Here is a 144,179-nt window from a genome sequence, read left to right on the forward strand (position 1 = left end):
TGGAAAACAGACGTATTACTGTGATACTCCAGCAACGATGAACGTTAATGTCCAGTCAGCCCATCATATTGCTCACGACTTACTGATGTTCAAGAAAATGTGTGACAAGTGAGTTCCAAAATATTTTATTGCAGAAATGGAAGAAAGATGCATGGATGTGTGCAGGGAGATTTTTCAGCAGAACGAGGCTGATGGGGAAGCATGTCTTCAATGCATTTCAATGGGGGATGAAAGATGTGTGCATTTCTTACGAACTTGAAAGAATGTGGGATTCAGTGGAGTGCCAGTATTCTTTATCTCGAAATCCCAAGGAAGGGTGAACTGAAATAAGCGCTAGTAAGTTAGTTTAGATCTCTTTTTGGGACCAAAATGAAGCAGATCTTGAACATTGCATGCTGAGATATCAAAATGTGGACATTACGACGGAAGCAAACCTCACACGTGAAGTTTTGAACTAGCAAATTTGTGGAGCCAGCGTAGATGTGAGTGCAATAGCGTTCTATTACTGTATGACAACGCGAAGCCACACACTGACAGAGTCAAAATCTTGAAGTTCGTCTGCATGTGGCAGCCCCTGTGTTCCCTGTATATCGTACTTTCATATTATCACGTTTTTAAGCGACTGAAATAAGTTCTTAGTCGCTCAAAGTTCGCTAATGATGAGGGAATGCCGGCAGCAGTGCATAACTGGTTACGCACGTAACTGGATTATGCACACACACCCTCAAGAATCACACACCCCAAAGAATTACTTGTGGAATTGAGAAGCTTTTCCAGCTTTGGTACAAGTGCACAGATCTTCAGAAGATTATGCTAAAAAATTAGTATGTTTTATGTTTCACTGTCGTAACAGGTTCTCTTAAAAAATTTCCGGTTTTTTATTCAGCGGTACTCGCATAAATAGTGATCACTAAGTACTTATGTTCTAATAACAGAATGTATAATTAGTCACCACAGTAGCACTGCACTTGGGCAGTCTTCGTCAGAGTACAAAATTGCATGGATTACCCTGAAAATATAATTACATGGCTTGAAATATAATACACGTAATAGGCTTACTTCCATAAATTACGTTCAAACAGAATGCATTTGCATGTAATCACACCTTGGGCGAAAGACGTCTGAGCAAAAGTGCTCTCGTCAAATAGAAAAGTCACAGAAATGAAAACTAAAATGTAAAAATGTAACATATTTGTCAACTGGATAAAATATTCTATGGAAATACAATGGCAGCCGCAAGGTCGCTTAGGGCCTAGAGCAGCATCACCGTGCGGGATTAGCCGAGCGGTAAAAGACGCTGCAGTCATGGACTGTGCGGCTGGTCCCGCCGGAGGTTCGAGTCCTCCCTCGGGCATGGGTGTGTGTGTTTGTCCTTAGAATAATTTAGTTTAAGTAGTGCGTAAGCTTAGGGACTGATGACCTTAGTAGTTAAGTCCCATAAGATATCACACACACACACACACACACACACAGTAGAGCAGCATCAACACAGCCGTTACCGTCAGAATAAAACGGCTAACAGGCCGAGGCAGCCACGAGGTGGACACAAAAACGGATTCCCCTCATCTAGCAAGAAGTCATCGAATTACAAACACGAGTAAATGAGGCATTGTATAGACAATTTTAAACTTTACAGGTAACAAACACGAACCAGTGTATGAAAGTTACAACATAACAATCTCTTTTACAAAAGAAAATACAGTTCAAGTCATGTACAGAAAAAACATGAAAATGGAAGGGAAAACGATGTTCAAGAGACTACAGTGAGGGGAATGTCGCCATTCAGACTATTTTTAATTAGCGGCTATATATCTAGAAAAAGTATTACGTAATTGCAACTGTTCGTTCAGAATGAGACCGTCCTTCAGGGATAGGTGTTTAAGAATTTCTAGCTCTTCTAAGATGTTAAGCCTAAAGCCTTTTTTCTCCGAGTGCTAGATCTGGATGTCTTTTGCATCTTTAGGACTATCACCTGTGATTAACAAGTAGTCAGCGAAAGTTGAATTGTGAACATTGGTGCCTTTTTTGCCTGGAAGGTATTCCTTGAATCTCATCGAAATGGCACGGCCTGTTTGCCCTGTGTAATAGGCGTGACAACTGCCGCAAATAATTTTATAAACACCAGAATTATGCAAAGGGAAAAACTTAGGTTTCAAGTTATGTGTGAGGTTACTTTTTAAGGAATTATTAGTGGGGAAGGTTACTCTACATACGCTGTAACCTGTGAGAAATTGGACCCAGAAACGGTGTAAAATTTTTTTTCATTTCATTAGGTTCATTACTAGAAAGGCCTAGGGTGCTGATTCTCTTATTGGTTATCTACTACAGAAGAGTCATAGCCACTACTGACAGCGTTAGTTTTAATCAGACTGATATCATAATTGAGATTTTCACTAAAGGGGGGGTAGACGTGGCTCAATGAATAGCTGAATGAAAACTAATCTCACAATGAACGTAAATTTAAGGTCGCTGGAAACACGAAATCAATGAAAACTGAAAAATCATTATGTTCCTCGAGAACAGTCTGAAACAGGCAGGATCAGAAAATTATTAAAGGCTCTGCAATGTATCCAAACCACATGTAACGACTCGTCGCACTGTCCATGTGAATACTCGTCTTACTGCAATCAAGACTGCATACCGACGGTAATTACATCAAGTATCTGTACAGTTCTGCATGGTCGATCAACAAATATGTTTGTTATCTCGCGCGCTTGTTGCATGGCTCCTCTGATATCCTACTTGAATCTGTGTATGGCTCTCTAGAACCCGCCGATTCCGTATTATCACGATAATCACGAGACAGCAGTCAACACGTTTAACAATATAGCCGAAGTTACGGTAGGCTACGATCAGGCAGCTGTTTTTTATGACTCGTACTGGTAGATTTTTCCCCTTCTTACACAGGACACCACACGATATTCCCTTATATACCGAACGTGTAAATACCATTCTAGAATGAGAATCTCTATTTTCTTTTATGCAAAATGTAGAAGGCGATACTTGTAGCACTTTCGTGCTGATTCGTGTATATGTTTCGTAAGCCCCTTCCTTCGTAGATCAGTTACATTTCTTTAAGATTCATCTTACGTATCTCTGTTTGACATCTGTTTATCCTACTGTTTGTTTCGTATGGTCATTCCGCTTACGGTGGTTGTTGATCGTTATTCCTAGATATTTTACGGTAGACATTGTTTGCAACAATTTGTCATCAATAGTGTAGCAGTGTAGTAGCGGGTTTAATTTAATGTGTATATTCAATATATTAAATTTATTTACGCTCAAGATCAACTGCCAGAGGCTGTATTATTCATTAGTCCCCTACAGGTCATTCTGTAAATCGTTACTGTTTTATTCCGTTGCAACTTTCTTATAGACAACCACGACATACGGGAAGGGTGTCAAAGAGCTCCCGACGCTTTCTACTACATCCTTTAAATCTATTGTAAACAGTAACGGCCCTATCACACTTCCTTGGGGAAGTACATACATTATCTTTATGTCTGTCGACTTTGTTATGTTAGGAGCGATATGCTGAGTTATATCTGCAAGTGAGGCTAGAATAGATCCGCTAATCTGCTTTGTTACTCACTAAACGGCAGTACGGAAAAGTGTCAAATGCCTCTCTGAAGTCAAGGAACACGGCGTCAACCTGAGCGCCGTTGTCTACAACATTGTGGTACTCATGGAGGAGCAGAGGGAACTGAGATTCACAAAATTTGTGCGGAATCCGTGTCGATTTTTATAGAGGAGGTATTCGTTCTCCAAAAACGACATAATTCTTGTGCCGAAAACATGATACATAATTATACAACTGATTGACGTCAATGATATAGGCCTATAATTATGTGAATCAATCCTAAGATCCTTCTTGGAAACGAATCACCTACGCTTTTTTCCAGTCGTTATGTACCTTTTGTTGTTAAAGCAATCTATGATTAACTGTTACTAGAAGAAGAGCAAGGTCTTAAGCATAAGCTTTGTAGATTGTTATTGGTATCTCATCTGATTATGTTGGCTTTTCACTATTAACTGGCTGTAGCTTCCTTTACATTCCGCTATCGGTTATCTCATTATCCGTCATTTCGACATTAGTACGTAAGACTCATGAGACCGAATTTAGCATATGGGCGTTCTCTCCGTTACCTTCGGTTTCCCTGCTGGTACAGTCACTTAGTGAATGAATAGAGGATATCGAAACGCTTACTTATTTTAAGTAAGACCACTACCCCTTAGGGTTTTTACGCAAAGCGTTGAGAAAATTTTACTTGCACAGCTACTGAATGCTTCTCTTACTGCTCTCTTTACGCTCATTTTAGTTTCGTTCAGCTTTTGTTTGTCCTTTGAATATCCAAGCCTGAACTGTACTTCACTTTGATCTTAGTTGCACTCCGTCTTCGTGGTGCTGCAGTTTTGATTTCTGTCGTCGCAGAAAGAGGTCAAAGTCTCCAAACACAACACTGTTACGTAACTCGTTGTGTCCGAGAGTAGGTAGTCCTTTGAATATCCAAGCCTGAACTGTACTTCACTTTGACCTTAGTTGCACTCCGTCTTCGTGGTGCTGCAGTTTTGATTTCTGTCGTCGCAGAAAGAGGTCAAAGTCTCCAAACACAACACTGTTACGTAACTCGTTGTGTCCGAGAGTAGGTAAAAGCGGAGCACAATATGTCAATACTGTAAACGTATTCCTCTGATAATGCATCATAGGAGAGCGGAATTAGTCGCTGTGAGGACCTCAAACCATGAAGAAGATTTCATATGTGTCACATCCACCTTCGTCCTGTATATACGGTGAAGATGTTAGGGATGTATTAAACACAAATTTTGCTATGGCGCTCTTAATTCATTAACCGATACGAATTGTCGATGTTCTTGGCGTGTTTGAAGAAGTTCTGAAGGGTATTTAAAACCTATATACAAGCATGTAGATTTTTGCTTTCCTCATGATCTTCAGGCGAATGGTGGAGTCAGTTTTCCAATAGACCAAACTCTTCTTGAAAAAAATGGTTCAAACGGCTCTGAGCACTATATGACTTAACATATATGGTCATCAGTCCCCTAGAACTTAGAACTACTTAAACATAACTAACCTAAGGACATCACACAACACCCAGTCATCACGAGGCAGAGATAATCCCTGACCCCGCTGGGAATCGAAGCCGGGAACCTGGGCGCGGGAAGCGAAAACACTACCGCAAGACCACGAACTGTGGACACCAATCTCTTCTCCGTGTTTTTCAAACTCAGCTGGTATGATGAGTGTGTATGAAACTGTAGATGGTAACAATGACATTCTTACGAGCTTAGAGGTGGCTGAATGACTACGGCAAGAACAGAGTGACAAGGAATTAAGAAAGTTGGACCAGATGATGTTCGGAAACGTTGCTTCCCAGAGGCGACTGCTCATAATAGTGCCTGGACGATGTCACTATAGCAATAACAGTTATACCCGTGATAGGAGGTGTTCTGACTGGCGATGCGTGACGTGCAATGTAGACGGATGTGTGTGGACCAGGCTCACACTTTGAACGCTGTGTTATCGAGTGTAAAGTTGTAATAGGAAGGTTTGATGGATGTGCCGCATTGTTCTGTTATTATTTCATTGGCTTCACTTGAATTATCGTTTTCAAATCCCGATTTTTTTCGAGTACAACTGTAACGCCTTAATCACTGTATCATGAATCTGTGTGTTAGTAATATGAAGTAATATTGTGCAATGGCCATCAACTGTAGTAGTTTTTTATAGCACGAAACCCCATGAAAAACGTTTGCCACCGTCTCGTCTCTTGTAACCATTTTTTCAGACATTTGCTAGCGTGGCCAACTGGAAATAATTCCTTTCGAAAAAAAGTGTTTTTTCTAAGGTTACTTCGTTGCCACACGCGTCCTGAATGTAGGCTTTACTTTACAGTGAAACACACGAGCAGTTCAACTGCGGATCATACGTGTAAAGTGTTGCGAAAAGCTACCTGAGCACCGCTGCCGCAGCCGCCACTGCACAGAGGCCGGGCCAGTTCCCCGAGGAGACAGCCGTTTCACAGCGCGCCGCCCCGTGACGCTCATTTGTTTAAGACACCCAGCTATAGATGGCGCTTTCTTTGTGAATAGTTAATTAGTCTTTAATCTGCCCAATGTCCCATTCATATTTTAAGTGGGCGTTTTCTTAAATCTCTGAAAATTGAGAACTGCTTCTCTGATCGTAAGAAGAAACGGTATACTTACGAAATGTGTGGGTTGCAATTAGCCCCTCCGTAATAATGTCGGAGACTTCCCTCCTTTCATTTTCCAATTTTTAATGAGAGAATGCATTATTCTCTGCAGATACGGTCAATTATTTCAGTGTCTGAATGCTTATCATCAAACTATTACTTAATTATGCTTTGAAAATTATGTCCTAACTGTTCGTTACTTTTGTCTGGTCTTCTTTTCTTCTCACCCGTAATCGGAAAAGGAATGCATAACAAGGAACAGTATCTGTCACTGACCAGAAATTTTGCATGTTGATCGATATGGATTAAACATGATTTTTCCCAGTGAACAGCGTCTTCCAACTGAAATGTAGTTACTTTCGAAGTGTGTCAGTAGCTCCGGTCGATCTAAACGAGCTTTGCCACTCCATTTTGCCTGCATGTGCTACTTTGTGACTAATTCCTTTCTCGCCAAATTGGAAGTGAATCTACTGTATAATAATTCTGATATCTCTTCTCGGCCTGACCACGTTTCTGGAAGAGCTTTAAGGCTTCTCCCTTTCTTTTTTATTTTTTTTTTAAGTCTGACGAGTACAACAAATGAATGTTATCTCCAGCGCAGGAATTCAAATGGAATTCGACTAAATTAGAAGAGGTGTGGTGGAAACGTTAGAGTGAAAAAGGTAAATTTATTTTAGAAACATGTTTGTTCCTATGTAATTTTTGCACATTTCCTCGAAAACAAGCCCTTGTTTCAGTCTTAAGGTGCTTATGGATGGGCGCAATACATTTGAATTGACAAATACGAATAAGCTATGAACGGATCTGTATCATAACGTTATGTATTCTCTCCACTATAAAATCGTTCTTACTCAACAAACATTGAGAAACATGTTATATACCGTTTAAAGCTCGAAAGAGTTTTTTTCCGGCAACATATGAACAAAATATGACGACAAGCATGTAGATGAAATTGTCACTGTTAAAATCTTGGGGTTACAGCTTGACAATTACCTACGGTGAGCATACGACGTAACTAGTGAAGCGTCTAATCAAATTTCTGTTTGAAATGCAAATGTTGTCAGACGTAGATGATGCAAGGAAACGATAGTTTCCTCATAGTCATCTAATAATGTCATAGCGGTTTATTTTATAGCTCATACAGCAAATCTAAAGTTTTCTGGGTCCAAAAAAACTGCAATGGTAGCTGCTTGTAGAGGGAGCTCAAGGACGCCGTGCAGAAGCCTGTTTAAGAAACTGTGGATGCTGACTACTGCTTCTCTATACATTTGTTCCTTAATGAAATTATTCTATAAAAATATGTAAGTTTTTCACACCAACACCTCAGTTCGTGGAATCAATAAAGGAAATAAGAAAAATTTTCAAAATAATTTAAAGTAACTTGCTTTGGGTCAGAAAGGTGTCCATTACTCAGAAGCACACATTATTAGTAACATGCCAGCAACCATGAAAATTTAACTACTGATGAAGTTCTTTTTAAAAGAAGCCTTAAGGACCTATTAGAGGCCAATTCCTTATAATTCTCTGCTGAATCTCTTAGCGGAATCGACTGTTTTTTTTTTAAATAATGTCAAATAATACAAGTACTGGGTACAATCTGACTATTGTAGAAGTTTAGTTCATGAGCGGAATCATTGTAAATGAATGTTGTAAAATGATTTTCCTTTCTTATGATGTCTGGGTTTAATAGCCTAAAAATTACCATATGCAACTCAATAATCTAACATTTACATCTTTTGCGACAAGTAATAAAACTGAATTTATGTTTAAGATTATCTTACATCTACCATATTCACGAAGACCATTTCACTTGGGGGACTGCGGAAGATACATTACTGTGTCTGAATTTGTCTGTAATTATTTATTGGATATTCTTTTTTACTGACATGTTTTCGGTCCTAGAGGATATTCTTACTATGAATTAATTGGAACGAAAAGTACCTCTAATGCGATCTATAGAACGACCACGGTTGGGTGTGAATATGTAATAGTATAACTCACGTAAAACTGATTGCTTTTAAACTCAAAGTGAAATTTATTATCTTTCAAACTAATATCTCTTGTTCCATTGTTTTTCTTTAGTCCTACAATCAGACTTTATTTTTAGATGCACTCAATTACTTTTAGCGGCTTTACGTTGGAAATCTTACTAAAAGTTGGAAGCAGTTGCTTTAAACAGTTGCTCAGTAATATTAAAAATATTGTGCAAGACAATTGCGTCATTTTTTTCGTCATCAGCTTTTATATGGGTTTGACGTGGCTTGCGCCAGTTTCCTCTCCTGTATCAAACCCCTCATCTCACAGTAAGCAGTTGCTTTAAACAGTTGCTCAGTAACATTAAAAATATTGTGGAAGACAATTGCGTCATTTTTTTCGTCATCAGCTTTTATACGGGTTTGATGTGGTTTGCCGCAGTTTCCTCTCCCATGCCAAACCCCTCGTCTCAGAGTAACACATTCACTCAATGTCCTCAGTTACTTGTTGGATGTGTTCCTCTTCCTGTCTTACTCTGCAGTGTTTGGCAGCTACAGCTCCCTCTGGTACCTTTGAAGTCATTCCATCATTGTAAAAGTGTGAGGTCTCTCAACCCAGTATATACAGGGTGTTACAAAAAGGTACGGCCAAACTTTCAGGAAACATTCCTCACACACAAATAAAGAAAAGATGTTATGTGGACATGTGTCCGGAAACGCTTAATTTCCATGTTAGAGCTCATTTTAGTTTCGTCAGTATGTGCTGTACTTCCTCGATTCACCGCCAGTTGGCCCAATTGAAGGAAGGTAATGTTGACTTCGGTGCTTGTGTTGACATGCGACTCATTGCTCTACAGTACTAGCATCAAGCACATCAGTACGTAGCATCAACAGGTTAGTGTTCATCACGAACGTGGTTTTCCGATCAGTGCAATGTTTACAAATGCGGAGTTGGCAGATGACCTCAACCCTCTTGACTTTCATTTACGGGGGCATTTGAAAGCTCTTGTCTACGCAACCCCGGTACCAAATGTAGAGACTCTTCTGCTCGTATTGTGGACGGCTGTGATACAACACGCCATTCTCCAGGGCTGCATGAGCGCATCAGGGATTCCATGCGACGGAGGGTGGATGCATGTATCCCAGCTAACGGAGGACATTTTGAACATTTCCTGTAACAAAGTGTTTGAAGTCACGCTGGTTCGTTCCGTTGCTGTGAGTTTCCATTCCATGATTAATGTGATTTGAAGAGAAGTAATAAAATGAGCTCTAACATGGAAAGTAAGCGTTTCCGGACACATGTCCACATAACATATTTTCTTTCTTTGTGTGTGAGGAATGTTTCCTGAAATTTTGGCCGTACATTTTGTAACACCCTGTATACAGCACTTCGGAGAAAGCTTAAGAAATGTTGATTGGGGAGATGTATATAATGAACCAAATCCTAATGATAAATACAACATAATTCTACATAAATTTACATCCCTTTTTGAACATTGTTTCCCGAAGAAAATTACTAAAAACACCACACACTTTTCAAAGAAATCTTAGATTACTTCAGGTATTAAAGTGTCTTCAGAATGAAAGAGAAAACTGTGTGAGATGGCAAGAAGTAGTTTTACACTATAAAAATCATTGTAACATACTGAGAAAAGCTGTAAGGAAATCAAGAAAAATGTATGTTAGAGAAGAAATTAACAAATCCGGCAATAAATTAAAATCAATATGGAATGTCGTTAGAGGGGAGACAGGAAAAGTAAGCACTGGGGTAGGTAGTATTAGTATTAAAGAGAACGTGACCGTCATAATCAACAGTACACAACTAGATAATGTATTTAACAAGCATTTCTTAAGTGTAGCAAAAAAAATTGGTGAAAAAAGTTCAAAATAAAAAGCCAGGCAGTATATGGAAGAGTCTGTTTTCAAAAAATTTAGTCAGATTATGTTTCACCTAACAACCTCTTTTGAAATAAGTAAAATTATTACATCTTTGAAATATAAATGTTATGTTGGAGTAAATGACATCTCTAATAAGATATTAAGACAATGTGGAGTAATTACAGCTGATATTCTGAATCACATATATAATGCATCACTAACTCAAGGTATTTTCCCAGACCAGTTAAAATATGCCATTGTCAGGCCGATCTACCAAAAGAGGGACACCACAGATATCAATAATTATCTGCTAGTATTCTTGCTTATAACATTTTCAAAACTCTTTGAGAAGGTAATCTACTCAAGAGTGGTTAGCCATCTCAACAGTAATGAGATAATTAGTAAATCACAGATCAGCTTTCAAAAATGCAGTTGCACTCAGACAACAGTATACAATTTCACTGTCCACACAATAGAGTCTTTAAGTAGTAAAATGTGAACAACAGGAATTTTCTGTACTTGTCCAAAGCATTTGATTGTGTGAACCATGACATTATGTTACGGAATTACAATTATATGGTATAAATGGAATAGCATATGAGTGGTTTAAGTCATACCTAGGGAACAGGAAACAAAAATTTTCCTTATAGGGTTAAGTGATTTAAATAAGTTTGCCACTTCATCTAATGGGCTGAAATTACATTGGGTGTTCCACAGGGTACAATCAAAGGTCCGCTTCTGTTCTTGATATATGTGAACGACCTCCCTTCCCATCTGATACAGGAAGATAAGCTGACACTGCTTGCTAATGATACAAGCATCATTATTAATCCAGTAAAAGAAACTGCAATTGAAAATGATACAAATAAGGTCTTTGGAAAAGTCATTAATTGGTTTTCTGTCAATTGGCTTACTCTAAACTTGTAAAAAAACGCATACATCCAATTGTCTGCTGCAAAAGGTACAGTTCCTTCAATAAATGTAACACATCAGCAGAAGTCAGAAGACAGTGTAGAGCACACTAAGTTTTGGCTGTACATATAGATGAGAATCTTAATTGGAATATTCATATTTTGCATCTTCTAAAACACTTTTGAAATAAGAATAATTGCCAATTTTGAAGATATAGAAATTAGTAAGCTAACATACTTTGCATACTTTCACTCTCTGATGTAATATGGAATAGTATTTTGGGGTAACTCAACACTTAGACATAAAGTATTCACTGCTCAAAAGAAAGTGGTTAGAATAATGTGTGGGGTTCATAGTCGCACGTTTTGTTGGCATCTTTTAAAAAAATTGGGAATTCCTACAACAGCTTCACAGTACGTTTACTCACTAATGAAATTTGTTCCCAAAAACCTGGACCAGTTTAAAAACTACAGTGATATTCATGTTTATAAGATCAGAAAAAGGAAAGACTTACACTATCCATTACTCAACCTACCTTTGGCACAGAAAGTGGTAAAATATGCTGCTATAAAAATTTTCGACAAATTACCAGATGAAATAAAATGTCTGACAAACAGTTGTAATAGCTTCAAAAATAAATTGAAATCATATCCCCTTGACAACTCGTTCTATACCATACATGAATTCTTGTATATGAATAAATAAATCTATAAATCTAGTACATGCAATCTGTACCATTTAAGGGAACGGGGTAAATAATAGAAATATTAATCTTTAACTCTGTATTGTATCTAACTCTTAACCTATGTTCTATCTTCCCGCCCATTTTTTTGTTAAAAATTTCCGTACTTTTGTTACCTCGTCGTTTCTACAGTGACCTTCTTTTCTCATACTGTAAGCGCACATAATTTGCACCTTCCTTCTACAGCGCCTCATATGCTTCGATTCTCTTATTTACCAGTGTTTTAACAATGCTGTTGTAGCGTATCCATTAGTAATTTTCATTGTAAGAGATGTTTCTGTCACGACACGATACTGCGTTAACAACGCAAACAACTACAGTTGTTTATTACGCGAAGTCGCACGTGGAGGACTACGTCGGATGAACTGCAGAAGTAAATCCTATGAAGTCTGCTTAGCATCCCTGTCCTGTAGATGTCCCGATGTCCCACTGGTTATCTTCACGATTGATCGCAGAGTCTCAGTTTACCAAGGAACAGTGAAATCTAGGATTGAAATGTATTTACTAGTCTGTTAAAGTCATCAGAATGTCAAAACCAGTAGCAAAATGACTTAGTCACAATATTTCAGTGCTGCGAAAAGTAGCAATTGGCTCTCAGCAAGGAAAACTGTGGCGTCATCCACATGAGTAAAAACAGAGATCCGTTAAATTTCGATTACGCCATCAATCACACAAGTTGTAAATACAACCAGATACATAGGGATTAAAACTACGAAAAACTTAAGCTGGAGCGATCATATAGGTAATGTTGTGGGAAAACAATCGAGGACTACATTTCATTGTCAGAACACTTAGAAGATGCCACAAGTCTACTAAAGAGAAACTACGCTTGTTCATCCTCTGGTAGAATTTTGCTGTAATGTATGTGATTCTTCACACATAGCATTGTCGGAGGATATCGAAAAAGATTAAAGAGGGGCAACTCATTTTCCACTATAGCGAAGTATGGGAGAGAATGTCACGGGAGTTGGGATATTAATCATTATAATAAAGATTTTTTCGTTGCGGCGCGGTGTTTTAGAGAAATTTCAGTCAGCATCTTTCTGCTCTGGATGTGAAAATATTTTAGTGTCGCCAGCCTACGTAAAGAGAAATGACCATCATTAAAAATAAGAAAAACTACACCTCGAACAGGAAAGTTATGATTTAATTTTTCCCATGTGATGTTACAATAGTACGGTAGAGAAGTAGTCGGCAGGTGCTTCAGGGAACAATATGCCAGGCACTTAAACGGGAATTGCAAGGTAGTCATGTAGATGTAGAGCTATAGACATCAAGCCTTTCGATTCAAGAGAAGTAATGTCACTCATTTTTACTGGTGTAATGAGAAAATACATAATCGCACAGCAACATCTCGCCAGTCGAGGGGCATAAAGTCAAGCTTCAAGCACCATATCAAGTGAAGTAGTAATTGGAGTCATTTGTCCTGATAAATGTTTCACTGTCACTTTAAATATGACCCGAGGCATATTTTAACGCCATAGTTCGTGGTCGCATACTAAATGTAACAATTATATACTGCTATAGCCTAAACTTAACCGCTCGCAAAGGCAGGCTCCCTCCGATTACGTAGACTGCCTATTGCAGACTCCTTTACTCGGACAAGCTACTGTTCGTCAGTGTTCTGCTACTAGCGCTCATGGTAGGCGCATTATTTTTAATCATCATACTACATTCTTAACGCGACTGTTTACCAGAATTATAAGAAAGATGAAATATTAGTACGAGTACAGCTTCCAGCAAGGTGAGCTTATTATTTCAGTGTGTAGTTATTAAGGTTCAGCCGGCCGGGGTGGCCGAGCGGTTCTAGGCGCTACTGTCTGGAACCGCGCGACCGCTACGGTCGCAGGTTAGAATCCTGCCTCGGACATGGATGTGTGTGATGTCCATAGGTTACTTAGGTTTAAGTAGTTTTAAGTTCTAGGGGACTGATGACCTCAGAAGTTACGTCCCATAGTGCTCAGAGCCATTTGAACCATTTTATTAAGATTCAGCTTGCCGCCAGTTCTCATATGGAGGTTATTTAACGTAAGTTTCATCACACGGTCTCAGTCTAGACTCGACAGACTCATTTTTACTGTCCTGGCTTCTGTGCCTGACCATGCGCCATGCTGGAGCCGTTTTCTATCTCCGCTGGAGGAACGTACTTTTATCTATCAAGGTTAATTAGTACCAAAGTAAAATGATAGTGTCAAAGTGGTTTAAACAGCGCATTGTGCAAAAACTTACGTTTTTAGATAATTGTTTGAAAATGATCAAAGTCTGCCACTCCTTTGAAACTGAACCTCACTGTTCATATCAGATTATGAACCTGTTTTCTTCTTTTTTATGTACCCCATATCCTGAACATGATCATTAAAAATGGTTACATAGTTAATAATGGTTACAAATATGATGTTCAGAAACTGGCAAAACTGTCATAAAGCGCAACGAAAAAACAAGGGAGGGTGGGTGTCTACTCTGAAGGAAAGCAGCTGAGATTCCAGTTAGAACATTGAATGCAAACACTTTACTACACTACCTCAAAATGAAATCAGTTTAGCTTTATAGCCTCAGATTGCGTAGGACAGATGTGTTTGTCATTTGTTTGCCTGCACTGCTTAATACCCTGAAATATGAAAGGTTATGTGGTGGAAACATACGTTTCGACAATGACGACTCCGCCATCTTGTGTTTCGAATTACTGCTTTGACCTCCCCTTCTCTTAGTTACTGTAAAGTTCCTACGGAAGCGATGGCAAGTGTTGCGTAAGTGATGTATCCCAGTCTCCGAGCAGGTTTTCTCATGACTGGAGCACGGTTTAAGAAGAAAATCTGAGGTATTCACATCACAAAGTATGGGAAACGTGGTGAATTTCGTGAAAAGAGCGAGAGGTGCCAGGTAATAAATTTAAGAAGACCAAATGTATGGTAAACGCGCAATACTGTAGAAAAAGCTACTCACAAAAAGTTACTACTACTGAGTATCGGAATAAACCGTCTACCTTCCCCTCTGAGCACAAGAATAGTAGAAAACAGAGTCCCACACTTCTGACACATGATTGCCAGTGAGAGAATTTGTATCTACGTCAGTAGAATTTACAGATGTTTAACTAAGAAACGGTTACATTCCACCACGCTTTCGGATGTGATCAAGAACGACAGCCAAGAGACAACATTTTTCACGGCAAGTACGAATGCAAAAGGAAGCGCGTAAAAGACACGATCTGCACAACCCCACTATCATCGCAATCTTACATCTGAGGAATACAATCCGAATATTATGTTGTTGTTGTTGTGGTTTACGCGATCTGCACATCTCATCTTCAGCGTTGTACTGTAGTACCACATTTCAAAAACATTTATCTTCTTGTCAATACTGTTTATCGTGCTTGTTTCACTTCCACACATTGCTACACTCCATACAATTACTTTCGTACAAGACTTCCTGACACCTAATAGTATATTCGATGTTAAAAAATTTCTCTTCTTCAGAAACACTCTCCTTTTCATTGCCAGTCTACATTTTATATCTCCTATACTTCTTCCATCATAAGTCATTTTGCTGCCCAAATGACAAAACTCATCTACGACTTTAAGTGTTTCGTTTCGTAGTCTAATTTTCTCAGTATTGCCGATTTAATTCTACTACATTCCCGTATCCTTTTTTTGTTTTTATTGATGTCTATGTTATATCCTGCTTTGAAGTTTCTGCCCACTCCATTCAGCTGCTCTTCCACGCCCGTTGTTTTCTCTGGCAGAATTAAAATGTTATCGACAACCCCTGAAGTTTCTATTTACTCTTCTGAATTTTAATTCCTCCTCCAACTTTCTCTCTCGTTTCCTTCAATGTTTCCTCAATGTATAGACTGAATAACATTGCGGATGTCTGCCTCACTCCCTTCTCAAAAACTATTTCCCTTTCATGCGCCTCAACTCTCTTAACTGGCGTCTGGTTGCAGTACAAGTTGAAATTAGCCTTTCGCTCCCTGTATTTTACCCGTGATATCTACATAATTTCAAAGATAGTACTCCTCTCAACAATACAGCAATATTTTAATGAGTGAGAAAACAAGAGACAGCAAATGAATCCCCCAAGAAAGTTTAAAACTAGCAGAAATCCAATAAAGTGACCTTCAGTATGAAAGAGAAAAATCGGATCAGTTTTATTATGAAGAAGGAAAATGACAAGGTAAAATATAATGTCTTTATTACCTGTGTAGATTGTGTAACAATCACAAAATTTCTGTTTTTTAGAGGAGTAAACTGCCATTTGACTGTGTATTACTATATTTATCCTCTGTACTATCTAGGTATCGGCTTTTAGACCATTATCAAGTAGAATGCTAAAAGTTGTTGAACCATTATTATGTTATTCTCTTAAGACTACTTTCATGCGAAATGTCTCTTCTGTACAGGAATATACATAATGGGCGTACGAGAACTGGTTATAGACAAACGGTTGACGATAGATGAAAATTTTGGTCTTGGCGTGCGTCATGCACAGTTAGCCTAATGGTAACGCGACCCCTCGCGAAAAGCGGAAAATTCCGGTTCGAGTCCCGGTCATGTACAAATTTTCGCTGTCGTTATTCCATTGTGCAGCTGATGGCTATTCATATTCGCGACCGCCAATGCATTAACATCTTTCAGATAACCTCAGAGCCAGAAGTCACACGGATTAAGATCAGATGATTGCAAGACCAGGCTACAGGGAAATCACGGCTGATAATTCCAGAATTTCCAAAATGCGTCTCCAAGAGCCCTTTGCTGTTTGTGCAACTTGCGGAGGGCCGCTATCTCGCATAAAAATATTCCTACACATGCGTCCACACTATTGAAGGGATGGAATGGCGTAGATTCGTAAAACACTGTCATAGCGTTGGCAAGTGACGGTACAGATAATACGACACGCAGGACTCATCTGCTCCAAAAAATACTGTCCTACGTAAAATAGATATTTGTCTAACTTATAAATTCCCAAGCCATTACACATATACAGTATCTGAAAAACTTTTCTTCTCTATTTAGACTCTTATCCACTGACAAGATTAGTGAAGTCTACACTGTGTAATGGTACTTGAATTACGCAACCATTACGGCACCTCAACTCAACCTCTCGATACCAGCAAAGTTCTACTGTGTTTCTGTAAAGTAGTTGACATATTTCTGAGACAACATTCAGATTTGATTTCATTAATGTAGAAATACTTTGATGCATCTATATTTTTACGTTGCAATGATATTATTCTTATGTGTATTCTTTATTTTGTAATTATGATCTTTGACGTACTTGTAACTCTTGATTTTTGGGCGCGTAAGCAGTAGTTAGAGTCGGACCTTGAAAAAGTCAAGTCTTGGACGTCATGTTGGAAAGACTCATAACGTATTCAGCTTATAAAATGTGAACTTTAACAGTGAGGAGGATGATTTCAAGTTTAATCTTCAAGAATGGTTTGTGAAGCGCATCTACAAAACTTTTGAATATAGCAGAATAAAACCTAGGACTTTTAGCATCCGAGCTTGGAATCATCACCACCTAGATTTTCGACGATTGAGCCATAATTTTACAAGGAGACCAGCGTGGGAAACACGAAAAGATGAGTGCCTAGTATATTCATTATTACATGAAATGACTTTATTAACTGTGCTCTAATGACGCCTGCCACATAATAACAATGTTTTTGCCCTAAAATGCAGAGTTTAGCAGCGTGAGCAACACCACAATCATTATTAAATTTGGACCTTTGTTGAGGTAGAGTTGTTAGAACTGGGACATATATTCTTCATGCTAACACAAGGAGTATCGTGAGATGAATTAGATAGTCAAATGCAGTATGCAGAATGGAGTACAATATTAAATTGTAGTCCTTAATGTGTTCACATACAGGAATTAATGACTATTGGGTGGCGCACACTTCCCACAAATTTTAAACTTCAAGATGTATACTAAGATTGCCTTGGGCTAGTTTATTTCTAAAAGTGTGTTTTGCCTGTCAAATTAGTTTACTTTAACCATGGGAAGTTGTACGTATTGATTCGGCCACTTCGTCAAGATTAAAATATCCTCATCCCCTTTACAACATCTGATCGGGCCCACATATAATGCCATTTAGTTTAGTGTAGAACATCGGTCAGTGCAGGTGCGTATTGATGTGGAGTAGTAGTTCTGTCGTGTGCAAAGTGTTGCCGACGCACAACCTGAAGAAATATGCAGAGTCTACATTTCAGATACTTACTCTGATGAGTCAAAACATTATGACCATTTACTTAACAGCTTGTTAGTCCGTCTTTGGAATGAAGTAAATCACTGATTCTGCATATCAGGGATCCGGCAGATTGTTGACAAGTTTCTGGAGGTACTTGGCATTAGATATCTACGCACAGGTCGCGTAATTCACGTACATAACAGACCGGAGACTTTTGTACGCGGTGATGGCGGCCGATGGCGATGCTGATGGTTTCTGAAGGATTTATATCAGACGAATTTGGTCACCGAGACAACGTGAATAAACTACACTCCTGGAAATGGAAAAAAGAACACATTGACACCGGTGTGTCAGAACCACCGTACTTGCTCCGGACACTGCGAGAGGGCTGTACAAGCAATGATCACACGCACGGCACAGCGGACACACCAGGAACCGCGGTGTTGGCCGTCGAATAGCGCTAGCTGCGCAGCATTTGTGCACCGCCGCCGTCAGTGTCAGCCAGTTTGCCGTGGCATACGGAGCTCCATCGCAGTCTTTAACACTGGTAGCATGCCGCGACAGCGTAGACGTGAACCGTATGTGCAGTTGACGGACTTTGAGCGAGGGCGTATAGTGGGCATGCGGGAGGCCGGGTGGACGTACCGCCGAATTGCTCAACACGTGGGGCGTGAGGTCTCCACAGTACATCGATGTTGTCGCCAGTGGTCGGCGGAAGGTGCACGTGCCCGTCGACCTGGGACCGGACCGCAGCGACGCACGGATGCACGCCAAGACCGTAGGGTCCTACGCAGTGCCGTAGGGGACCGCACCGCCACTTCCCAGCAAATTAGGGACACTGTTGCTCCTGGGGTATCGGCGAGGACCATTCGCAACCGTCTCCATGAAGCTGGGCTACGGTCCCGCACACCGTTAGGCCGTTTTTCGCTCACGCCCCAACATCGTGCAACCCGCCTCCAGTGGTGTCGCGACAGGCGTGAATGGAGGGACGAATGGAGACGTGTCGTCTTCAGCGATGAGAGTCGCTTCTGCCTTGGTGCCAATGATGGTCGTATGCGTGTTTGGCGCCGTGCAGGTGAGCGCCACAATCAGGACTGCATACGACCGAGGCACACAGGGCCAACACCCGGCATCATGGTGTGGGGAGCGATCTCCTACACTGGCCGTACACCACTGGTGATCGTCGAGGGGACACTGAATAGTGCACGGTACATCCAAACCATCATCGAACCCATCGTTCTACCATTCCTAGACCGGCAAGGGAACTTGCTGTTCCAACAGGACAATGCACGTCCGCATGTATCCCGTGCCACCCAACGTGCTCTAGAAGGTGAAAGTCAACTACCCTGGCCAGCAAGATCTCCGGATCTGTCCCCCATTGAGCATGTTTGGGACTGGATGAAGCGTCGTCTCACGCGGTCTGCACGTCCAGCACGAACGCTGGTCCAACTGAGGCGCCAGGTGGAAATGGCATGGCAAGCCGTTCCACAGGACTACATCCAGCATCTCTACGATCGTCTCCATGGGAGAATAGCAGCCTGCATTGCTGCGAAAGGTGGATATACACTGTACTAGTGCCGACATTGTGCATCCTCTGTTGCCTGTGTCTATGTGCCTGTGGATCTGTCAGTGTGATCATGTGCTGTATCTGACCCCAGGAATGTGTCAATAAAGTTTCCCCTTCCTGGGACAATGAATTCACGGCTGTTCTTATTTCAATTTCCAGGAGTGTATAATGCCCCTCAAATCACTGTAACAGATTCTGGCTCCTAGACACGAACAATTATATTACCGAAAAATGACATCGCCATCGTGTAAGACATCAAGCACGAAGGGATACAGCTGTCAGTGGCTATTAGATTACTATTAGTCCCAAGCAAGCGTAGGAGAATGTCTCCCACAGTATTACACCGCTCCCACCAGCCTGCATCCGTCGTGCACTGCACGTTTCCAGCTGCCATTCACCTCGACGGTGGCGTTTACGGAGACGACCATGGACCTAGTATAGCAAAAATGTGATTCATGCGGAGAGCTGACATGTTTCCGTTAACCGACGCTCGAATCCCGATGGTCCCGTGCCCATTTCAATCATAACTGACGATGTCGTTGTGTTAACATGTTCAATAATGCACGGTGAATGGTGAGCTCTGAAACACTTGTGCCTGCACCTGCATTGTGCTGTCTCATCATAAACGCCAAATTCACCATCTATCATGCTTTACAGAGCAGACAAGCCTCCGAACCCCAAGTTCTGTGAAGAGTCGTGGACGGCCAGTCATTTGGCTCCTAGTGGTAGTTGCACTGTCCTACCTCTTTCCGCAGATGCTCACGACAGTAGCACGTGGCACATTTCACCTTCTTCTCCATTTTCGAGGTACTCATTAACAGGCTCTATGTAATAATAATCTGCCCGTTGTCAAAGATCTCAATGAATTTCCCCATTTGCAGCCCATATCTTCGCTATTCCCTGTCCGTATCTGCTCCGCCTATATACTTTTTTTACCACCTCATGCGCCTGCAACGCCCCAAAGCAGCATCCAACTTCGGGATGGATAGTGGTCATAATGTTTTTGCTTATGGAGTGAGTTGGTAGCAGCACCCGGCAATATACTCTGATATCCACCAGAGAAACTAGGATGTCGTTCAAGACTCAGATACAATCCAATTGGTTGACATTCTTCCATAAGAAGAGTTCGTCTTTCACAATATCCTCATTGTCACCTCCAACGTATCTCTCCCAGTGAATCTGAGAGAGATATGACATCTATATGATACACAGGATCAAAATTTTTCAAACTACACGATGACAGTGCAGAAGTGCAACCTTAGAAGATGTCTAACATTATAGATCTTTGACGCCTGCCTGAATTGAGATACACCTTGCCGTAGTACGACCAATGTAAATAGAAACACACAATACGGAACACAAAACCATGTTACCAAAGGGGAACTAATGTGTCCGTCATGATGAAAATGCTGGCCGGTGTGGCCGTGCGGTTCTAGGCACTTCAGTCTGGAACCGCGTGACCGTTACGGTCGCAGGTTCGAATCCTGCCCCAGCCATGGATGTGTGTGATGTCCTTAGGTTAGTCAGGTTTAAGTAGTTCTAAGTTATAGGGGACTGATGACCTCAGATGTCAAGTCCCTTAGTGCTCAGAGCCATTTGAACCATGACGAAAATACCGTAGTAACTGATTGTTTACCTCATGCTGTGGCATCAGAACACAATGAATAATAGTGAGGCTTTTTATTACCTCGAAAGGACATTGCCATTGAGCGATGGCGGGCTTCCTCCTTGAATTCTCGGTTCGCGCGCGTGGCATATGTCGCTGCTCGCGGCTCGGAGCTTGTTGCTCCCGGGAGCGTGGTGGTGGCGCGCTGGGAGGCGAGGAGTGGCAGAGGAACGCACGGGCAGTCGCTGCTTTGAAGCCAGACCGGAGGGTCAAGGTGAGCAGCACGGGGTCCCTGGGTAGTATGTGCCCTTCCAGGGAGCCTGGCATGCCATGGAGTGATTGGTAGAACTGATTTGTCTCTTTAATAGTTGTGGGCACGGCTGTTATCAATAGAATGAACAATAGTGTGACGCTCCCTAAGTCTGTTTTAATTTTCTACTGTTGTAGCACGCTTTGGCTGTCTTGGACCTGGGCTCAGTGCGTTTTTATCGCATTGTGGCTGTTAACGTCGCCTCTGTATATTGTCGTCATGGTATGCACTACTGCCAGCTACTCTTGGGCAACCTTCAGTCAAGTTACGTAAATTACTGTTTGAAATTTGTATTCAAATTGTGTACATTTTGATGTTTTGGTCTTTTTTGAGTCAAGTGCTCTTGCTGTACATAGAGTCGAACCCGGTTAGGATGGCCACATGTTGGTCGGTTGTATATGAATCGAACGTGTCATATTGAGATGTCGTCCGGACTTGTGAAAATGTAGCCCATTGATGATAACTAAGTAGCACATTTAAGGTTCACTGTGTGTAAAAAGCATAAGTGTGTAAAACCATTAAGTGTTAACGATGCTCTGAAGATTTCTTATGCGTTCGTTCGCTGGTCATTTGGGAACTGAAGAGTAATAGAAATTTGTTCCCTGTCTCAGGTCTAGTCACAGCTTATTAGATTTAATTGTGCAACTATCTGTTATTTCAATGTTTTCATGGTGTGACCTTTACTGACCTTTCATTTATTTACTTTTGCTACAAGTGGTTCTGAGTACTAATTATTGGTTCTCTTCCTCTTTAAGAGGCGTTCTTGAGTGGCGTGAAATTTAAGCACACTTACTGCCTGAAAGCAGCTCGACAAGTTTGTGCACCTTTTTACCTTATTAAATTTTGTAGATGCCCTTGGAAGTCTATTTTAAGAATTTCTTTTTCCTAGTCGTCTAGAGGCTGCTGTAAGCTACTCTATTTTCAGGTATAGCTATTACGTTCTTAACTATTAAATTTTTATAAAGTTTTTAACTGCCTTTAACTGTTACCTTATTTAAACTGTCAACAACGTAAGGTGTATAATTGCTTAAATTTGAGATGTTTAGAGTGTTATTTCAAATCCTGTTAATCTATTTGATTTTAGTTATTTTTGTTAAATGAATATGTTTTAATACAAAATGGCGAATGATGTGAACAATCTTTACAGTCCTTCCAATTAATTTCCTGTTTTCCTGCTTGAGGCATGAGTTATGTTATCATATATTTAATTTTTAACAACATATACAAAAACCGTACGATCTTGCTCGTCTTATTGTCACAAAAAGGAATCATGCTTATGTCTGCATAAAAATGAGGAAAATTAGTTGGTATACAGATTACCTGAAATCAGCGTTACAGATCAGTGTCATACAGTTTCACACTTACCATTTTTATCACATTTTTAAAAGTGAAAAATTGGTTCACTGTCTGCCAATGTCCCTATTCACAAAACTTCTTCTGATTGGCTACATGAGTGAGACCTAGTGACCTCCCGATTCTAAAAATCGCCTCTAGCAGTGCATTTGGATGTGCCCACATCTGATTCAGAATTTACCAACATAAGTAGAAAAGAATTTGTCTGTGAACGAGTGTCATTTATCTGACAGTGTGTGCAACGTGACTAGCATCTTCTGTCCTACAGTAAAGGTCGTCACTTCTCCCCCGACTTATCCGCTCTTCTTCCACTTCTTTGTGGCATGCTGAAAATTTGGCAGAGCCAATCTTCCCACACCATTATAGATTTAGAAGTTAAACGTGAAGATGCAAATTTGTACAGCTCATTTACTCATCACTATAAGTGGACACAAAAATGAAGTAGAGTCGCAAGGTAACTCGTTAATAATTTGCTGAAAATTGCTGATCTTAATGTCACGTGAGTTGTGAGTTGCTGATAGTAGAGACGACAAAACTTCCAAAATTCTTCCATTGCACATGTAAGGGGTTCAGAGATGGATGATAAGGTGTAAAACAAAAATGTTTGTCTTTCAGCAGAGAGTTCTCCTTCAGTTGTGTCACTGACGTTGTGGAGCACTTTGAGTGATGACCATATCCATTTAACCAATCTACTAACAAAAATTCTGAACAAATGCATTTAACACAGACTTTCCTGAGAGGTGTCCGGATCACAAATTTTCAAGTTAGTTCCGCGGTTATAAAATCTATGCGAAATCCTTGTCAGTTCTTGACATAGGTCCAAAATCATCTTCAGCAACAAGTTCCTTTTATCATTCCATGTAGGCTTTCACGGCCGGCGTCTTTATCAGTAAACTCTTCCGGGCTAAGTTACCGTGGTCGATCTGTAGAACTTCTTCTCCCTGACGTTTCGTTCTCAACTATGGAGAACATCTTCCGAGGTGAGTCGACGACTCACCTCGGAAGATGTTCTCCATAGTTGAGAACGAAACGTCAGGGAGAAGAAGTTCTACAGATCGACCACGGTAACTTAGCCCGGAAGAGTTTACTGATAAAGACGCCGGCCGTGAAAGCCTACATGGAATGATAAAAGGAACTTGTTGCTGAAGATGATTTTGGACCTATGTCAAGAACTGACAAGGATTTCGCATAGGGAGAAGAAGTTCTACAGATCGACCACGGCAACTTAGCCCGGAAGAGTTTACTGATAAAGTTCCTTTTACTTCGAAGAAAAGACAGGTAACGGTATAGCTTGATGAGATACTGTTGGCAATTTGGCCTTTGGACACGGTTGATAAGCAACTACAAACCTACAATTTCTGCTCGCCACGTTTTTCAAGCATTAAATGTCATGATGCTTATGACAGATGTTCTAATCTAAAAAAGGCCGTCAAAATAGTGAAAATTTAACACAAAAATTAATTTTTTGTTCACAATTTTCCTGAAATAATAAAAGGGAAAAGACATTATGGGAACATAATAACTAAAAATGTTAGTTCATTCATATTTATTACAAAAATAGAAGGCCGCTGATCTACTACCAGTGTCTAGATAACATGGTTTCATCTGTCTGTAGCCCTTAGGAACGGACAACTTAACAAGGGAAGTAGTTCTCCAAACGTAGTTTTCATCCTTTATCATTGACTATTCGTAATGCCCAGACAGTGGTATCATTCTGACTACAACATGATCTTTGAGAAGCGACTGAGAAAATTTCTATCAAAAGGAGTATACTGGTGATTTTTTTGTAGTATTCAGCCACAAATTGCTTTACAAGAAAAGCAGAAAACGGTAGCTGGACTTTTTTTATTTATCAATTACTTCTTATGTTTTATTATACAGGGTGAATCGAAATTATCGCACTTGGGCTTCGCAGCATGGCAGCAACAAAAATTATGTCATAAAATTTCGTCTGGCTGGTACATCTGGCAGAAAAAGGACGTTAAAATGTGGCAATGTGGCAATACTGTAACTACATGTACAGTAACCACCTCTGTCAGAACATCTTCGTCGTGCCATACAGTTGTGCAGTAAGTATTGGGTCAACCTATGTTATACCCCAAAGCACTGTTATCCAAGATGGGAGCAATGATGTGATCCAAGAAGGCGGAATTTGGTGGGAAGTTTTAATTTTGGCTGGAAGGTAGGTCAACTGGGCTACCTCCACTAACCTAATGCTCCCTCACCTCCCCTGCCACCCCCAGAAAAATGGCGGCATGTTAAAATTCCAACAGGATAAAGCATCACACCACAGCCTCTAATAACTTAACAAAATCGTGGGAAGATACATCACTTGGGCTACCCACACTAACCTAAGTCACCTGACTGCCACATCTTCCTAGGAACTAGCTCCAAGTTTGAATTTTGGCAGTAAAGACAGGTCAGTTGGGCTATCTCTACTATCCTATGAACTTCATGGGAAGATAGGTCACTTGGACTACATCCACTTGCATAACCCCCACTCCCCCAGAAAATGGCTGGAAGTTGAAATTCCAACATGATAATGCATCAAACTACAGTTGTCTCTACTAACCTAAGAAAATTACTGGAAGATAAGTCACTTTGGCCACTTTCACTAACCGAAGTCACCTGACCACCACCTCTTTCTAGGGATTGGTGGGAAAGGACTCAGCCTGCACTGGGCTGCTGGAGAGAGGAAGGAGTCTACTTTATTTATTTTGGAATAATTTATTTATGGATGGAGTATATTTATGACAGTGTTACAGAACACATGCTCTGACAAGTAACAACACATACAGACCTACTAATTACTCCTAAATAACACATGTATAATGCTCTATAGATGTGTCTGCTAATTGTAAACTGTCAAAATAACACATTGCACAGCCTACAGGCATGCAAATCAGTTGTAAACAATGCAATACCTTTTCGTCCAGCGAGCCAAACAACTCGTAACATGTCAAAATAATGATCCATCTAAAAGAATCTACAAACATGCTTGGTAATCATCACCTGTCGAAAACATGCAACATTATTTGTTTTACCAATTAGAGGCAGCACCACCATACAGTGTCTTTGCCAAGAGGTCCTCACACCAACTGACCTAGTACACAGTACCACCACCAGATGGCACTGTCATCTGTTCCATGATGTAATCCAAGATGGCAGCCAGCACCATTATCCAAGATGGCAGCAAACATTGTGTTCACCACGAGGTCTCGACCTAGTACACAGTACCACAACTAGAGAGTACTGTTGCCCATTTCATGATGTAATCAAAGATCATGGGAAAATGGCGGGAAAACGACTCTGCCTGTGCTGGAAATAAGATTTTATTTTGCATGCTGTGTCTCCACCACAAAATTTAGACTCCAGCTGACCTAGTACACAATACTGCCACCAGATGGTTCTGTCATCCTTCCTTTGATGTAATCCAAGATGGTGGTCTGTAAAGGGAAAATGGTGTGAAAATGACCCAACCTGTGCTGGGCTGCTGGAGAGAGTAAGGAAGTAGTTTACTTTATTTATTTCGGAACATTTTACTTAGGGATGGTGTATATTTGTTACACTGATACAACACACATGCTTGGGGTCACGCCACACATCCCACAGACTTGTAAACTACTCCTAAGTAGCACTCTGCAGACACAAGCGAATCAATTAGAATGAGGAGCTCTTGGCGAACACACTGATTGGTGGTGCTGCCTCTAATTGTTAAAATAAAGACTGGTGCATGATTTTGACAGTTGACGATTAGCAAACGTGTTTGAAGTCTTTTATGTGGATTATTTTTTGACAATTTATGAGTTGTTTGGCTCTCTGGACGTAAATGTATTGCCTTATTTACGAGTGGTTTTCATGTCTGCAAGCTGTGCAAGGTGATATTTTGACTGTTTACATTTAGAAGGCACATATGTAGAGCATTATGCATTAGTTATTTAGGAGTAGTTAGCAGGTCTGTATGCTGTGTGGCATGTCAGAAAGTTTACTCTGTATCACTGTCACAAATAACCTCCATCCCTAAGTAAATTGTTCCAAAATAAAGATAGTAGACTCCTTCCTCTCTCCAGCAATCCAGTGCAGGCTGAGTCCTTTTCCTACCAATCCCTAGGAGGAGTTGGCTGTCAGGTGACTTAGGTTAGTGGAGGTAGCCCAAGTGACTTATGTTCCCGCGATTTTCTGAGGTTAGTAGAGGCAACCTTAGTGTGATGCATTATCATGTTGCAATTTCAACTTCTCGCTATTTTCTGAAGGAGTGGGGATGGGTTAAGTTAGTGAGGTAGTCCAAGTGACCTATCATCTGGCGATTTTCTTAGTTTAGTAGAGATACCCCAATTGACCAATCTTTACTGCCAAAATTCAAACTTGGCACCTGTTCCTAGGATGATTTTCTTATGATAGTAGAGGTAACTGTGGTGTGATGCTTTATCCTGTTGGAATTTTAACATGCCGCCATTTTTCTGGGGGTGGACATGGGAAGGGAGGGGGTTAGGTTAGTGGAGGGAGCCCAATTGATGTATCTACCCACCAAAATTCACACTTCCCTCCAAAAGCCACCTACTTGTGTGACGTCATGGCCGACATCTTGGATGACATCATTGCTGCCATCCTTGATGATGTCATCCCCGCCAGCTTCGATGACGTCATTGCCACCATCTTGGATAATGGTACTTTGGGGTAGAACATAGCTTGCCCCAATACTGCAGTGGCTAGAGTTTTGGGTTAGCATGCAGAAGGTCAAATGTTTGATCCTGCATTTAGGCGCATTCTTTTTGTTTGGTAAATGTAGTTCAGCTTGTACTAAAATGTAGACTTTCACGGCCGGAAATATCATGTCCATTATGATTATACAGGCTGTTATGCCGTGGTCGGTTGATGAATTCTGTGTCGATTCCCAACGTTTCGTCTCCGACTGGGGGAGACATCTTCACGGGGGTCCGTAGCTCGATGGAAGACCCAACACACCCACTGGCTCGCTACCAGCAGTCGGAGACGAAACGTTGGGAATCGACACAGAATTCATCAACCGACCACGGCATAACAGCCCAGATAATTATAATGGACAGTTCAGCTTGTATGGTGTTTTGCTTCTTAATCGTCAACAGTGATTGCAGCAGATCCTCTAGAAAACATTTGCGCTTACATACTACATTTCAAGAAATGGAGGATTGGTCAGCTTTGAAAGAAGCCCTTCCCATGTCGTTGTCATGAATTAATTTACACCACTTCATCTACTGGATACGACTTCTGTTTTCTTTGTACACTCCTCCAATGGTCCCATAGATTAGCTGCAACTACTGTTCTTGCCTCGTTCAGGTCCACTAGATTTCGTTAGGACCTTATATTACAAGTAGGACTAGCAACGTTCTATGTGAATAATGTCCAAACCTGGCTACATTCGTATGTGTTATCGTCGTGTTCCCATTAATTATGCCTCTCAGCATTGAGTCTGGTAACCACATGCTACTTAGTACGTATTATTATTATTCTATCGGTGGGACTGTGGAAAATCGTATCTTTTACCTTTAGGGAAAGTGAACATTTCACAATCAGTGTTGTCAGGATGAATTGCACAGAACAATATTCATCAGAGGGGTAATGTGCGTTACATGGAACAGCACGCACGACTGACGACGTCTTTATACTGTATGCGCTGTCCACCAGACAGGGACTAGTTGCGAGCGGAGTAACGCCCCTGCGGCAGACTCCATTATACATGAGTACATGTATCAAATTTTCTCTTTGTAAACCTCTAACCCAGTGTGGCAGACATATGGCGTACACAAACGATGAATATGATAACCAAACTGGTGTATCCCTTCATGAATATGCTGCTAGATAACCTCGCCAACGCCATCCAGTTAAAAGTGTGTTTCACAATCTGGAGCTGTGCCTTCGGGAGTCAGGTTCTCTCCTTCCACCATTGCATGACAGAGGCCGTCCGTGGACTCGCTGTACTTCAGCTATTGAGGAAGTTATTCTGTAGTTCATAAACCAAGAACCTCAGCAAAGTACACATAGGTCACAAGACAGCTGCATGTCTCACAATACACAGTCGTTAACATGCTGCACGAGCATGGGCTACACCTCTATCATTATGCTTTCACGCAGCACCAGCATCCTGAAGATCGCCATCAGCGGATACAATTCTGTGAATGATTCCAACAACAATAGGAGGCGAACGAAGACTTTATGGGCACCGTAATATGGTCAGATGAAGCAGCATTCACTCATGGGTGTGTCTTCAATATGCACAAGCCCACCATTGGCGTGAGGTTAAACCGTATGTCATCCACGACCGTGGATACCAAGTACGCTTTGGTATCAATGTCTTGGCCGGAATATTGGGTGACAGATGTTTGGCCCCTACATGTTGCCTTACCGGTTGACTGCACGAAGGTATCATGCACTCCTCTCAAACTATCTGCCTGGTGCGCAGGAGGTTACACAGCACGTTCGGCAAAGGATATGGTTTCAACATGATGGTGCACCTCCACACTCTGGAATTAATGTGCGAAAGTATTTGGACTGAACATTTTCAGGGAAATTGCTCGGACATGGAGGTCCAGTTGTATGGCCACCACATTCATCTGAACTAAATCCCCTGGATTTCTTCCTGTGGGGACAGCTGAAAGATCACATGTACTCTAATCCACTGATGAATGTGGAAGAATTGGTAGTGCGGGTCCATCCTGCTCTTGTTACTGTGAATGCAGCTTTGCTGCGAAAGGTCCAGAGCTGTATAATACGGCGGCTTGCGCATTGTTTGGTAATGCAGGGAGGTCGTTTTGAGCATCTGTTGCTCTGACGACAACGTATTCTGTTGTGAACGTCTTGTGGGCGTTAATATGGGCATTATTGGTAATGTGCGACATCTGAGCGCTCATGTAACATGTATAAATGACAAGCAGATGTTGTGTTATTGTACTGTGCTATCATTTTTGGCATCTCTAAATTGATATTGTTTTTGTAGTTATTCTGTCCTATGATAGGCCATTTACTTCAACTGCCTATTTCTTCCTTGTCTATCCACATATTTGTTATGTTCAGCGTTACAAAGTGTTTTTAAATTTGGGATATATGTAACCTAAGAAACGGTGCATATTACAGTATGAAATGTCAGAATGAAATTAGCAAATAAAAAAGAAAAAGAATGCGCCACCATCCAGGATCGAACCCTTGACCTCCTGTACACTAACCCAAAACTAGCCACTGCACCAACTGTATACAACGAGGGGTATGTGCTGACAGAGATACTTAAAAGACATATGGTTATAGTGTTGCTAGAGTGTTAATCTTTAACGTCCTTTTTCGGCCGGATATACTCACCGGAGGAAATTTTATGAGAGATTTTTTTATCGCTGGCATGTGAAGAGTAGCGTTGCGAACATTGAGTGCGGGAATTCCGCTTCATCCTGTATATGTCTTGAAACATGTAACGGAAGGCTCTTGAAATAAAAGTTTTAACTCTACTGGAAATAACTCAATAAAAAACAGAAAATAATTTCGTTTAGACACCGGTTATTTTGAGTGGCGTCAACTCTCAGGTTAAACTGGAGACGAAAAAAACCGATATAACCACAAACAGTTTCCGTTAGTGATAACCGTCATCCTATTCTGTTTCCTAAATGAGTAGCTCTCACAACTCCCAACCGACTCACAACTTATTTACTCCTTCCAGACGCGTCCACCATCGAGAAGTTTGTTATCAGTATCCTCACTGGCAATGAAAGTAGTATCTAGCAAAAAGGAAAGGAACGTAGAAATGACCAGTCTCACGCAAAATCAGGCCTCCTTCCCTAGCATCAGAGAAGAGTTTTCCCCTACGTCAGGGCAGTTATGGCTGTCACGGCTCCTATTATAATATGAAGATGACTACACTCCTGGTCACGTGGTCGCAACGTTACTTCTGGCGGAATAATTACAAGACTCCCACACATATGTACGCTTTGTTACCCAGTTCATTAAGATGTCATTTCTGTAACAGATTCGTGTATGACAAGGCTATGTGCTATCTTAGATTTTTCGGCTCCATGGTTTTTGTTTGTAGTTATAATCTCATATCAGTGCAGACTACTTAAAAGTTTCTTCGTATTGTCATGAACAATCGAAGAAAAGTACGGGACACTTTTGGAACTCTGTATGAGTCATGATGTAACACCAATATCTATTGTAACTAATTTATACGGTGTAATTATGTGTATTTCAAGACGCTACTCCAGGCGGGTGTAAAATTAATGTGCGCAACGGAAAATAATAAAAGTTAAAATGAAGATTTGGCCCTGTCTGACTACGCCTTGAAGCAGATCTTAGGATGTCTTAATGGACTTTAACATACAAATTAAAACCTAAACATAAATGAATGATTAAGGCAACCAATACTACTGAATGATAAACGTTGTTCCTGCTTATATATTTATTGTAGAATAAAATGAAACTTTATATAATAAAATTTACATTTCCTAAGTAAAATTACTAATCAGTTGCCCGACTCAGCTCCTTATTATGACTGCGCGATCTAATATCAATACCGTGAAATGACTGACATCATCTAAGTACGGAACACTAGAAGACATTACTTTCAAAGTTGACCTACGGTGGTGTGGAACCTCAGTGGAAATTAACTAACGTGATCACAGCTGTCTTGCTTTTATAGCCCTGATAAGCCGAAGCAGTTTGCGATATCGCCGAATGTACGGCGTCTGGTGCGTAGAAGTGATGGTTCTCGTACTCGTCTGCGACGATGGAAGAACTCCAGCCACAAATAAACTCTTTCAAACACTAGGACGTCAGAAGGCGGTCCTCTGACTAATATATTCTAATACTGTCTTTTACTCTCTGTGTTCTACAGACGAGAAGCGCGAACTCCCAGCCACAAGGACGGAGGTCAGATAGCATCTCATCGTAAGTATAGGCAGAGGAAGTGCTCTCAATTACTGAACGCTGCGTACTCAACGACGACTTCCAACCTGGAGGTAAAATCCGGAATCGCATAGGTTCGTAACAGTACAGTGCCTAAATTTTCTAACTATAAACTCTCCTGAAAGGAAAGACAGCAAGTCCGTCTGTACCAACGAAGCTGCTATCGACCTACAGTCACACACGGGCACTCACAATAGAAGACTACGTCTCTCCACCGCTGGCCTCCCAGCAAGGCTTGCTCCCCACCCTCGTAATTATGAAAATAAATCATATTCCCGAAACCACGGAATATTCTCTCTCTACAGATTCTACCGAACGCCGGCAAACTATATTTTAGTCTTTTGTCGTTCAGCGCGGAAAGTTTGAGAGGTATACCCTATACTCGTACAATGGTACGCTTCTAAGCAAAAATCGTTGGAAATAACCCAGCCTGCGTGATTTCTGAGATGCCGTTTCTTCGTTTCTCTAACCTGCGTCCAACATTTGCAAATATTGGAAGCATTATCCGGTTATCCTTCGGGCACTATAACCATAGCCACAGGGTAGTGTTATGGGACCATTGCTTTTCACAATATATATAAATGACCTAGTAGATAGTGTCGGAAGTTCCATGCGGTTTTTCGCGGATGATGCTGTAGTATACAGAGAAGTTGCAGCATTAGAAAATTGTAGCGAAATGTAGGAAGATCTGCAGCTGATAGGCACTTGGTGCAGGGAGTGGTAACTGACCCTTAACGTAGATAAATGTAATGTTTTGCGAATACATAGAAAGAAGGATCCTTTATTGTATGATTATATGATAGCGGAACAAACACTGGTAGTAGTTACTTCTGTAAAATATCTGGGAGTATGCGTGCAGAACGATTTGAAGTGGAATGATCACATAAAAGTAATTGTTGGCAAGGCGGGTACCACGTTGAGATTCATTGGGAGAGTCGTTAGAAAATGTAGACCATCAACAAAGGAGGTGGCTTACAAAACACTCGTTCGACCTATACTTGAGTATTGCTCCGTACCAGATCGGGTTGACGGAGGAGATAGAGAAGATCCAAAAAAGAGCGGCGCGTTTCGTCACAGGGTTATTTGGTAACCGTGATAGCGTTATGGAGATGTTTAGCAAACTCAAGTGGCAGACTCTGTAAGAGAGGCGCTCTGCCTCGCGGTGTAGCTTACTCGCCAGGTATCAAGAGGGTGCGTTTCTGGATGAGGTATCGAATATATTGCTTCCCCCTACTTATATCTCCCGAGAAGATCACGAATGTAAAATTAGAGATATTCGAGCGTGCACAGAGGCTTTCAGACATTCGTTCTTCTACGAATCATACGCGACTGGAACAGAAAACGGAGGTAATGACAGTGGCACGTAAAGTGCCCTCCGCCACACACTGTTGGGTGGCTTGCCGAGTATAAATGTAGATGTAGCTGTAGCGACCGGCCGTCACCCTATTGTGCTGCAGAGCTCTGCTGCGACGATGTCCGTCTGGCTACTTCCTGTGTTAAAGCAGGACCAACACCTGCGCTGGGCTTCACTCAGAGCTTGAGTTCTGCCTGCTGTTTCATCTCCACTGGCGTTCCAACCTCTACTAATATGATAACAAAGACACTCTGTCAACTTCATCCATTAAGCATTGATAATTACTTACACGGGGTACGTGACAATGACAGTCTCCTTTACATATTCATATATACAATGTACAACCTGTCACATGATACCTAATAGCGTTTGTAGATCACGGCACAGTATGAGGATGGGTGCTTGTAAGGTGCGAAATTATAGCCACATTACAGTATGTTACTATGAAGCGTTTGGTCTTTACTAATGAAGGAAGTTTGTAATATGTGTATTATGGTACTAAAATAATGTTCAAAAATAATGAAACTTTTACAGCACACCTGTATTGAATATTATAGAATTTATATTGGCCAGCAGGAACTTCTTTTGTTCTTTTTGTTCCCGCCTGCTGTGATAGAACATCTTGGGCACATTCTTATTTTTGGCGACGTAACCCTCTCTGATTATTTTGCCCGTTATTTGATTAAGGTTTAGGAGAACCGAAGTTTTCAGAACATATATCGATTGAAATTATTATTTCTAGCTGTTCCTTTTCACCTACGGTATTATAAGGTGACAACGGATAATGCAATAATATTTTGGGGGCAGTCACAGAAAACTACGTGTTGTGAATTAATCTTGTGCCAAGAACTTTAGATTTGGAGAACGTATTCATCAAATGCTACTAATATGACACACTTTTCCGACATGTTGGGAAATAAATTAGCGATAACGGAAATTGGTTTTAAATGACAAAATCCTTATTTGCTGTTAATCTTTTGCATTTTTAAAAGTAATATATTTTGCATTTAACAGATGGACGAACATTCATGATAATTTTATAAGGGACTCTATGACTTTCTCACTTGAGTATTAGAAGCCGCATTGGCTTTAATCTGCATAGTCATGTGGGGATGGGAAGATCTGGGGAGCACGTGGTCACTGCTCTATTTTAAAACACAGACATTCCCATGCACTAAATCCACACGGACAAGTAAATGTCGACTGCATTTTTAGTCAGAAGATGTAGGCCTACATCTCGTGGCTGGCATCGAGCAGGATTTGGTGGCGGCATATTTTTAGCGTGAAGCGCTTGAAACCAAATCGACTCATCTTGCAAAATGTGCATTCGATCAGTTTTTCGATAATTTAAAAATGTTAACCACAAATAAAAATAAGAAGGCAAGCGCTAACCTTTAGGGTTTGGGTTGAGATTTGAATTTATAGACTGTGTGGTCACGCCTAACGGAAATTGCATTATTCTGCACCCGCTTCATTGAACTAAAAATTGTAACCGGTACCTAAATGATCATCGCAAAGATAGCTACGAGAAATAAGTAACATATTAAAATACCTTTTATCCCGTTTGGACGCAGCCGTTCTGAGGGATGGTCTGGTTACTTACCTGTCTTCAAAACACACTCCCCGACAGCCGGCCGAGGTGGCCGAGCGGTTCTAGGCGCTACAGTCTGGAACCGCGCGACCGCTACGGTAGCAGGTTCGAATCCTGCCTCGGGCATGGATGTGTGTGATGTCCTTAGGTTAGATAGGCTTAAGTAGTTCTAAGTTCGAGGGGACTGATGACCTCAGAAGTTAAGTCCCATAGTGCTCAGAGCCATTTGAACCATTTTGAACACTCCCCGACAAACAGTCGCGCGGAGCTCTCCCCGAGCAGCCCGAGATGGTGGGAGAGGACGATTACCAACTTCTGCTAGGAAAACGTTTAGCATTACACATCTGTGGCCAAACCCTCCTGTTCCTGCTCTCTGCCTTCCACTGATACCGTTTAGGTTGGTGGAAGAGTAAGAAACCTACCACTTCTCTGCTTCGTTTGCTACTTCATTCAAATCACTCACACATGACCATACTCATTAAGAAAGTGCGAAAAAACGGAAATAAGGACACAGGATGTGCACATAAGAACGAAAAATAAGATACGTCGACCCATAATGTTTGTACAGGCATGCAGGTGTTGGTTGGGGCTGAGATTATTTCACAGTTGATTACTTGCACAAAAGAACGATTTAATTTTGATTTTTGTATATTAGATAGTATGAAGATTTGTTTTAGCACTAATTTTAATCATGTAACGACACTTATTGTGATGTTACAATAAATATGACTAGACGAATGAACGTTTTAACTACACAAAAAACAACAATAGAATTGTATGGAACTTTCAATGAAACCATACTAAATGACTCAATAGGGTATGTGATTAGGTACGATAAAAAGGTTTTAACTTACTATTCACAACAACAAAATATTAACTGAAAATATTTAACCGGAATATTTAGATTTAATTCTTTAAAATCTACATTTTTTTGTATGTAAATTAAAGCAAACCAGAATGTATATTATCGACAGCATTCAAAACCTAGTAAGTCAACTTAATAGTTACAGTAATGGCTATGCAGAACTATTCTCTAAATTGTTGGAACAGAAGAAAGTCTTACAGTATTCAAAAAGCTGAAATTCTGCTAACTAAATATGCTCAAAAAACTTTATTATTTTTAGATAATAAATATAAATTTATTCTTCCAGACTGTTACACAAAAATCTTTTCAGAAGACAAAGAGAAATTAGATAAACTTACTGGACTAAATTTTATATATCGTGGCAAAAAGCAAAATCTACTAATATATCACTGCATTTATTTTTTTAAAATGTGTACTTTGTCACAGAACTCTCGTAGATCATCTACTCAGATGGTAGGCTTCGAGTATGTCATAGATTCCATGAAGACCTGTATCCAAGTTGTCAACAAGGTATGGTGCAAGCTGTTGGTGACTCCGTAATGGTGTGGTCTGTGTTTACATGCAATTGAGAGGGTCCTCTGGTCCAATTACACCTATAATTGATCAATGATTGGCTACTTGCGTGCCATTTGTAGCCATTCATAAGCACCATGTTCCCAAACAGTGATGAAACATATGTGGATGACAATGTTCAAGTAACCGAGCCCCTGTTGTTTCCGATTTGTTTGAAGAACTTTCTGGTCAGTTAAAAGTGAATGATTTGGGCACACAGATCGCCTGGCATAAATCCAATCGAACATTTATGTGCCATAACCAGGAGGTTAGATCGCGCACAGCATCCAGCACCGGCAACACCTTCGCCGTTCTGGACGGCTACAGTGGCAGCATAGCTCAGTGTTTCTGCAAGAAACTTCCAACAACTATTTGAGTAGATGTCATGTCGAGCTGTCGCGCTACACAGGGCAAAAGGACGTCCAAGATAATATTAGCGGATTTTTCAAATGGTTCAAACGGCTCTGAGCCCTATGGGACTTAACATCTGACGTCATTAGTCCCCTTGACTTAGAACTTCTTAACCTAACTAACATGACATTACATACATCCATGTCCGAGGCAGGATTCGAAACTGCGACCGTAGCAGCAGCGCGGGGTATCAGACTGAAGCGCTAAGAAACGTTCGGCCACAGGGCCGGCGGGTTTTTGATCTACTGTCCTCTTCTTCTCGACAAGTAGAAAGGGAGGTTGTCGACGGATCCCAGGTGATGCAAGTGTTTTCTAAAGCAACTGTGATTCAGTTTCATTCATGCTTTGGTTATCTACAATCCTCCTGACGCCGTGTGCTTCATATTGGAATGCGTTGACAGGATCAGAAAGTTTACCACTCTGTAATGTTTTCCTTTGTCGTTAGTTCGTCTGCACCATTTCTCGTTCCATTTCATTCTCGTCGCCATTTTAAGTTGTTACATAAAGTCCGTGTGCCGTACCTCTGGATGACATGACATTTCTGAAGCTATGCCCCGTCCAGACGTTAGTCGACATCCTTGTTGCCACGGATACCGCTGTGGCCTTTAACCCCGACGACTGCGACTTCCGCTGACTTTGTAGCCTACTGACTTGCTGCATAATTTCGTAAACGACTGGGTTGTTGTGTAAAATGGTTTGTCAACTTCATAACTGCTGTTCAGGAGTCGAATAGGATAATAACATAATAACACTGCCCACGATGCAGTTTCATGCATATTTCATAGCTTCTAAAATGGGTACTATCTCTGTCATCGTCAAAGACATTTCTACAGGTAATTAATAAAATTCCCAAGTTAGCTTTTTCTAGTCTACGAACGCACATCCGGTGCTATTCCCGTTCTTGGTACCACCTGTATCAAGTATTTTGGCTTCTGCTATGTGTCTTAAACATCCTCGTATCACCTTCACATGTTCTCAAGGGGTATCGTAGGTATCGTTCTGAATCACACTGTCTTATCTGATTTGTGCGAGAGATTTATGATAACAGTTGCCGTAACACGCTGGAGTTGCAGTGAGCATCACTCTGTTCTGAAGTTATTCTATTTCACAGTAATTCAGAATATAAATCGGGGCTTGTTCGTTGAACCAATAGTATACGGTGAAAAAGTCGTGTCGGATATTGCGTATACCCATCGATCTCGTAAACTGGATAGGTTCTAGCAAGAACATCGATGCGAGATAACGCTGTGTGTTATCGTTCTTCTAATGTCTAATGTAAGAGCGCATTTGTTGGTCTCGATTTCACAGCACTGCACAGATGTGGGGCGTTGTATACTGTATTTTGTCCACTTTAAGTAGGGTGGGCTTGCTCGCAAATCCTTAGCAGTTTCCTGTACAGTCCAGCTGCAGATTTATAACTGCTCGCTAAATGGTTAGAGTCAGATGGGATCAGCCCCAGCCAGTACCCATAACTTCTGATAGGATATTTATTGCTCTTTTACCTTCTTGTGCTCATCTTACAATATGAGGGCGACATGTCAGTTCATAGGCTATTTCCAAGCGTAGATACTTCACAGATATCTTGATTTGAAATGCTTATTGCCCTAGTTTATTTTATTCAAGCCTCGAAATCTGCGTCTACTCAATATACAGATGCGGCTCTTACTAGGACGTTAATTCAGGCGAGTTATTTAGCATCCTAGACTGGAAATTCTCGATCAGTTGATATAACGTCTGAATACACTGGTTTAATGTTGCGTAAATGCAGAGGACATCAGTAAATTTCAAGATTTTAGTGCTATCCCCACAGCGACACTTGTCAATAAGACACTGTGCAAGAATTCCTTGGACTACAACATTTCACAGAACTTCTGATTGTTTAAAAGGACGGTGCATCAGACATCATGCTCAGTTTATATTTTAGTTATTGGATTAATTATACCGTTCCCAAACTGTGTTTAACTTCGTCGATGATTTGTCAATGGACAAGTCGCCTAGCCTCCGAGCTACGTCCTATAAAATATTTGAAGAAATTTGTAGTGTGTGTGTGTGTGTGTGTATGTGTGTGTGTGTGTGTGTGTGTGTGAATAGGAAGTGGGTCATTGAAATTAATATTATAAAGTAATTCCAAAAACATTTTATTGATCAATGTGACTCCTAACACAGCTGATACATTGTAATCCTAGAGCGAAACAAGCAGTTAATTACGTCGGGAGAAGCAACGCAACCAGAAGTAGACACTTCTAATCATCCTTGAAATTACGAAGAATGGTGAAGAATGAATATGAGACATTCAAAACCTGTAAGAAAATAAAGACGTGTTAGTAGCAATATGTTTTATAATTCTGATTAGTTACAAAATTGTTACCTACTGCAGTGGATATGTAGATATCACACGTTAGAGTATTACACAATGTTGAATATAGATATTTAACAGCTACTTGTTAATCAAATTTTATCGTACCAAAAAATGCATATGAAAATTAACTATACATCTATTACTGTAAAAAGGGATGCAGTCATCTTAAAGTCGATGCATTTTCGGATACTTATTACCTAATACTACAACATCTGTAAATGTTCACTATAAAATTTTTATTACGATGTAATTATTTTATATTCGTGCTTCTTGTATTTCTGTACCATATCAATTTAAGTAGATCTCAAAATGCACGCGACAGATGAAATCGCTGTAATACAGTTGGGAACATCAGCATTTCGTATTTCGTCGATACATTAGGTATAGTCGGGTGTTAAAGTTACATAAAGGTTGCATTTAAAACACCCCCACAACATGTAGGCTATATCATCGAACAAAGACTACTAAAGCAACTCTCGAAATATTACGGGAGGTTAGAGATACGAGCCTACTTGAAGTATGATCCTAGCGTTTTCCTGAGATGATTTTGCTGAGTTGCTAAATGAGGATGTACGTTTAGAATTTTGAGCTTTCTCTTTCTCAGAAAGCATCCTATACGCAATCACTGTTGGTATTAATTTGTACTCATCGAAAAAATGAAAAGGAATTTATCTGTCCCTGATATGACATTACTAACACTAAGTTGTTCGTGGGACCGAAAACTGCTGTTTGTGTGTGCCTGTTGTATGAAAAAAAATTGACGTGGTAGGAATTTGAACAAGTTAACATCCACTAAAACTGGTCAAAAGCCGTGAATGTGTGGACTATAACGATTTTCCTGGTGTACAATTTTTCCATTACGTAAATCTGCATTCATTATCTTATTCACAGCCATCTCCTATCCGTTGCCATATGAAGGGACTTATAGCAGAGTCATCGATCACACACTCCTGTGTAACGCATGCACACATTCAGATACCCAACAAATACGTAGAAAACATTTCAGTTTGTGTCTGGATCTATTATTTCTGTTTTACCAGGAGTAAATGAGAATACTCCCCCCCTCCCCAGCCTCATCCAAGGTATTCACAAACTGGATCCCATCTATACCATGCCTAACGAGCTGGGACATCTGGCCTGGAGAGAACCAAAACTCTTCAGTGGGCCTGACTCGCTCAGCTCCTTGGAGCAGAGAATGAAGACAAAGTAAGATAAAAGCAAGAGCTGTCGATTGTCTCTCATTACATAAGACATGTCTTGCGAGTCATCGGCATCATAAATGCTGCTGTCTGCCCATGGGACAAACTACCTTGCACTCTCCACACAATGAAACGCCCGTTAGGTATTAAGAAAAATCTGAAACATTTCCTCCTTACGTCCTCAAAACGGTTACAAAGATATTAATGTGCATGGCCAGTTTTCCCTCCGTCAGTAGTAAGGCAGACGCTCCCATTGAGTCTTCTTGCTCTTTCCATTCAGCAACCGGTTGCGGCATAGTCTTTTCCCTATCTTTATAACACCATGATTTCTTAAGATCCCCTTTTTCTCTGGCTTCCAATCCTTGTTTCACGTAGCTCTCACCCTCTGACGAAGAACAAACGCAAAACCAAAACATAATCAGTGTAGAGCAATGAAATTTCTGGAAAACATTTGTGTAGACAACATATTTAAGCAAGACTCCGGGTTAATGTAAGTGTGAGATAAACCATTTCAAATGAGAAATGTACCACAATTTCATCTTTGAAATGGTTCATCTCGCACTTACCGTTGTAACTGCCAGAATGTTACATGCAGGTGTACCGGCTTGCGTTGTATGTCTGCCGTTTGTCGGTTTGTGGGATGGAGTTCCATGCCTGTTGCACTTGGTCGGTCAATACAGGAACACTGAATGCTGTTTGTGGCCGATGCTGGAGTTGTCGTCAAATGGCGTTCCATAGGTGCCCGATTGTAGATAGATCTGGTGATCGACAGTCTGCAGAGCATGTTGGGTTGCAACAGCGGAATGTGGGAGAGCATTATCCTCTTTTAAAACACCCACTAGAATGCGGTTCATGAATGGCATCACAACAGGTCGAATCGACCGACAATTTTGCTGTCAGGAGGCATGGAATAAGCACGAAAGTGCTCCTCTCATTGGAAATTACATCCCAGGCCATAACTCAGATGTAGGTCCTGTGTGTCCCGCACACAGACATTTTGGTTGCAGGCACTCAGCTGGCCTCATTCCAAGCACATATGGCTGTCACTGGCTCTGAGGAAAATCCAGCTTTCGTCAGAAAACACAACAGGCCTCCACCCTGCTTCCGATGAGGTCAGTGGCCTGCAGGCTACAGGGGGTTTAACTCGGCGCGTACTTGAAGTACTTGATTTCTAACAGTTCTTACTGTCACTGTGGTGCGCACTGCTGCTCAGATTGCTGCTGCAGATGCTGTAAGATGAGGCCCTCTTGCCACTGTGTATTCTGATGACAATCGCTGCCAACAGTCATGAACATTGGCTACATGCCGGGCATGTCTTCTGCAGTATCGCAGAAGGAACATCCAGCTTCTCGTAGCACTATTATATCACCTCGTTCAAGCTCAAGGAGGTGCTGATAATGGTGTGTTTGTCACCATAAAGACATTCTTGGCTATCATCAACTCAACACGTCCAAGGTCACTAACGTTCACGACCTTTACAGCGTGTATTTGAAGCAAACCTAATTTTCATCCTCATAGTGCAGCTACTAGCGCCACTGTTACGGTACTGACGCGAAATCCGAACAGTTATCGTCTTTTAGATGCAGAAATACTCCTACGAACATTCGCATACGTCGCACAACTCCTCCTTAGTGCTGCGATTTTTTTCCGTCAGTGTAGTTTACAACCATCACTGCGTATCTTGTCTCCACTCTTGTAATCATAAACGAATGTAAAGAATGCTTCTTTCTTTCTCTACCTGCACTACACTAATTACGAAATGAAGTACTAAATAGCAGGTAAAATGCCTAGTGTAAGAGAAGACCTGTGTAAGAAGGCTGTTCGTGTGTTTGTATGTTGGTAGCGCTATGTAGAGCTCAGCCTTAAAGCTCTGACTGTGCTGTGTGCACTTGCCGTTGTAAGTTAATCGCCAGTAGTGATGGAAGTTGGAGATGAACAGCAAGCAGTGATGGAGGTTGGGAGTGAATAGCCAGCGGTGATGGAGGTTAGAGGTTTGAAGTGTTAGCGCGAGCGGACGATCTGGACGTGTGTCCGTCATGAGTAATTCAGTTTTGTCGATGATTATATAATTTTTGGAACTGGACGTCACGGACGATTATATATATTTTTTGAATTGTATGTCACATTATTAAAATAAAAATACGTTGTTTGCTTTGCAACAAAGTCTTTCCTTAGCTAACCACATTCCTACTAGTAGTTAAAGGCTCCAGTAGTTATAATCTTTCATTTAGCTCGCTGTATTGACGCTTGGTGTATTGCAGTAGTTCGTGTAATGATGATTTTTATAGGTAAGTGGTTTACGATACGTATAGATTATTGTTAGAATTTCTTCATATTCGGGGCCATTCTTTTGTGTTAATTATATGAAGTTAGGTTATCATTTTTGAGCAGTAAGATTGCGTTGCGCTGAGATATTATGGGTCAGTGTTGAGATGACAGGAATAAGTAAAGAGAAAGTTGAGCTGCACTCAGCAGTTTCAGAATCAAATAATGTAGAAGTTTCTTCTCAGTGTTTATAGTTTAAGTAAATATTTTATTATGAAGTTTCACCTGATGGCCACGTTATAACCTAATTAAATAAATAAGTGAATACAAAAAATAAATACATTTTCACATAAACTAGGATTTAATTTCTTCTGGGAAACTTTGACCTGGAACAAAATTACCGACCCAACTATATTCATCCCAATTCAGAGGAGTCACTATGTCTCGTGCAATTTTTGTTCTCACATTTATTTCCTATCCATACTGGCTGAGGAACGAATGTTCATCAGATCGGAATATATGGCATGGGAGACGGCACGGGTACCATTCGACAAGGCGATTTTTTTCACAGTGTACAAACTCTAGGAATTGATCGATGAGAGTATACGGAAGATAAAAGGTCTAATGAACTTATGTCCGGAAACTCATGGTTTCCATGTTAGAGACCATTTATTCAATCAGACAGTTCTATAGAGACTGCGGTCTACTACGTGCTGTACCATACTGCCACGGTTACAGTATGCGGTGAAAATGGTTTCCATGTGCCTCGATGCAGGCGTGTATGCACCGTAGCATGTTCTGTTTCACACGTTCACATCGGCCAGGCTGCACCCGAACTGTGTCAAAAGCAGAATGAATACGCGGCTCCAGTGTCTCCACATTTGGAGTGGGCTGTGTGTACACAGTACTTTTGAGGTGGTCCCATAACCAGAAATCGCAAGGATTGAGATCCGGTGAATGAGCAGACCATGAAACTGGACACCCTCGTCTGCTCCATCGACCAGAGAAGACACGATTAAGATGCATCCGGAAGTCAACGGGGGCTGGAGCACCATCATTTAGCAACCACATATCCCTTCGAATCTTCAATGGCACTTCTTCCAGCAGCGGAGGCAAAGTCAACCAAGTGAAATGCCGATAGCTCCGGCCCGTTAAAACGACATGGAAGGAAGACTGGTTGCAAAATACGGTCACCAATTATCCCGGCTCATACATTCCGGCTACACCGATGCGGATGATTCGCTGTCCCCATAACGTGGGGGTTCCCACAAATGAGTGTTATGAAAGTTAGAGATACCACTCTGCTTAGAGGTGGCCTCATCTGTGAATAGCGTTGATGACACAAACCCCGGGATTGCGTTTGCCTGATGAAGAAACAAATGGCCAAACTGCCCCGATGTGGAATGTCTATTGCGCTGCACACGCTCTAAGTGATAATGGTAGTCGTGGAGAATGTTCCACACGGTCGTTTGTCTTACCCTGTACTGGCGGGCCAGCCGACGGGTACTGTCACGGCGTCAAGGCGCCTTGTCACGGTCTGGGCAACTCCCCCCGTCGAAGGTTCGACTCCTCCCTCGGGCACGGGTGCGTGTGTTGTCGTTAGCGTTAGTTAGTTTCAGTTAGATTAAGTAGTGCGTAAGCTGAGGGACCGATGACCTCAGCAGTTTGGTCCCACAAGACCTTACTACAGATAAAAAAAAGAAACTAAACTGACAGGGCGATCGTCTTCCACAATGTTTATCACATTTTCCTCCAAGTCTGTGATACGAGCATTCTGGGTAGCTCCTTCATGATTTCCTGCTTCCTGAAACGACCTTGCCTTAGATAAACGGCGAAACACTGTTGCAGACGTTGAATGCCGTGGTTGTCGTTGGCGAGGATAGGTCTACTGATACAATCTCGCTGCCCACCATCTGTTGCCGTTTGCCTTTCCTCAAGTAAACACCATGTCGACAAGCACTCGATTCGAATACGGAACCATTGTGTACAACGCTGTATCACATCCACTACAAGGTGAGTCATCAAAAGAAATGAATCGGACAGAACATTACCAATTACTATGCTAGGGCATGACGTATGACCAACATATCACCATCCAGTTGTAAACCACGCATATTGTAACTGTGGCTGTATGTTACAGCGCGTATTAGACCGCTGATTGAATAATGGTCTCTAGCATTGAAACCATGCATTTCCGGACATAAGTACATTAGACCTTTTGTTCCGTATTCTCTCATCGATCAGTCCCTAGAGTTTGTACACGGCGGAAACAATCACCCTGTAGATGTGAGATGCATACAAACGCACATCTCATTAAGGATATTGTGAAATCAGTTATCCTGTTGGTAACGTAGCTTGGGTGAGGCGCGTGACGGTGTGTGTGTGTAGTAGCCAAAAGTCCTTCAAATGTGGAGCAATACATAATCTTTAGCAATTTTAAATCCCGTGTGGATGGAACACAGTGAGAACTGGATGAGGCAGTACATTCATTTATAAAGTTCAAAAGTCATAGAGAATACTGCTTTTTCTAAGAGAACTGACCCTACACATCGCGCATTTTATTGAGATGTCTGACAATCACAGGGAACAACTTCCACCAACCACAATATGGTTGCAAGACGTCGAAGATTCTTTTACCATTGTACTGCGTCCTGAATGAAATAATTAGAACACTTTCACATATACGGTAAACATCATTACTGAAAGTTATTGCTCCATATTACACAGATTTTTGCCTACCAAACTCATCCACTGCCACTCACCGCGACTAAACTACCTTGCTAACGGAATAACTGCGTTTACAGTACCCGCGAGCAAATTACCTTAGCAACAGGATAACCGCACTCATAATATCCTTAATGAGATGTAAGTCAGTATTCACCTCACATTTAGAATGGTACTCATGCCTTCTCCCATGGCATATATTCTGACCAGGGCAACATCGGCCTTCTCAGCTAGATTTAAAACTGATTTATTCGATATTTCACATCACTACTGAAGTCTGAATCACAAACGTGTAGTATTATATCGGACGAAAGAAGCAATAACCGCATTTTCACGTATACATTATACTTCGTATGTCACAGACAAATAGCTTTTCCTAAGAGTATTTATCTCTCCATTTTCGAGGAATTTTGCTCGCCACACCCACCCACTGCCACGCACCGTGACTAAACTCCCTTATTAGCAGTGTGAGACCATGGGCTCTCTACCACCACAAACACGAGTTGCTGTCAGTGGTTGGTCATCGTGGAAAGCCTCAGTGTGTACACATACAAGCAATCTATGCGTACAGATATATACAAAGGTTGGAACTTTAATAGTGGAACCTATTTAATTACAGCTCGTACAAAACAGATACGTGTTTTAAAATTTTACTGACCTTCAAAGTGGTCACCAGCATGTGTATAACCACTTTCCAGCGGTGTGTAAGTCGTAGTATACTCTTAGCAGTGCTAGTTGTGTTGACAGCGGTGTGGTCTATTGTCCGACGAATTTGTAGCAGTTCTGAAGCGAACGCCGTGAAGTGTTTCCTTCAGTTTAGAAATCGAATTGAACTCACGAGAGCTTTAGTCACGGGAGTGCAGTAGGTGGTATAACATCTAGCAGCCCCATCAGCCAAACAAATCAGTAACAGTTTGCACTGTACCTGCTTGAGCATTGTCCTGCAAAATGATGGTCAGGTCCTCCAGAAAGTGTCATCACTTCTGTCTCTAAGTTGATCGTAGGTTGTGTTCAAAAAATGAACAGCATAGAGAAAGAACGGATGTCTCTGAGTTGGTCGTAGGTTGTCTTCAAACAATGAGCAGCATAGAGAAAGAAGGCGTGATACTTTTTGCAGGATCTCAACATCATTTTGCAGGACAATGCTCATGAACGTACAATAAGTTCACATGATAGTTAATTTATAATTTTATTCGAAGGTCGATTATGATTTTGTCACTAGAGCGTTTCATTTGAAGAAACATGCATTAAACAGTTGTGAGAATACTGAGAATTTCCGGGAGTGGTAATTCCTTCATTTCACTCAACCATCTCAACGTGGAGGAAATTACGTGAAGAAACCAGTCCGCACGTATGTGAGAAGAGCAGACGATTGACAGCTGCGATAGCAGCGCAGGGTGGACCCAAGCCTTATTGTCATCGTGGAAAGAGTTTCCACCAAAGTTTCGTTTATTAGCGGCAAAATTGCGATCAGTATCGGGTCAGTCAGCAGTGTGTGGCAACAACAGCGCACAGACGGAAGTGGCTCTCTTTTGGCATTACAGCTAACCTGTACAGATGATTGTAAAATCGTCTGGCAGCGCTTGGAGAATTCCTCACCGACACGAAGGACTCCCTGCAGAGGGCAAAGAATCCACCCGCAGTGATGCGTAGCGGCCTCTGGGCTCTAAGCATCAGAAGCAGCAGCGACCGTTTGATGCCCGTGGGGCATTCCTGGACGGACGGCACCGCGTCGTAGGCCGAGGATGCCACGTTTTCGCTCTGCAATAAACGACTAAGTATCACCAACAAATCAATAGACGACATCGGCTTTTCATTATATAAATTTCGTACCCGATACTAGTGGCTACGACGAGTTAGTTGTTTTAATGAAGAAGCTGGAACTTTGGAAATTTGTGGTGTCTTATGGAACCAGACTGCTGAGGACATCGGTCCCTAGGGTTATGCACTACTTAATCTATCTTAAACTAACTTACGCTTAGGACAACACACACACTCATGCCCGAGGGAGGAGTCGAAACTCCGACTGGAGGAATGGGGGGAGGGGGGGGGGCAGGGGGCGCGCGGACCGTGACAAGACGCGTCGGCTACACCGTACGCCAATCAAACAGCTGTTTCTGGTTTAAAAGGCAGTAAAATTTAAAGAAGAAATATGAAAAGCTTCATTAACTCCAGTTAATGGTTGCCGTTTACGCACAGGCAACCCACTGCATCGTTGCAGAATAGCACTAGTTTAGCGTTAGCATCCGCGTTTCAATACTGCTGACAAGGAGGAAATGCCAAACCGCAGTCCCATGATAGGGAATGTGTGTGTGTGCGTGTGTGTGTGTGTGTGTATGCGGGTGTGTGTGTATGTGTGTGTGTGTGTGTGTGTGTGTGTGTGTGCGCGCGCTTGCTTGGAGTTTGTGAGCGCTCAGCGACAAGGTTATCAGCGCCCTTACAATTATTCAAAGAAACGGATGTGAATAGAATTGCTAAAAATGTTATCACACAGTCGGCATTTAACCAGAAATATGACACTCACTCACTCACTTTCAGCCGCGCGGGATTAGCCGAGCGGTCTAGGGCGCTGCAGTCATGGACTGTGCGGCTGCTCCCGGTGGAGGTTCGAGTCCTCCCTCCGGCCATGGGTGTGTGTGTTTGTTTTTAGGATACTTTAGGTTAAGTAGTGTGTAAGCTTAGTGGCTGATGACCTTAGCAGTTAAGTCCCATAACATTTCACACACATTTGAACATTTGACACACTTCCACCTCACTCGTGTTGAACCAGACAGCCACTGAGACGGCGGAGAAAGGATGAAAGGCGCTATACCCCTGATTAAAACCTAAGTAAAACGATAGAGCAGCTTAAATAACAGCTATAATAACGGCTCAAGGAATTGCAACTGGCTGACCTCGTACAATAAACGTGGATGAGACAGTGATTCGTTTAAGTCATTAACAACAGTTCCCTAAAATTTCAGGAAAGAAGTCTGACGCATCAGAAAAATTTAAAACGCTCACCACATTCATCTGAACGTCACTTAAGGCAGACGTGAGGCCTGTTGGAAAAATTGCCGCAGCTCCCTGCTGTGAAAATAGAACGCAATCTAATAGACTGTGGCGAGAAGTGATCTGTACTCCACCTCAAGCACCACGTGCTGCAGGTTCGTTGCCCAAGCCAAGCGCCTTGGGGCTGTACCCCGAGATCCACGAGAAAGACAGGCCGTTGCGTGAACGTCAAAGCACGTGACACCGCAGATCTTACTAGTGCCAGCTGGTAACTAGTTCAGAAAAGTTTATTAATCTGAACTGCTCGTTTTAAGGCATACAAGTTCGCGATAGCAAACGACAAAATTAAGGCATTTAGTGAGTATCTTTTCCATTTAACACTGATTGCCCGTGACCCTGCATTGAGCCGAGCGTTCCCGATGTGTGCCGCACAACCCTACTAGTGTGACGCCAGAAATTCGTTGCAGGGACCTCACATCTCGTTGGCCCCGGATGTGGCACATGAGGAGGCGAATAAGTGTGACCTCATTCAGCCTGCGTGGCTGGAAGGAGGCCACGGGCGCGTTATAGACTTTACTAGACTCACGTTATTGTCTGTTACTTCCAGTCACACTTTCTCCCATCGACGCATGACTATGTACCTCAACAGCGAGGCAATAGCTCGTCCTATAATGACACACTGACGCATCTAAGGATCTCGACGCGCCTCCTTGGTTGCTACATCCGCCTTTTCATTTCTGGGAATACTCACGTGCACTTAAATCCAGCAAAAAGACCCCTCCTTCCCCAGTAGTTGTTTTCGGAGGAGAATGTCCTGAATATTCTGGATTACATACTCTGCTGGGCACAAACCTTGCGGAGAGTGAACGGCAATTAGGGAATGAGAACAGTAGTGGAATATAAAACGTATAATTCCGCGTCAAATACAGTAAACTAGTGAGACAATCGGAACTTGAGGATACGATTAGGAAAAACAATAGAGCAACGAACGGAATCCCCCTGTTTAGACCAATCCGCAACTATAGCTACAGAGTTGCGGTGCCCGGTCAAAATGCCATCTTCTTACACACAATCTCTTTGGGAAAAATACACCAAGAACCATACACATGTAACTATAATAAATAGCACAGTTTAAGTACAAAGCTATGCACAAATGGTTATCATTACAGAATTGTATATAATTTCAGAGAATGGAACAGCTGTCTGGTGTCTGGTGCAAGTCAAGAAAACATAAAATTTGTTTCAAACTACTAATAATGAACCAATAAAACAAAATATCGAATAGAAAGACATGGTATAGGAAGACGACGTGGCCACTCTGGCGATATAATTCAGTTCTGAAGCAATGCAAGAACTGCCGAAAAGAATAGAAAACAAGAAATGAGAACCATGCATTTAGGACCAAGGAAGATTCTAAGTTCGAAAACGTAAATTATTATTATTTTTTATTTTCATCCTTTTTATGCTTGTAGTATGTAGCTCTAACTAACATGTTCTGTTAATTGTGAGTCATATCTACTAAAAATCAAATTTTATCTAATCTGTGCGTAGATGGAAGACCGAAAGCAAATTATAATCCCAGAAATCATCAACAAAGAGAAATGTCAACCTATATGTGCTACTTCACCCTTTCACCAACACTAGTTTTTGTAGTAAATCTCATCAGGAACACAGTCGCCCATGTTAATACTACTTTGTAAGTCCACTACTTCCCTTCCTTCATCACATTACATCGTAACCGTAGAATACGGTTTGCTTACTGCACTGTAAGTTTCCTTCTTTCAGTGTTACACGATTCTGCATTTCTTTGTTCTACGGCGATTGTGTGTTTTATCGATGTTATAGAGTAATGTCTTCTTCTAATGCTCACCAATGATAACACGATCATGTCTGACCTCCTCTTTGATGGCTTGGGCTGACAGTTGTTAGAGATCCACGTCGATCGCGGAAACACGTGATTTCACAAGACCATTTCTGGGCTTTTTTTTTCTTGCGTTACTCTTCCTTTGTTTTACCTCACAGTTTTGAAAAGTCTACGCAGCCCAGTTGAAGGACAAACTACTAGATACCTTACGTAATTTTGTGTATAGGTGAGTGCACTGTTTGTGATTTTTCATATTTATTCGATTACAAAACATTTCTCGTAACAAATTAGTGGATTCCTTAACTGTGTATGCCGTTGGTCAGCCACTTTGACATATTAACATGTTACGTAATTTCAACATCGTACAATATGATATAATTTCTGTATTTTAGATATTGTTTTGCACACATTATACAACATAAGATATATAATCCGTTAATTTTGCGGATATTGTGAATTTGTATTTATGTGCTTGTAATCCTTGCACCATCGCTTTCGCGCGTAGTAAGCCCCATGATTACAGTATGTGAAATCCCCTTCTGCTCTCTCCTGACGTTTGCTTCCACCACTGTGATCGATAGCCTACTACAATTTAAACAGAAGTTTCCCCTCTGGCCTCCCTGGTTATTTACTGGTTTATTAAACTTCGCATTCTGGATTGCCAAGGTAATACTTTTTCACATTTACACACATTGCCATGCAGCAGTTACTTGTAGTGTAGGCGTGGTAATGTCGGTACATGTCCAACTTTGAGTGTTTCTCTCCTTTGTGTACATTTTCTTGTACGAGACGTGTGATGATTGAAGGTTTCTGCTTTGCGTTTGTATACGTCGTTCCTTCTTGTATCTTCTTCTTGCTCGAAATTCTTTCTCGACGTTCTCGATATGTAGTCCGCCTTTTATAAGGTACTTTCCCTATTTAACTACTTTATCTCACAATGTCTTCTCTGTTGATGCTGGGCAATGTCTGTACACAATATTTCATTATACTACTGTCATTACATTGATGTTTATTCGGTATTACTACTGATTCTTAAGAAAACATGTTGTATTAGCCATTTAATTTGTATATTTTTCGTGTTCTGTGTTCCTCGTTATTCTGAATTACGTGCTCTGTATATATTTTTCACTACGATAGATGTATTTTTTACATTACTATAATACACCAATTTTAAATCTGTAGTACTGTTTGATTCCATTATCGATATTTTGGCCTTTATGGTACTGTAGTAATGGCATTACCAATCACGATGTGTTGATAGGTACTTTATTTAATTTTTTAGCGTACAGGCTTTTATTTATTTAGGTAGTGCAACAGTTAAGGGGCAATAGATTCTACTGCCAGCTGACATGTCTTTCTTTAGGTTTTGCTTAGCTTCTTAATTCTCTTAATGATGCAGGTTACCATGCCATCAGTGTGTTACTTCTATTCTTACATTTTTGAATAATCTAGTTTGACTTTCTGGATTTCCTTGACGTGTGCTTTCACTTTTATGATCAATAGTCTACTACATTTTAAATAAGAGTTTTCTCTCTTGATGCCTCGCTGTGAACTACTGTCTTAAACTGAGGGTTCTGTTTTACGAAACTAATATTTTTTGGCATTTACACCCGCTTCCATGTCGTCATAGTGGTGATACATAACCAATGATGGTTATTTCTTACCTTCGTAGACTTTTTATTTTATGTGACATTTGATGACTGAATGTTACTGTGGATGTGTTTGTATACGTCATTCCTTCTTGTAACCTTCTTTTGTTTAACGTTAACCTTTTGTATTCAGCCTTTTTATGACGTAGATTCAAAATTTAATCTCTGTATCTCAAATTTTCGGCTTTATAGAGATTGGACAGCGTCTAAACGCAGTTTTACTCCCTACTGCCATAATTTTACTATGTTTTATTTTACATTGCGACTGATCCTTACGGGAACCTTTTCTATTAGGCATTTCATTTAAGACATTTTTAGTGTAATATGTTCCTTCTTATTCACGATTAAGGTACTCTGTACGTATTGTCCTCTACAATAAGCTCATCGTTTCCATTTTTCATTACGGTTGCTTATTACATTTGTGGTAAGGTTTGATTCCACTGCCGAAATTTTTGGATTTGTGGTACTTTATTTACGGCGTTAATTACCACATTTTAGTGAAAGTTACTTCGTTGGATTTTTCAGCATCACACCTTGCATTTATTTATTTATTTGTATATGTAGCGTAGCAGTCAGCGGACAATAAGTTATATTGCCAACCGACAGATCATTCATTGTTAAGGTTTTGCTTGGCTTCCCACTGGATTCAGTGATACGGGTCTGCATGCTGTCTGTACGTCGCTTTAATTTTTAGATTTTACACTAATGTCCAAAATGAAAGCACAAAACTCTATATCCCCGTCCTGTGTCTAAGTCACGATATAATCATACCAACTGTCAACAGATATACATACGATCGCGTTCTGCACGGAAGATGGCATTCCGGTGAACGGACATCCACGTCAGCGATGACCTCACGGCACACATCAAACGGTGTAGTATTTTTCGGGTAGTCACACATCCAAGAGTTGCTGTATACACAGTAACAAACGGTGCAGTATGGCACAGAGTTGACGCCTACCAGGATCTCTGTGATGGATGGCCGTAGTAAGAATGGAAACAGGACAAGACCGAAACTGTATCCCGAATATCAGGACACGACTGACCACGTGTGACAGCAGAAAGAAAAGTCCGTTCTTAGGCTGTAAGGATACACCACCTTAATAATGCGCAGCAACTGGGATCTGACATCGTAGCACCCATTGGACGTGTTGTATCTAGGCAAACGGTTAACAGAAGGCTTCAGCAGAGCGGTCTTTATTATCGGAGACTTTCTGTACGTGTACCTCTGACGCGTCCTCACAGAAGGAAACGTCTAGAATGGAGTCCTCAACATGACACCTGAACGGTCCAACAGTGGACCAAAATTCTTTTCATAGATGTGTACCGAATTGGCCTGGGGAATGAGAGAGTCTCGACGAATTCACATCTGGAGGTAACGTGGAACATGATTTCGAGAGCCAAACATAGTGAAAATAGACTGATGTCGACAAGGATCTCTAATATTGGGACAAGGGTTAAGCTGACCACTTGAACAGCTCTTCATGAAATGGACCACGTGAATCGGCAAGGTTTAACTGCTGGCAGGTATCGTGACAAGATCTTGATATCTCATGTGCGGCTGTTGCGAGGAGCTGTGGGCCCAGACTTCGTACTGATGGACGGTAATGCTAGATCTCTCGTAGGGCACAGAGGGTTGATGTTCTTTTTAGAAACGGCAGATAGTACACGCATGGCGTGGCCTGCTTGCTCTTCCGATTTGAGTTCCATAGAGCATGTCTGGTATGTACTACGGACTGACTGCATCACCTCAGCATCCACCAACCACTCCTCAAGACTTGCGAGTAGCTCTGTAGAAAGAATGGATGTTATCGCCTCAACGCTAAATTGGTGACATCATACAGAGTGTTCCGTCGTTGTCAGGCCTGTATTGCTGCCAGAGGTGGTCACACCCCATACTGAGCACATTAATCAGTTGTCGGAAAGTGTGTGCAAATCCTTTAAGTTGGAAGAAGAACATTTTTGTATGCGGTTATGGATGTTACAATTTCTTACGTTTTGTATTCTTTGCATTGGTTCTACTTTATTATCACCTGTTTCTATAGTTCTGTGGCTAAATAAACGCAATCTTGCAAAATTCTCTTTGTTGCTTTCATTTTGGACACCAGTGTAAAAATCTCTTCTGCCTTTCAATCTTTTTATCATTGTGTTAAGTTATTTTCATCTTCAATGTTTATGTACCTTTGTGGCCTGTTATCAGGAGTTCCTTATTCTTTCATTGGTGTTTGTGGTATGAGTTACTCCTGAACATTGTCTAATCTAGCGTATCATAAATGTTTCTACTTCCACAAATTTCTTACGTTATAATTCTTATCTCATCTTCCATTTCTGTGCGGCGGTTCTACGATTTGACGCTTATAGGTTCACGTACTGTCTTGTTGTTATTATTATTATTATTCAGTCTTTCTTGTTCATTTGTTCGAAAACTCATGTTTTAATGAGGTCCAGTTCATATTCTTTTAAAATTCCAATTTCCATCAGCAGCAATTTTAGTTTATGGTATTACCGTTTAGAACGATTCACTAGGTATTTATTTACAATAAATCTCGGATTACTTTATGCAGTGGTAGCTACTATATGGGTCGACTATTGTGGGAGTTCACTCCCCTCTGTGCCCCTCCAAATAGCATCTAGCATACATTGATCGAAAGTTTGCTGTGTTCAGAACTTCTGATTTTATACCTTTTGTTTTATATCTTTGGTTAGATTATTTGAAACACATGATGCTCGAGTAATAATGTCAGTGACAGCTAAGTACTAAACGCCAATAAATAAATGAAATAACTAATAATAATGCAACATTTTGTAGATTACTGAACACAGAGGTTGAAGTACTCGTCAGTAAAGACTAGAAATGAATTTCATATAATGAGATCAGATATCTTACTACGCAGAAAAGCGGTAGCGACAAGGCTTTTAAGAACATAAGTACGAAGTCGAAGTAGCTGTAAAAATAACTGATTGTATAATCTCATGACGTACAATGCGTGTAAAACTATTTCTAAAACAGAGAAATTATCTTGTAACGTACAATGTTGAAGTTACATAATCTGTTAACATGTCAAAGTTCCCGAGTCAACTAGTTTGGTACGATAAACGTCCAGTAATCAGAGAAACAGAAAAAAACACAAAAATACACTCACGTATACACGAAACTACGTAAGTTACCTACTTGTTTGTGCCGCTATAGGTACCACTATCTCCAGCCGCTTTCCGCAGACTTCTAAAAACTTTGAGGTAAAACACAGAATAAGTAACGTACGCACAACACAAAAACAAGACTGGGCTTGCAAGATCAGGTATCTTCCGCACCTTTAACAACTGTCAGCTCAATCCGTTAAAGAGCAAGGTTAAAGATGACCATGTCATCGTTGGTGCACGTTAGATGAAGCCATTACTCGGTAACCTGGATAAAATACACAACCACTGTAAAACAAAGAAGTACAGTGTACCATGCAAACTGTAGCATACCGTTACGATGTAGTATGATAAAGAAGGGAAGGAATCAAAACGAAGTTAAACCATGTGTAAACTAGTGTTAATAAAAGTGATCGTATTCTTGAAGTGTGTTAGTAATAAAAGCAGTGTTGGTAGAAGCCTAAAGGAGCCTACACAGTTTGACAGTTTACTTCGTGGATGACTTCTCGTTTTATATTTTCTTTTCTGCGTTATATCTTTGGTTACATTATTTGAAATTTGGTTTTTGGTAGATATGACACACGAGTAATAGTACATGTTAGCCACAACTATATATTACAAACAAAAACGGATAAAAATAAAAAAAATAAATAAAAATAATAATAAAAATAAAAAATTTGTAGTAACTTACGTTTTTGAACTTAGGCTCTTACTTTGTCCTAAATGCATGGTTCTCATTTATGGTTTTCTATTCCTTTCAGTGGTTCTTGCATTCCTTCACAACTCACTTACACCATTAGAGTCGGCTCACTTTCTACCTTTATCATATTTTTGCAGTCATTATTTTGTTTTCTTGCTTTTCAACAGTTGTAGTTTGAGACACATTATTTATCTTCATGACGTTTCGTTTGCAATATGGTCCCCGTAGGTGATACCTTTTTTTGTACGAGATGATTTAGCCTTATTTTCCATGAAGGATTTTTTAATTACTGCAATATAGTAATTTTCTCTGATTATAATATTCTTCTAGTACTATATTTTGTTTAACCCTTTGAGCGCTGCAGACGTGAAATCCCGTCGCTCTGCACCTTTCCATAGGGCTTGGGGATGCCGTTAGCCGCTGCAGTGGTATTTACCACGGGCGCTGCAGATGGCATTCACCGTCGTGGCCCGGCCGGCACCTGAGTCCTAATGACGTCATTTACCGTCAGCTGGTTCCTCTACCTGTGGTCCTGCGGACGTCTATAACCGCTCAGCTGTATTTCCGTCGGATTTCTCAGTTGCTGTTCGACATTCACGCTAGTTTGTTCGTGTGATCTTCTGCATTCTGCTTCTTTGGTATCGTTTAGCTTTCTGCCTACTCATCAGGACTGTTAGAGTGCTGCCACTTTGAGTTCCACAAACAAATGGCACGTCGGTGTGGTTGCACTGACGAAGAAATACTGGAGATACTCACAAGGAGTGACGGTGACCGTGAGTGTGGCATCTTCAGTGACTGTAGCGACGATGTTGATTCTTCAGGAGAATCTCGTAGTAACACACGTCCACGTCCTTCACCTAGTAGAACTCACCAGGAGAGTTCTCCTTCAGATGCTGAAAGTGAAGGCGAATCTATCCTTAAAAAGGCCAAGCCTTAGTGACAAATTTGAGTAGCAAAAGCGTGATTTCAGTCCAGCAGTTCACACATAATTGACAACTAGCACTTGATTTAAGTTTCTATCCTTTTTCATGCTATTTCAGTTAGAAAAATTGATGAAATTTATAGCACTTGTAGCGAAGCGATCTTACACTTTCACCATGGCAAATACGTCGGAATCAGTTCATTCTCCATAGCCCACCTGGGAATATACAGGTTTTGAGCTACTGTATTGCTTCATTGGTATTTGGCTTCTGATGTCCCATGGTTAAAAATTTGAGAATAAGGAAATATTTGTCCATAGATGTGCTTCTAAGCACCCCAGTTTCCCATGATCGTTTTATTTACTTTCGAGAATGTTGCATTTTAGTGACAACTCTGCCAGTCTTGAATTTGACAGTTTGTTTAAAGTTAGAAAAACAATTGATACAGTTCGTATGGCATTCCGCAGAGCATTTACTGCATACAAAAATCTCTTGGTCGATGAATGTCTATAATTGTTCAAGGTCGTTTACCTTTCAAACAATTCAATCTTTCGAAACGAACTAGATCTGGAATCAAGACATTCGTGTTGTACGACTATAAAACTGGATTGTATTTCATTGTATACACAAGCACAATAATAGAAATGGTTCAAATGGCTGTGAGCACTATGGGACTTAACATCTGTGGTCATCAGTCCCCTAGAACTTAGAACTACTTAAACCTAACTAACCTAAGGACATCACACACATACATGGCAGAGGCAGGATTCGAACCTGCGACCGTAGCGGTCACGCGGACAACAATAGAAACGAAACGAAACGAAAATCGGGAAAATCCTACAGAAAAAATCTCTTTTGGTATTTCCAGATTTTTCCAATTTTCTAGGCAACTTTCCCAAACTTTTCTTTGATACAAACCTTGCCTTAACAATTCCGAACGCAACAAAGAAGGAATCGTCTAAGTCTCTTAAATAATTTTTTGAGTTTCAGTGAGACTAATGCACAGCAGTTGATTTCTATGTGTAGAGATGTTACATAATAAACACGGTGGTCCATTGATAGTGACAGGACCAAATATCTCACGAAATAAGCGTCAAACGAGAAAACTACCAAGAACGAAACTTGTCTAGATTGAAGGGGGAAAACCAGATGGCGCTATGGTTGGCGCGCTAGATGGCTCTGCCATAGGTCAAACGGATATCAACTGCGTTTTCTTACACAAGAACCCCCATTTTTATTACATATTCGGGTAGTACGTAAAGAAACATGAATGTATTAGTTGGACCACTTTTTTCGCTTTGTGATAGATGGTGCTGTAATAGTCACAAACGTATAAGTGCGTGGTATCACGTAACATTCCGCCAATGCGGACGGTATTTGCTTCGTGATACATTACCCGTGTTAAAATGGACCGTTTACCAATTGCAAAAAAGGTCGATATCTTGTTGATGTATGGCTGTTGTGAAAAAAATGCTCAACTGGCGTGTGTATGCTGCTCGGTATCCTGGACGACATCATCCAAGTGTCCGGACCGTTCGCCGGATAGTTAAGTTATTTGAGGAAACAGGAAGTGTTCAGCCACATGTGAAACGTTAACCATGACCTGCGACAAATGATGATGCCAAGTAGATGTTTTAGCTTCTGTCGAGGCTAATCCGCACATCAACAGCAGACAAATTGCGCGAGAAACGGGAATTTCAAAAACGTCGGTGTTAAGAATGCTACATCAACGTCGATTGCACCCGTACCATATTTCTGTGCACCAGAACATGCATGACGGCGACTTTGAACGTCGTGTACAGTTCTGCTACTGGGCACAAGAGAAATTACGGGATTATGACAGATTTTTTGCACGCGTTCTGTTTAGCGACGGAGCGTCATTCACCAACAGCGGTAACGTAAACCGGCATAATATGCACTATTGGGCAACGGAATATCCACGATGGCTGCGACAAGTGGAACATCAGCCACCTTGGCTGGTTAAAATGTGGTGAAGCATTACGGCAGAAAGGATAATTGGCCCCCATTTTGTCAATGGCAATCTAAATGGTGCAATGTATGCTGATCTGCTGCGTAATGTTCTAGCGATGTCACTACAAGATGTTTCACTGCATGACAGAATGGTGATGTACTTCCAACATGATGGATGTCCGGCACATAGCTCGCGTGCCGTTGAAGAGGTATTGAATAGCATATTTCATGACAGGTGGAAGCACCATACCATGGCACGCACGTTCACTGGATCTGACGTCCGCGGATTTCTTTCAGTGGGGAAAGGTGAAGGATATTTTCTATCGTGATGCACGCCTGACAACTTGTGTCAGCGCATTGTCACTGCATGTGCGAACATTACGGAAGGCGAATTACTCGCTGTTGAGAAGAATGTCGTTACACGTATTGCCAAATGCATTGAGATTGACGGTGATCATTTTGAGCATTTCTTGCAGTAATGTAGTATTTACAGGTAATCACACTGTAAGAGCATGCGATCTCAGAAGTGATAAGTTTACAAAGGTACATGTATCACATTGGAACAACCGAAATAAAATGTTCAAACGTACCTACGTTCTGTACTTTAATTTAAAAAATCTACCTCTTACCAACTGTTCGTCTAAAACTGTGAGTCATATGTTTGTGACTATTAGAGCGCCATCTATCACAAAGCAAAAAAAAAGTAGTCCAACCAAAACATTCATATTTATTTACGTACTACACGAATATGTAATAAAAAATGGGGGTTCCTGTTTAAAAAAACGCAATTGATACCCGTTTGACTTACGGCAGCGCCATCTAGCGGGCCAACCATAGCGCCATCTGGTTTCCTCCTTCAAGCTAGACAAGTTTCGTTCTTTGTAGTTTTTTCGTCAGACGCTTTTTCGTGAGATATTTGGTCCTGTCAATATCAATGGACCACCGTATATACATAGACAAGGTTTGTATCAAAGAAAAGTTTGGAAAAGTTGCCTAGAAAATTGACGTTTATTTCGTGAGATATTTGGCCCAGTCACGATCAATTAACCGCCCTGTATATATACAGGGTGAGTCACCTAACATTACCGCTGGATATATTTCGTAAACCACATCAAATACTGACCAACCGATTGCACAGACCGAACGTGAGGAGAGGGGCTAGTGTAATTGTTGAATACAAACCATACAAAAATGCACGGAAGTATGTTTCTTAACACAAACCTACGTTTTTTTTAAATGGAACCACGTTAGTTTTGTTAGCACATCTGAACATGTAAAAAAATACGTTATCAGTGCCGTTTGTTGCATTGTAAAATGTTAATTACATCCGGAGATATTGTAACCTAAAGTTGATGCTTGAAACCTCCGACGTTCAGTTGCGTGTTGTAACAAACACGGGCCACGGTCGGCGAGCAGCATCTGCAGGGACATGTTTACGATGACGACCGTGTTTACATGTGTGGCTGTAGTGCAGTGTTGTGGTTTGGTCTAGCTGTTGCAGTGTCCGCATGTAGCGCTTGCTGCTATTGTTATTCTGCATTCGTCTCCGCACGCAGACCAGCTGTAGTACACCGTGTTACCAGACGTCTGTGGTAGTTTAGTGTTGTAGGAACTGTGACCATGTTGTATTGGAACTCTGAAAAGGTGGAGATGATACTCATCTATGGCGAGTGTCGACGAAATGCAGCTGAAGCCTGTAGGGTGTATGCAGAACGGTACCCGGACAGAGAGCATCCAACGTGCCGCACAATGCAAAACATCTACCGCCAACTGTATGCAACAGGTATGGTCGTAGCACGCAAACGGGTGCGTAACAGGCCCCTCACAGGAGAAGCGCGTGCAGTTGGTGTGTTAGCTGCTGTTACCATGAACCCACACATGAGTACACGGGACATTGCGAGAGCCAGTGGACTGAGTCAAAGTAGTGTCATGCGCATACTGCATCGTCACCGCTTTCACCCGTTTCATGTGTCGCTACATGAGCTATTACATGGTGATGACTTTAATCATCGAGTGCAGCTCTGTCAATTGGCATTAACAGAGAATGCGTTGCAGTTCTACCTGTTTACCGATGAAGTGGGTTTCACAAACCACGGGGCAGTGAATCTACGAAACATGCATTACTGGTCCGTGGACAATCCTCGCTGGCTCACACAGGTAGAGCGAAGCGACCGTGGACTGTAAATGTATGGTGCGGAATCATTGGCGACCACCTCATTGGTCCTCACTTCATTCCAGGGGCCCAAACAACTGCAACATACATGGCGTTTCTACAGAATGATCTGCCAACGTTGCTCGAAAATGTCCCACTGGAAACGCGTCGACGTATGTGGTACCAGCATGATGGTGCACCTGCACTTTCCGCAATTAACACTAGGCTGACCCTTGACAGGATGTTCGACGGGCGTTTCATAGGACGTGGAAGTCGCATAAATTAGGCAGCCCGTTCTCCTGATCTGACACCTCTGGACTTCTTTCTGTGGGGTACTTTAAAGGAGAATGTGTACCGTGATGTGGCTACTACCCCAGAGGATATGAAACAACGTATTGTGGCAGCCTGCAGCGACATTACACCAGATGTACTGCGGCGTGTACGACATTCATTACGCCAGAGATTGCAACTGTGTGCAGCAAATGATGGCCACCACATTGAACTTCTATTGGCTTGACATGTCGGGACACACTGTATTCCACTCCGTAATTGAAAACAGAAACCACGTGTGTACGAGTACCTCACCCCTCATGATAATGTACATGTGCTTTAGAGAAACTGACCAATAAAAAGGGGTTAGCATGTGGACGTAATGTGCTGTTCCAGACTCTTCTGTACCTAAGGTCCATCACCGTTCCCTTTGGATCCCTACGTAATTCGGTGCTCTCCGATACACACGATCGAACAGCGGAGGAGTGGAACTCAAGCGTCAACTTTAGGTTACAATATCTCCGGATGTAATTAACATTTTACAATGCAACAAACGGCACTGATAACGTATTTGTTTATATGTTCAGATGTGCTAACAAAACTAACGTAGTTCCATTTAAATAAACGTAGGTTTGTGCTAAAAAATATACTTCCGTGCCTTTTTTTATGGTTTGTATTAACTAATTACACTAGCCCCTCTCCTCACGTTCGGTCTGTGGAATCTATTCGTCAGTATTTGATGTGGTTCACGAAATACATCCAGCGGTAATGTTAGGTGACTCACCCTGTATATATATATTAAGGTGACCTCCACTAGACGATGGTCAATTGCACAGACACGTCCGTTTCTGAGGCACAAAAGGTCATTAGGAATTAAAGGTGACGTTTAATTAACTAGTGTAGAAACTTTAGTATTTGCTTATCAAATTCATACAATAAAGTTACACACCATTGTTTACTTTTACTGTATAATAACTATTGCTTCCCGTATAAAAAGAATTCAGAAAGGTTGACTTTTTGGTTCTGAAGTTAATGATCCCAAAATACAGTGATTAGCTTCTAAAGTGTGTACCGACATCAAGACGCTTCCCTCGAAGGCTGTTTGCAGCCGAATTACTGCGCTTCTACAGCCGAACATCAGCGTTTGATCGTTACAGATTCTCCAAACTTACGCGGCCGATAAACTTTCTGTCAATCCATCTTGCGCGTGTAAATCGAATGAGACTGCGGCCGCTCGAAGATTTGAAGGAAAAATGGAAATGAGCGTAACGTAAGTTACGTACAGAAACTGACAATTAATTTTCAGCACGTCAAATAAATCGCAGATATATACAGAAACCTTATGATGATTCGCCAGAACTACTCGCAAATAAAAGAAAGTCTTAAATGCGGAATTGCCAACAGTGTCAGTGTACATTATGTCTGTCGAGTAATTCATCTCCAGATTCGAAGCTTTGGAATAAGTATCCAGATGCACTGTGTTTATTTGTAATGTCACCGATGACACCCAGACTGCCAGTCACATGCGACCGCCCTGGCTCCAGAAATACTCAGCGCAGGGCGAGGTCAGCCGAGCGAAGAGCTCAGGCACTGACAACAGTCGGCGGGGATGGTGATCAGCGCAGGTGAACGGCTCAGGCAACCTCAAGGGCGGGCTCTTTGCGGCCAGCCGGACGCGCAACTGCAGTAGCCAAAAGGTTAAGCTGTTCTTATTAATACAGGTAATGGGCATGCGACAATTCAGTGACGAACGTTTGTGGCTCATGCCATTTATTTTACAGTTGTTTTATATTTTTCACATCTCGTTTTATACTTTCTACTAAATCATAAGTAAGGTAAATTTATTTCATGACGATAGATGATGCACAACAGATCCGGTTTCTTCTTGATGATTTTGTCAATTTGTAAAGGCGCCTGAAGATGGTGCCAATGAGGCACCGAATCTAAATAAAATTATTAAAGAATATCAGTGGTGTTGGTATCTATTTCCTTCAAATGTCCGCCTGCTTAGCTGGGTGGTAGCGTGCTTGCCTCCCACGCAAGTGGGCCCGGGTTCGGGTCCCGGCCGGGCTGCGGATTTTCTCCGCTCGTTGACTGAGTGTTGTGTTGTCCTCATCATCATTTATCCTCATCAGCGGCGCGCAGGTCACCCATTGTGGCGTCGAATTAAATAAGACTTGCACTTAACAGCCGAAATTCTCTGAATGGGGCCTCCCAGCCAACTATGCCATACGCTCATTTCCATTTTTTCCTTCAGATATTCGAGCGGCTGCAGTCTCATTCCATTTACACACGTTAGATGGATCTACAGAAAGTTTCTCGGCCGCTTTTGTATACTTCATCTTGCTGGTGATCAGTCTGGTACGGGTTTCCAAGCAATCATACTTTAGGAGCGTTTCACTTGTGGAGATTTCACATCAAATGCTTATTATGAAGTCAGTGGCATCCGTCATTGTTTGAAGTGTGTCATGTCCATTGGAAAAACTGTATTCCTCGGCGCCAGTCATATCGTTCGTGACTGTACGAGGTTACTGGTACCTCCTCAGGGCCGCAGGAGCGCTGTCGTGGCTTTGCTGGAGAGGCACGAACGCCACTGGGCTGTGAGCCAGACTCAAGTAGAACGGACGCGTTTCCACGAAGCAAGCGTCCATTCTGTGGTTTGCTGCGGCAACGCGTCGTTGACATTCATTGAGGTCCACGGAGTTCAGTTTTAGCGGCCGACGGTGGAGGCTCGGCCTGTGCTTCGAGATCGGCAGACGATGTTGACGAGTTCCTGGAGGGACGCCAGTCAGGGAAAGTAATTCTGGGAAAGCCAGGTGCAAGACTCTCACGAAAATGGGGTGCGCTCTAACTTCGGCGAACACGAAGAGCACGGGAGGGGCTGAGGGGATGCGGGTGGGGGGGGGGTGGGGGGGGGGGGAGCCTGCGATCGTACAACTTACTGGGCGGGGGGGAGGGAATCCTACGATCGTACAACTGACTGGTGTGAGTAACTTTTTCTCTGGTCGCCCACAGTCACTATAATCGCTTCACCATCTGGAAAGAAGTACAATCAGAGAGCTTTTGAGTTAATTTTTGTGCTCGTGTGCTCTCGTGTTCGTGTTGACTCCCACTGTTATGTGCAAATATGCATTATGTGAAGTCAGTTGTAGAACACATCGTCAGTAAGTCGTGAGCACAGAGCTACGCCTTGTTGTGGCTATTGCTCGTGGTGCTACGCGAAATGAATATTGAGCGTTGCACGTGGTGAATGCTTAACTGAATACTGTCTCATAAAACAATATGGTTCATATAAGAATCTGCAGTGTGCACAATTGTGCAAAGCTTAAATGTAGTATAAAACCTAGTTACAACTCTGGACCTGTTCCATATTCTTCTACTAATTGACTATATACTTTTAAGTGAATCTGGGGTTTCTTCATGTGTACTGTGAGTTGCTATATTCTCTTACATCAATTAGTTTTTCATATATGTAACTGTTGCACTGCTCACTTAGGCGTAAGTACACATAACTACGTACTATCTCGATAGTTGGTGTCTAGAAGATTGGCGGTATTAGTAGCAGCTAGGACAGAACTGGTTAGTGGTTATTTTACTCAATTTTCTGTTATAGATAAGCAAATATTTTATATATGAAGATGGTATCTGTTCTTTCGGCATGTCAGTTGAAAATTATCTACTACGGTAGAATGTTATGACCAATAAACTGGTCCCCATTCACTTATATCAGCAGCTAGCGGTATTCACTTCATTGCAATTAAGTATTTTATAGTGACTATCGTCATGCCTATTAAATGCCGAACACTATGTAGTATAAAATATGTGGGCTACCGTTGTCGGGGCGCATTTAATAGTTTTCTATTAATGACTGTTATTATTTCAAGAACAAATTTTGTGTCGTTCAAGCAGTGCGACAGTTGTTGGGCTGTCAAGACACCTTTTGTTTGTATTAGTGTTTTCCATCTTATTAAACTGGTATTTGCATGGTAAGTAAAGCGATTGTACAAATACTGAGCTCCACGTCTCCACAACCTTCAACGCGAATTCCACTCCACCTAAATTACATGCCGCACAAGCTTACAATAATCCTTGGTATCTGAAAACCTCCACTATGTAACTATTCATATCACGGTTTTTTTTTAATATGTACGTGTCGTGACCAAATTTCGCAAGAAATAGGGTTTAAAGCTATCGTATTTGTCGTTTGTCAACAAGTTTTCTTCGTAATGTAAAGTATCGGATCTTGGCACCACTGTATCGTGTGGAGTAGTACTGCTCGAAGGGCGCTTCTTTCTAAAACATTGTATCTTAATAGTCTACGCTATCATTCAAGATTTTCGTAGGCTCACTGCAGTCTAAGGTGTGTGTATTTTACGCAGAGAAGTCACGACAACAGCATGCGTGCCAATAGTTCTGCCTAGAGGAGGCGGCGTTGACCCATTAACGTCAACAGGTACGCATCAGTTGCAGTTCTACAACATCTGTCCAATAATTTTGACGAAGTTGTACGATCTGCTACGAGCATGCGAAGATAGTCTCGTGCAGTGCTCGCTTTTTGTGCAGTAATGTCTGCTCGTCGCTACCCTTCCTGATAACACCTGTCTAAAATCTTTAGTCTTTGACATTAATATCAATAGTAATAGGTTTGCATGTTTCTTTTCTTCTGTAAGTAGGCTGTTTAGGTTTCTGTGTTGGTCACGCCACGTAGCACTCTCTATGAAAATCACTGACTGTGCTGTGTGCAGTCTGTGGCTGGTTGGAATATTCGCTATTGTAGTGTTGGGCAGTTGAATGGGAACAGCGCATAGCGTTGCGCAGTTGGAGATGAGAAGCCAGCAGTGGTGGGTGTGAAGAGAGAGATGCCAGAGTTTTGAGAGGATACTATAAGCGGACGATCTGGACCTGTGTCCGCCAGAAGAAGGAAATTTGTAAATATGGAGGTCATATATATATATATATATATATATATATGATGACTTTTGAACATTGATAAGGTAAATACATTGTTCTTCTCTATCAAAATCTTTCATTTGCTAACTATGCCTACCAGTATTTAGTGCCTTCAGTAGTTAGAATCTTTTATTTAGCTGGCAGTATTGGCGCTCGCTGTATTGCAGTAGTTCGAGTAACGAAGATTTTTGTGAGGTAAGTGATTCATGAAAGGTATAGGTTATTGTTAGTCAGGGCCATTCTTTAGTAGGGATTAATGAAAGTCAGATTCCGTTGCGTTAAAAATATTGTGTGTCAGTTTAGTGATGTTCAGAATAAGTAAAGAGAGAAATGTCTGAGTACGTCCAGTTTTGCTCAGCTGTTTGAAAATCAAATAACGTAAGAGGTTTTCCAGCACTGTCATTTTTAATTTTTTTCTAAGGGGACGTTAGACTTCTATGGAGTCTAGCCAATGTAAAAAAAAAGGTTTTTCCTCTCTGAGCAAAAGTTGAAATCTGCATGTATGTTTTGAAAAGTAAAGAAGCATTGAGTACAGTCTTAGTAGCGAGAAATAAGCTCTCATATTTTGAAGACATCCAGAATTAAATATTTAATGCCTATGGGAATAGCATCGCGATCTGTCTGCGTATGGTGTATAAAATAATAAAACTGCACATAATATCATAAATTAATAACTACAGAAGCAACTGAGGGCCTGCGTTTCAATATATTGCGAGTAGTACATGTATGAACTATTTTGTATGTTGTATGGAATATTTAACATCTTTTAGCATTCCGCTTCTAGTGTCATGCTGTGTAATACGCAGTCCACCCAACTCTGTACATGTAAATATGGGAAACAGTTAACTAAAAGAATGATAGTTTAACAAAACTCTAATTTCCTGTCGTGCTTGTTATTGTAATTGTTCACTGAGGCAGAGCAACAACAAGTCCTAAAAAGCATCCAGCACCCAGCATACGTAGCTTTAGATTACTCAGTTCGTGTAACCTGATTAGCAATCACAGAATTTCTGGTGATTATCATTGTGCCTCAATTACGGCTCAGTAGCCGTCCATTTAATCATCAGAGTGACTCTCATTTCTGTAGATAATTTACTTTATACGAAACAAAGTTTCCTACCAGCCTATATGGTGTACTGAAACTGATTGCACACAAAGATTGATGGGCCTCTCGGCAAAATAAAACCGTGTGAATCGAGGTTAAGAAACCGTACAGATAACCGTGCAAAAACAAACTATACAACGTACAGTTCCGAGTGTTTGGTTCCCAGGCACACATAACCCCAACAATGGAATACACGATTACAGATCTCTAAGAAAATTAACTTTTATACTTCAGGCGAGGTAACAGCCTGAATTTAGTATCAGATGCTCTCGTTTCTACAGTTCAGTTAACCTGTTCCACTGCTTTTATGGTTGAACCCATGTCTGAAACGTAATTAATGTGGCACTGATTTTTTATGCTGCCAAAATTGAGAATCTATTTTATGTTAAATAAGTTTATGAATAACAAAAAATCAAAAATATGATAACATATAATTAAAAAGCGCCTACAGCATGAGTATCATGATATAGTATTTTAATTGCTTTTAAGTCCTTAGTAATTTTGGGAATACTGCAAAACTATGATAGTCACCCTTTACTATATTAATCAATGTGTGATTGCTCGAAAAGTGTTCAAATCTTTCCATGGCACACTGAGATTTATATGGAAACAAGTAGATGCCCCTTTTGGTAATAATAACCTCAGCTTGTTAGCTACTACTTTGAAACAACTTGGCAGACTGACATTTAGTCACATACGTTAGTGCATTTCATTAACAGATGACTAGCTGGTCTGACTTGTTGCTGACTTTTGGCTTTCATATGCTACTTTAGGGAGGGGGAGTTGCTTGTCTGTATCAGGCCAGGACCCCTGCAAACCTTAGCAGCAACAACAGTTTTGTCTGATGTTCACCTAAACTACCACTTCATCTATCCTAATTTTTCATCAAGAAACACACATTCTTTTTGTTGTGTGTTGTTTGATCTGTCACAACTTTTCCTGCTTTTGAGTAATACTGCCCCCAAACGAAACAAACACACACACACACACACACACACACACACACACACACACACACACACACAAACGCATGCACACACACACACACACACACACACACACACACACACACACACCACTTGGCAACATATTTTCCTTCTAAGCAGCTTCTGAACAATGTTCATATCGATAGTATCTATCAATAATGTGCTGACAGCAGGTCTTGCTCACTCATAAATGTTCTTCTTGCGCCAGGCACAGCTGCTTCACTGCACACTGTCGCTCACATAAGAGGCCAGAGAACAACAATCAAGTTTCGGAACAATACTGCAAGTTGGGAGTCGCGATTCCACTGACATAAACGCTATTGGTCTTAATTACGCCAGGCAGTCTTGGAAAAAAATGAGCTCTGAAAGTTGGCAGCAGATCGTAGAACTAGTATGAGTCAAAGCTTTAGCCGACTGCATTCTATTGGCCCAGTAGCCTCATTCAGAAATACAATGATGCTGGCTAATAAAGTTAATTACGTCCTAAATTTTCGAAACAGCACGTAGCTAATTTTTTTAGAAGCCTCACTTATCAAGCTAGCGTTGAATTTCCTGTTAACTTATCAGTCCTCTCCTCTATTTCTTCCACGCTTGGTTGTATCTCGAATGTTTGTTGCTGGCAATGGTTTGTTAGTCAATGGACACCTTCAACTGATTGACCCACTTGGAGCTATCCGTCAGGACATGTTGGAGAACGATAACAGGCTTCAACCTATCTCTTTTCCCTATAACACACATAACAACACAGAGTGAACATGACTCTAGAGAAGCAGTAGTCCAAGTCACTGACTCTATATAGCCTCACATCTACTATAAGCATTAGAAGTCATGTGATTTGAATAACTTCAACCAATCCAGGGTGAAGAGGAAAAAACATACATTCTACTATGCAGAAAATGTATCTAGGAAATTATTCCATTTCTGTCTTTATCGTTGCTGAAAACTGTTACATACCTCCGAAATGAGGTCGTCCCCGAACCAGCAGTATACGAAGAGGTCAAAAAGTGTGTTGAGCAGGTAGCTGCTTGTTTTACCAAGTTCTTGCACACCCTTAGCCCTCTGAAATAAATGCAAATTCATTATTACCCACTGCATTTCCTAAGGCAACAAAAACACAGACACACCACTACACTGTTCAGGCGTTCGTTAGTCAGCCACATAACACATACATTCTTGACACATTATTATAGATATGATGACCTTTCAAGATACCATTCCTGCAGCTATTCGTCACTGTTCATCCACTGGGTATTGGATCAACAACAAAGCAATGCACTTCGGTGATATGAAACTGAGACCTAAAGCTCTCACACGTTTTTACTCTTCTTAAGAGTGCAAATCATCTGTTATAATTGAAAAATTATTTTCTCATTCAGAAACGGTACTGGGGTCGTAATTTACTGCACCTGGAACAGTCCAACTAAATGCATTCAGATGTAAGAGAGCCATGTTCATGGACACTTTCACTTCGAATATATTTTACTATATTAATAAAAGTTAAAAAGTGATAGTTCTAAAATTTATATTGCTATATTAAAATAAAAGTGTACAGTATCTATTGGCGTACTGGTGGTGGAAGACAATGTGAAACGAAAAGGTATATATTTAAGAGATGCTTGACACAGGTCACAGGTCGTACGCACAGGTTTCAGCACAATAAAGAACCTTTAATCCTCGAAGCTGGTACTCCTCTATGAGCAAATGGTACAGTATATGAATCTAGAAACAACAATAAATATAAGAGAGGCGACATTTACTCAGTAATTAACAAACATATCACTTAAAGATCCTAAGTGGAATGTTTGTAAATTACTGAGTAAATGGCGGGTGCAGACCGCGAACGCAACTCACGACGCGGGACGGGCCACTGGCAGCCGTCACGACCGCAGATGAAGGACGAGCCGAGCGCGGACGACTGTCGGAGCACCAGGGAAGTGCCAACACCTCAGTAGCAGTGCCAGGCGGGCGCGGACCACTAACGGAACGCACGACACAGGATGGGCCCCAGAGAGCTGCCAATGACGGCGACCAACTCGGGCGCGGACGTCCGAGGGAGCACCGGGGAAGAGACAACACATTTAATGCAGCGCCAGGCGGGCGCGGTCGGCAAAGAGAGCACCCAGCGCCCTCTGGGTTAAATACTTGACAAGATCCTCCAATATGGTAGTCTCAGGTAGCACCTGAAGAAGGCAACGAGTTACGTGGCCGAAATATTGTGCCAGAGCGACACAAACATCCGGCAGTAGACCCGATTATTCCACATGTTAACTGTAATTTAAGTTTTTAGGTCAGTTTATTAAAATGCTGCCAACGTATTCCAAGTAAAATACTTAAGCTCTTCATTCCCCTGGGGAAACACAGTGAAACAAAAAAATCCTACTACTATGAGGGTTAAATCGTAGCTTGAGGCAGTAGTCAAATATGCAAGCTGTGTGTACTTCAATTTTTAATGTAATATATAAATTTAGATGGCAGTTATAAGAGTCGAGGGGTATGAAAGGGAAGCAGTGGTTGGGAAGGGAGTCAGACAGGGTTGTAGCCTATCCCCGATGTTATTCAATCTGTATATTGAGCAAGCAATAAATGAAACAAAGAAAAGTTCGGAGTAGGTATTAAAATCCATGGAGAAGGAATAAAAACTTTGAGGTTTGCCGATGACACTGTAATTCTGTCAGAGACAGCAAAGGACTTGGAAGAGCAGTTGAACGGAATGGACAGTGTCTTGAAAGGAGGGTATAAGATGAACATCAACAAAAGCAAAACGAGGATAATGGAATGTAGTGGAATTAAATCGGGTGATGCTGAGGCAATTAGATTAGGAAGTGAGACACTTAAAGTAGTAAAGGAGTTTTGCTATTTGGGGAGCAAAATAACTGATGATGGTCGAAGTAGAGAGGATATAAAATGTAGACTGGCAATGGCAAGGAAAGCGTTTCTGAAGAAGAAAAAGTTGTTAACATCGAGTATAGATTTAAATGTCAGGAAGTCATTTCTGAAAGTATTTGTATGGTGTGTAGCAACGTATGGAAGTGAAACGTGGACGATAAATAGCTTAGACAAGAAGAGAATAGAAGCTTTGGAAATGTGGTGCTACAGAAGAATGCTGAAGATTAGATGGGTTGATCACATAACTAATGAGGAGGTATTGAATAGAATTGGGGAGAAGAGGAGCTTGTGGCACAACTTGACTAGAAGAAGGGATCGGTTGGTAGGACATGTTCTGAGACATCGAGGGATCACCAATTTAGTATTGGAGGGCAGCGTGGAGGGTAAAAATCGTAGAGGGAGACCAAGAGATGAATACACTAAGCAGATTCAGAAGGATGTAGGCTGCAGTAGGTACTGGGAGATGAAGAAACTTGCACAGGATAGAGTAGCATGGAGAGCTGCATCAAACCAGTCTCAGGACTGAAGACCACAACAACAACAACATATAAATTCAGTAACAAAATAGTGTCATATCCGTTTTGTGCTCAATGTATTTATATATTTTAATATATAATACAGATAATTTTATTTTGGTTCTAAACAGAATATTTGTGATCACAGGTTTGTAATTGTAATTGTGTTATACAATAATAACCAGCATGTTTTCTGTACTTCATATTATGATGCATTTTCATAAATAAACTTATTTTAGTCCAAAGAACCTTCCTCTCTTTATGGAAACCTGTCCATCATTGCTTACGTCTGTATTGTGTTGTGCTTACTACCTGTAATGGCTGCATTGTGAAGTTATTTCGTAAATGTGCATTTTAAGAGATACAATGCATTAAAATCTCGTCAAAATGCAATATTATCTAGCACCTTTTGTTGTGAGAAAGTATAAGAAAATTTATTGTCAGTGGATAAACCAGATCCCACAGGTGTGTCAAGATCGAGAGCATTAAATCTGCTGTTTCATCGCGCCTATCATACTGATTATATTTTGCTTTTGTGGAACAAGATGAATTTCCGTCATCGTCTTTAAAATGTTGTTTGGTGAGGTGAATCATTAATATGAAACCTCTTTTAACATCATGTGATGATAATTCGATCTTTGTGCCAACCAGTACCATAGCCTGAAGTAGGACAAAGATCGAAATGCCTATTTTTTACGTATTTTGATAAACATTACACTCATTTTAGGTACAGAAATAGCACGGTGGCACTTAATTTGAGAGTTCACAGAGATGTTGTAGGCATTATGTGAAACTTGGTAATAACTGTGTGACTCTTAACATAAGCGTTGTGTTTCCTGCTAACATATTTGCTACTTCATACTTTAGACATGAAGGTGCAGTAAATTACATCCTCGACGTAAAAGTTCTGTTGCTGATGAAGCTTGGATGTTTTTAAAATTGTACACTACTTTAAACTTAGCACAATTGGGCTGGTTCCAATGATGGAATATTTTAAAGTTCTTCTTCCCCACCTTCCTGAATAATTTTGAATGTCCCACTACCACCCTCTTACAATTATGAATTTTCATCTTTGATTTCGGCAACCGCAGCATCGACTACCAATGTCCAAAATGCTACAGCGATTCTATTCTCGTAATTTCTTCATAATTCAACAACTGCTATATCATGGCCTCCTTGTTCACCCAAAAATAATTAACATACTGTAGTTGTGCTTAGAACTTTTTCCTGTCAATTTATACAGTACATGCTGCGACCATCCATTGTGTGCAGCCCGAATATGCCATGGTATTTCTTGCTACTAAAGTGAATGAATAATTATGCTCAGTTAGGCAATAGCGATATAAAAGAAATTGAAACATGGATGATGGTAAGGCTTTCAGGAGAAGCCAATACGAAAAAACTGTGACAACATTTAACAAATGCGATATGAGTCTGTGGCACACTAAAATCGTAGACTCATATGAACTTGCATTGTCTGACGCAAATATATCTGCATACATTCCCGTGGCATTCTAAGAAAAAAATTGTTTCTGGCGCCACATTTGAATAATAGAACACTGCAAACATTAAAGAACAGCATTTTTCCGTTGTAGGGAAGCATACTTCGGCTCATTGTTCTGTCGAGGTCATTGGAGACGATTCTCAGTAGCGTCAGATGAAACAACAGACGTGTTACTTTAGCTTGCCGGGAAATGTATAAGAATATGTGATGGTACATTATATACACTGAACTGAGTGATACGTGATTTACCTTTGCAGCCTGAAACAGAAGTAAGCAGATTGATGTCCCATTGGCCAGGCATTGTCCCAGTAACATCCTGCCTAAACACTGCTCCAGTAGCTCAACATTCCTGCCAACATGTCAAGAATAACAATTCACCATATAAGCATGCTCTTATTAATGAATACCATGCGAGTGAGACATTTAACGTTAATTTGTAATGGTAAAATGCCTAATAAACGTAATGTCATAAATCCGTTTAAGCCGAATTATCAGATTCTGTCGAAATATACTTTTTGATAGATAACTGCATACATTGAGAGAAGAAAACAGATAGGCAGAGGCTACGACGAAAGTAAGCAAAAATTAATAAATGACTCAACAGCCTTGCGAATAATAAGCACTGACACGCGGGGGCAGCCGTGCGGTCTTGGGCGCCTTGCACGGTTCGCGCAGCTCACCCCTTCGGAGATCGAGTCCACCCTCGGGCATGGGTGTGTGTGATCCTCTTAGCGTAAGTTAGTTTAAGTTAGATTAAGTAGTGCGTGAGTCTAGAGACAGATGACCTCAGCAGTTTTGTCCCACAGCAACTTACCACAAATTTCCAAAAAATGATGTCCAAGGCCTATGATTCTATACAGTAAGGACAGAAGAGGCCACTTACACACAGACAATGAAACCCGTGTACCAGACTGAGAATATCACGCCTATGAGAGTTGCAGTATCTGATAACGAATGTGTTTTCAACATTTCTGTGGAAACATTGGATAGTGAGTGACATGGAGAGAGGGGCTATGTAACGCACATGCGCATCTTCGGATAATTAAGTAAATACAATGATAGCTGAGTTGATGGGAAGGCTGGGTAATCCATCACAATGTCTCGTAACCAACGCTAATTCTTAAAACCATTATTTATGTCAATGCTTTCCATTGAAAAGCAGCTCGCTGTCGCTATCTGGCGTTCCCGCATTTGCGCGTTAACATGCCACCTGTTAGTAGAGAATCCAGTGCGTGGGGGTGGGTTCAGACTCTTGCAATCTGGCCTCGAAATGCGTTGATTTCTACCTGTTGAGCTATTTAGTTACGCCAGGATATTCAGCTATGTTTCGTTTGATGTTTTTTTCGTGTTAAGATTTAAAATTGTTTTATACTGTTCTTATGGAGGACTGAGGGGGAGGGGAGGGAAGGGAAGGGGGGAGTTAACTAAAATTTAAGACTGAATGAGTGGGTCTTTACTAGTATGTTACTCAATTCATTTTAGACAAATGAGCGATCGTTAGCTGCTCGAATTTCATGTTACCCCGTAGATGATGGTTAATGTTAAGTGCTGCGATCACTGTTTCCATATATGGTAATCCAGTTAGCAGACCAAACACTGTTACTTATGGTGGGTGGAATTTATTGTAGTCTCTAATTGGGAAGTTCTTGTTACTAGCTTTCGTACTTTCTAGGCACCAGTGGAGCGTTGTATTTCATCTTATGTTTTACGCTCGCTATTTATCAAAAAATGATTGATGAACGCTGGGTACTTCCATTCTCTTTTGCTGATCAGAACACAACTAGATTCTGTTAGGTGTTCATCCCGTATACACTTTTTATTTTAGTAATGTTTTCTTGCCTTACATGAGTCTTTGTCTATCAGCTTACACAGATTGCACCTGATGATGCATCTGAAATGATGTGAAATCGGTGTGGCTATAAATAGAAGATATCTTTTCAGCAAAATATATGCAGTCTGTGGCTAACCTGACTCCAGAGTCTGCTACACTGAGAATAGTGATACACGTTCAGAAAATCACCTGTGTAAGAGAATGGATTTGCAGGGAGGGTATATTTTGGGGCTATGTTTTAAGATAACTTTATCGTCTACTAGGTTCTTCTGGTCACTGAGTAAGTGATTAATGATTTTTGTGGCTTATTACATAACTTTTTTTTCTATTTCACGCCAAGGCTGAATGGAACACTGTGCAAGTGGATATCCTTGACATTTTATCCACAAATTCGGATTTTATTCACAATGCACAAGTGGCGGAGCCTAGACCTTTAAGAAAATCTGTAGCATTCGACGTGCAGTTCAGTTTTTTATCAACATAAAAACCAGTCACTTAATGACTTTCAAGAAAATATTGTTTACAAATATAACCTTTTAAGATGCACCGAACTAGAACGTCATGATTGCGTTGTTAATAAAGGCAGCTAGTTCATCCGTTTTGGTATATGATCGTAGATCATTCGTATATTTGAAAAAACAAGAGCAGACCATTGGTTTCTGTGGTACAGCTGCAGTGATTATTTACGATTGTAAATAACTCCCTGGTTTATGAAAGCGATGTTGTTGTTGTGGCCTTCATTCGATAGACTGGTTTAACGCAACTGTCCAACTACTCTATCCTGTGCAAGCCTCTTTATCTCTGAGTAACTGGAGCCTACATTCTTCTGAATCTGCTTACTGTGTTCATCTCTTGGTCTCCCTCTACGATTTTCACGCTCCATGCTAGTGCTAGTGCTAAATTGGTGACCCCTTGATGCCTCAAAATACGTCCTACATACCGATCCCTTCTTCTAGTGAAGATGTGCCACAAGTTTCTCTTCTTCCCAATTCTATTCAATAGCTCTTCATTAGTTACATCATCTCTCCATTTAATCTTAAGCGTTCTTCTGTAGCACCACATTTAGAAAGTTTCTTTTCTCTTCTTGTCTAAACTATTTACAGTCCATGCTTCACTTCCATACATGGATACACTTCATACCAATACTTTCAGAAAAGACTTCCCGACACCTAACTCTATATTCGACGTTAACAAATTTCTCTTCTTGGGAAACACTTTCTTGCCTTCGCCAGTCTACATTTTATGTTCTCTCTACTTCGACTATCATCAGTTATTTTGCTCCCCAAATAACAAAACTCATTTAGCACTATAAGTGTCTTGTTTCCTAATCTAATTCCCTCAGCATCACCTGACATAATTAGACTTCGTTCCATTATTGTCGTTTTGCTTTCGTTGATGTTCATCTTATATCCTCCATTCACCGACACTGTCCACTCCGTTCAACTGTCCTTCCAAGTCCTTTGTGTTCTCTGACAGAATTAGAAAGATATCTGCTAACCTAAGGTTCTTATTTCTTCTTCTTGGACATTAATTCCTACTCCAATTTTTCTTTTATTTCCTTTACTGCTTGCTCAATATGCAGACTGAAAAACAAGGGATAGGCTACAGTTCTGTCTCACTACCTTCTTAACCACTGCTTCACTTTGCTACCCTTTGACTCTTACAACTGCCACCTGGTTTCCGTACAAATTGTAAATAGCCTTTCTCTCCGTGTGTTTTACTCCTGCCACCTATAGAATTTGAAAGAAAGTATTCCAGTCAACATTGTCAAAAGCTTTCTCTGAGACTACAAAAGCTATTGACGTAGGTTTGCATTTCCTTAACCTATCTTCTATGAGAAGTAATAGGGTTAATAATGTCCCTCGTGTTCTTACATTTCTCCTGAACCTAAAGTGATCTTCCCCAAGATCAGCTTCAGTTTTTCCATTCATGTCTAAAGAATTTGTGTTAGGAATTTGCAACTGTGACTTAATAAACTGATGATTTGGTGATTTTCGCATCTATCAGCACCTGCGTCCTTTGGAATTGGTATTATTATATTCTTAAAGAAGTCTCATACATCTTGCTCACCAGATGGAAGAGTTTTGTCGTGGCTGGCTTTCCCAAGGCAAACAGTAGTTCAAACGGAATTTTATCTACTCTTGTGGTCTTGTTTCGACTTAGGTCATTCAGCACCCTGTCAAATTCTTCAAGCAACATTATATCTCCCATGTCATCTACATTACGTCTTCATCTGCGTTTTGATCTACTTCTCCCTTCTGTATTCCCCTACTACCATTCTGCTTTCCCTTCATTGCTTAGGACTGGTTTTACATGTAAGCTCTTGATATTCATACAAGTGGCTCTCTTTTCTCCAAAGATCTCTTTGATTTTCCTGTAGTCGGTATCCATCCTACCCCTGGTGATATATCCTTCTGCATCCTTACATTTGTCCTCTAGCCGTTCCTACTTAGATATTTTGCGCTCCCTGTCAAACTCATTTTTCAGACGTTTGTATTCCCTTTCCTGCTTACTTTTATTTTTATATTTTTAAATTTTCTCCTTTCATCTATGAAATTCAATGTCTCTTGTGTTACCCAAGGATTTCTACTAGCCTTCGTCTTTTTAAGTACTTGATCTTCTGGTGCCTTCAATATTGCATGTCTCAAAGCTACTCATTTTTCTTCTACTGTATTCCTTTCCCCGGTTCTTGACAATCGTACCCTAATGCTCCATCTGAAATTTTCTAGAACCCCTAGTTCTTTCAGTTTACCTTGTCTCATCGTGTTAAACGCCTACCTTTTTGCAGTTTCTTCAGTTTAATCTACAGTCCATAACTAATAAACTGTGCTCGGGGTTCTCGTCTACCACTGGAAATCTGGTTCCCAACTTTCTGTCTAACCATTATATAATCAATCTGAAACCTTTTTTTGTCTCCAGGTTTCTTCCACATATACAGCCTTCTTTTATGAGTCTTGAACCAAGTGTTAGCTGTGATTGAATTATACTGTGTATCAAATTCTACCATGCAGCTTCCTCTTTAATTTTTTTCCCCCAGACCATATTCACCTACGACTTTTAATCCTCTTCCTTTTACTATTGTCGAATTCCAGTCACTCATGACTATTAAATTTTCGTCTGCCCTCACTATCTGAATAATTTCTTTTATCTCATCACACATTTCTTCAGTTTCTTCACCATTTGCGCAGACAGATGAGTGTGGGTTTCGTGTCTATCTTGGCTGAAATAATGTGTTAATATGCTGTTCGTAGTAGCTTATCTGCGTTCCTATTTCTTATTCATTATTAAACTTACTTCTGCATTACCCCTATTTGCTTCGTTATTTGTAATCTTGTTGTAACTTCGAACTTCCAACCAAATTCTTGTGACATGTCACACAAAATAGTAACTGATAATATTTTCCAATTGATATTTTGTGTAATGTAATTTGTGAATACAAGAATGGCATGTCTTAGTAGATACCCTCTTGGAGTTGAAATTAAGGCTCACTAAAAACGTTAATATTTGGTAGTTGTCTTACAGATCTTGTGTGCATAACTCCTCCCAGTATCATTAGGAAAGAAGTAAGTGTGAGACTGGTAATTATTATTATTATTTGTCTTAGTACGTTTTGTATAAAACTGTCAGATGATAATAGTATATTTCGACATATCAGAAAATAATAACTCTGACTGGTGTGCTAAGTTTCTGCCTTATTATATTTCATATATTAAGTGATTTATATGAGATAGTATCAACATCTTGGGGATTTTTGCTTTTGAAATTTAATGATATAGATAATGTTTTGGCAAAGGAATGAAACAATTTTGATTATATGTATCTATGAACTGGCGTCTGTTTGTTACATATCCTATAGCTTTATCCCTTGCACTGTTCACTATAATACTCTGACCTGCTAATGAGGAATGACTTTTTTAATATGGTGGCTACGTGGTTACCATCAATTTTCTCTGAAAACGACAACATCATGTTACTTAACTGAATTTCTCGTTTCCTCTTAACCATTGCCTATGTAGGTTCAACATCGTTGTTTGAACTATTAATGTGAGTCATTATACACTTGAACTTTCCTACAATGGCCCTATATACCTTGCAACATGAAAATGGGTCTAATTTCTTGCTAGTCTCGACCTCTTCATATGCTATTTTTATCATTGCATATAATTTGTTAGTTCCTTTCGCACTCTATGACTTTTCTTGTTTTGTTTGTGCTGTACTCTTGAGTAAAAGAACTCTTGTTAAACATCGATGTAAGTTCTTCTCAAGTTTTCACTCTGCAGCGGAGTCTGCGCTGATATGGAAATTCTTTGGCAGATTAAAACTGCGTGCCGGACAGAGACTCCAACTCGGGACCTTTGCCTTTCCAGGCCAACCAAAGGTTTTAATTAGCCAGGAATTTTCATATCATCGCACACTCTGCTGCCGAGTGAAAACCTCATTCTGGAAACATCTCCCAGGCTGTGGCTAAGCCATGTGTCTGCAATATCCATTCTTCCAGGAGTGCTAGTTCTGCAAGTTTCGCAGGAGAGCTTCTGTAAAGTTTGGTAGATAAGAGGCGAGATACTGGCAGAAGTAAGACTGTGATGACGGGGCGTGAGCCGTGCTTGGGTAGCTCAGACGGTAGAGCACTTGCCTGCGAAAGGCAAAGGACCCGAGTTCGAATCTCGGTCCGGCACACAGTTTTAATCTGCCAGTAAGTTTCAGTGTAAGGTTTCACTGCATCGAGCGTAATTTCAAAAGGTAAGAAGATAGCTGAAAATGTTTAACAGTATAAAATTATAATTCACGGTAATGTATAGCGATTTATAACTTATGATCTCACGCCAACTACATGTTATTTTATTACTAGTTTAAAGGCAGAGAGGGTGTAACATTTACCGATCAGAGCATTCTATAACGTTTACAGACTGTATCTCTTTTTCTTATCATAATCAACTATTGAATAATACTCAGAGATAACTTTCGTTAAGCAGTATGGCGCGATTGACCTCCGACTTTACATTCCTCGAAAGTATAGCAAAAAAAATTCATTCTGAAATAACGTAATTTGGAGCAATTTTAATCCGATGTATTACATAAACTGCTTAATTACCTAATACGTAAGAGTATAACTACAAGAAGCACTAGTCAGCCATATTAGTTTCGTAAACAAAGATGAAGTGGATTGCTGCTCTGCTGGCTCCAATCAGTGGCAGAACAAGATCTGGGACATCACGAAAACATACCTGTATCTGTTTCTTTGTGTAAACTCTTACACAAATTCTAATGGTATTTAACTACATAGTTCTGTATTTACTAGCTTAGCAAACAAATGACCGTTAAATTCCTCCTGTTTTAAATTCTGCAAATAGCTTTTCTGTAGCGAGATGCATAATGTGGAAATCATATCAATTAGAAACACTGTAGTCTACCTTTCAAGCAGATCCAGACAGGATAGTAAGTGTATGGAAGGGGTTTTTCGAACATCTGCCAGTGAGCATTTCAATGTATGACCTCTTTCCACTGTATTTGCAGTAAATTCTGATATCTTGTATCCTTTATAGTCATATCCAGATTTTCCACATAATTTATACACTGACGGAAGAAAATATAGCACCTAAAAATAATTAAAGTAAAATAACGAAAACTCGGGAATACATTTTTGTAGGTAACACATTTAAGTGACTAACACTACAAGATCACAGATTATCGTAAGTGCGTGGTAACCGATTGCAAATTCGAATGCTATTACATTAGTAATCTCCAGGATGTTCAATGCAATCATGCAGACGTACATGTGTTGTGTTGTTCGGGTGTCAGACGTCGGCTTTTGGGATGGAGTTGCATGACTCTTTCACTCGGTCAGCCAATACTATTTCTGGATGAGGCTGGAGTTGTCGCCTAATCGTGTCCCACATGCGCTCTGCTGGAGACAGGCCTGGTTACCGAACTGGCCAAGGAAACACGCCTGCAGATCATGTTGGGTTACAACAGCGGCATGTGGACTAGAGCTATACTGTTGTAAAACACCCCCTGGAATGCTGTCCATGAATGACTACGCAACAGATCGAATCAGATGACTGACGTAAATATTTGCATTCAGGGTGCGTTGGATAACAACGAGAGTGCTTCTGCTGTCAGACTCAATGAATCCCAGGCCATAGCTTTAGGTGTAGGTCGTGTGTGTACACCACGCTGATAGGTTGGTTGAAGGTCCTCAAGTGGTCCCCTTGTGACCAACACACGGCCATCGCTGGCACCGAAATAGAAGAAGCCATTATCAGGATAGACCTCCACACTGCCTTCCGATGAGCTGTTGTTTGACAGCACTGAAGTCGCAAATGGCGGTGGTTTGGGGTCAGTGGAATGTAAGATACAGGGCATCTGGCTCGGAGGTATCCTTGAAGTAACCGATTGGTATCACTGTTGTAGAAAATGTTGCTCAAACTACAGCTGCCGATGCAGTACGATTCGCCAGAGCCAAACGCTGAAGACGATGGTCTTCCCTCTCGGTAGTGCCAAGTGGTCGTCCTGGAGCCCGGTCTTCTTGCGACCATACACTCTCACGACCACCGCTGCCAGCAATCACGTACAGTGAGTGGCTACAATCCTGCCAAGTCTTTTTACAGTACCGCAGAAGGAATCTCCAGCTTCGTCTAGCCTTATTACACGACCTTGTTCAAACTGAGTGAGGTGTTGGAAACGTCGTCTACGTCGCCTTAACGGCTATTTTTGACCAACATCAACTTACCATGTCGAATCTCAAAGGTAACTTACGCTCAAGGACATTAGAGCATGAGTGTAAAGCAAACGTAACTGGCTTCCGCGTAGGGGCGCTACTAGCGCCTCTATTACGCGCTGGAGCGAAATTTTAACAGACACCGCCTTTCAGAGGTAGAAACACGCCTACCAAGTTTTGTTTTAGTCACACAACTCGTTCTTGGTGCTGCGATTTTTTTCCGTGAGTGTATATAAATGGCTCTGAGCATTATGGGACTTAACATCTAAGGTCATCAGTCCCCTAGAACTTAGAACTACTTAAACCTAACTAACCTAAGGACATCACTCACATCCATGCCAAAGGCAGGATTCGAACTTGCGACCGTAGCGGTCACCCGGTTGCAGACTGTAGAACCTAGAACCGCTCAGCCACCTCGGCCGGCGTGAGTGTATACCTTCTATCACAGTAAACGGCTTAGCGTCCATCATTTCCTGCAAGTACTCAAACATATGGCCACGATTTCTTCCATTACCAAGTTGCATACAGATTATTCAATGTATTGTGTTTAAGGCCACTTGTAAGCCTTCTTGCATATATGCAAATTATTGTCTTTCCTGTAGCAGTTTAAATTTTTCCTTTACGGTAATTGTTGTCGCCACATCCTCCAGCTTTCCACTTTGAACGCTTTCATTTCCAGTTTTCGTTTGCATACACGACTCATTAACTGTACTTAAAACAGTATCTTCAGTGGTAGGGAATGGTTTTAGTCTGTTTTATATATTTGCTTCTTTTTCTTATGACTTGCAGAACAACATTATTCTTGGGACCGAATCCTAATTCAGCAGTACCGATATTTGAAGATATTAAGGAGAACAGTGTCGTGGACTGGGTTATAATATGTTGATATACCTTCAATATAAAGCTTACGTTGCACTTGTTGGAGCCTGCATTAAAAATTTCTACACAGCTTCCACGTTGGCAGACAAATATAGCTTTTCCTCTCAGTTTTGAATTTGTTGAGGGTTTAGTGGTACAACAGCAAACCCTCATATACTCTCACTGTCGCAGTAGACACATTGAGGAATGCTGTTAAACACAGGGCAGTAGCTGTTCATTAAGCCATAGTTTACACCACATAGAAGTGACTAGGAAACAGTACAGTGGACCACCACGTAAAAATTGCTTGCTGGCGCTGAGTGCACTTAGACAGTCTTCCTCAGGGACAAACATACCATTAGTTCTGTTGTTAGAAACAGTAATCTACAGTTTTCAACCACGGAAGAAATGAAATTTTCCTATAGACACGTATTAGAAACGTATTAAGGCCCTTTATGAATTGATAGGATGCCTACCGACATTACTGTTCCCACAAGGGCTTGTAAATGGTGTATTAATTTGTTATACTTAAGTATTCTACAACCGAGCCCACCTCCATAGCCAAGTGGTTAACCGACTGACCCTCATACAGGGGACTCGGGTTCGATTCCCTTTACTACCAAACTCATGTGTGACGATCCCATGCCTCCCCATATAACATTCAATTATAAATAGGATGATTCCATCCACTGAAGATGAGCGGAGAAACACTGTCAAACGTTTAGCGGTTTCTTGGAATTATCTGCACTGTATCGGGGCATGTGATGGATAACGCCTTGTGATTCCATACCCAAAGAACATTGGCAGCATGTATTTCGGTTTCAGAGGAACTTTTAGCGTTGTTCTGATGGTCATTATTGATAATAAATATTATTTCTCTAACTCTAATAGAAGCTGTCAGGGTCACGTTTCAGACGGTGGAGTTTTCCGAGAAATTTTGGTCTACAAAGGAATGACAAAAAGTGAGTACGCATTACCACCTCATGAACCTCTTCTTAGAAGCAATCAGGTATCACTGTAGGTATCAGAGGTCGATGATGCAATTCTACCACAGGCACACTTCATGAAATCTTTTCCACACAATCAAGAGTGAGTGTCAGTAGAAGACAGAAAACTACCGACACTTTCATGCTCTCAAAGAAGTGGACAACAGTTTTCAGCTGTTGGCATCAGTATTTCATATATTTAGAAAACCACTGTCGCTATCTGTGGAAAATGCAGAAACTGTTATTACAACATTTGTCTATCATCACAACTTCTTCCGAAAAAAATTCACTTCTAAAGCACTGTACTCGTATCAAGGAACATTTCAAGGGCTTATTTCAATAGTGGTACAAGTCCTTTATTGTTCATATTGAGCTAGAGAGTCCTAAAGTTAAATGAACGCTGAAAAATCTGCAGTTGAGATACCAGAAGTATCCAAGCATATGGCTTCTTGCTGGAATTGAACCTTTCCTTCTGTTTCTTTGGATTATTAATTTCCGAAGCATTATAGGCAGAAAAGTGGAGGTAATGGACTTTAACGAGTATTGAAATAAGCCCTTCATTTGGAAACGACAGAAACGATTGAAATGTTGTTCGTGGATCAAGGAGATTTTGTAAATCCACAATCCTAGTGGCACGGGGAATTTGCAACGCAGCCGTAAGAGCTCAGCCTTAGAAGAAAAGGAAGTATGGGATGAGTTAATGAGCTACTTCACGTCACATGGAGGACATGTGCCTTGGCAAGATCACTACTGACGAGTACATAGGAAGAGGAAATACGAAGTTTTATTTGCCTAGTGCGGCGTGCAACAATGCCGTGTAAGATTGAGTTGCCCCATGTAGTATCAATAACAGCTGAATATCACATTTTGCGCAAATACTGCCTAGGTGGAAATGCAGCTCAAGGGAGGAAAAAGATTACACAGATGTTGACTGGATTACAATTAAACCTTCCAGACAATCAAGACAGAGAAACGCTTATGAACTATGCTCTGTCTGCCTACAGTCAGTTATTTACCTGAAGTGTACAGAATACAAATGTGAGTGCTTGACGAAAACAGTACCATGAGGGAAGGATATGAACTGCTCTTAAAAAAAAATTAAAAAAAACACGGCAGACGTGCAAACAAGAATTACAAATTACTTCAAACACAGTGCATGGAAAAATCTGAATGCAATTGAAGCATACAAGATCTCGGCATTTACTGAGAATATAACGGAAAGTGATCATACCTTGGAGTACTCACACAAAATGAAGGAGCGGGGCACATTTACTGCATATGTAGACTTATGAGAACACAAAAAGGGTGGTTACATTGCATCTAAGTGTGGTAGTCCGACCATTGAGCATCTGTCAATAGAATAGGCCCTTACAGAGTCGAAAACTGACGGAATAACTACATTTAATTATGCATATGTGCAGAATGAAGTGTAGTATTAAGATTTGTAACGATACAAGGATTCCACCCGGGTATCCTGCTGGTTAGGCAGTGCACTAACCATTACGCCACCCTGGCACAGTGGCTGCGAACAGCTACGCGGACCACCCCAGCCCACCTCCCTCCTGAGTACAATTCACGCCTCAGCCGACTTGGGATTCCCCCTAAACTCTAATAGCACGTTACAGGCTCTCCAGCTTTACTGGAGTAGCACAAAATCGATGGAAAACTTGATACTGTGAAAGTCCTTCAGTCACCACATAGTTTCACTTTTTTACTGCATTTAATATTCGTGCATTTGCTATAATGATAAACCTAAGGTTCCCCACACAGTTTCAAGCAGAAAATGGGAAGAGTGGCTGAATTTATGAGTTTATTTTACAAAACAGTGATGTAATCTTGGCAAATAACTCAGAAAATTTTTGTTTCTTTAAAGCGATATTTCACTTTCGATACAAAGACTGAAAAGTCATTCGTGGTCATAGAGAGAATTTTAGAACGTTGTTCAAAGATATTATTATCCCTGAAGCCCAGAGCATATCTTTGAATTGAAAATTGTAATTCTTTTTTCCTTAACCTTTTTTGGAGTTTATGAGTCTCTGTATGAGACAGGAAAATATTATAGTAGCACTTGTTTTGAGAGTCTATTTGGCTTTGCACCAGAGTGAGTGACGACATCGTATTGTGGCCATGTCTGAAAGTTGGATGTGGTTCAGAGAGCAAGACGTCAGGTTTTAGAGGGTACACATTGAGTGGCTTTTTAGTTTCTAAAGGCCGGATAAAAACAGGACAGCGATTTTCCATAATTATACTACTAAACTTTTGGCTCAATATATTGTAAACTCTCCAACGCACTACCATTTGAAACTTCCTGGCAGATTAAAACTGTGTGCAGACCAAGACTCGAAGTCGTGACCTAAGCCTTCGCAGGCAATTGCTCTACCGTCTTAGCTACCCAAGTATATCTCGACAAGCCGTTCTCACTGCTCCACTTCCGAAACATCTCATTTCCAACATCCCAAACTTTACAGTAGTTCTCCTGGAAAAAAGGATATTGTGAACACATGGCTTAGTCATAGCCTACGCGGCGTTTCAAGAATACAATTTTTACTCTGAAGCGGAGTGTGCGCTGATACGAAAATCCACAAGAGGGAAGGGTGCTGAGTCTCTATCTGACACACAGTTTTATTTACCAGGAAGTTCCAAACTAGCCCACATTCCACTGCTGATTAAAAATTTCATTCTGAATACTACCATTTGCTTCTTTCCCCTGCTGGACGACATAGCAATGATTCAGTTTTTCTTTAAATATTTGAAACATTTCCAGCGGTGTTTATACACTGTTAGAATTGGAAATGGTATGTAACAAAGCAGAAAAGCAATGGAATGCCGCCAACTGTTGTTGTAAGCAAAATAGCTTGGTTTCAGTAGATCTGAACTACTTATTTTTAATATGTGCGGGGCGTGCTGAAAAGTAATGATTACGAATTTTTATGTTAAATCTCTTAAAGCTTTTTAAATAAAAAAGTTCATTAACATTCTACGACTTTATTTTTCATATCTACATGTTTATTTCTGAACATAGTCACCATGGCGAACAAAGCACTTCTCCAAACGGGAGACCAGATTGTTGATACGTTCACTGTAGAACGTTTGACACTGTTAAAAGAATCACAGCCTCACCTCTGCTTCCACCAGTTCATCACTATCAAAGTGAAGTCCCCGGAGATGTTCTTTTAGTTATGGAAACAGATGAAAATCGCATGGGGCCAAGTAGTGACTCTATGGAGGATGATGAATGACGGTGATTACACTGTGACAGATTGCTGCACTTGCCGCAGTGCTCGTGTGTAGTCTGGGACAGACATACTGAGAAGAGGATGCTCCATGTGTGGACGGTTAGAAACAGCTAGCTGTTTCTCAAAAAAATGGTTCAAATGGCTCTGAGCACTATGGGACTTAACTGCTGAGGTCATCAGTCCCCTAGAACCTAGAACTACTTAAACCTAACCCAAGGTCATCACACACATCCATGCCCGAGGCAGGATTCGAACTTGCGACCGTAGCGGTCGCGTGGTTCCAGACTGTAGCGCCTAGAAACGCTCGGCAACACCGGCTGGCAGCTGTTTCGCACTCAGCGACATAGATACGTTACACACCTCATCTTGGACACTACAAATCGCAACCCCCTGACGGTATGGGGGTTACAACTTGCGTCAACGAAGGGGGAAAGTTGACCGATTAATGCATGACGTGTAATATGTCAACCGCTACTTAGAACAGAGTGAATAATTCGGGTTCATTACATTTTAGCACGCTGTCGTATAACAACTCCATCGTCTATACTCTCCATACTGCTGATTAATAATTTATATGTTTGACATATGGACCCTTTATATACGTCTTTCTCAGACATAATACATCAAACTCTGAAATTATGTGAGCCCAGTGGAAGATCAGTTCTTTCTTTTTCAATTCTCTGACATTCTGATGAACTTTCTGAGCGGAGTAGCTTGCGCATTACGAGGCTGATAGCGACAATGTTTTGACGAACATCGTCACAGACGATGAAACATGGGTTCATCACTTGGAACCGGAAACAAAAGATTACTCTGTTTAATGTCCTCCCTCGTGGTGTACTGTGCTATCCTCAGGAAACTGAAGAAATTATTTCAGCCGGTTCGTCACTATAAAAATGCAGGCGAACTTCTTCTGCGTTACAACGACAGGCTTCACACAAGTGTTCCACACGCGAATACAGCTCATAAAATTTCATTGGACTCGTCTTCCTGATCCGTCCTACAACCCAGATCTCGTAACTTCCGACTTCCACCTGTTTGGCCAGATAAAGGCTGCGCTACGTGGGAAGCAGTACGTGAACAACTGGAAAGTTGCTGATGAAGCAGGAGGCTGGTTTCGACGTCAACTAGTGGGGTAGTACCAAGCAACCATACAAACTCTCATACTGAGCCGGTGTAAGGCCGTCACAATGAAAGATTTTATGGCCAAGGAGTGAGGTATAGCGTAGTGTATTGGAATCCTGAATACAACTAACCCGCTTTAAGAAAAATTGTTGCGTTACTTATTGAGCGGCCGTCGAATTTCAAACGGAAGCAACAAAAAATGGTTCAAATGGCTTTGAGCACTATGGGACTTAACTGCTCCGGTCATCAGTCCATTCCCAAGACAGGATTCGAACCTGCGACCATAGCAGTCGCTTGGTTCCGGTCTGAAGCGCCTAGAACCGCTCGGGCACCACGGCCGGCCGGAAGCAACATATGATATCACTAATGAAAGTAAAGGAATGCCTAAACTCGTGTCAGCGATCACATCTGAGGCTTCTGCTGCGATATGGGGGACACAAAGCAGTAACTTTCGAGGGCTATTCGGAAGGTGAGGTCAGATCAGTCGTGAAATGGAAACCACAATGAAAATAAAAAATGTTTCATCTGCAAACAATTTGCTGCACATTCCAGCTATTTCTCTACATAGTCGCCGCTGAGACTTGTAGCGTTGTACCAACTTTCCAATACCCTCGTTATGGACGGCAGTCACCACTTCTCGACGCAGGTCTTAAGCTCGTTGCCTGTGCCAAAGTGTTGTATTCATAGCCAGTGTACTGTATTGTGGCTGATCACACATTTTCCATCAAAAGCGGCAGAAAGGGTGCCCTCATTGTGCCTGCAGTGTGTGCCCAAGAACTATCAGGAAGAAGAAAATGCACGACAGGTACGTTATGTGGCGTTGCATTAACACAGGCGACATCTCGCAACGAGTAAAATGGTTCAAATGGCTGTGAGCACTATGGGACTTAACATCTCAGGTGTCCAGTCCCCTAGAACTTAGAACTACTTAAACCTAACCAACATCACACACATCCATGCCCGAGGCAGGATTCGAACCTGCGACCGTAGCAGCAGCGCGGTTCCGGACAGCAGTTACTAGAACTTCTCGGTCACAGCGGCCGGCTCGCAGAGAGTACCCATACTTGGCGGGAGACACTATCGTTCTAGGCATCTTTACGTACTCAATGAGAACCCAGAACTGAAAAGTGCGATGTGATGCTCTTGATACGCGTACTATAGACACTGCGCAAGGCATCTGTAGATTAGTAGATTAGTACCTGTTCCATTTATCATGAATACAACACTTCGTAATGATGTGGAACGTGTCAGGTTAATAAAAGGTGTCTATACAAGATATTACATTAGACAAAATATTACATGACACTCAATCATTTTATTTTATTTTATTTTTTATTTTTTTTTGAGTTGGGAAATTACCCACTTACTATATCCAAAAATTCATCTAATGAGGAGAAGGAGTTGTGATTAAGAAATTCTGTTAATTTCCTTTGAAATGCTATATGGCTATCTGTCAGACTTTTGATGCTATTAGGTAAGTGGCCAAAGACTTTAGTGGCAGCATAATTTACCCCCTTCTGAGCCAAAGTTAGATTTCACCTTGAGTAGTGAAGATCATCCTATCTCCTAGTGTTGTAGCCATGTACACTGCTATTACTTTTGAATTCGTTCGGATTGTTAATAACAAATTTCATAAGTGAATATATATATTGTGAGGCTACAGTGAACATTTCTAGCTCTTTAATTAAGTGTCTGCAGGATGATCTTGGATGAGCTCCAGTAATTATTCTGATTACACGTTTTTGTGAAATGAACACTTTTTTACTCAATGGTGAGTTACCCAGAATATGATGCCATACGAAAGCAGAGAATGAAAATAGGTGTGGTGATCTAATTTACTCAGATGTACATCGCCTAAATTTGCAATGACCCTAATAGCATAAGTACCTGAACTCAAACGTTTCAGCAGATCCTCAGTGTGTTTTTTTCCAGTCCAACCCCTCATAAATGCATACACCTAGAAATTTTGAATATTCTACCTTAACTACCGATTTCTGATCGAAGTCTATATTTATTAATGCGGTCATTCCATTTACTGTGTGGAACTGTATATACTGAGTTTTGTCAAAGATTAGTGAGAGCCCATTTGCAGAGAACCACTTAATGATTTTCTGAAAAACATCGTTTACAATTTCATCTGTTAATTCTTGTCTGTCGGGTGTGATAGCTATACTTGTACCATCGGCAAAAAGTACCAGCTTTGCATTTTTGTGAATATAGAATGGCAAGTTATTAACATATGTTAAGAACAGCGGAGGACAGCAGAGGACCCAAGACCGAACCTTGCGGCACCCCATTGTTCATTGTTCCCCAGTTTGAGAAATCACCAGTTTTTTGCATATTATGTGAACTGTTTATTTCAACTTTCTGCACTGTTCCAGTTATGTATGATTTAAATCATACGAGCACTGTCCCACTCATACCACAGTATTTGAGCTTATCTGGAAGTATTCCATAATTTACACAATCAAAAGCCTTTGATGAATCACAAAAAATCCCAATGGGTGACTTCCGGTTACTCAGAGCATTTAAGGTGGGAAGGTACAATGGATTTTCACTGACCTTTCCATTCACTTTCCGAATAACCATCGTACATAGTATTTATGTATGTAATGGATGCTGTACATAGAATATTTACGCTTGACAGTGATGTAACGCAGAAGCTGCAGTTGTAGAAAAGACGTTTCTACATAAAAGTGGAAAATGCGTAAATAGAGTTTATCAAAACCTAAGCGTATGATCTACACGAATTCCTGAAATGTCCCCCTTTTGGGTTGCCAATTGTTCCAGTTATTTGTTTATTAATACCTTATGATTGACTGATGATGAAGGATGCACTTTCGAAGCTGACAGTAAACGTATTGGCTTGCATCTTCTGAGCGCTGTGTTTCTTTGATAGAAGACGATTTCGTGTGTGAGATGCAGTCGTTTAGGTTGCAAAGCTTTCTGCTCAACAGATCGAGTTGGTTGCGCAGTTGAACGATCAGGCTGATATTGAAGGAATCGGCAGCCCTGTTCGCTGTAACCACGTAGAAGACGAGGTAGGCGGTGTACAACCACGTGGCGGCGAAGGCGAACGGCTGACAAGCGTCGTACGGCAGCGCCATTACGAACGGAAACCCTTCAGCGCTGACGGGAATGGAAACAAACGCCGCTGAGGTAAACAGGCCCGAACACAGGTAGGCCGACACGAAACGGCGGTGGGTGCGGCTTCTGAGGTGCAGCAGCCGCAACTCGTCGGCGCTCAAGAACTTGTCAAAGCCGAAGCGCATCTGGAAACAGAAAGTAACGTCTGCACAGGCACACAGTACAAGTAGAAATGTAGCAGAAATGGTCACACAAACAAGTGAATATCCACTAAAGTTCTGGTTACTGTTAGCAGTCACACTTTACAATAAGGTGGTAGCGCTATGCTCATATACAGATGACGGTAGTGTCGCGTAAACAAGATATGAAATCACTTCCACTGAGGTGAGTCACGTGAAATTGTTTACGACTTTATTACAGCCGCTCGACGGGAATTAACAAATTATGATAGCAGAACGTTATTTGGTGCTAGACGCATGTCGTATTTCATATGGGAAATCGGTAGGGAATTAATTTTGCGAGATCCACAGTAACAAGAGCGTACTGAGAACGCCAAATTTCGGGCATTGCCTCTCACCGTGGAGGGTGGTTCAAAATCGTTCAAATGGCTCTGAGCACTATGGGACTTAACATCTGTGGTCATCAGTCCCTAGAACTTAGAACTACTTAAACCTAACTAACCTAAGGACATCACACACACCCATGCCCGAGGCAGGATTCGAACCTTCGACCGTAGCGGTGACGCGGTTCGAGACTGAAGCGCCTAGAACCGCACGGCCACACTGGCCGGCCGTGGAGGGTGCAGTGGTCCACACCCTCCACGTAACGACCGAGGGGAGCGGCGATTGTGTAGAGATCTCAGTGAGATTAGATTAGATTAATTATTCATTCCATAGACCCATAAAAGAGGCAATCCTCATGGACTAGAAAAACTTGAGTTTCATTAATTTTAATGATCCTCAGTCAATAAACAGTAAAATTATGTACATGAATTGAATTTAAGCTTCTAATATTTGCAGGTTTAATACTTACATCTGCTTTCATTAAATCCATCATTCCGACATTCGTTAGTTTCTTGGCTATTACAACCAAGTATTGTCAAAAATTAAAGTAAATTATTCATTTCAGTGATCCTCAGTTAAGAACAGTCAGATCACGTACAAAATCTAAAATTAAACTTCCACTATTTACAGACTTAAGACTTATATCTGCTTGCCATACATCCATCATTCACACAGTAGGTAGTTACTTGGCTGTTACAACCAAGTATTGTAAAAAATTAAAGTATAATAAATTTTCATTAAAATGGTCTAAAGCACTTGTTGAGAGACTCATGGATGGAATAGAAGCAGTTGGCCACCAAAAATTCTTTTAAATTATGTTTAAATCGTGCTTTCTCTGAAACTAACTTGTCTGGTTGCTGGTAACTTACTGAAAATATGCGTTGCTGTATACTGGACTCCTTTCTGGGCAAGAGTAAGTGAATTTAAATATATATGTATATTGTTCTTTTTCCTAGTATTGATACATTTTACTAAGCAGTTACTGGGAAAAAGAGATGTATTATATACAACAAACATCATTAAGGAATAAATATACTGAGAAACTGTGGTTAATTTGCCCAATTCTTTGAATAGGTTTCGAGGTGATGTTCTTGGATTTACACTACTCATTACTCTTATTGTACGCATCTGTACTCTAAAAATGTTTTCTCTGTTTGTAGAGTTACCCCAAAATATGATACCATATGACATGATGGAGTGAAAATAAGCAAAATATGCCAGTTTTTTAATATTTATATCTCCTATGCCTGACATCATTTGCATTACAAACACAGACTTGTTTAGGCGGTTTAGCAGTTCGTTAGTATGTTGCTCCCAACTGAATTTATTATCAAATTGTAAGCCCCAGAATTTTACAATCTCAACTTCTCCTATTTCTATGTCATCATATTTTATACACACACCAGAAGGAAATCTCTTGGAAGTTCTGAACTGCGTATAGTGGGTCTTTTCAAAGTTTAATGATAGTGAATTGGCTATGAACCACTTATTAATGTCAGTAAAAATTTGATTAGCTCCCTTTCTAAATTTATATTTGGCAAAAATGCAACACTGCGTGAAATAAACACAGAAACCAGTGTGGAGCTTGCGACGAACGTATTGTAATACTCTGGCTTTGTAGCCATGATATGCAGGTAAAAGAAACTCTTCTTAGAACAGTTGAGAAGGCAGCAGTGGCAAGATGACGTAATGTGGTGTGAGGTGAACATGTACTACAGGGCCTACCCTGGGATCGTGGCCACATCAAAATAGCTCTGAGGTCATCAGTCCCCTAGACTTAGAACTACTTAAACCTAACTAACCTAAGGACATCACACACACTCATGCCCGAGTCCGCATTCGAACCTGCCACCGTAGCAGTCGCGTGGTTCCAGACTGAAGCGCCTAGAACCGCTCGGCCACCGGCGGCCGGCTGGAATGCGTAAAATTGAGGATTTTCTACAGTTTAAGTTTATTTCGTTAACAGCTTTTCTGCTTACATGGCCATCAAACGACTTTAACTGATGCTTGTCGTTCAGGAGGATAGGATATATGTGAATAATTATTGAAAATGTGTTATACGTAGAGTATGAGGTTCAAACGAGGACTAAAAGTTGCATTTGACACTTCATCTGTAACACAATTCAAAATGATGCATATTATTGCCACTTTAAAGCTGTATGCCAGACACGAACTCGAAGCTTCCATCTTTTGTGGGTAAGGTAGCAGATCCCATATTTGCGGAATAATTGATGTGAGGTCAGGTCGTGAAAGGTACCAGCCTGACTCATGTGGCAGATCACTTGACTGCAAAGGTAAATGTCCTGGGTTAGAGTCCCAATCCAGTAAACGGTTTCAATCTCCCAGGACAGCGTACACTCAGTGCCAGAATACCAATTCATTCTGGGAAGAATCTCCAGCCTGTGTCTAAGCCATGTTACAGCAGTATCCTTTACTCCAGGGGTGCAAGTGCTGCAAGTCTCGTAGCAGAGCTTCAGTGAATTTGGAACGTGGAAGCTGAGTTACTGGTGGAAATAAAGCATCGAAGACGGGTCGTGCGTCGTGTTTCGGTATCTCAATTTGCAAAGAATTTGTGAACGAGATGAAAAGTTCTGGTATATAGTTTCATTCTGCCACGAAGTTTCGTATCCGTACACACTCCGCTGCAGAATGAAAAATTCATTTTGAGAAAGACGAAGTCAAACACGACATAAATGCAGAGAGAATAATGTAGGATAGCATTAGGAATAAACGTTCAAAACACACACACACACACACACACACACATTCACAGACCTCTGAGAAGCTAATGACTGGTGACTGGATGACCAAGTTAGAAAGACACTCAGGTTGTACAAATGTGACTTTCTCAGGTTAGTGGTGTGGTGTTTAGTAACATACCTAGCTAGCTGCTGACAGATGATACATGAAGTCCTACTAATGGTATGTCAGTATCTCACTAACTCTTTTTCTTTCTCTATAATACCCAGATACATCAAGTACAAACAAAATATTACAATACAGAGGCCATGGGAAGAGAAAAGCTCAGTCGGTTATCCTCTAGAGATAAAATTCATTATAAAAAAGATTAAATTTCAAAGATGCGTTAGATACATACTTGATTAACTGCGCACAGTTACTTACACGATGCACTCGAACTGCGATGACAGGTATTCAGATTTAGCATTCTACAATGTTTGTACAAAATAAATTTATTTCGATGGTGATCATAAACTCCAATCAACAATTCAACAGATATTATTTCATCATAATGTCAGTAATTTATTAAAACTCTTGAAGCTATCAGAGAACTTGCAGCTCCACCACTTCATTCAAATTATTCTAGTAAGCGAAACTGATGTGTGCTGGCTATTCATTGGAGGCTTTCTTCCAGCCATAGACTTGAAGTGAATTTCAGTCCTCTTCCATACCGGTATGTATGTCATCTCTCAATAATGATTCACCACCACTCTTTTCTAGTGCTAGCTAAACGATAGGGGTTTATTTAAAGGCTCTGTCGGAATTTGCTAGTCTGTTGGTGGGATATTTCTATTTATGAACATTGGTAGCCCTTAGAATTTTCCGATAATTTTGAAGACCTCGTGCGATGTAACACGTTTTAGGAAGTTTAATTTTAGACCATAGATAATGCTCATATAACCACTGTCGTTCCCATGTATCTTACACTGTTAAGTATTAAATCGTCTCCATCGATAGTGAGCTGTGAAACACCTATCATCATCATTTTTAGTTATCGCGTCAAGTCTTATGATTTATACAGCATCAGTAGTGTTGTCTACTGATTTACTAAAAGTGATACTGAAACTCTACCTCCCATCTCTGCCATCATTTTCTTACTTGATTCGGTCTCTTTTTCATAGTCACGTCCCTCGTCATATTCATCTTTTTCTTCTTCTCCTCCAATGTCTGATTCTACTGTCATCAGTCGATTCCTTTCTTTCGGTTCATTTCCAGCGCCTTGTTGTGTCTTCTTTAGGAATAGCTGTAAAATGTTCCGTCTTCTGCTTTCATAAAAACATAGTTTTACTTGTGTCCATTTCCTGCATTGAGACTTCCATTGTTAAATGCAGAGGAGTTAGCGCACAGATGCAATGAGTACATTAAAGGCCTCAATGAGGAGGAAGACTTGTCAGATGAAGAGATAGGAGAAGAAACACGAGTCGATACGGAAGAGATTGAGAATCCTGTATTAGAATCGGAATTTAAAAGAGCTGAAGGGATAGACAACAGCCTATCAGAATTTCTAAAATCATCAGGGCAAGTGGGAACAAAACGCCTATCAACGTACGTGTGTAGAATGTATGAGACTGGAATATGCTATCAGACTTTCGGGAAAACATCATCCACATAATACCGACGATTGCAAGAGCCGACAAGTGCGAGAATTGTCTCACAATCAGCTTAAAAGCTCATGAATCCAAGTTGATGACAAGGATGATATACGTAAGAGCGGAAAAGAAACTTGAGGATGTTCTGGGTGACTATCGGTTTGGCTTTAAAGAAGGTAAAGACGACGAAGAGGTGATTCTGACGTTGAGGTTGATAATGGAAGCAAGACCAAAGAGATATCAAGTCACGTTAACCGGTTTTGTCTACCACGGAAAACCGTTCCACAATGTCAAATGCCGCAAGAAGGACGAAATTCAGAAGCAAGTCCGGCTACGCTACAACTAGGAAGGACGCGTCATACAAGAACATGTACAAGAGGTACGATGGAACAATGAGAGTGGAATAGAAAAAGCGAAGTGCTCGGATTAAAAATTGTGTAAGACAGGGGTTTACTCGTTCGCCCCTACTGTTCAGTCTCTACATCGAAGATAGAAAATGAATGTTCAAAACTCAAATTAAAATTCAAGGTTGAATGACACCAATGATAAGATTTGCTAATGATATTGCTATCATCAGTGAAAGTGAAGACGAATTACAGGATCTGCTAAATGCAACGGACAGTGTAATGAGTACAAAATATGGATTGGAAATAAGTAGAAGAAAGATGAAAGCAATGGGAGGCAGCAGCAGTGACAACAAATGAATATTAATATCAGGATTAGTGTTCACGAAGTACACCTACCTCTACATGGATACGCCGCAAATCACATTTAAGTGACACAGAGGGTTCATTGAATCACCTTCACAATTCTCTATTATTCCAATCTCCTATAGCGCGCCGAAAGATCGAACTTCCATACCTTCCCATGCAAACTCTGATTTTACTTATTTTATTGTGGTGATCGTTTCTCCCTATGTAGGTCGGTGTCAACAAAATATTTTCGTAGTCGGAGCAGAAAGTGTTGGTGACTGGAATTTCGTGAGAATATTTCGTCGCAGCGAAAAACGCCTTTCTTTTAATGATATCCAGCCTAAATCCTGTGTCATTTCAGTGACACTCTCTCCCATACTTCGCGACAATACAAAATGTGCTGCTCTACTTTGAGCTTTTTCGATGTACTCCGTCAGTACTATTTGGTAAGGATCCCACACCGTGCAGCAGTATTCTAAAAGTGGACGGACGAGGTAGTGTAGGCAGTCTCCTTAGTAGATTTGTTCCATACTCTAAGTATTCTACCAATAAAACGCAGTCTTTGGTTAGCCTTCTCCACAACATTTTCTATGTGTTCCTTGCAATTGAAGTTATTTGTAATCGTAATTCCTAGGTACTTAGTTGAATTTACGGCCTTTAGATTTGACTGATTTATCATGTAACTGAAGTTTAACGAATTCCCATTAGCACTCATGTGGATAACCTCACACTTTTCCTTGTTTAGAGTCAATTGCCAATTCTCGCAGCATACAGATATCTTTTCTATATAGCTTTGCCATTTGTTTTGATCTTCCGATGACTTTATTAGTCGATAAATGACAGCATCATCTGCTAACAATCTAAGATAGATGCTCAGATTGTCTCCCAAATCGTTTATATAGATAAGGAACAGCAAAGGGCCTATAAGACTACCTTGGGGAACGCCAGAAATCACTTCTGTTTCACTCGATGTCTTTCCGTCATTTACTACGAACTGTGAACTCTCTGACAGGAAATCACAAATCCAGTCACACAACTGAGACGATATTCCGTAAGCACGCAATTTCACTACAAGCTGCTTGAGTAGTACAGTGTCAAAAGCCATTTGGAAGTCCAGAAATACGGCATCAATCTGACATCCCTTGTCAATAGCACTCAGTATTTCATACCAAAAAAGAGGTAGTTGTGTTTCACAAGAACGATGTTTTCTGCACCCATGTTGACTGTGTGACAGTAGACCGTTTTCTTCGGCGTAATTCATAATATTCGAACACAATATATATTCCAAAATCTGCTGCATATCGACGTTAATGATTTGGGCCTGTAATGAAGTGGATTACTCCTAGTACATTTCTTGAATATTGGTGCGACCTCTGCCACTTTCCCGTCATAGTGTACGGATCTTCCGTCGAGTGAACGGTTGTATATGATTGTTAAGTATGGAGCTAATGCATCACCATACTCTGAAAGGAACCTAAGTGGTATATAGTCAAGACCAGAAGACTTGCTTTTATTAAGTGATTTAAGTTGCTTCACTATTCCGAAGATATTCTACATTGCTCATGTTAGCAGCTGTTCTTGCTTCGAATTCTGGTATATTTACTTCGTATTTTTTTGTGAAGGCATTTCGGAAGGCTGTGTTTAGTAACTCTGCTTTGGCAGCACTGTCTTCGATAGTATCTCCATGGCTATTGCGCAGAGAAGGCATTGACTGTTTCTTGCAGCTAACATACGACCAGAATCTCTTTGGATTTTTTGACAGGTTTCGAGACAAAGTTCGGTTGTGGAAACTGTTAGAAGCATCTCGCATTGACATCCGCACTAAATTTCGAACTTCTGTAAAAAATCGAAAATCTTGGGGATTTTGCGTCTGTTTAAATTTGACATTTTTGTTTCGCTGTTCTGACCCGTTTTGTGTACCAAGGAAGATTAGTTCCATCGTTTGTTAATTTATTTGGTATAAATCTCTCAATTGCGCCGACACTATTTCTTGGAATTCAAGCCGCATCTGGTAAACACTTATATTACTAAGTTGGGAGTGGCGATAGTCTCTCAGGAAGGTGTCAAGTGAATTTTTATCTGCTTTTTTGAAAAGGGATTTTTTTTTGTTTATTTTTGGAGGATTTGGAGGCTACAATATTTAATCTCGCTACGACAACACTGTGTTCACTAATCCCTGTAACCCTTTTGATGCTAGTTACTAACTGAGTATTATTTGTTGCTAAGAGGTCAAGTGTGTTTTCACAACCGTTTACTATTCGCGTGGGCTAATGAACTAATTGCTCGGCGTAATTTTCAGAGAATGCGTTTAGCACAATTTCGGATGATATTTTATGCGTACCTCCGAAATTAAACATGAATTTTCGTCAACATATCGAGAGTAAATTAAAGTCACCACCACCTGTAATCGAGTGAGTCGGGTATGTGTTTGAAATAAAACTCAAGTTTTCTTTTAATCTGTCAGCAACTGTATCATCTGAATTGGTAGTTTGGTAAAAGGATCCAATTATTATTTTATCCTGGTTGACAACAATGCCTATGCCCATACTAACTCACAGGAACTGCGACAGTATAAACTATTTCTGACATGAACAAACATGCCACCGCCGACCGTGCTTAGCCTATCCTTTCGGAACACCGTTAGGTCCTTCGCAAAAATTTTGGCTGAGCTTATCTCCATCTTTAGACAGCTTTCAGAGCCTATAACTATTGGAGCACCAGTGCTTTCTATTAGTAACAGATGAAGTTAAGGTGCTTTGCTACCTAGGCAGATATACAACCAATGACGGATGGAGCATGGAGGACACAAAAAGCAGACTAGACTGGCAGAAAAGGGCATTCATGGCCCAGGGAATCTACTAGTATCAAACATGGGACATTATTTGAAGATGAAATTTCATAGAATTTACATTTGGAGCACCATGTACCATTATACGGTGGTTGAACATGGACTGTGGGAAAACGGGAACAGAAGAGAATCGAAATATTTGAGATATGGGGCTACAGAAGAGTGTTGAATCTTAGGTGGCCTGATAGCGTAACGAGTGAGAAGATTCTCCAGAGAACCGGGAAGGAAAGGAAAATGTGGAAAACACTGACAAGAAGAAAGGTCAAAATGATAGGACATCGCGGGCTGAATCGAAACAGTCAAAAGACAGATGACAAGAAAAGGTCCAACCGAAATGGTCTCGAGCACAGGGTAGGCAAAACTGAAAATTTCAGATAAGGTCTTATGGGACCAAACTGCGGCGGTCATCGGTCCCTAAGCTTACGCACTACTTAATCTAACTTAAACTAACTTACGCTAAGGACAACACACACGCCCCTTCCCGAGGGAGGACTCGAATCTCCGACGGGGTGAGACGCGCAGACCGTGACAAGGCGCCCCTGACAGCGCGGCAACTCCGCGCGGCACCAAGATAGCACTGCAGGCAATTTCCTGCTGGTAGCAAAGGCGCATGAGTCAGTCATCTACTGTCTTAGACCATTAACACGAGTATCCCCACACCTTCCTTACGGATACGTTCGCTGTATGTCCCAGATTAATTAATGCTTTTATTAAACGCAGTGTTGATTGTCTATTAACACTGTCATCTGAACGCAAACACCGTTGGTCATGGTCGTTAGGTGAAGAACGTCGCACGCTGCGTAGTCAGGCCGGCCGCGGTGGTCTCGCGGTTCTAGGCGCGCAGTCCGGAACCGCGCGACTGCTACGGTCGCAGGTTCGAATCCTGCCTCGGGCATGGATGTGTGTGATGTCCTTAGATTAGTTAGGTTTAAGTAGTTCTAAGTTCTAGGAGACTGAAGACCACAGCTGTTAAGTCCGGAAGTGCTCACAGCCCTTTGAACAATTTTTTTGCGTAGTCAGTGGTGACAGGTAATGCCTCAAATCTGGTGTCCTTGGCACCCTCTTGACGTTGTGGATCTCAAAGTATTGGCTTCCCCAACCACACTACTGGCCATTAAAGTTGATACACCACGATGTTGAGGTGTTACAGATGCGAAATTTAACCGACAGGAAGAAGATGCTGTGATATGCAAATGATTAGCTTTTCAGAGCATTCACACAAGGTTGGCACCGGTGGCGACACCTACGACACCTACAGCGTGCTGACATTAGGAAAGTTTACAACCCATTTCTCATACGCAAACAGCAGTTGACCGGCGTTGCCTGGTGAAACGTTGTTGTGATGCCTCGTGCAAGGAGGAGAGATGCGTACCATCACGTTTCCGACTTTCACAAAGGTCGGATTGTAGTCTATCGAGGTTGCGGTCTATCGTATCGCGACATTGCTGCTCGCGTTGGTCAAGATCCAGTGACTGTTAGCAGAATATGGAATCGGTGGGTTCAGGAGATTAATACGGAACGCCGTGCTGCATCCCAACGGTCTCGTATCACTAGCAGTCGAGATGACAGGCATCTTATCCGCGTGGCTGTAACGGATCAGACGTCAAGTGTGGCCGAGCGGTTCTAGGCGCTACAGTCTGGAACCGGGTGAACGCTACGGTCGCAGTTTCGAGTCCTGCTTCGGGCATGGGTGTGTGTGATGTCCTTAGGTTAGTTAGGGTTAAGTAGTTTTAAGTTCCAGGGGACTGATGACCTCACAGGTTAAGTCCCATAGTGCTCAGAACCATTTGAACCATTTTTTTGTAACGGATCGTGCCGCCACATCTCGATCCCTGAGACAACAGATGGGGACGTTTACAAGACAACAACCATCCGCACGAACGGTTCGACAACTTATGCAGCAGCATGGACTATCAGCTCGGAGTCCATGGCTGAGGTTAGCCTTGACGCTGCATCACAGACAGGAACGCCTGCGATGGTGTAGTCAACGACGAACCTGGGTGCACAAATGGCAAAACGCCATTTTTTGGATGATTCCAGGTTCTGTTTACAGCGTCATGATGGTCGCATTAGTGTTTGGCGACATCACGGTGAACGCACATTGGAAGCGTGTATTCGTCATCGCCATACTGGCGTATCACCCGGCGTGATGGTATGGGGTGCCATTGGTTACGCGTCTCGGTCTCCTCTGGTTCGCACTGACGGCACTTTGAACAGTGGACGTTACATTTCAGATGTGTTACGACCCGTGGCTCTACCCTTTATTGGATCCCTGCGAAACCAGTCATTTCAGCAGGATAATGCACGCCCGCATGTTGCAGGTCCTGTACGAGCGTTTCTGGACACAGAAAATATTCGACTGCTGCCCTGGCCAGCACATTCTCCAGATCTCTCACCAACTGAAAACGTCTGGTCAGTGGTGGCCGAGCAACTGGCTCGTCACAATACGCCAGTCACTACTCTTGATGAACTGTGGTATCGTGTTGAAGCTGCATGGGCAGCTGTACCTGTACACGCCGTTATTACGGCCAGTGGTGGTTGTTCTGGGTACTTATTTCTCAGGATCTATGCACCCAAATTGCGTGAAAATGTAATCATATGTCAGTTGTAGTATAATATTTTTGTCCAATGAAAACCCGTTTATCACCTGCATTTCTTCTTGGTGTAGTAATTTAAATGGCCAGTAGTGTATTTCCGCAATGGAATGTCCCACGTTCGTAACTGTAGCGACTGTTCCGCGTTGAAAGTCTGTAAATTCCCGTCGCGCTGCCACACCACACCGTACGCATCAACACAGAGTACAACTTACAGCTCCGCCAATGCACTGCCCCTCCATGCCTTGCGTACTCAATACTACCACGATCCAAAACTATGTCGCCATTCCGCGTCTTTTGTCACCTCTGGTCCTACCACAATATGCAACTCCTCACATCTAGTAGACGTCGTTCGATCCAAATATATTACGTACACTGGTGCGCTTTTTGAAGGATTAATTTGGGATGACCTTATTTTCATGGATGACAAAGCGCGACCACATCAAACTGTGCTTGTGGAACAGCTTTGGACCAAGAGGACATTCCGCGAATAGACTTGCCTGCTCTTTCCCCTGACTTCAATCCCATTGAGCACGTGTAGGGTGAGTTGGAGCAACGAATTGCTTGTCCACATGGACCAGCGACTGTCCAGTGCTTGATAAGCGTGCTGATGGAGGGATGAGTCGCTGTACCACAGGTATTCCTTACCAACGTTGTGGCTGGCTCGTTGTGCAGCATAATTTGCTGTCTCTGATGATCACACGCCATTTCATGCCTGTTATAATGGACAGGGTACAACCATATATCACGATGGTTTAGGTAATAATTATATTTGAATAAAAGTGTCATTTCTATTAGTCTCATTGCATAGCCTCCTTACTGGGCTATGGTAGTTGTTGCTTTGTATGGTCCAAGCTTTATGGAGCTACGTTACTTGGGAGTGACTCATCATGTGAAATTTACTACTTTCGTCCTCTAGTTTTTTAGTTTTCGAAAATAGTGATATTCACACAGAACAAAACGAAACGGAACGGTTCGAAATTTAGTTCACACTGACTGTTAAAAATTCAAAACAGAACAAAACAGGTCAATATTCAATTCACAATGTCCGTTAAAAAATGGAACCGCTCGGAATTGCATTCACACAGACTATATAGAAAACCCAGCAGATTGCAAGAGTGTCTGTCATAAAGCCTGTTAAACAAAAGCAAAGCGGAATGTAACGAGTCAGAATTTCATTCACACTGATATTTTAGTAATGGAAAGAAAGTGACAGGTCGCAGTCTAATTCATACAAACCGTGTAAAATACCCTTTGGAACGGAACGGGTAGGAATTTCACCCACACAGACGGCTGAAAAATGAAATGAGGCAGAAATTTAGAGAAAAAGCATTGAACGCAATCGGTGGGTATACCATTCGTACAGACTTTCTAAAACGGATGGAAATTTCATTTACAATTACAGTAAAAGACAATGACGTAATTGAATGGGGCAGAATTTCGTTAACTCTGAAAAACGCAACTGATTGCAATTGTTGGGAATCTCATTCAAACACTTTCAAAATTTTGAAATAGAATGGGACGCCTCAGAATTTTAATGACAATGATCTTTAAAGTGTAATGCGTCGGAATTTCATTCAAACAGACCATGAAATACGGAGAGGAATTTAGGAATTCCAGCCACGCAGCTACTGTTAAATAAAGGAACGTATCAGAATTCCAGTTACACAGAATATTAAAGTGGGACGGATCGGAATGTCTTCCCCTTGAAATATAGATCCAGGATTCGGAAAAATGCACCAGAGAGCATAATGCCCTAATAATATAGAAACACCCTTAAAAATTAGTCTATAAATGTCTTCAGAAAGTCAGAAAAGCGAAGACACACATAACTAAGCACTTGAGATTCATGTTAACAAACCTCACCTGTGGAATATTTACTCCCGGTATTCATCCCGACACCTAATACAGGCCAGCCTCAGTGGCCAAGCGGTTCTAGGCGCTTCAATCCGGAACCGCGAGACTGCTACGGTCGCAGTCTCGAACCCTGCCTCAGGCAGGGATGTGTGTGATGTGCTTGGGTTATTTAAGTTTAAATAGTTATAAGTTCTAGGGGACTTATGACCTGAGATGTTAAGTCCCACAGTGCTCAGAGCCATCTGAACCATTTGAACCTAATACAGGACTGCCATGGAATAATGTTATCACATTGTCTTTTGCAGTTCCGTTATAAATTGACAGCTACATTGTGATGACATTACTAATAAGGTTGACGGCGTCATTGACAACGAGGTGTGGCTTCTGACGTCTTAAACTTGGCCCCGACATGTTGACGACCAGCACTAGCACTAGCAGTTTTCAAGGTTATTTAAGATTGCGCTGTCGTCCTCTTAGGCACACTTGTACATTAATCTCAGTGGTACATGGAAGCGGGAGCCTGACGCTGAAAGCCAAGAGAGCAATAAGCTGTCATCCATCAGCCAACGAAAATTAACGTCACTATCAATTTTCTTCCATCACAGATATCGAGATAATCTCTGGTACCGTATTGAGTAGTGTGGTTTCTTGACATCTTCATGATCAGGTACCGAGCGAGGTGGCGCAGTGGTTAGCACACTGGGCTCGTATTCGGCCATCCTGATTTAGGTTTTCCGTGATTTCCCTAAATCGCTCCAGGCAAATGCCGGGATGGTTCCTCTGAAAGGGCACAGCCGACTTCCTTCCCCATCCTTCCCGAATCCTATGAGACCGATAACCTCGCTGTTTGATCTCTTCCCCCAAACAACCAACCAACCATGATCAGGTCGGCCTACTTACTGAAGTACCTTATGGCATGCCGGTAACTCTTGGCGATGGCAGTGGGAGAAGTCGTTGAAATCTTGACATTGTATAAGAATTTGGTGTCGCAAGAGATCTGTGAACCACCTGTTCAAAAACTGTACTGCAAAAAAAGAATGCTTGTCGTGCTGGAATATCGTAGAGTGCAGTCTTTCTCGACATGTTTCCGTGTATGAAGAACAACTACGTGCGTTCTATAAGCACGCACTATCCCAGTCTACTAACCTCCATAGCAAGCCTTTGGAACTCAACCTCCCATGCTGCTAAGTGCCTGAGGCGGATCATCCAGGAACATGACGTGATGAGGATGCACACCGTGAGAGTAAAAACCTCAAGATCCGTCGTTCCGTTCCGCCAAAGCAGGACAAACTGGGAGCAGATGAACAGCAGGAAGGCCACCGTGGAGAACGCGTTGACCAGGTAGTGGACGCGGGATGCCCAGGGACCAGCGTGCGGGTGGCGCATCAGCCCTGTCCAGTGCAGGACGTTCAGCATGAAGTCCAGGTCGCTGGCCGCTTCTGCAGCAGCCGCTGATCGCTGCCCCGATGAAACCACCAGCATATCGATGTCAGCGTTTTCTCTCTGCAAAAAGAGACATTGTGTTTTAGAGCTCAACAGGTACTACGAAGTTATAGTGATTCCAGCCGGCCGGGTTCTTCGAAATAGGCGACATTTAGACGAACTCATCCAGCTGAATAAGTGAGGACTTTATATTACTACAATTCTCTGGGAAAATTAGTGAGATCATATTTTTAAAGATGTTTCGACATCCTTCATGTTGTGTCAGCTAACGTTGCCTATTTATAGCAGAATCACAGCAGTAAAAGTAAACAGGTTTTCCTTATAGGCGCGTCAAGATTTGGAGATAGTTTTAAATCACATTCTAAAAAAGCTATAATTTTAACAAGTGGTCTCTTACCACCAGGACTCATTTTAACGCACATCTACAACTAAATTTGTGTTTTTGTCATATTTTGAGTACGCAAAGGAACGTGCCCCCCTTCTTGCAGCGGTGTACCGTTGGTCTCTAGAAGAGCGAAGCGTTCCAAAGGATTGGAAAAGGGCACAGGTCATCCCCGTTTTCAAGAAGGGACGTCGAACAGATGTGCAGAACTGTAGACCTATATCTCTAACGTCGATCAGTTGTAGAATTTTGGAACACGTATTATGTTCGAGTATAATGACTTTTCTGGAGACTAGAAATCTATTGTTTAGGAATCAGCATGGGTTTCGAAAAAGACAGTCGTGTGAAACCCAGCTCGCGCTATTCGTCCACGAGACTCAGATGGCCATAGACACGGGTTCACAGGTAGATGCCGTGTTTCTTGACTTCCGCAAGGCGTTCGATACGGTTCCCCACAGTCGTTTAATGAACAAAGTTAGAGCATATGGACTTTCAGACCGATTGTGTGATAGGAATGAAGAGTTCCTAGATAACAGAACGCAGCATGTCATTCTCAATGGAGAGAAGTCTTCCGAAGTAAGAGTGATTTCAGGTGTGCCTCAGGGGAGTGTCGTAGAACCGTTGCTATTCACAATATACATAAATGACCTTGTGGATGACATCAGAAGTTCACTGAGGCTTTTTGCAGATGATGCTGTGGTGTATCGAGAGGTTGTAACAATGGAAAATTGTACTGAAATGCAGGAGGATCTGCAGCGAATTGACGCATGGTGCAGGGAATGGCAATTGAATCTCAATGTAGACAAGTGTAATGTGCTGCGAATACACAGAAAGATTGATCCCTTATCATTTAGCTACAAAATAGCAGGCCAGCAACTGGAAGCAATTAATTCCATAAATTATCCGGGAGTACGCATTAGGAGTGATTTAAAATGGAACGATCATATAAAGTTGATCGTCGGTAAAGCAGATGCCAGACTGAGATTCATTGAAAGAATCCTAAGGAAATGCAATCCGAAAACAAAGAAAGTAGGTTACAGTACGCTTGTTCGCCCACTGCTTCAATACTGCTCAGCACTGTGGGATCCGTACCAGATAGGGTTGATAAAAGAGATAGAGAAGATCCAACGGAGAGCAGCGCGTTTCGTTACAGGATCATTTAGTAATCGCGAAAGCGTTACGGAGATGATAGATAAACTCCGGTGGAAGACTCTGCAGGTGAGACGCTCAGTACCTCGGTACGGGCTTTTGTTAAAGTTTCGAGAACATACCTTCACCGAAGAGTCAAGCAGTATATTGCTGCCTCCTACGTACCGCGAAGAGACCATGACGATAAAATCAGAGAGATTAGAGCCCGCACAGAAGCATACCGACAATCCTTCTTTCCACGAAAAATACGAGACTGGAATAGAAGGGAGAACCGATAGACGTACTCAAGGGACCCTCCGCGGAGTATGGATGTAGATATAGATCTGAAGATGGCCATTATAGACGGAAACCGGTAGTTTGATGACATACAGGTTTGTGACCATAGACGGAAAGTAAATAAAACTTATTCTATCTAAATCTCTATATCGGAGACGTCATCCATTGACGCTACAGTGCGTCCAAGTTATAGGAGCTATGGTTTGCCAAGGACCTTGGGAGATACGAAATTGTGCGTTACAGGACAGTTTACTTACGATTCTCTAGAAACGGACAAGCGTTTACTGAATAATGTCATTTTCCCTTGACCACAAAAAACTGCTAGTAAACTGCAAAAGACATTACCCCTTCCAGAAAGATGTATATCTATCCAACAAAGTGGAGTTTTGTTCTCTACACTTCCAGGTAAATCAGTGAATGTTGGCCGTAGGAAGCTGATACGGATTGTAATACCTGCATTATTTAATACATCAAATAACCCATCACGGCTGTAGCTTTAGGGAAAAGCACACAGACGAGATGATATATCTACATCACCAATAAAGCTGTTTAACAACACACGAGACACTAATTCCGCAATTGTTTGTAAACTTGTGCCGCAAACGGCGAGAATCTTGAACAGTTTCGGTTTTCAAGCAAAAGTAATTACATTTTGAAAAATAATAGTACACTATAAAGTCGATTTAGGGGTAAGAAACCACACGAAATTGGATTTCATAATAAAATTTCAGTTGTCAAAGAAAGTACCTACGACGATAAAAACAGAAATATACACTTCTCATGTATGAAATATGTTTATATGCTCTTACTTTTAGCGGAATAAGTTTCCCATACAAACATATTCGAAACAATTACTTCATGAATGAGTTGTAACTTCTGTCACTGAATCAGTGCGATTAGGCAGTTCTTCAAGTATTTCACGATAATTCGTATGTCTCGGAAGGCAAAAATGTGACAACTTTTCCATCAATTAAACAGAAAATAATTAAAAATAAAATTATCCTTGAGACGCAAGTGAACATCTGCTTTCTCTCTGCTTGGAGCGCTGTTGCCGCTCCAGCTGTCTAACGATAACAACTTCCGCACCAGGGTGTTTTGTAACTGCATTTATTAGGATGTGATATCTCTGCATAACTTAAATACCAACGAAAGAATTTGTTTTAAAATTCTCATCCGATCAGCAAAAAGAATCCTTCTTTCAAGAAATAATCTCTTTCCGTTTAAATAAATCTCTGGAGAAAATTTGTTTCCTTTTTAACATAATAAATATGAAATAATTCCTCTCTTTGGAAATTAACAAATCTGAACTAAGGTTCCTATTTTTTTGGTGCGAATTAACATATTCGCTTTTTATAACGTTGCAGACTTTTCTTTATCTGACCTTTGACTTCCTTTTAACTCTTTACTTTATTTGTAATTTATTCGTTTCCTATAAAACTGAGCGTTACTTATAAAATATGCTAAAATATTAAACATAGAGCAAATAAGATTCGGGATACTATTTTTATTTATAAAGCAGAATGTGTTCTGTCTTTATTGCCTGTTTTCTTACATTTACAGCTCAAGTCAGCTTTGATTTCAAGTGCTGGGCAATGAAACCAACCCCTCTAAACGGGAAAGTAAAAAAACAAAAAACAAAAAAATAAACAAAAGGCCTGGATAGGGCTCTATAGGGAAAGCTACTAAATTCGAGACCTCATGTGCAAATCTCATACTAACTTAGATTGGTTCTCGGTGTATCACATACAACCGTAGAATGTCCATTCTCCTGATTACAAAGAAAACACGGTACGTGTATCAATTTAGAGTCTCCAAACATTAACTAAAATATATCAACGCTCACAGTGGAGTCGCGAAATAATCCCTAACACGATATCGCAAAGTCACTATTTTTTTAGTGCTTGCTTCCACCTTCAAATCCATTAATACAACAATGTAGAGCTACTACGTTTTCTACACCTTCAAATTAAAATAAAGGCATCACGTGGTAACGTCAATCATAGCCCGCAACAGAGTGGAAAATCTCCAATCTGACTGAGATAGAGATCTCCTACAAATGAGTGGTTTTCAAGCTACACTTCGTTCAGTAACTGTTTCGATATAAAATCACCAACCACGAGAAACCAGTCCTAACCTGCAACATACCGTGGCCATTACTGCTCCTCACCCGCCCGCATAGGCCATGAAGACACAACCGTACCGACCGGCAGCCGTGTCACCTTCAGCCCACAGACGTCACTGGATGTGGATATGGAGTGACATGTGGTCAGTGCACCGTTCTTCCGGCCGCTTACGAGACCGGAGCCGCTACTTCTCAGTCAAGTAGCTCCTCAGTTTGCCTTACAAGGGCTGAGTGCACCCCGGTTGCCATCAGCGCTGGGTAGACCGGATGGTCACCCATCCAAGTACTAGCCCAGCCCGACGGCATTTAACTTCGGTGATCTGACGGGAACCGGTGTTACCACTGCGGCTAGGCTCATTACTGCTACCTCACACAAAATTCTAAGTTCCCGTAAGTATCAATCGCTTGAAGCTTTTCCCTCCACATTGGGAGACGAGATTTATCTCAGGTCGACGTAAATATCTTTCAAAAAAGCCTATAAGCCACTCACGGATCCCGCGCGACCGCTACGGTCGCACGTTCGAATCCTGCCTCGGGCATGGATGTGTGTGATGTCCTTAGGTTAGTTAGGTTTAAGTAGTTCTAAGTTCTAGGGGACTGATGACCACAGCAGTTGAGTCCCATAGTGCTCAGAGCCATTTGAACCATTTTGAACCACTCACGGATCTCTCCGAAACACTTCCAAGTCTAAGCTCAGTTATGACTGATCTCAGTCTGGACAATAACGACTAACTGAATTTCTCAGAGAAGAATCCAGGAGCCATTTAGAATGAACAAAAATAGCACGCTAATTCTAATTTGTAATTAAAGTTGGTTTTTGTTTGTGACTGTCGTTGTAGTCTTGCAATGGCCAGCAGCCGCAAGCCGCACACCTGTAGTCGTCTGTGCGCATTAAAGTCGCTGACTTTAACCGGATACTGGTGCTCAGACATTTTCAGGCGACAATCTCAAGAACATTTTACAAAAATACATATAGTGACACTTTGCAAACGATTAATTAAAGCCTGGTTTCTTTCATAACAGCAAAGTTTCATAACAAGAGGAGGCGACAGCTACTACTAAGGTCGATTAACGCAGTACTAACTTTAGCGCATTATACCGTCCATAATTGTGAATGTGCTATCGGTTGTGGATTTGTGTACCAACTGCCTACTCAGTTATGTCCCATATGTATTCGATGGAGTTAATGTCGGACGATCTAGCTTGCCAGACCGCTCTCTCGAGCTGTCCAGAAAGTTCTTCAAACCAATCGCGAACAATTGTGCCTCGGTGACATAGTGCATCGTCATCCATAAAAATTTCATTGTTGTTTGAGAGCCGGCCGAGGTGGCCGAGAGGTTCTACGCGCTACAGTCTGGAACCGCGCGACCGCTACGGTCGCAGGTTCGAATCCTGCCTCGGGCAAGGATGTGTGTGATGTCCTTAGGTTAGTTAGGTTTAATTAGTTCTAAGTTCTAGGGGTCTGATGACCTTAGTAGTTAAGTCCCATAGTGCTCAGAGCCATTTGAACCATTTGTTGTTTGAGAACATGGAGCTCATGAATGGCGTCAGATTGTCTCCAGGTAGCCGGACATAACCATTTCCAGTGAATGATCGCTTCAATTGGACCATGGGACTCAGCCCATTCGGTTTAAACGCAGCCCATACAATTACGGAGCCCCCAAAACTTTGGTCCATCGCTACGTGGCGTCTGCGCCATACTCTAAACCTACCATCAGCTCTTACCATCGGAAATAGTGACTCATCTGACTAGGCCAGTGTTTTCCAGTCGTCTAAGTTCCAACCAATTTCGACACGGACCCAGGAGACGCGCTGCAGGTGGTGTCGTGCTTTTAGCAGAGGCACTCGAGTCGGTCGTCTGCTGCCTTAGTCCATTAACACCAAACGGATGTGTTCGAAGTACGGCCAACAGTGATTTCTGCTGTTATTTCACGCAGTGTTCCTTGTCTGTGAACAGTGATAACTCTATGCAACTTGCGCTACTACCGGTCGTTAAGTGAAGGCCGTCATGTCCTGTGTTGTCTGTGCTCGGAGGTAATGCTTGCAATCTGATTTTCTCAGCACACTCTTGGCACTGTGAATCTCGAAATATTGAATCCCCTAACGATTTTCAAATGGGAATGCTCCTTTCCGCTTTCAAAGTCTGTTAATTCCCATTATACGGCCATAAACAGGTCGGACAGCTTTTCACATGAATCATCTAACTACAGCCCCACTAACGCAGTGCCCTTTTGTACTTTTTCTACGCCACACTACCGCCATCTGTATATTTACATATCACTATCCAACGACTTTTGTCAGATCAGTGTATTTTAATGTGGATTCAGCAACACAGTGCTTCACGTAACTATTCACATTAACAAACATTGCGAGAGGTGAAAGATGTGATCAGTGACAAAACTATGACTGACCGGTGTTGGGGACACAGATCAATGGATCCGTAATCAACCATATATCCACCGGACCATTGAATATCTTTTTTATAACCTTTGAAACTTACGCAAATCAGAATATGCAGCCTAATGGAGAAAACAGTGGACACGAGGAAGCACTCTCGTGTAACGATGACTTATGAAGGTACGAGAGCGTGTCAAGGAGGTTAGTGATACATGCTTAGATTGGAATCTGTAACAATGTCAGGAAAACCTAGAACACTCTTTCCCAGGAATAAGAGATATCTAGAACATAAAAATTATGCTGTCTGGCCAGTAAATTTACAGTCTTTAGTTTATGTTATTTTCAGCTTCATTGCTTTCTTGCAATGTATTACGTTCTTCGTTTGTGAAATTGATAGAACCTTTGTCCCTCTGCTGCCCCACATTTCACTTAAGAGTGGTTATCGGTTTACATTTTGTAAGTAAACAGCTTCACTTTTAATACCCACAGTTTCCAATTAATGCCCGCGTACACAAAGCAGTTTTTGTAGTATCTGATCGTTACTAAGTCCTTGAGAGTCCATCCTCAGATATTGTAACATGGATATTTATATCTCATTAATTTTGTAACAGAGCATTAAGTGGAAGGCCTGGGGGTGAAGAGGTAGGCGTAATACAACATATTACAACAGCTGTTAGCATAATTTTTTTAACCAAAAACTTTTAAAACAACACGAAATAATTGATTTAAAAGAATACGTCAGAAAAAGTTTACAATGAAACGTTTAATTTAATTTAACGTGATACCTTAGGCAAGAAAAACTTTACAAGCAGACGTGAATACAACTCATGTGCTCCTCCTATCAAAAGACTGCCGTTCCTCATTCGTCTATCTTTTTTCAACGCAAACACAACTATCAGAATTTGTCTCTGGAAGGGACACGAAAATAACCATCTGAATATAGTACGTATGAGCAGCATGAAAAGTTTTCGGATCCCTCTTCCACAGGGTTCCCTTAGTTAAAGCATATGCCATAGCTGAGCCAGATAGAACACGTCTGGTATTGAGATCCCTGGGCGACTACCGTTACAGTCACCACTGCTCTCTATAACTCACAATGGTTAATGATCGGTATTATCCATGGTGTTACCGATACGGACAAAGGCATCTTCGGTCCGGAACACGTCGTGTAGCAGGTTGACGCAGTCCGGGGCTTCGCTCTCCCGTGTCGCTCTCTGGTTGCAACCGTTTCCACGTAAAGCCGTCGGCACACGGACCGTGCTGTCGAATATCAACGTTGAGCGTGCTGAGTTCAACGTGCTGCTGAACGCTCAGAAACGATGGGACTTGTGCATACGCTACGTGGGCCCCATCGTGGTATACGAGATCACAATGCACTCCAGCGGCAGTTGCGGAATGTTTGTAGTTCGTAAATCATACCGTTTACTAAGCGGACGCGCGGAAATTTCCCATGCTAGCTCTATTAAAATGCACATTCCCTCCATCGTCCACGAAAAGGAAAGTACTATGTCCAATCAAAAGGGCCACAGGCTTATAAAAGTTCGATTACAAACAGTGCGATAGAAATTTGCAATCGTTCTCCACACATGATAAATATTATTTCATCATTCCCACATTTTAGTAAAATCCCAAGGTCAGGCTTACTTGATCACTGTTCCTATCCCGTGGCACAATCTTTGCAACATGTGAATTTCAAGCGTAAAAGAGAGAGGAGCAAAATATCTTTATACAAATACCGCAAGCTATACTGTAGATTATGCCAATCGAACAAACTCACCCCTCGAAAAAAGGTGAGCTTTGTAAGAGATCCGAGCAGATGTAATTTTATGCAAGATGTCCGAGCAGATGTAATACAGATGTAATTTTATGTAAGAGGTCCGAGCAGATGTAATTTCGATGTATTGCTCATGCGCTGCCTGCGATATGCAAGGTATAAGAGAATTGCTCACCAGAGAACAGTGTTGACTGCAGTAGGAACTGTGTAGCTGTAGCAGTAAGTTGTTGCTAGTCTGGAGTCTGCTCTGGTCTGGTATGGTGTCTCGTGTTGGCTGACCCGGTCGCGGTGCAGCGATGCCGGAGCCTGAGTATTATTGTATAAGGTAAAAAGCAGCCTCGCGCATATCTAGTAATGTTATGTGAACTCCCATGTAAATCTTTTAAAAATGTACTAATAATAATCTTTGTCATATAAAGTAATTTCTAACAAGCATTCATTTCAATTTAGAGAATTTACTAATTTCTCCAATCCATGATCATTCCGATTGTTGCAAAAGAAAATCAGTTGATTCCTTTCATAAATGACAATTCTATCGGCCAGCATTGCACAGAGCTGTGCCAGAGAAAGTTATTGTAAGAGCAGATAGTTGGCGACTTAGGTAAGAATTTTTGCTTTTTTATTTAGAATGATCTTACAGGGCCATGACGCAGCACTGCTGTCGTCCAAAATTTACCAGGTTACTGAATTTATTTTTTATTTTCTGTTTCGAGCTTACATTTAATGAGAAAAGAATTTTGTGGGTACATTAAATGGGAACCAATTTTGTACTGAGGTTACACAAAAATTAAAATCACTCTCCATAATACTTATTCTAATATTTTTTTGTGGGGAGGTTACAACTTGTATTTACATAACATAAAATATTATAAAATATACTTAAATTAAATTAATAATGAAGTATCATAACCTAACAAAAACGCAAATTTTAGGAAAAAAATTCGAAAGTTCCGAGACGCGAACCCCCGACCTATGTATCATCTTGACCCTAATAGGCAACACCAGTCACTACGCTAAACCAGCAACATATTAATGGTAACATATCATTACATATTACCTCTTGCTGAACACTTCAATCGTAGATATGTTACTGATTGAAATTTAATTATAACAAATTGTACGAAGAAGAGTACTTTTTGGGTGGATCTTAAGTGTGTCGCTGCCTTCAAACAGCATACTCTCATAATACGCAAGATACAATAATTATTTTGCCACGAATATGATGTTTCTCTTTATTTTATTGGAACAAATCACACAGTTAACAACAGGTTTTCCAGTGATTCTCAATTTTCTGGTGCTCAGAATTTGCATGTATACGTATAGGCTAGAAATGAATGCCAATATAGCGCCTCACGACTCTGTGCTGAAGGTAGATGGCGTGCATGTGACGTAGGTTCCGTTGTGCCATCTCATTGGTCAACGCTCAGACGCACGCTCAGAATATCTGACATGCTAGATATTGCTCTGCACGTTCGGAAACACTCCCGAACGTGCTATTCCAGGCTATGACATCAGAAACTCGGCACGCTCAACGCTCAACGTTATGATGCACGGTCCGTGTGCCGACGGGTTGACTGTCTCCGGCCGCTCCTCGTGGCAGTCGGCAGAGAGCGACACCTGAGTGGCGCTGGTCGCACCACACTGTGGTACCGGCGCGGGAAGGTTGCGCGCAGCATTCAAAGGCATCGGACAAGTGGCAAACATACCATCGGCACAAATTTCCTATCTCACAACACGTGCAATATAAGTCGATCTATTTTACAAGTTATTCATCTTATTTTTCCTTGCTTCCTATGTCAGGCTGTGACCATTCTTCTTTATACTACGTTACCCCAATTCATATCGATCTACTATCGGCAACAAGTCTAGTCAAAGCCCTAAAGATTTTCCACCTCGTCTCATTCATCTTAATTTGTAATATCATCTTCTTTTACCACATATCGGGACAAGGTCAGGAAATGAAGCAATTTCTTAATGATAACGTAAATATGACACATTATATGACGTTTAGAGATTCCCATAATACAGACACATACTGCACAGCAGGAGGAGTCTCAGTTAATAAGGCGTTGGAGTCTCAGTCGGAAGTAGTAATTCTGAAAGACCAGAACAGTTGCTGTGCTTTTCATCAATCACTTAAGGAGAATGTCGGAATGGTTCTCTGGAAGGATAAAGTCAGATTTCCCAACCAGTCCTAGTTCAGTCAAATCGTGTGCGACGTCTCTAGATAGCCTATACTCGACAGGATTTTAGAATATGCTTTTTCTAGTTGTTTGAACCTGGAAAAAAGGAATAGATACAGGAGGAATATAGCATCATCGTGTCACATCCAATTAATCAGATACTTTCCAGTTACTCTTCGTCTCTCGCCCAACTACCTTCCACTCTAAATAATACACCAGAGTAATAATCTCATCCTATTGTAAGGTGGCTATAGTTATGCACCTTACGAGCACTCATCTGCATACTTTGACGTGACCTACAACCACCATTAGGTAATATTTGATAGGTTGTACATCGTATATACATTGTCATGTATGCCTTGTAAATAATTGGTAATGCTTATTGCATGAGAGGTGACGGAGTGTCTTTATTATAAAAACGGCGTAATGAATGATTGCATGTATTAGTAGTGGTCGGAACGACAGTGGAGATGAAACGGCAGGCGGAACTCAAGCCCTGGGTGAAAAAATGCCCGCACAGGTGTGCTGGACCTGCTTGACACAGAAAGTGCCAAGACGGACAGTCGGGACCCCAGAGCGCGGAAACACAATGTAGCGGCAGTAGCCCGGAATTGTAGCATGGCCGCTAGGATTATACTTCGAAAACTACGAACATCTTGGACGCAGCTGAGAGGAATGAGGAAGTGTCACTTCTGAAATCAAGCAGGTGGGGTTATTTCCGCGCGCTTTTATACAGAAGCGTACCATTTTATGAGTATAGGTATTACCTCGCAAACATTCCGCGCTGGACGACAAAAGACAAAAATATCCTTGGTCAGCGTTCGGAAGACTCGGTAGAGAGGTAGAATATTTCGGGTTTCGAGACGATGATTCGTTTTTTGGGTTACGAGGGTGGGGAGCCAAAACTTGCTGGGGAGCCAGCAGTGGAGAGAATTAGTTTTCCGTTTTGAGCGCCCATGTTTGACGGTTTCTCAGTATCAGCTTTGCTGGTACAGACTGACTTACTGTCTTTGCTCTCAGGAGAGTTTATAGTTAGAACGATTAGGCACTGTACTGTTACGAACTTATACCATTCTGGACATCGCCTCTGGGTGGGAAATCGTCGTCGAGTACGCAGAGTTCATTGATTGAGAGCACTTTTTCTGCCAACACTTACATTGAGACGATATTTGAACTCCATCCCAGTGGCTGGGAGTTCGCGTTTCTCGTCTGTAGAACACAGAAAGGAGGAGACAGAATTAGAATATATTAGTCAGATAGGGCCAAATCCTCATTTAAGCGTTCATTATTTTCCGTTCCGCACATTAATTTTACACCCGCCTGGAGTAGCATCTTGGACTATTATTATATTAGTACACAGTTTTGAATATCACTTTTTGGTGAGTTGTAAGTGATGTTCAGTACAGTAGTGAATATGTGTAAACACATTCTACTAATGTTGTCTTTTAAACAGACGAAATTGTTGGTGATTAAATAAAGAGTTTCAATCCATTATAGTGAATTGTTTACTTGTTACGGGTGTTGAATGGAAAGCAAAGGCGAAAACGACCGAACACACGGTATCATACCTCAGTAGCAGCACGGGGGATCCACAGCGGCATTTGTAAAGCCTTTCGACTCGTGAACACTGACGAAGATCGTGTGGACGAATCGATCGGTGAAATAAACTTAGCAGACAACTACGAGATAATAGTACCTGTCACAATTTAACCTATGAAATGGCAACGTTAAGAGGACGAACAGCTACCCAACATGGCCAAAAACCTATTACGTGTATCGGCCAATGAGCCGCTGAGGGATACGAAACCGGCAGATTCGATTAAACATACTCACGGTACCCAGCCTGCAGTGAGGGACACACTGAGTAGCAGGAGCAAGGCTCAACCTACAGCTAAGTGTCCAGTAAACCTATATGAGTTGCGTGGCAGAGGCTCTTTTGTAGTGTTTCTGGAGAGCATAGATAAAAACATTTGTAGATTACATCCGATACCGCTCGGCAAAGACCACTGACAGCATTGGAGTAAATATATTGAAAATTTCATCATCTGGGAGGAACAGAGTTGAAATGAAGACTGCAAGCGCTGCAACTGCAGTCGGCTTGATTAGCTGTAAAATAATCTATCTATACCAACTGGAAGTTTACGTACTCAAGTCCTTAACAACAACAAATGGGGTAATTCACAATGTCTATACTTTTCAACCACTGGAGGAGATACAATCAGTGACTGAGTGCGACGTGACGGTAGTGTCTATAAGGCGACACTATAAGACGACCAAGCACAAAGGTGCAGACAGTAGGCCCAAGGAAGTATGCAGATTTACATTGAATCACGGCAGATGTAGCATGTAACGTTCCCTGGCAAACTCACGCTATTAATGAACAAGAGTTTATTTGTACCATATACGCCGCTCTGAGCAAGTTGTATATACCGTAATTATTGAACAAAAAATATTATTGAATTTTGTGTAAAAGACATTTGTTATTATCGTAATATTTTTTGTAGTAATATTCTCTCTGTATTTAGGATAGTAATTTTTCTATATTTATTATGTGATTGTGAAATGTGTCAGTATCTGCGATAACAGAGATGTGAAATTTAGCCAGAGGAGAATAATATTGTCAAATTACAAAGAAATGTTAATAGTCAGCAGTAGTATAAAAGAACCATGTACAACGTATTCTTTGGTCTCCTCTGTGTAGAGCTGAATGCGAGAGGAAGCTGTGTCGAAGCGATTTATGAATGGGTAGACTTCTTTTGTCTCTGTCTAGATTTAGCCGACATTAGAGGAGGCGTTACAAATTAATGTGAATTCAATTATTGTTTGATCTAAATATATCAGAATTTATCAAAAGTGTGTATTATTAATGTAAATTAGCTTGCCCATGTCATCTATGAAATTTCTTTAAAGAATTTTCAGCATTTTTAGCGGTGTTGCTGGGCTGTGCCGCGACCGATCGATTTGCAGCGGCGGCACATTTAAAAAATTGTTCCGCTAAAGGAAAAATCAACCAAACCCGTAAATCGGGAACAGATAGATAAAAATTAACAGTGAATTAAGAAATTGTTCTTCTTTTACAGTGATCCTGAGACTGATGAATTTTAAACTAATTATACGTTTGTGCATTCGTAGGCGGATAGTTAATGTTAGTTAACATTGAAATTTAACAATTTTGGTTCTTTCAAATAACTTAAATGTATAGCGACGTAGGTTTGATCAGTGATAATTAAATGTCGGCTTGGCAATAATTAACCATTTTCTGCTAATAGAGATAATCTTGTGTTCCATAGCTAACGCCGGGATAGAATTCAGTAAATATTTAACAAAAAAGAAACCCACTGCATTTAGAAAATGTGTGCCAAGGCCGAATTACGTAAAGGATTTAATTCTCAACTAAATATTCTTAATCAGTTAATATGAGTGCACGTAATTCTTAAATGTACGTAATTCTTTTGAAAGTGAATTTTTTTTATTACCACACGTAAATAAGAGAGAGGTTCTACAACAAAGTTCGTACTTACAGATGACAAAGAGAGGCAAAGTAATTAACTAAAAGCAATAAATATTATACTATCTTTAACGAAAATAAAAGCAATTTCGTTAAATTGGCGCCCGCATCTCGTGGTCGTGCGGTAGCGTTCTCGCTTCCCACGCCCGGGTTCCCGGGTTCGATTCCCGGCGGGGTCAGGGATTTACTCTGCCTCGTGATGGCTGGGTGTTGTGTGCTGTCCTTAGGTTAGTTAGGTTTAAGTAGTTCTAAGTTCTAGGGGACTGATGACCATAGATGTTAAGTCCCATAGTGATCAGAGCCATTTTTCGTTAAATTGGCGCCCAACGTGGGGCTCGAATATGCACTGGCCACTAAATACCCATTAGATAACTAGGGAATTATTATAGTCGAACTTTGTTGGAGAACATTTAATAATTTTTCCATGTATTGTATGTATTGCATAACCAATATTGTGTGGTAATACCTGTATATGAAATCTTTCCATGTATTGTATGTATTGCATAACCAATATTGTGTGGTAATACCTGTATATGAAATCTTTCCATGTATTGTATGTATTGCATAACCAATATTGTGTGGTAATACCTGTATATGATTTTTTGCATGAGAACACGATATACCCAGAGGCAAGCTGAAGAAGAGAGCTCATTATAGCGAAAAATTAATTACCTACCACAATATCAGGGGGCAGCTGCACCCAAGATAGATCACCAAAGGGTAAAGCTACAGTGTAGTTGTCCTGTGGGTAGTAAAGTAGCCTCAGTGCAGTGTTCTCGGATCATTAGTGGTGTGCTTGTTGTTAGTGCTTTGTTTTAAAATAACAGGACATTTGAGTAGTTAGTCACTGTAGTATATAATAAGTGTGTTTTAACAAATGACCATTTCTTGTGTGATTATGTCAGTGAAACCTGAGTGTTAGGATATTTAGTTCAGATTTTATTTCTTTTGTTTACTATGGTTAGATTGCGTAGTCAGAAGGATATCATCATGGATAATGAACAACAGTCAATAAGTAGTGATACCGAGTTAGAAAGTGGGACACAAAGTAATGTTAGCGACGTAGTTCAGGAAGTACAATGTGAGAATCTGGGGGCAGAAGTGTAAGAAATGTTGCCACTGCAACCCAGTGATTCAGTTGATAGCGGAAATACTGTGCCACCCGCAAGCACTGGACACGGACCAGAGAGTGGTGAGGTGTCAGAAGTGCAATCATTAAGAGTTATGTTCGAGCGTATGCTCAATTTCCAAGCTGAATTTGTACGTATGCAAGCAGAACGCGAAAGAGAACGTGATGCTGAACAAGCAGAGCGTGACCAGGGAATGGTAGCTGAATTTGCATGTATGCAAGCAGAACGCGATAGAGAACGTGATGCTAAACAAGCAGAGCGTGATAGAGAACGTGATGCTAAACAAGCAGAGCGTGATCGACGCCTACATGAGAGAGACTTGCGGTTAATGCAATCTTTGGAAGCTGTGCAAAGTGAGATTGTTAGTTTGAAACAAAACTATGAAACCATACCCAAAACGGTGCAAGAACTAAGCGAAAGAGTAGATAGTATCCAAGTGGCTAACGCCAGTATCGTAGATGAAATCGGTGTACTGACTAACAGGGTGGAACAATTAGAAATTGCCACAAATCAAGTAATTGAGCACAAAGTGCCCGAACAAGTGCACAAAATAGAAAACGAAGTTATTAAAGAAATAGACGAGAAAGTGCACGCCGCGATTGAAGCCAAAGATGTGGGCTCAAATGCGGAAGTGCAGAACCTGAAAAGGGTGGTACACACTGACCGTCGTCTTGCCGAAATAGAGATCAGCTTGCGGCATGACGACTCACAGCTGTATGTCACGCCAGCCAGGTCCAACAGTGATAGGCACATAAATACAGCAGTAAAAAATTGCGACTGCGAAACAGAACAGGCAACCAATGTAAGCGAAACAAATAAATGCCATTCCAAAATAGTGATTGAAGAAAGCCTGATTAGAAACCGACAGTTTCAGATCTTTACAACGGAGAAGAAATCTGTTCACCCTGTAGTGTTTATCAAGGGATTTAGAAACATTTTGCCTAGCGTTTGGAGTCTTACACAGAAAATACAGTTCGTTATGTCTTACATACAAGGAGATGCTGCATTATGGGCAACCGAAGCAGCTGACAGTTGCGATACATATGAGCAATTTGAAAAGGCATTCTTCGCCAAATATTTGTCAACATGTATTCAGGAGAGATTACGGAAGGAGGTATATAATCCAGAGCCGTATTCTCCACGATTAGGCAATTTGCCAAAATATTTTGAGAAGTACATTAATAAGACCCGTTATTGGGATGAGCAGATTTCATCCCGGGATTTGATCAGACTTTTGAAATCACACTTGCCGATACACGTAAAGGAAAAACTTATACACGTGCCGGAGAATGACATGGAACATTTCTTGTCTGTTCTGGACTCAATTGACCTGATTCAGGAGGATGTTAAGGCAGCCTCTGAACAGGCTAGAAGTAACGGAAACGGTTACAGAAATGGTCGAAATAACACGCCTCCACCAAATAATGGAAACGGCGGAGGTAACAATAGGAGACAAGATTATGTACAAAACGGGAATAGAGGTAGAGACCGGAACGGCAATAGTCCGCCGGTGAATAATGACCGGAAAAGGAGGGCTGATGACCGATATGAAACAGGCCCACCAAGCAATAGTAGATGGAAAAATGCCAGGGGGCCGCGGAACACTAATACCTATAATGATGCAAACCGAACTTGGCCACAGAACCAGAAGCCCAGTACGGACCGGCCAAACAGTGAAAGATATGACAATAACCGACCGCCACCACAAAATGCGCCAATTGCGCAACCGTGGCGGCCGACGCAACACAACTTACACATAGTGGAGGTCAGTGACACAGAGCAGCCACACCCATCCACCTGTAATAATTCAACAAACTAGATTCAGCCGAGATACGCTCTCCATCGTCGGCTGAGGTTTGGAGTGAGAGCAGCCCGACACCGAACAAAACATTGGGAATCTGTATCCTCAGGTATAATGACGGGGTACAGATGGGACATGAATTGATAAGTGAACCATCCACGTGCGTAAAGGAGCACAAAGACAAAGTACAAGCGATAATAGAGATCAAAATTAACAATATTGATGTGCAAGCGATCGTAGATACAGGTGCTACTGTCAGTGTCATGAGTATGGACTTATTCAAAGTACTGGGGAAAGAAAGGCGTATGCTGACTTTTCCTGTGAACAATTGTAAAGTCACTGGAGCCATAAGTGCACAGCGACAAATAATTAAACTCCAAGTGCAGGTAGAGATGTATATAGGGGAAGAAGCCATAGCGTGCTCATTCCTGGTAGTAAAGGGTTTAAGGGTAGCCTGCATTTTGGGGGTAAATTTTTTGAGAGAAAGGGACGCAGTAATCGACCTTTCTCGGGGAAAATTAAGTTTGATGAACGCTGGTAGGAGGATAGAATTGTCCATGCTCAGATCTGAAGAGGTACCTGTGCCTAATTGTAATGCTATTAACATAAAGTGTAGCAATCAGTGGATACTACATTTAGACAATCATTGTCAAGGACAAAATCTCTATTATCCAGACGTACAAAGTGATCAATTAAAAGCAAATGTGGACGCACTAGTGAACAAAGTATCACAGTCCGAAAATTTGAACTCAATGCAACAGCAGGATTTGGTACAGTTATTAACTAACTATGCAGATGTATTTTCAGAACGACCAGGAATTGTTAAGGGATATCAGTACAATATCGAGGTGAAGCCTCACAAAACCTACTGTCGAGCCTCATACTCCATTCCTTGGTCCAAGAAGGAAATAGTAGCTAAAGAAATAAGAAAACTGATCGAGTGGGGAATAATAGAACCGTCTTTGTCCCCTTATAGTAGTCCTTTGGTGGCGGTAGCAAAAGCAGACGGACAGGAACGGTTAGTATTAGATGCGAGAGACATAAACGAAATTATTGTACCCGTCAGGACTCATCCGGAAAACTTAGATGAGCAAATTCAAAAATTCCATGGAGTGCAATATTTGACATCTATTGATATGAAAAGTTCATTCTGGCAAATCCTGCTCACACCCGAGTCGAGGAAATATACTGCATTTATATTTGAGGGAAGGAGCTACCAATTTAGGGTACTACCTTTCGGCTTAAATGTAAGTGCAGGAGTTTTCATAACAGCCCTCGACGCGGTTTTAGGTCCGGATTTGCTGCAAAGGGTAACAGTGTATGTAGACGATCTGGTGATTGCTACTGCCACCTGGGAGGAGCACGTAGAACTACTGGGTAGAGTCTTAGAAAGGTTTAAGCAAGCGGGGGTAACAGCGAATCTTGAGAAATCCAAATTTGGACGTAATCAGAGTAAATTTCTAGGTCACATAATAACACCACAAGGCATCAAACCTGACAGCAAATAACTTGACGCAATTCGTGGGTTTCCTAGTCCGAGAACTAAGAGACAACTCAAAGCGTTTATAGGTTTTGCATCCTTTTTTAGACGGTTTGTTCAAAACCAATTAATGAATAACGAATCTTTATTGAGTCTGTTGCGTAAAAATGCGCACTGGGTGTGGACAGGAGAATGTCAACGCACATTTGACGCTATCAAAAACGCCTTGGTGAATGCAAACATACTGCGACACCCAGACATGACAAAAGATTTTTGCATAGCGACAGATTCGTGTTCATACGGTCTGGGCGCTTGTTTATTTCAGTGGGACAGGAGCAACGACCCCACAACAATCAATGTAATCGGATTTGCCAGCCGCACACTAAACAGCTGTGAGAGAGCATATTCCGCTACCGAATTAGAGGCTCTTGCAGTGGTTTGGGCGGTAAAGAAATTCAATTATTACATCTATGGTAAAGAAGTCAAAGTATTCAGTGACCACCAGGCTCTGAGCTATTTAATGTCTTGCAAATTATACCATACCCGCTTGCTAAGATGGAGGTTAGCATTGCAGGAATATAAAATTAAGATTATGTACCTAAAAGGACAAGATAATGTTGTAGCTGACGCCTTGTCGAGGCTCCCACTAGGGCAATCCTCAGTGTCAAAGATTTTGGAACAATCGGGGGAATATCTAAAACTCTTAGTACAAGATAAGGTACATAGGAGGGACTTTTTACACATGTGTAAGAATATGTCTATATTGCAGGAAACTGATCCGATTTGGCGAGATATCATTAGCAAAATTAAAGAAGGAACCAATCTTAAAAGTGTTCAGAATTTCAAAATAGTAGATAATATTCTGTATTATAAAACAGGTGTGTCAAATGACCATGGAGTCGCGTGTATACCGCAACAGGCTATCCCAGCTGTAGTGTGGCACACGCATTTAGCATGGGGTCACGCTGGGATAGGCAAAACAATAAGGATTTTATCCAGATTCTGTTACTTTAAGGGAATAAGCCAGCAGACTCGCACCATTATCAGGACTTGTCCTCTGTGCCAAAAAGCTAAGTTTCAAAATAAGTCCACAAGGTTTGAACTGCATCCTATAGTACCTCATCGGCCACTTCAGTTAGTATCTATAGACATAGCAGGACCCTACCCACGAGCCAGGGGTGGATTAAAGTACATTTTAGCGGTGTATGACCTTTTCTCTAAATACTTAAAAATATACTGCCTTAAATCAGCCACTGCTGGTGGAATAGTTAAATGGTTAGGGATAGAATATTTTACACAAGTGGGTAAGCCTGAAGCGATAATATCGGATAATGCTTCCAATTTTACAGGCCATACCTGGAAAAACTATTTACATGAACAACATATAAAGCACATACTAATATCCCGTTTTCACCCACAAGCAAGTTTAGTAGAGAGAACATTTGGAGAGTTAAATAAATTTTTCAGGTTATACATTGCATATAAGCACACAATATTGCCAGATCTGATACCTAAGTTTTTGGAAATTCACAACGCAACCCCGCATGCTTCTACGGGGTATCCACCAAACGAGATTATAATGAATAATAATAGAGTTCTGAATGAGTGGCTGGCACCTTTGCCTAAGGTCCCAGTCATTCCTGAGCCTAAGGAAGAGAAGATAAGAAAAACAGGGTGCAACCTTACCAGGTGCGCTCAGGAAAGGAAAGAAAAATATAATCGACATGTGACGAATAACCAAAAATTTAGTGTTGGGGACTTGGTACTCTTACGCAATCATCCTAAGTCCTCGGCATCCTTGAAACAGAATAGCAAGTGGCAATTGGTGTACAATGGACCTTTTAGAGTAGTAAGTGTGCCACATGAGAGTAGCTATCTCTTAGCAGATCCCCACGCAGGGTGAGTACGGGGACTGTATCCGCGTAAGGATGAAAAAATATTCCTACAGTAAAAGACTAATAGTCCTATGTGGACACCATTCTTTTGTAAATGAATGAACATTAATGATGTGTGATCTGTAGACATAATGTACTAGTGTAGAAGTATTTAGTTATAAGAATATGATTGACTTTATCTTTTGTTTATGAATATTTGTGTTATGTCTTCTTTTAATTAATGTTAGCTTAAACATGCTCTAAATGTCTGCACAGATAACCTGATTAGTGCAATTATTTATAGTATTGAATTGTGACAGAAATCAGTCAGGAGGAACATTTTAGTAATGATTAGTTTGTGTACTGCATAATATTCTATATGTGTGTCAAACTTGAAATATTTCTTGTACAATCTTTTCTATTATATGTGTATATATGTATATATGTGTAGCTGTCAGATTGACAGATTCGAACCCAGAATAATATCAATAATATGAGGCCCTGAGAACTTTATTATCGAACCAATGTTATCAGAGAGAATAATGCACCCAGTAGTGACCCGAGGGCACCAAGGGAGGCAAACTTATTGCAAATTTAAGTAGCGCAAAGTTACGCACAAAGAAGCTTCAATTGAAGCATGTGCAGATTCAATCAGTAAAAAAGAAGCTAGCCTGATACAGTCCAAGTCAATTTTAGCCTACAGAGACTACACTGTAGTTACGTAGGACCTTGCAAGTGAAGTAAGACATAATTTCAAAGGAGTTATTGAACAATATGCCTGAATCTGGCTGGAATGCACAAATTAAATCTACTCGAAGACGAATATAGATGATTTTTGGGCGAACGAATACGAAATTTTAATATTTGTTACCATGTACGCAAATATCACACAACTTGGTAAAGAGTTACGAATGTGCTGTTACAAAATTTGCACAACGGACATTGTAAATAAAAATAAAGGAACTCAAACGAAAGTGCAGTATTGTGTGGCAGAGACAGACAGTGACTGTTAAACCTGCAGCAATACGTCACGAAGTTGTTGTGTATAAGTAATAAAAAACTGTATCATCGCCGTGTGTGCAAGTGGACAAGGAACTAGCACGACACGAACAGTGAGCCGATAACGGACGGTGGACCAAGTTAGTGTCAAACTTTAATTCTTTGTGTGTCAAGGGACGCTAGGAAAGCGCAATGACTACAGAGATACATTTTGTCCTAAGGTGAAAACTTGCGTGTGACTAATGACAAGTCATGACATGGTGAAAAATATTGTGTGCCCATAAAACGTGTTATTGTGACAACGAAACATTGTGCAAACCAGACTAGTGAAGGCCTACTGAATAATAACTGCCAATAACTGTGTGCGTTTTTTTTCCCACAGCAGGAAAAATGCCCACAAGGATAGTACACTGTTTGTGAACTTGTTGCATGTTTGCTGGAGCACTACAAGAAGACGTCACACGGGCTCGGGCGAGCTGATATACAACGCGCATCCGGCTACATCAGCCATGCAGCGGCCGCAGCAGCCCGTAGCAGACCAGACAGCCACACGCCTCTCCGCGCCGTAGCTGTCAACACCGGGGGCGGTGACCTACACGGAGCCGACGCGCCGCGCCGAGAGCCGCTCAACAATCACTCCACACCGCTCACCAACTACAGCATTATTGACTTTTTCCAAAATATTTACGTAAACTGCATAACATGTCAATGACTCCATTTTGATAAACATTGAACATTTATTATGTATGTCCGTAAACTGATAAGAGAAAATGAACACTAACAAGTGCAAGAGATGAATTTGTAACACGTAGTTAGTGGAAACATTATGAAAAGTGATCCTGTGCTAAGTGATTTTTTAAAAAAAAAAAAAAAAACTAAGTGATATATCCTAGGACAAGTGACCTTGCAGTATATCCCAAAATTAATAATAACGAGTAGTTAATCACACACAAAATAAAAAAACTTTCGTTGAACTGTATGTGACTGTGACTTTATGTAACCGTTGGTGACAAACTGCTAAATTAATTCAAATGAATGACTGTTAAAGCGACATTATTAATCATGAACCAACTGGGATGGCTGGGCTCCGGCACAGTTTTGCCCAGGTTTCCTGTCTGCCTTCGCCCAAATGGGGGAGCCATGAACATATATAACCCTGGGACTAATTAAAAGAGCCATTCCATAAAAAATACAGAATTGTAATGATCGTTACTGGCACCATTGTGTCAAAGTATGGAAACTCTTTGCCAAATGCTGCCAGGGGGCAATGTAACGTTCCCTGGCAAACTCACGCTATTAATGAACAACAGTTTATTTGTACCATATACGCCGCTCTGAGCAAGTTGTATATACCGTAATTATTGAACAAAAAATATTATTGAATTTTGTGTAAAAGGCATTTGTTATTATCGTAATATTTTTTGTAGTAATATTCTCTCTGTATTTAGGATAGTAATTTTTCTATATTTATTATGTGATTGTGAAATGTGTCAGTATCTGCGATAACAGAGATGTGAAATTTAGCCAGAGGAGAATAATATTGTCAAATTACAAAGAAATGTTAATAGTCAGCAGTAGTATAAAAGAACCATGTACAACGTATTCTTTGGTCTCCTCTGTGTAGAGCTGAATGCGAGAGGAAGCTGTGTCGAAGAGATTTATGAATGGGTAGACTTCTTTTGTCTCTGTCTAGATTTAGCCGCCATTAGAGGAGGCGTTACAAATTAATGTGAGTTCAATTATTGTTTGATCTAAATATATCAGAATTTATCAAAAGTGTGTATTATTAATGTAAATTAGCTTGCCCATGTCATCTATAAAATTTCTTTAAAGAATTTTCAGCATTTTTAGCGGTGTTGCTGGGCTGTGCCGCGACCGATCGATTTGCAGCGGCGGCACATTTAAAAAATTGTTCCGCTAAAGGAAAAACCAACCAAACCCGTAAATCGGGAACAGATAGATAAAAATTAACAGTGAATTAAGAAATTGTTCTTCTTTTACAGTGATCCTGAGACTGATGAATTTTAAACTAATTATACGTTTGTGCATTCGTAGGCGGATAGTTAATGTTAGTTAACATTGAAATTTAACAATTTTGGTTCTTTCAAATAACTTAAATGTATAGCGAAGTAGGTTTGATTAGTGATAATTAAATGTCGGCTTGGCAATAATTAACCATTTTCTGCTAATAGAGATAATCTTGTGTTCCATAGCTAACGCCGGGATAGAATTCAGTAAATATTTAACAAAAAAAAAAAACCCACTGCATTTAGAAAATGTGTGCCAAGGCCGAATTATGTAAAGGATTTAATTCTCAACTAAATATTCTTAATCAGTTAATATGAGTTCACGTAATTCTTAAATGTACGTAATTCTTTTGAAAGTGAATTTTTTTTATTACCACACGTAAATAAGAGAGAGGTTCTACAACAAAGTTCGTACTTACAGAAGACAGTTAAAGAGAGGCAAATTAATTAACTAAAAGCAATAATTATTATACTATCTTTAACGAAAATAAAAGCAATTTCGTTAAAAGCAATTGCATTTTCCCAGTGTTGTAGTGCTATAGCTGCTTGCATCATGGGCGTGATTGCAATCAGTGCAGTAACGAAACAAGGTGCAGTCACAACGTAGGTGCACATTGCATTAACATGTTATTAACAGGCATCACCGGTATATTTTCACTGCTAAAAAGCTTGCAACTCTATGGATAAAAATGACGCGGATACTAAAAGAACTTCAGCGTAGGATGACTTACAACAACGTCAGTTATGAAGAAGTTAGTGCATCATACGGTACGAGACAGTACGCGTACACGGTGGCAGTGCATCCAATCGACAGACAGGACCCTACAATACTCCGTTCATTGGCGGCGTTGGAGACTGGCCCTCCTCCTTCTCCCTAGCATGTCCAGCAACCGCGCCCCCTCCAGCAGTCCGACAGCTCGTACTTACAGTCCCAGTGACGACGCGGCATGCAGCGCCTTCGCCTGCCCCACAGCCACAAAAACGGCTGACAGCCTCGACGCCACCGACGAGACGTACTACCTCAGCGTACGTGACGATAACAAAACAAAAACGCGTCACTGGCCGTGGCGGGATAATCAACACCCAGCAACACCAATATAAACAAATTGATATCCTCTTTAACCTCAATGAATCTTTACGAATGTACAATTACATACTTATTTTCGTGCTTAGTATTTCCCAACAACATGTTGCAGTCATATCTGTGGATCTTCCCGCTATGGTAGAGAGTATAATATTTAATGCTGATGATCTGTTACGTTCAGTTCCTGTAAATTGTGACGAAAGGTATCAAGAGCATGCAATATTGGAATGCTAGGTCATCTACATCCAGTAAGAAGTCTCCTCCGCTACACCGAAACACACGAATTAAAATTCTGTCTTTCGTGGGACATCCCTCAAGCACACGGAGGGCTTTCACGTCCCTGACTACGACGTAGCTGGAGGCGATAGATATGGATAGGTAGCTATACTTGTGAAAGAATATATTCCTTAAGATATTCCTCAACTTGAGGGCAACGGTGAAGACTTACAAGCCGCTCCAGTTTCCACAGGAACTTCAGAAGTCGGCCTGAATATAACTGCTATCAAAATGTCATTTAAGACGCTCCTGTAAAGCGCCAATATTACCTCTCTGTTACAACAATTCTGTCGTCCACTACTTGTGATGGGGGACATTAACGCCTATCGCACTTCATTTGGATGCTAGTACGACCATCAAAATGGTGAGGCACTAACGACAGGCTGAGAAAACGAATACATATTGCTGCTGAATGACGGATCGCTCACAAGAATGACCCCCCCGTTGCAGACAAGAATCAGCAGTTCCATAACGCCTGAAGTGGCGCCACTAACCATCTCAGAAGTAAACGTAGATCCCTTCGGTTGGCGCAGTTTAAATTTGAGACTCCCACAGTTAGAAACATCCGAAGATCTACTTTTCAACTCTTCCAAATAAACGCCGTGCATTACTGGGGCTAACGTATAGACAGTTCCCAGCAGAACCCGTTTTCACTGCACACCAGTGTGGTGGGACGCCGAATGACAGAGAGCCTTCACCGAACTTAATGAAGTGCTGAGGAAATATAAGAGACACAGTATCCAGCAAATACAATGAGTGGAAATCAAGACTTTTGAAAAATAAGAATGGGATGAAATGTCAAAACCTCTGTAATTGTATAACGAATTACGTTACGCTCTCAAGTTTGTGGGAAAAGATGATGAACTTCAAGGAACCCTCGATCCCTCACCATTAAAACTCGCTGCTTACTAGTGGTGTTATGGATCAGATGATAAAAAGCAGACGCCGTCCTCCATCAAAAACCCGACTAGCGCCCAGGATCAAAGTTACGATAACAGTCACATTGTTCTACTACAATTCTCAATGGTCGAGCTGCTCAGTCTTCTCTTCCACTAAAAATATTATACCCAGTTCACATAATACACGCTTCAATGTGCTCCATATCCTATTGTTCTATTAGCATTCGGGAGGAAGAGGGTTCAGTCCCGCGTCCGACCATCCTGACTTGGGTTTTCCGTGATTTCTCTTAATCGCTTCAGGCAAACGCTGGGATGGTTCCTTTGAAAGGGCACAGCTGACTTCCTTCCCCATCCTTCCCTAATCCAATGAGACTGATGACCTCGCTGTTTGGTCTCTTCCACCAAATCAACCAAATCCAGTCTATTGTTCTATTAGGCCATCTCCTCAATCCTTCTCTCTCTCTCCATTCCCTCTTCTGTGTCCATCTCCATCAGTCCACCTCCTTCAGTCCCTCTCTCTGGCCACCTCTGGTGCCCCCTTCTCTCTATCCATCTCCTCCTTGCCCCTTTGTCTGTCAATATGTTCCTCCCAGCTCTGTCCACCTGCTACTCTTCCTTCTGTCCATGTCCTCCTGCCCTCTCTCTCTTTCAGTAACATATACCACCCTGTCATCTATCTCCTACTCTTCAGTCTTTCTGTCCACCAGTTTCTCTTCCCTTTCTCTATGCATTTCCTCCTCCACCTTTCCCTCTTCAACTTCTCCTCCGCCAACTCTCTGACTATCCCTTCCACCCCCTGTGTCTGTCAATCACCTCCATTTTTCGTTCTCTCCTAGTCTCCTTCACCCATTTCCTCCTGCCCTATCTCTGTCTACCTCCTTTTCCTCCTGTCAATGCCTGTCTTTTCCTTCTCCCTCTGTCAGTTCATCTGGGGAGATGTTCCCCTTTTTTCTTCAAGCTATCACGCTCGTCCCAATAGGACAACGACAGTATTTTTTATCCCTACAGTATTTTTAACATGTGTACTGTATTTGACTGAAATAATTCCAGGGGTTAGGATGAGCTTCCAACCCGTGGCTTTACCCGCATACGCAGGTGTGTAATATATTTCACATATTTAACACTTATGTCAGAGAAAATTTCAACCTGCTGTTTCATTTTCACGCAGATCACTCCTTATGACGTCGTGTTTCCTGAATTATGTGCTGCACGACGATATATTTGAGTACTGTTTGCGAAGTGTTGTGAACAGAGCTAGTAGAAAACAGGTAATAAATTAAAACGTCATTCCTGATACAGCATTTCTTCAAGCATCTAACTGTTTATGTGCTTATCTCTCCTATGCAATAAGAAATGTTTGCAGGTACGTTCAGAGGCAAACGTGGATACTGCCTGCAAATAGTGTTGCGAATATAATTAGTAGGAAAGAAGTAATGAGGTTAAAAGCCTTGCATGATGTGGTAGTTTTTGACACATCTCAGTGTTTATATCGTTATGTCTCCTAAACTAAGTGCCGTAGAACTATACCATTTTTCTGGTACATGGGAGTATATGTGAATACTGTCTGCACACTGTGTTACGAGTACAGTCAATAGTAAAGAAGTAACTCAACGAAACGTCATGCTTCTTGCGGATGTTTTTACTACTTGAGTAGCGAAATGTAGTAAGAGGCAAACTTTCTTGCTTTCACCATTTTGTGGAAGTCATCAGTGATAAAAAGTTTCGTAAAGGTTTTAAATTACGCGTAAAGTTTGTTGCAAGTCCCTAAGTGCTCTCATTCTCAAACAATACATGACTAAATTACGCATACCCGCACTGGTGTTTCACCACCACGTCTTTGATAGGTAGGTGGTTCTTGTCCTCAGAGCGATTCCTCCCAGACAGTAAGTGATGTGTGCACGAAGTTTGGTTGAAATCGGTCTATTGGTTTAGGGGGAGATCTGGAACATACACACATAATTTGAGGGGAAAGAATCGTGACGCTAAGAAGGGGCTTTGCGACATAAAAGAAAGTTTGGTAGGCGGTACATATTAAAGATGAAGTCTGTTCAAATATGTACCAGACGCGTAAGAGTGGCACTAGTGGTGTCACTACGAGGCTCAAACTCAGGTCTGCTTTCAATACACGTTGTAAAGGTCGTCGCCGGTGATTACCTTTGAAACTGGATGTGGTGAGTTGACGTTAGTCAAGAATGCCTTTAAAAGGCGACACAGACGTCATTTTCAACAACTCACTGAGTTTAAAGGAGGTCATGTAAGCTACGAGAAGCGGGAAGTTCCTTCCGCGATACTGCAGAATGACTTGGCTCAAATGTAGCCTCTGTATATGATTGCTGGCAGTGGTAGTCACAAGAACGTACGATCGCAAGAAGACCAAGCTCTGGACAGCCACGTCGCACCACCGCGACGAAGATCATCGTGTTTGGTGTATGACTCTGTCACATCGCACTGCATCTGCAGAAGAGATCTAAGCTGCAGTTGGCACCACAGTGACTCTCCAAGGACAGCTCCGTGCAACACTCCCTGTAGTGTGACCCCAAACCACTGACGCTGCGACTTCAGTGATGTCCGCTGGGATCGCAGGTTCGAATCCTGCCTCGGGCATGGATGTGTGTGATGTCCTTAGGTTAATTAGGTTTAAGTAGTTCTAAGTTCGAGGGGACTGATGACCTCAGATGTTAAGTCCCATAGTGCCCATAGCCATTTGAACCATTTCTTGAGCTTCAATGATGTCAAGGGACAGCTGACTGGGAGGCTGGGTGGACATTGTTGCGTTTTCTGATGAAAGTTGCTTCTGTCTCAATACTACTCTGCGGGTTGGTCAGAAAGAGGCCATTTGAGGGCCTATGACAAATATGTCCGCATGATAGACACACTGTAGTTACGGTCTGCGGTGCGATTTCGTATGACAGTATGAGAGCTCTCGTGGTTATCCCACGCACCCTGACTGCAAATATGTACTACAATCCCGTGATTCGACCTGTTGCGCTGTCATTCGTGAACAGCATACCAGGGGGTGTTTACCAACAGGATAACGCTCGCCCACGCACCACTATTGTAATCCAACATGATCTACAGAGTTAATGATTTGCTTTAGGTTGCTGGATTGCCAGATCTGTCTCCTATTGAGCATATACTATATCTCATAGGACGACAACACGTCATTCACAAAAAAAGCATCAGCCATATCTGTATGGACCGACTCAGTGTAGCAGGTATGGAACTCCATCCACAAACTGGCATCCAGTACGTGTGAAACTCAGTGCGTGGACGTCTGCTCTCTTGCATTCAACATTCTGGCGGTTACACCGGTTAACAGTGCATCACCATATCACATTTCCAATTGTATACATTGCGATTCCATTACTACGTGCTCTTTCAATGTTAATATATTTGTAATGGCTTACCTCGCTCTCACATTACTCTGTTACCTTACAATGTTAATGACTGACGTATGGTCCCTAGAAAAATGCAGTCCATAAGTGTCATTACCCTACGTTAATTATTCTTTGGTGATGCAATTTTTCTGCTTCACTATATAAATCTACATCCAGCTACCTCAGCAACATTAATCGATGCCAATATAAATCCTAGAGACATCGTTAGGGAGAAATGCGCTCCAGCCCTACCACTGCACTCTTGGTAGAAGAACCTAAATAACGACCTCGGGCGACCACCACGTGTTATTCTCCAAGCTCCCTTTTGTGCAATCAGTACGTTCCTCCTATGTGATTGCTTACCCCAGAAAACAATTCCATAAGACATTATTGAGTGAAAATATGGAAAAAATGTCAGGGAATTGGTTAATACGGTTCCAGTTCATCAGTACTACGAAAAACAAAAGCAGATGGACTGAACTATTTGAGGAACACAGTAATATGCTTCTAAAATTTGACATAAAATGGCAACTGGAAGAGATATAGGATGTTCATAATTTTTTATGTAAGTGTCTTGATCGCAGTATTTATTGAAAATATTTACCGATTTTGGCTATGCAACACCCACCTTCAGAATATCTCATACTGCTGCACTGCATCAAGTCGTAACCACGTAAGGACAACGTCTAATCAAAACTCCTATTATTCTCCCCCCGTCTTCTCTTATTCAAGTGCAGGCCATCATTTGTGAATCCCTATCTCCAAAATTAAGCAACAGGTACAGCACAGACATGAGATCTTGATTCAGTCAAAAGCTGTTCGTTTACGTTGTTGCAGCTCTGTCACCCGTGGCTGGTTATGGCTTTACCAAACCTCAACAAAACCCACATAAATGTGTGCTCTTGCTGCTTCCATGTCCTCTAGCTCACTATAATCTTTTGCTGCTAGTCTGGCGTCTTCATGCGCCTCCCATCTTAAGTACCTGATTATCTCCTTCAAAATCTGGCCTCAAAGTTCCTGTTCTCTGTGTTACCTGCCAAAGCTTGGCACTAGTTTTTCTGATGCTTGTCGCATGGTATTCTGAACCTAGTTTTTCCTGCAGAATTTTCCCGTCACGTAACTGCTGCTTAGCTGCAGGACACTTTTCTTCCTGCTTGACTGTCCTACCGAGCTAGCCTAAAATTTGTTCCTGTGTGTCTGCTGCACTCTACTTCACTCAGTATCTGGTTGCGGTTCTTGTTTTATTTCAGGTAACAAGTCAAACAGGTTGCTAATCAGATTATGAAATGTGGTTACACAGGTTTTGTCCTTTTACTTATTACTTGTTTCCTGGTCAAACTTCCCATTGCCTATTTCTCCCTTCAACCTACCTAACTCAACATACGGCATTTGTAATTCTACCTCAAGGATGTGAATCCTTCTTCTCTGTTCCTCGATTGTCTTATCTCGACTGTATAATCTTTGATTCCATGGGAGTGCCTTATCTGATACTTTATTGTCCTCCTCCCTACAGTCGCCCCAATGAAAGCCCAACCAACAGTCCTTGCGGGTTTCCCCCATACTCACTGTCCACATTTATCGTTCCTGATGATACCTCTACAATAAGTCGAAAAACAGTAGCGCATACTTGGACTGCCATAAAGTAAGAATTAGTGAATACTTAACTTCCGATGAACGTAAATTTAAGATCGCTGGAAACACTAAATGAATGAAGACTGAAAAACCATTATGTTCCTTGAGAACAGTCTGAAACAGGCAGGATCAGAAAAATACTGAAATTCCCTGCAGCGCATCCAAACAACACGTAATGACTCGACGCACAGTCTACGTGAATACTCGTTTTACTATAATTAAGATTGTATACCGACGGTAATTACATCACGTATATGTACGGTTCTGCATGGTCCATCGACATATATGGTTGTTCTCTCGGAGGCTTGTTGCACTGGTCCTCTGAACTCCTACATGAGTCTGCGTGCGGCTCTCGAGAACCCACCGATTCCGTATTCGTAATCGCGAGACAACAGTCAACACAAGCAACAACATCGCCGCTGTTTCGGTTGGCTACGATCCGGTAGCTGCTGTTTACGACTCGTACTGGTGAATATTTCACCTTCGTACACCAGACACTGCACGATATTGTCATAAATAACGAACGTGTAAATACCTTTCTAGAATGAGAATCTCTATTTCCTTTTATGCCAAATATAGAAGGCGATATTTGTACCAGCTTCGTGCTGATTCGCATATATGTTAATTACCAGCATATACAGGATACACCGCAAGCCAAAACACGGTGTTTGGCGAGGATTGTTTCTGTTACCACTAACTTATCCGCCCCTCTGTGATCAATTCACGAGATGTCCATGTGAAGGATGATTGTCAGCAAGCCTCTGTATTAGCTCTTATCTCTCGAATTTTCTCGTCGTAATAATGTGGGAAGAAGTAATTTATTGTTCGACTCATCAGGGAAAGTGCTCTCTCGAAATTTCAATAGTAAACCTCTCCGTGATGCACCACGCCTCTCTTGTAACGTGTGCCAGCGGGATTTACTGAACATCCCTGTAACGCTCTCATAGTGACTATGCAGGGGGTCCATTGATAGTGACAGGGCCAAATATCTCACGAAATAAGCTACAAACGAAAAAACTACAAAGAACGAAACTCGTCTAGTTTGAAGGGGGAAACCAGATGACGCTATGGTTGGCCCGCTAGATGGCGCTGCCGTAGGCCAAACGGATATCAACTGCGTTCTTTTTTAAACAGATATGTAATAACATATTCGTTTAGTACGCAAAGAAATATGAGTGTTTTAGTTGGACCACTTCTTTCGCTTTGTGATAGATGGCGCTGTAATAGTCACAAACGTATAAGTACGTGGTATCACGTAACATTCCGCCAGTACGGACGGTATTTCTTTCTGATACATTACCCGTGTTAAAATGGACCGTTTACCAATTGCGGAAAAGGTCGATATCGTGTTGATGTATGGCTATTGTCATCAAAATTCCCAATGGGCGTGTGCTATGTATGCTGTTCGGTATCCTGGACGACATCATCCAAGTGTCCGGACCGATCGCCGGATAGTTACGTTATTTAAGGGAACAGGAAGTTTTTAGCCACATGTGAAACGTCAACCACGATCTGCGTGAAGTGATGATGCTCAGTAGGTGATTTAGGTGCTGTCGTGGCTAATCCGCACATCAGTAGCAGACAAACTGCGCGAGAATCGGGAATCTCAAAAACGTCGGTGTTGAGAATGCTACATCAGCATCGATTGCACCTGTACCATATTTCTATGCACCAGGAATTACATGGCGTCGACTTTGAACATCGTGTACAGTTCGGCAACTGGACACAAGAGAAATTACGGGATGACGACAGATTTTTTGCACTCTTTCTATTTAGCGACGAAGCGTCATTCAACAACAGCGGTAACATAGACCGGCATAATATGCACTATTGGGCAAAGGAAAATCCACGATGGCTGCGACAAGTGGAACATCAGTGACGTTGGTGGGTTAATGTATGGTGCGGAATTATGGGAGGAAGGATAACTGGCCCTCATTTTAACGATGGCAATCTAAATGGTGCAGTGCATGCTGATTTACTACGTAATGTTCTAACGATGTTACTACAAGATGTTTTACTGCATGACGGAATGGCGATGTAGTTCCAACAATATGGATGTCCGGCACATAGCTCGCGTGCTGTTGAAGTGGTATTCAATAGGTGGATTGGTCGGCGAAGCACCATACCATGGCCCACACGTTCACTGGATCTGACGTTCCCGGATTTCTTTCTGTGGGGTAAGTTGAAGGATATTTGCTATCGTGATCCACGCCTGACCACATGCGTCAGCGCATTGTCAATGCATTTTGAGCATTTATTGCATTATTGTGGTATTTACAGGTAATCACGATGTAACAACATTCGTTCTCAGAAATGATAGGTTCACAAAGGTACATGTATCACATTAGAACAACCGAAATAAAATGTTCTTTTTTTTTTTTTTTTTTTTTTTTCTTCTTTATTGAATTTCAATTCCCCCCGAAGGGGGCGGGCTGGCAGCAGCTTAGGACGCCACTCTGCAGCCTACAGGTTTTCTGACAAAGAGCAGGAGAATAAATAATAATAAAAAACAGGCGATAAAATCGGGGACTCATTGAGTAACAAGGTGAAAAGAAAATGGGGAAATGAAAACAAACAACAGAGGGATGATGAAGCGAATAAAAATACATACGGAGCAGACAGGGGAAACAATAGACAATAAAAAAAAACACGGCGACAGTCTGGATTCTGTTCGCAAAGTATATAAAACGCACACCCAGCGACAGCATGGTTTCTGTTCGCAACACAACACTGAATAGTCACTAGAACACAGCACGAAAAAGTCGGCAAAGGTGACACCACAGTCGAGAGCAGGTGGGGGGAAACTGAACAGGAGATGGGAAAACAAAAAGGGGGGGAAAGGAGAGTAAAAGCGAAGGGGGGGGGGAACCGGGAAAGGAGCTGATGGAGGATGAGGACCCATAAGAGGGGTGGGGGGCAGACGCGACAGGGAGGGGGGGTATAAAATGTTCAAACGTATTCTGTATTTCAATTTGAAAGACCTACCTGTTACCAAGTGTTCGTCTAAAATTGTGAGCCATATGTTTGTGACTATTACAGCGGCATCTATCACAAAGCGAAAATGCAGTACAACTAAAAAATTCATATTTCTTTACGTACTACACCAATATGTAATAAAAATGGGGGTTCCGGTTTTTAAAAACGCAGTTGATATCCGTTTGACCTATGGCAGCGCCATCTAGCGGGCCAACCATAGTGCCATCTGGTTCCCCCTTAAAGCTAGACAAGTTTTGTTCTTTCTAGTTTTTTCGTTTGACGTTTATTTCGTCAGGTATATGGCCCGGTCACGATCAATGGACCACCCTGTATATCCTGTGCCGAAACGCGCCACTCTTCGTTGAATCTTCTCTATCTTTTCTATCAGTCCTTCCTGATAGGGATCCCAGGTTGATGTTGATCGATACTCCTAGATATTTTGAGGTACACATTGTTTCCCACTATTTGTCATCAATAGTGTAGAAGTGCAGTAGCGGGTTTCCATTCCTGTATATACGCAATACAGGCCGTATCAGGAAAAAAAATGGCTCTGAGCACTATGGGACTTAACTGCTGAGGTCATCAGTCCCATAGAACTTAGAACTACTTAAACCTAACTAACTTAAGGACGTCACACACATCCATGCCCGAGGCAGGATTCGAACCTGCGACAGTAGCGGTCGTGCGGTTCCAGACTGTAGCACCTAGAACCACTCGGTCACCCCGGCCGGTGGCGTATTAGAAAGAATCATCTGATATGGCACGTATATATTTCCGAAACTAATAAACGTATACAATGAATTTCGGTTTTTGATGAATGGGAAACTCAAAATTTTTTTTTCATATCTTTTCATAGGTGTTCAATATGTCCCACCTTGAGATGCATGGCACATGAAAACTCGGTATTCAGATTGTTCCCACACCCCAGCGAGCATGTCTTGAGTTGCACCTTCCACAGCTGCTGTTAGGCGATGTTTCAATTCATTCATTGTTGTTGGTAACGGAGGTACATAAACTGTCTTTTATAAACCCCAACAAGAATAGTAAAATACAGTCAGGTCCCATGACTTCGGAGGCCAGCAATGTAAGGCTGAATCATTTGGCCCAGTGCGTTCGATCCATGGTTCAGTAATACTTTGAATTAAAAATTCCCCCACTTCCAGATGACACAGTGTCCGTGCTCCACGCTGTTGGTAAATGAAGTCGTTCGAATCACTCTCCAACTGTGGGAAACGAAAGTTCTCGAGCATATCGAAAAATGTGCTTCCTGAACAGTGTTCCCGGCAAAGAAAAAACGACCGTTTACTTTTTCCCGGGAAACTGCACAAAAGATTAAATTTTTGATAGTTACTCTCATATTGTTCCACATAATGTGCTTGTTCCGTACCCCATATTCTCACGTGATGGCGGTTCATCTTTCTATTTAAATGGAATGTTGTCTCGTCACTAAACACTAAGCGTGGAAGAAAACTGTCATCCTCCATCTTGCCAAGAAAGAAATTACAGAACTCCACACGTTGCTGTTTGTCAGCTTCACGAAGAGCTTCCAGTAGCTGAATTTTGTATAGTTTCATGTGTAAACATCGACACAGCTCACTCCAGACGGACATTCGGTGTATGTTGAGCTGTCGAGGAGCATGGCGAACGGATTGGTGCGGAATTCTTGGGAAAGTATGGCTAATGCTTTCTACGTCTGTGTCAGACACTCGGTGGCAGCCCGGCGATTTGCCTTTTCACAAACAACCTGTTTCCCGGAATTGTTCATGAGATCGTCTAATGCTCTTTGCTGTAGGAGGATCCACACCACACCTAGTACGAAAGTCACGCTGAACAGTTGTCACTGACCCGCAAAACGTAGAACACAAAATGCTGTATGTCGTCCCCACATCATTTTTACTAGAACTGAATTGGGAGCACACTGCTGCTGCCCAGAGGGAACCAAATAAAACTCGAGCTTTCGCTCTTTCCACCAGTGCGTCGTTCACGCACATATCTCAAATAATAAAATAATTATGATTTTTTTAAACGTCGGATGATTCTTTTCGATACACCACGTATATTACATTTACTTACGCTCAGGATCAACTGCCAGAGCCCGCACCATAAATTAATCCCCTACAGGTCATTCTCCAAATCGTTACTGTTTTCTGCCGTTGTAACTTTCTTTTAGACAACCACGACATACGGGAAGAGTCTTAAAGGGCTTCCGACACTTTCTACTAGATCACTTAAATCCATTGTAAACAGTAACGGCCCTATCACACTTCCTTGGCGTACTACAGAAATTATCTTTATGTCTGTCCAATTTGTTACGTTAGGAGCGATAAATTGAGTTCTATCTGCAAGGAAGTCTTGAAACGATCCGAAAATCTGGTCCGATACTCACTAAACGGCAGTACAGGAAAGTGTCAAATGCTTTTCTGAAATGAAGGAACACGGCGTCAACCCGATCGCCGTTGTCTACAGCGTTGTGGTACTCATGGAGGAGCAGAGAGAGCTGAGATTCGCAAGATCTCTGCGGAATCTATGTCGATTTTTACAGAGGAGGTATTCGTTCTTCAAGAACGTCATAATTCTTGAGCTAAAACCCTATTCTAGAATTATACAACAGATTGACGTCAATGATATAGGCCTATAATTATGTGGATCTGTCCTAAGATCATTCTTGAAACTGGGAATCATCTACGCTTTTGTCGAGTTGCTAAGTACCTTTCGTTGTTCCAGCGATCTATGATAAACTGATACTAGAAATGGAGCAAGGGTTTTCGCATAAGTTTTGTAGAATATTATGGATATCTCATCTGATTATGATGTCTTTTCACTATTAACGGACTGTAGCTTCCCTTATATTCCGCGATCGGTTATCTCATTATCAGTCATTTCTACATTAGTACGATGATTCGAAGGAGAAACAGTGTGACCAACTTCTGCGGTGAATCAGTTTCGTAAGACCAAATTTAGTATATCGGCCTTCTCTCTGTTACCTTCGGTTTCGGTGCTGGTATGGTCACTGAGTGAATGAATAGAGAATTGCGAAACACTAACTGATTTTATGTAAGACGACTACCCCTTATGGTTTTTATGCATAGCGTTGCGAAAACATTACTTGCGTAGCCACTGGACGCTTCTTCTTATTGCTCTCTTTACGCTCATTTTAGCTTAGTTCCGCTTTTATCGAGCCCAAGTAAACTTCACATTGACCTTCGTTACAGGCCGTCTTCATCGTGCGGCTGTTTTAATTTCTGTCGTCGTAGAATGAAGTTAAAAGTCCCGAAACACAACATTGTTACGTCACTCATTGTGTCCGAGATTAGGTAAAAGCGGTGCACAATATGTCAATGTTGTAAAACTGTTCCTGTGATAAAAAATCATAGGAGAACGGAGCGTGCATTGAGAGGACGGCATGTTCTAGTAATCCATGAAGAAGAATTCAGAAGTGTCACCTTCGCCTTCGTCTTCTCTTAGGGCTAATTGCACCGACGCCGATTAAATGTTAATCGCGTTCAAGTCAGCATTTAACCCTGATTAACTCGACATCCGGCTGCACCAACCTCGATCAAAGTTAAGCGAGGGATTTGATCGCAATTATATTTAACAGAGCACGAAGGGTCGATTACCTTGAATTGATCGTGATTAACTTATTGCAAACACGTAACATGGCAGGACGTTTTGACGTTTTAGATGCCATAGAAGACGAAGAAACGCTATATCTTCAACATACAAATCGTCGCAACCGTGTTGGTGTACTTGTGGAAAGGGGAAACGTTTTCGAAGATTACGGTAACTGGAAATGTGAAGAGAGGTTTCGTCTTTCAAAAGAACCAGTGTCGTGGTTATTGGATCAAATTCACGATATGTTAGAATTTCCAGCTTATCGAAATAATCCCGTCTCGCCCATGAACGGATTTCTGATGGCATTAAGGCCATACGCAAGTGGAGTATTTAATATAGTATTGGTGACAGCGCTAATGTACATTCTACAACGGCAGGAAGAATTATAAGTGAAGTGTCGGGAATCATAACAATAATGTCGCGTCGATACATAAAGTTTCCTTCTCGAGCGGAAGTACGCTCTGTGATCGATGGTTTCAACACACTGGCTGCATTTCCTGGAGTCATTAGTACAGTGGGTCGCACTCACATAAGGATTCAGTCACCTGCGGCACAGCATGCAGAACCTTTCCGCAATAGGAAATCATATTTCTCCTTTAACTGTCAAACAATCAGCGACCACAATTGAATAATACGGGTCATTGGGGCTCGGTGGTCTGGCTCTGAGCACGATAGTACAATATTTCTTAATTGCGCTCGGAGGGAACAGTTTGAAAACTATGAAATACACTACTGGCCATTAAAATTACTACACCAAGAAGAAATGCAGATGATAAACGGGTATTCATTGGAGAAACATACTATACTAGAACTGACATGTGATTACATTTTCACGCAATTTGGGTGCATAGATCCTGAGAAATCAGTACCCAGAACAACCACCTCAGGCCGTAATAACGGTCTTGATACGCCTGGGCATTGAGTCAAACAGAGCTTGATTGGCGTGTAGAGGTACAGCTGCCCATGCAGCTTCAACACGATAACACAGTTCATCAAGAGTAGTGACTGGCGTATTGTGACGAGCCAGTTGCTCGGCCACCATTGATCAGACGTTTTCAATTGGTGAGAGATCTGGAGAATGTGCTGCCCAGGGCAGCAGTCGAACATTATCTGTACCCAGAAAGGCCCGTACAGGACCTGCAACATGGGATCGTGCATTATCCTGCTGAAATGTAGGGTTTCGCAAGGATTGAATGAAGGGTAGAGACACGGGTCGTTACGCATCTGAAATGTAACGTCCACTGTTCAAAGTGCCGTCAATGCGAACTAGATGTGACCGAGACGTGTAACCAATGGCACCCAATAAAATTACACCGAGTAATACGCCACTATAGCGATGACGAATACACGCTTCCAATGTGCGTTCACCGCGATGTCGCCAACCACGGATGCGACCAACATGAGGCTGTAAACAGAATCGGGATTAATGCGAAATAAATGACGCTTTGCCATTCGTGCACCTAAGTTCATCGTCGAATACACCATCGCAGGCGCTCCTGACTGTGGTACAGCGTCAAGGGTAACCACAGCCATGGTCTCCGAGCTGATAGTCCATGCTGCTGCAAACGTCGTCGAACTATACGTGCAGATGGTTGTTGTCTTGCAAACGTCCCCATCTGTTGATCAGGGATCGAGACGTGGCTGCACGATCCGTTACAGCCATGCGGATAAGATGCATGTCATCTCGACTGCTAGCGATACGAGGCCGTTGAGATCCAGCACGGCGTTCCGTATTACCCTCCTGATCCCACCGATTCCATATTCTGCTAGCAGTCATTGGATCTCGACCAACGCGAGCAGCAATGTCGCGATACGATAAATCGCAATCGCGACAGGCTACAATCCGACCTTTATCAAAGTCGGAAATGTGATGGTACGCATTTCTCCTCCATACACGAAACATCACAACAACGTTTCACCAGGCAACACCGGTCAACTGCTGTTTGTTTATGAGAAATCAGTTGGAAACTTTCCTCATGTCAGCACGTTGTAGGTGTCGTCACCGGCGCCAACCTCGTGTGAATGCTCTGAAAAGCTAATCATTTGCATATCACAGAATCTTCTTCCTGTCGGTTAAATTTCGCGTCTGTAGCACCTCATCTTTGTGGTATAGGAATTTTAATGGTCAGTAGTGTACCAGTCGGTCACTTACTAGGAGCTAGTGGCTATGCATGCAGACCTTATTTATTGACACCACTTCCAAATCCAGAGTGCGGCAGAGTACCGATATAATAGGTCTCACATCACAACAAGGAACACTGTGGAGAGACAATATGGTTTGTGGAAGAGAGGAATGTATGGGAATGAGGCGTAATCCAGAAACGTCAACGGTAATTACAGTGAGTACGGCTGTCTTGCATAATATTGCAATTAATTTACAGCCACCAGAGGATACGGAAATTAAGTGTCTGCTGAGGCTATTACGTAGCGACAGGGGCACCAATATCGACGATAATGAGCCAATGCCCTCAGTCA

This window comes from Schistocerca piceifrons, chromosome 6 (assembly GCF_021461385.2).
Source record: "Schistocerca piceifrons isolate TAMUIC-IGC-003096 chromosome 6, iqSchPice1.1, whole genome shotgun sequence".
NCBI classification, from domain to species: domain Eukaryota; kingdom Metazoa; phylum Arthropoda; class Insecta; order Orthoptera; family Acrididae; genus Schistocerca; species Schistocerca piceifrons.